Consider the following 144179-nt stretch of genomic DNA (forward strand, 5'->3'; position numbering starts at 1 on the left):
TCAAACCCGTAACTTACTATCCGTGAACTCGTACCAGATTTTTGGGGCTTTTCCCTTTATTATGTAGTGACAGTGGATAGACATGAAAGGGGGAGAGAGATGGGGGATGAGACGCAGCAAAGGGCAGCAGGTCAGATTCGAACCCGCGCTGCTGCAGGACTCAGCCAACATGGGGTGCACGCTCTTACTGGGTGAGTACCATAGACAGTATATAAGAATGGACCAACAGATCCCGTTGCTCTGGACGGAGACCAGTGAAGGCCATTAGAAGGTAACGTAAATGTTACGTGAGCAACCTGTTTGAAAGTCTATTGCAGAGACAGAGAGCGTAGGTATATATAAGGAGATAACATGGACACAGGCTACTAATTGCTAACTAAAATGCTAGTTAACATTAGTAATTAAACTTAAACAGCTAATGTAAGTCCAAACTGCCTGCGAGCTTCTCCTGTACTATACAGTAATTCCTCTACTATGAGACAGTAAGTCACGTGGTTATGACACAATCGTTAGCCTATTTTTACAAAAATGTCTACTACGGAGCCATAATGTGAGATACAAGGTAATGGAGCCTTTTATACTTTGTCGTGTTTCTTTAGAAATAAACAATGGACAAATAAAGTCTTTAAACGCTTCAGATGTAAAGTTATTCGCTGTCAAAGTGGCGCCAAAATGAATGACAGTCAATGGGATGCTAACGGGGGATGAGTGCTTGTTAGCATCAAAATGGCGCCATAGGAGGTACGCGTTGTGAGGAGAAGCTTACCCCCTTGGTGAGTACCCAGTTACAGTTAGTTGTTGACGTCACACACACATAAACAACAATGTCGACCCCTGTTGATGCTGTACAGACACAGGTGATTAATGGTGAGAAATAGAAATAAATAGACATAAATAGGCAATGTAAAGTAATTCCACACATTGTAATCAAAACAATACACATACGATTGTGTACTACTACAGGTTATGTTTATTAAATGAAGCCCAAAATATGTCGCCGACTAGAAATCGCTAGTATCAGCTAGCGCTAGCTAGTGCTAGCTAACGTCAACGTTAGGTAGCTGCTAGCTAGAAGGGTTTGTGATGACTGCCTGGAACGCTACCAAGTTGAGAGTCGTGACTTGAAGTCGTATCTTACGGGCTAAAAAATTGTGTCTGGAACGCAGCACTATTAGGTCACAAAGTCTTTCTACCAATAAGGATGACAAAGGTGTCATTTGTCCCGCCATAACAGGGGCAACAACACTAATAGTGGACTCAGGAAGATGTCAATCACTCAGTCTAGCCACACCCACACAGAACACCTGTGTGGGTGTTCAGGGCCTTTAAACGCCATTTGTTTTGAGTTCAAACTGTATTTTGTGGTTTCTTCTTCGGCTTTATATATATATATATATAGAATTTCATAGACTTTTTGCTCCTGGCTAGTAGCACCCAAGAGGATTTTTTAAAAAATGAATGACAGTCAATGGGATGCTAACGGGGGATGAGTGCTTGTTAGCATCAAAATGGCGCCATAGGAGGTACGCGTTGTGAGGAGAAGCTTACCCCCTTGGTGAGTACCCAGTTACAGTTAGTTGTTGACGTCACACACACATAAACAACAATGTCGACCCCTGTTGATGCTGTACAGACACAGGTGATTAATGGTGAGAAATAGAAATAAATAGACATAAATAGGCAATGTAAAGTAATTCCACACATTGTAATCAAAACAATACACATACGATTGTGTACTACTACAGGTTATGTTTATTAAATGAAGCCCAAAATATGTCGCCGACTAGAAATCGCTAGTATCAGCTAGCGCTAGCTAGTGCTAGCTAACGTCAACGTTAGGTAGCTGCTAGCTAGAAGGGTTTGTGATGACTGCCTGGAACGCTACCAAGTTGAGAGTCGTGACTTGAAGTCGTATCTTACGGGCTAAAAATTGTGTCTGGAACGCAGCACTATTAGGTCACAAAGTCTTTCTACCAATAAGGATGACAAAGGTGTCATTTGTCCCGCCATAACAGGGGCAACAACACTAATAGTGGACTCAGGAAGATGTCAATCACTCAGTCTAGCCACACCCACACAGAACACCTGTGTGGGTGTTCAGGGCCTTTAAACGCCATTTGTTTTGAGTTCAAACTGTATTTTGTGGTTTCTTCTTCTTGGCTTATATATTATATATATAGAATTTCATAGACTTTTGCTCCTGGCTAGTAGCACCCAAGAGGATTTTTTAAAGAGATTTATTTTAAAGGCAACAAGTAGAGCTTCTGCCTTCCCTTGTTTTACACATGTGCATTCTGGCAGTAAAGGCACCGTGGCTACTAAAGTGTCCTAACTGTTCTAATGTTTACTGTCTGTGGAGCAGCTTCAGGATTTCTCTCTAGACTAGATTACATCAATCGGTCTCAGAGGTGTGCTGTTCAGATAAAGTCACATATTAACATCGAGCTGTACAACACTTGCATGCAGTTTTACAGGGACTTTCCAAAGTATGATTAAACTCAGATATTATGTGACCCCAAACTTCGAGGTGGCTTTTTCTTTATATTTGGGTCTCAGGAAGGCACGAAGATTAGAAAGTCTATTCTGTGGAGTTTTGATAAACTAAAGCTCACTAGCTTCAGAGCAAAATGCTGGGAATAAGATCGACAGTCAATCCAACAAAAAGTGTGTTGTTCTGAGCAAAAACATCAACAGTTGATAATAACGAATCTAATCCCATCACAGACAGATTTATCCGCAGCAAACTTACTGCGAGTTCAGTCGGTTGTCGGGAAGTTTGCGCACCTCTTCCTCAGTGAGGCTTTGGCTAATGCTAATGCTAAGGCTTACTATAACATTAGCCTAGCTAGCTAGATGGGTGTTTTAACCCCGTAAGTAACAGTTCTATCGAATCCGCTTTAAATGATTTAACGCTCACATGCGGATTCAAATTGACTTGTACAGCTACATCTTAGTCACACGTCAGCAGAGTGTTTCTTAATATTTCATCATTTCCATACTAGCGAGTTACTCCCATGGTCAGGCAAAAGTGACACATAGCGTTGGATCAGCTGTCACGTGACAATAACAAATTACGTAGCTGGCGCAGGCGCATTACGGAACATCTTCTTGCCTTCTTCTTTGAGGCTCTCTATTGGCTGATGGTAAATACACTGGTAAACTATTAACGCATACATGGGCAAATACCGCCAGATTACCGCCAGCTTGTATGGAGTGTGGTTAGGAAGCGTGTGTGTGTTTAGGTTTAGCCACGAGTGTTGGTACCCAGTGAAGAACTGCACCACCATTGAATCGGTGTACAAAGTATAATCATTCACTTTATTTAATAAGTACACATCAATATTAGTGTGATTATTACAAAATAACAGTACCATTTATATTATTAAAAACTATTAATAAAACGTTTTTTAATAATAATTCTTGGTCTGAAGTTCATCATCTATCATGTCTGCTTTGATGGTCTAGTATTGACCATAGAACAGTCTATGATATTGACACGATTCCATTAAAAATCGTGACTGTTTACTGCCCTCCAGTGGTCACATCGAAGAACTGCATCAAGGTAAAACGTCAAGTTAGACCGTTAGACACGACATCGAAGTAGACACTTCCTGTCATTTCTTTCAAAATAAATGTAAGGGACAGGCGCAGTCAGCAATTAATTAAAAGAAAGGATCATAATATAGACATTTAGTATTATGTATAGCTATTTTATTTAATAATATAGCTATTGTTATTTTAGCTGTTATGCTCCATAATTAAAATAATAATAATTTATCAAAATAATTACTCCTGCACACTTTGCACTCTTCACTGCACTACTGCCTCAACCTGTCTATATTGTTTCTGTTTATAGTGTGTATATATTGTTTGTTTTATTGTTTGTTTTGTATGAGTAAGCACATTGTGAGCAATGTATAATCCAAAGCAAAATTCCTCGTATGTGTCCTCATACCTGGCAAATAAAGCCGATTCTGATTACATGTGACCACTCTCGGCTTTTTTTTTTTTAGGTATTTAAAGATTGACATTCAGTCAGCTTAAACAAAGTTAATAAATCATTTGTGTTAGAATTTGTACTTTTATCACTTACCGTGGATTTACCAAAATAAAAGAAGCGATGGTCTGTCTGAGGGGGTCAACCCTCCCGCTTTGCCTAAATAGTCTTTGGAATCAATTACGAACACGTGTGTTCTACCGCGTTCCCGGTTCCCCAAGTAAATTACTCATGAACACAACTCCGACACGGATCACATTTCTCTTTTCAGAAACTTAAGCTTCAGTCGGACGTTATAAATATGTTTACAACCGACTCCAGCAGTTCCGGTTTTATTCACGCAAAACTGCAGTTTGTACAGCGATGTTCATCTCTTCCCGCCTCCAATGATCAGGAGCCGAAGCTGGTGGAGAGGTTGTTGCTATAGTAACAGCGGTACGCAGGGCAGATACAGGCGATGATGTTTCGTCAAGCCAGCGAGAATCAAATGGATTATTACCGGAAAAGCTGATGGTTTTCTCTTCGAAATAAAAGCAGAACATTGTCACTAACAATGAATACATCATAAATACATGGATACATGAATAATACAACCTAAATACATGAATTCATGGATGAATGAATTAATGAATTCATACACATTTTACTAAAATGATTAGGACAGTTGTTACGGGAAATAGTAAGCCTATAACTATCTGTAGCTAAAAATAAAAACAAAACTAAAGTTTTCGTGATTTTATTATTAGGCAATGGGAATTACTTTTAACTGGAATTCTGCTGGAAAGCAAAGCATGGTTTAAAATATAACACGGTGTCAATCACTGTGAAAAAATAGAGAGCATCATTGAGAGATCAATGTAATGTAATGGGGCTTATAACTGTTTTAATAGGTTTAACTCCAGAAAAATCCATCCAATAGAAAAAATTGAGCTGAGAGGCCTGGAGTAGAAAATAATCAGTGTGAACATGTGAGAAAGATTGCCGTGTGGTTCCTGTTGCTATGTCTCTTACTTTGAAAGTGAGAAGCGGAAGTCTAGTATGTTACATAGATTGCAGCTTGAGGCTGGCAGCCAGGCAGGAGCGGGAGAGTAGAGGGGGGGGGGGGGTGCTAGAGCAGGTAAAGGTGTATGTGTTTGGGTTGTTTATGAATGTTGGGGAGACAGGAAGAGGTGACGGCGTGAAGAAGAGACGGAGAGGGGTGGAAGGAGGACAAAGGACCCGACCGAGAGGAGGAAGAGCTGGAAAGAAAGAAGGAACACGAGAAGAGGGAAGGATGTCGGAGAGGATAGCTTCGTGTGGGAGCCTGTATGACAGCACCAACCTGCTGCTACAGTACTGCAACAACGGTGAGCTGTTTCTCATTTCACCTCATCATCACACACAACAGAGAAAATACAGAGATGGGGAATTTACTCTGGAAGGCGCTCTGTAATGTGCACCAATCGACCCATGAAATTTGACACTGACATTCATTCGTTGGAGAGCCTGTGTGTAATATATATATATATATATAATTTTTTTTTTTTTCCTGCTGCCTATCCTGCATCAAATGTTTTGTGACTGCGCAAATTAGCCTGATTGGATGCATTGTATATAAATGTCATTACATTTATTATTTATACTTCATTTTATAGAGCTTTTGTGGTTTTATTTTCAGGACGTTTAGGCTTTTTTCCCCACCCTGTAGTGTAACAGTAGTGTTTTTTTATGGTTGAAGAGTGAATATATATCAGGCTGATATCTACCTTTTTTATTAGCCTAATCTATCAGCTATCTTTGAGTGTTATTTACCTCTGATATGATTGGGGTTCCTCTCAGTCCACAGCTACAAAACACTGTCTCCAAAACACAGCTGACTCATCGCCTGAAACACAAACAATGTGAAAGGATGGTGCATGGTCATGAATGGGAACCTTGTTATGATTACAACATTGCCAGCTTAAACTTATCAACATGATCCGTTTTCTGAATTTGAATATATGATGGTCATTTGGCAGTTTCATTAGCCGCTCTTCTTCCTCCTGAGGACCTAACGTCTTTGTAGTTGTATCTGTCACATCCTGCTTTACAAATATCATGCAAATACTCTGCTGCTGCTTCCAGGCCAGATCATATCTGTGGTAGGAGGATTGTGACTGATTATTAAATTGTGTCTCTTTCAGCTGAACGAGGTATGGTTTCTCCAGCTGTTTCAGACAAAGTAGTTGGTATTTTAGTGTTGCTACAGTCAGGGCAGATTTATTTAGAGACATAAATATCACAAAAGTTCAGTTACATGCATGTAAACTGATGCTGTGATCCGAGAGAACGGTCTGTGGTTTGACACACCGGTCTCTGCTGTCTAAACTTCACAGACGGCCATATTGAGCGACAGGTGCAGGGACAGCAAGGGGTCATGGGAGTCTGATCAGAGCGGGTTGCGTTTGTTACCCATGTGCCATTCAAACCATTTGGTGAGTGTTGTGGTCCAGAGCCTTCCTGCAGCTCCCCGGGTCCAGATTTAAGTTCAGCTGAAAGACAAACGCACAAGTCCTGTGCACTGAGCTTCACAGGAGCTTAGTGCAGGTGATGGATTCAAGCAACAATAAAAATGAATTAAATGAATACAAAAAAAGCCAGTTGCAGGTTACCAGAAGAGCTTGTCGAGTGACAGCTGGTCCTGCCGTGAGGAATCAGCTGGTTAACCCGGGTGTGTCCAGTGTAGGTTGCCGTTTTGTTCTGCCCTTCTAAAGCATATGGTCCCAGCCCTGGTGAGTTGCTGTATTTCTGAGCACCCAATATTGTCAAAGGGACAGAAAGATGAGAGAAAGAGGGAGGGAGTTGAGGGAATATCCTCCAGAGACAAAGATGTTTTATTTACCCTTATTTCAGGTTTAGAGCTTTGCTTTTTTGGGTTACTGTAGGACTAAGGTTAAGTTAAGGAAAGTGGTCAGACAATACATGTGTATGTCTCAGGGAAGGGCCTCACTAGTGTAGAAAAAGAGTCCTGTATGTGTTTGCTGATATTTGCAGATATTGTGTTGATGCCCAAAAGGAAAGGGGGGGGGGGGAAAAGAAGAAAAAGTATTTTTGTTTGCCTCCCTTCACTCAGATTTCAGAGGTCCAACTCTCTGGAGCGGGGAGAGATTCAGCTTCTTATCAAGGACACTTGAGCCTGAACTCTCCCTACTCAATATAACCACCTCCCTCTGTGTTACAGTCAAGGCTCAAGAGTCTGCAGGTTTCTCATCCAACCAGTGTTTTGAGACTCGTTTTCCTGCCATTATGAACAACTGTATTTTTGCCTTTTTGGGTCGTGACTTGTTGCTCCTAGTGCTCAAAGATCTGGAAGACAATGGGAAGTATTTGTACACCTAATAGGGCTGCACGATTTATCGTTTCTTTTATCGTCATTGCTATATTAGTCTCGCATTGCCAGACCTTCCTCCACAGCGCTGCGGAGGAGGGTCTGGCTAGTCCTCACAGCATTCCGGGATGGGAGAAAAACGTGCTCTGGTTTATTGGCATTTCTTTAAACCAATCACAATCGTCTCGGGCAGTGCCAGGCGCTGGACAGAGCCACGGTGCCTCTGCAAAATAGCCTCGGGAAGGAACTTGTTTTGGTGGAACGTGTGTACGTTCAATGGTTGTTTTAGTCGTGCGAGAGAAAACTCAGATTGGACAGATAGTCTAGCTAGCTGTCTGGATTTACCCTGCAGAGATCTGAGGAGCAGTTAACCACAGTCCTCATAGATCCACCGGAGTTTAGAATGCCAACACAAAGAAAGCAGAAGGTAACGGACATCCAGCGTAATTTCCAGCGGCACTGGAGCAATCCCCGGAGTGTAACGTCGTGGATATAGACCAGTGGTTCCTAACCTGGGGTCCGGGGACCCCTCAGGGGGGCGGCAAAGATCACAGGGGGGGCGCAAGTCTTTATCTGGTTTGAGGTTGAGGTAAAAAAAAAAAAGTATTTGCACATGTTAAACAAATTATGATAATACACTAGAATATATAATGTATACAAAAGTCTGTATAAAAACTATCTATTTTTGTTCTGGCTTAAAATTGTAGGCAGGCTACTTTAGTAGGCCAAACCTCCGGGACCTCTTAACCTGGGACCCTTGCTGCCGTTTTTCCATGTCAAAAAAGAAAGTAAGGCTCTATCTCGAGAGTTACCTCAACTTCGGTTTCGGAGGGGGGGCTCAGCTTTTCTTAGACATAAGTAGGGGGGGCGCCAAGGAAAAAAGGTTGGGAACCACTGATATAGACTATTGCAATATCAAGGATTAAAGCCATGAAGATGGCAGCATTAAAGCGGTTCATAAACCGATTTAAGTACAGTATTAAATATTGAATCTTGATGCAAAACATGTTCGCCATGATATAGGTGCTAAAATTGCTGCTGAAAATAGGCCTGTGTGAACCAAACCTGAGAATCCAATGAAGTCATGAGGGAAAGTGTGATGAGGTGTCTCTTCCCCCTGCTTGCAGCAGGCGAGACACAGGTGAACAGAACAGAGTAGAATAATAACAGAGTGGACTGGAAGGTATCGTCTTGTCTGCCATGATTGAGTTGGAGTCTGGGTGTGCTGTTGATCTCATCAGTGCAGCATCTGCCAAATGAGCTTCAATCAACAGTCTTTCTTCCTTTTTGTTGTCTGTCTGTCCGTCTGTCCTTTTCTTTCTTTCTTCCTCTGCCATCTGTCCTCTCACTGTAACTAGAGATCCTCTACAGTGCGTTCATCAGATCTGCTCTCCTTTGCCACCTGGTCACATCTTCAGCAAATACATTTTGTGTTCTCCCTTTTATAGTTTTTTTAGTCTTATTGTACTCGGGTGTGGAGTACATGTTCTTTGTCATATAGGGCACTATAAATCATCGTTTTTCCTACTATTATAAGGCTTAGGCGAAGCACTTTAGCAGTCTTAGGCACCACATAAGCCGAATGAAAGTAAAATCAATTGTGAGCATTAAAACTAACTAAATGACTTTTCTCTGATTGTAGTTGGTCCCCAACTGAGTGATATTTATTTATTATCTGCTCTAGCTTTTCTAACATTGTAGACACATATATGGTTATAATAATGGTCCAAAAATCAGCTAAATTGCATTTCTTTTTTATTGAAAAACCTAAAATTTTCTTGAGGGAGGACCCCTAACCACCAAAAACGTGCACCTAAGTCTTTAACATACCTAGGGAAAACACTGTAATGAGTCCGTTTAGCTTCTCTGGTGCTGCTGACAACTTCCGTGGCTTCATCTAAATGATCCTGCTGAGGTAACCTCCACCCATCTGGGACTCCAGGCAGCATAAAACAAACCCGAAGGATTTGTTCAACACACTTTTTGTTATTATTTGTCACGCCCCTTCCTCAACAAATAGACTGCACCAAATGTATACCATTGCTCATTTCATTCAGTTTGTATTGTCCTAACATCAGCACAGAGACCTATGAGAAACAATTTAAGAGGCTCTACAGTATGAAACAAAACCTTAAATGACTTAATTCTGCAATATATGCAAAGTTACACACCAGCAGCCCCACATGGCTGAAAGGAGTAACTGTCGGTGCCCACACATCTATAAACCACTACTCTTCTCAGTGTATGCAGGAAGTTTGAGCTGTTGTTGGTACTTCCAGTTTTCTCTGTGTAGTTTTGTATTTCACTTTGAGATTTAATTTAGTCACCAGCAGGGCGTGGAGAACACTTCTCTCTAGTGCTCACATCTGGAAATAAATTTTTGGCAACCCCATTTGATGAGTCAGCGTGGTAAAAGTGGTGTATCTACACATATAGTGCCGTTGTAGTCTCGCATTGCCAGACCTTCCTCCACAGTACTGCGGAGGAGGGTCTCGCAAGTCCACACAGCATTCCGGGATGGGAGAAAAACGTGCTCTGGTTTATTGGCATTTCTTTAAACCAATCACAATCGCAGTTGCAATTGCAAAACACACATTAACACAGCACATACTAAAATCAGGTAACATAGATGCATCCTGGGTGAATGCTAGCAGTGCAGCATACGGTATGTTCTTTCACATGTAGATTGAGATGAAATGACTGAAGCCGTGTACTGCATCACAGACCTCTGATTTGCCAACATTGTGAGCATGTACTATAGACGGGGGGGCACTTAGCTGATTGTGTAGTGTTTTGCCTTTAGTCTAGTGAACATTTAAAAAAAATTCAGAAGCAGAAGAGGAACAAACAGACAATTTTCAGTTAATCCAACTGAAATTATTATTAATATTATTATGATGATTTGTATGATGTTCCTCTTGAGTTTAATAATATTTGTGCTTCTTTAGTTTAAGTTAAGGCTTGTGTCATTTTATATTTTTCTTATTCTCAACCAATGCCATGAAAATACCCAAACCAACAGTATGTTAGTTTTTCTCTCAGTACCCTATCTGTGGAACTCAACCCTGAATTCATTGGTCATGTAAATCTTTAAAAATGGGTCAGCAATATAGTTTCATTTAAAGAAATGTTCAGCTGGCTACTGTAGTTTTTAATTTTCAGTTGTGGATTAATACATAGTGCTCTAGGGAGTAACAGCAGGACAGCATGTGGTATTGAGTCAAAATAAACTACAGTGTGTGTTCATGGTAATGAAGGAACATGTCACCCAGTGTGACTCACTGATGTGTTTTTAATAGTTTTTGAGCAACAATGGAGCTCTATGAACAGAGAAATAAGATACAGTATGTCAGACTTTGGATACACAGACAATACTTATTAGGACCAATTGATTATTGGTTTTGGTATTTTGAAGTGTGTGTGTGTGTGTGTGTGTGTGTGTGTGTGTGTGTGTGTGTGTGTGTGTGTGTGTGTGACCCTGGAATCTGTCTCTGCAGCATCTCTTCCTGGTGGTGCCTGGCTGTACAGATGCTAGTGCAGCGTGTATGTGGATCTGAGCCAGGCTCCACCCCTTCTGCCTCTGTCCTCACTGCCTATTGCCAACGAGACAGGAGGAGGATGAAGAAGTGGAGGAGGAGAAGTACGGGAGGGGGGAGGGGATAGAAGGAAGAGGGAGTGGTCCTGTTAACAAGGGTAAGAGAAGGAAGTGGAGGCGGAGGAGGGAGGGGTTCAGCAGGAGAGGATGGGGGATGTATGTGTGTGTGTGTGTGTGTGTGTGTGTGTGTGTGTGTGTGTGTGTGTGTGTTAAGAGAGAGAGTGATGGAGCACTGGCCCCAGACGGGGAGGGGAGTGAGTCGGAGTCCAGAAAGCCTCTAGGGGAAGAAGAGTGGAGCAAGTGGAAAACCTGACTGAGTGTTTTACAGTGGACTGACACTCTGGTTGATTGACAGGAGGAGTGACCAGACACTTAGCGTGGCACAATGGCAGGTAGGTGAGACGAGCTCCACCTTCATCATCACTTCACTGCACCATGAATATTTCAGCAGCCTTCAATTTTCTTATTGCCCTGCGCCGACCTGCCATTGTCCATCTCGCTGTCTCTCTCTGGCAGCATCACAAACACACACACACACACACACACACACACACACACACACACACACACACACCTCTGCATTTCATCATCCATATCTTTCCATCTGTCTTTCCTCTTACTCCCTTCCCTCCAGCTCCTGATTGGCTTCTTCCTCCTCTCCATCCACCCTTCTCTTTTATCCACCACGCTTCTTCCTCTCTGTGGTCATTTTTCTGTATCCTGATAGCAGCCATGAGTCTGTATCAGCCTCATGTCAGCTGGGCTTTAAGTATCACTTTACAGTCATTTTTGACTGTGCTGGGATGGAGAGAAAAGTTAGCTTGCAATATAAAGTGTGTGTGTGTGTGTGTGTGTGTGTGTGTGTGTGTGTGTGTGTGTGTGTGTGTGTGTGTGTGTGTGTGTGTGTGTGTGTGTGTGTGTGTGTGTGTGTGTGTGATAATTCAAGGGCAAATTGAAAAGTAGCCAGCTCTGCAGCGTTTTTTAAACAGGTGTCCTGACAGAAGAGGGGATGAAGGACGCTGATGATCTCTCCATCTTTTTCTCTCTCTCCTCGCTTGCATCCTTCTTTTCTGTAGCTCTTTCTCTTATATCATGTTTAGTTACATGTAAACAATGATACTGTAACATGTCAACAGTGTTGGCATTTACAACTCAGACTAAACATGCTATACATGTTTTACAGGTGTAGACATCACTTTATGCACCTATGTTTCACCAGGCTGAAAGACAATTTCCCCTTATATAACATATCTAACTATAAATAAACATGTTAAACATACAACCTAGCGTATGTTTCATGCTACTAGAATAGTGAACATTGAACTATTTTAGACACTGTCTGAATAGTAAAACTGTCTCTTCCAGGTTCTTTCATTTGATCTCTGTAGCTATCTCCCCCGTCTCCTCCTCATTGTTTTCCTTTCTGTCTGTTCAGTTCAGTGTAGCTAATGGCAGTTTAGATAAACAAGATTATTGCCGCATTTAGTTAAAGATTAATCATTAATCTCTCTTTCTCCCGCTATGAGTCCTTTCTGTTCCTTTCACTCTCGATCTCCTCCCACCAACAATCTGTCCTTTCTCTCTCTTGTGCCCACTCTCTGTGTTTTCATCTCACCTGGCTGTATTCTATCATAAGAAAGTCATTTATTTCTACAATAAGTAAAGTAAAAAAACAAGTGCTTCATTTCTCCCAAATGTGAGAGTTGGATTGCTCTGGAATTACTATAACTGACTGTGACTGTGTCATCTATGTGATCACTAGATGGAGTAATGTTAGTTTATTAGAATCCCCATTAGCTACAGCAGGGCTGCAGCTATTCTTCCTGGGCTCTGACATGTTAGAGAGTCAGAGAGAGTAGCTAACCTACAGTAGCAGGACAGTAAGATTTTATTTGTGTAATATCACACTTCAGGAGGTGAGACATCACTTTATTTGTATTGTTTTACAGTACAAAACATACATAGGGATAATACTTTTATGGAAATTAGCTTCCTATAATTCATTTACCAGGTCAGAGTTTTAATGTTGAAATGGGTCATTGACTCAGAAACAGCATTTATACCACAATGAAGACTAATGATAGGCTTTTAGGAGCTGGCAGCTATTTAAAAAGGGAGAGCCACCGTTTCAATTGTTATGGAAACTATGGGTTACAATACCAGGATTAAATGAATTATTAATATATGAATTATTGTGTATGTGCATTAACCTAGAAATCTAGACGCACCCTAACGGCAGCAAATGTAATTTGGCTTAACATAAGGACGGCAGAGTTGCGACGGTTCCGTGTGAATTCCCTGCTACTTGAAAACAAAGAAGATGGCTGCTGGCGAACAGCGGTCTTTCGAATCGGCTTTGGCCGCGACTCTGGAAAACTTGGAGTTAAGCACTGAAGTCATTCTTAAAAAAGGAAGATGTGTTCGGAGTTTTGCCGACCGGATACGGCAAAAGTTTAATCTATCAACTAGCGTTGCTCTGGTTGGTTGTAGCGCTATCCTATTGCGTGCAGAGGGAATTTGAAAGACAACCGTTTATCCCGCCCCTCGGATTGAGCCCTGCCAATGGTGAGTTCCCAGACCCAACATTGACCCTTGATGTGGGTCTAGCTTGTCAGGCTATATGTGCATTGCATGTTGTTTGGTGTAATCTCGCATTGCCAGACCTTCCTCCACAGCGCCGTAAAGGAAGGTCTGGCTAGTCCACACAGCAATCCGGGATGGGAGAAAAACATGCTCTTGTGTATTGGCATTTCTTTAAAACAATCACAATCATCTTGGGCAGCGCTAGGCGCCAAGCGGAGCCACGGTTCCTCTGCAAAATAGCCTCGGGAAGGAACTTGTTTTGGTGAAACAAGTTTCGTTCAAAGGTTGGTTTAGTCGTGCAACCGAAAACTCAGATTGGACAGATAGTCTAGCTAGCTGTCTGGATTTACCCTGCAGAGATATGAGGAACGGTTAACCATAGTCCACCGGAGTTCAGAATTACAAAACAAAGGGACATCCGACGGAATTTACGGCAGAACGAGAGCAATCCCGGAAGTGGAAAGTCATGGCTATAGACTATGTTGGGTGTAATGTATGTTTGGATCTATAATTTAATTGCGTATTTACCATAGATTTAACTTATTTGTATTTGTATTAATTGCTTTAGTTGTGTTACTGTTTGTGTCTACCTGCCCTGGGACTGCAGACAGAAATTAGCTGGTAGCTCAATCTGGTATAATGCATCTCTTCTTCCTGTATGAGATAAATGTTTTTTTGTACATGATCCCTGACAAAGGAGTGCAAAAAACAGAAATGATAAACAAGTTGGCAACAAAATTCTAATTCATTTGGATAACACAGTCTAATCCTACTACATCCGATACATTTGAGGAAATTTGAGAAGATAGACGATGACAAACGCTTCAGATAGACTGACGTTATGCTACTGATCTATTCTGCCTTACAAGTCTTCCCTTAGCTTGATTTCTGTATGTAAATATGAAGCTTGACTTCCCTGTGGCCCTGTCTCATTTGACTGTAAGATATGATACAGTAACAGTATTCTCTGTTCCCCCCCCGGCTCAGCTTACTGAACTGATGCATGCTGGGAGCTTTGTATTGGCTCGTGCTGAAGCAGTGTGGCCTGTACAATCCTCTTTTTGAAGTGCACTGCTCTTTAATAGCAAGTTAATGTTAATACTTGAAACTGTTGGAGCTTCAATCTCTGAAAAGTAGTACACATGGTGAGTGTGACATTTGCATTAAAAATAATGAGGACAAGGAAAATCATGGTAAATGTTTACATTAAGAGTCTGTTGAGTTATTGGCATTTTATTTTGTTAGGTAGATTTTATCTTTCAAGCAGCCTGAGACGTAAGCTCTGTCTACTTTTAGATGTTATAGCATAGTGATATTTGAATATTGTTTAGCTATTTTGGCTTGATTTTACCATGTAACTAACTGGACAATCACTAGACTTTACTGAAACTGGCCTCTTTACTGAGGCTAATCCTGATATGTTCAGTACTTACTGATACTGTAGCTATTATATGACAAGATTCAGTTTTTTTTTTTTTTATAAATGATAGTGAGTGTTTATTATGTGCTTCCTCTAAAAACAGCTGATTAACACTTTCTTTGCAGCATCTTTTTATGTCCCACCTCATCTTTGCAACAGATACCTCTGTGACGCACCAGGCTTTTGAATAAAGAACACACTTGCAGGAAAATACAAGCATATTCATGCCTAAATGTTTAAACAGATAATTGCACTCTTTTTTAAAATCAAAGGCAGGGGACTACAGATGAAAAATAGCCTTTTGGCTAATTCTGGCTTTTTAAACCCATGGGAGATCATGTGTTTTATTAATTTGCGCTGTCCCCTTCCATAAATGAACTAAACTCAAACTCAGAATAAACTTCTTTCTCACCCTTTTAAAAAGGTGTGTCTCTTTTTTGAATGAAAATATGCATTAGTGATGACCATGAGGACATGGTTGTTGCAGAGCGGACTTCATGACAGAGAGGGGACAGGGTTTAGAATTTAGGATGCATGAAGAGCAACTTGTTTTTTATCAGGCTGTAATCTGTTAATGTGGGCCACAGATTAATAATCCGCACTGGGCAGTTTGCCTTCAATAATCTAGCCAGCCTCTGGTGATGTCATCGTGGTGGGTGTGATGATGGTGAACGATTAAAATGGATAGAGTCCAATATTAGAGGAATAAAGGCAGAGGGTGGAGGGATGTGAGGGGGCTGGAATCAACAGCAGCTCATTTGCTTCTACTTACTAGTTGTCATACCATGTTATACTGTGAAACCAGTATCCTGCGGCAACCCTATTTATTTCTTCCTAAACACTGTATGTACCTAAATGTATCCTGGAGGCCTAAGAAAGATTTTGAATGTAGTTTCTTCCCCATTAAAACATTTGCAAAAACAAATATTTTTGAATATTTTGACACCTCCATTATTTACATCCATCATCAGCTAGCAGTAGGGTTGGGTACCGTTTGGATTTTTACGATTCCGATTCCTAAACCGATTCTTGAAAAACTGAAAAATTTATTTATGGAGTTTTTTTTTTAAATTTAAAATTATTTAAATTGAACAAAATATTAGCGTTTTAAAGTACTTAAATATATAATAAGTAAACGTAAGTCACCTAACACATAACTACAATAATTTAACAAATAACAGTTACACTATTAACAAGTAACAACAAAATAAATTGTTGAGTTGGTATGCCAACCAGCTTCAAACTTTAGCAGTTCTTTTGCAAAACAATGACCATATTTGCCTTCTCTGGCAAGATAAGACACCTCTCCTGACTAATGGCATGTCCTGCACAGGAGAAAACTCTCTCAGATGGTGTCCAAGAGGCCTGGACACACATGTATGAGTTTGAAAGGGCAGACAACCACCAGGCTACAGGGTCTTGTCCTGAACAATAGACTAGCAGAGCAAGTGTAATATGTTTACTAGTGATCACATGCAGTGAATGAATGGTTAACATGCTTTTACGTCCGTTTTGGTGAGCCTAGAGGGAAAATATGCCATTTTAAAAGTAGCCTACATTAACGGTAGCTAGCAAACAGTAGACTACAGAGAAAGTGTGATATTTTTATGTCCGTTTCGGAGCGTGTACAAAAAGCCGTCTATCAGCAGTGATTGAAGAGTGCATGTCCGAGAATAGCGCGGACACGCGCTTCACACCGTGAGCGGGCACGTGCACCACTCGGCAGAAAAGGGAGTAAGAAAAAAGAGTCTGCCGCTGTCCGCCGCGACAGAGGGAAAATATTTCAGTCGGAACCGAAATTTGCGTTCTAATCCGGTCCGAATACTACCGTTTGCGTAGGAACCGGTTCCATAGTGGAACCGGGTTTCGGTACCCAACCCTAGCTAGCGGTCTTCTTTTTCCTCACATTTACATTACTGTCCTCGGCAGTTGGCAGGAATGGGAATGCACACAAGATGATATACATAAACGATACAAACACAATGGAAACCTGCCAGTCAAAACATTTTTCTATAGCACAACTGGGCAAACAGGGCACCTTTTAAATCTTAAAGTGCCCATATTATGCTCATTTTCAGGTTCATAATTGTATTTTAAGGTTTTACCAGAATAGGTTTACATGGTTTAATTTTCAAAAAACACCATATTTTTGTTGTACTGCACAGCTCTCTCTCACTGCTGCAGATCCTCTTTTCAGCTGGTCTCTGTTTTAGCTACAGAGTGAGACCTCTTTTCTTCTTCTTTTTCTTCTTCTGTACTATCTTTGATTGCACTCGCATACATGTGCAGTAGCTCAGATGTAGATCATGTCAGCTAGCTAGCTCCATAGACCGTAAAAGAAAGGCTGTTTCTCCAACTTGGGTCAGTTACAAGGCAGGATTAGCTGGGAGACTTCTAAATGAGGGCGCACATGTAAGTAGTTCTTTTGTAGATTATGGTGAACTTGTGTGTGTTGTAGCAGTGCTTTGCTATTGAGAACGAGGTAGCATGCTAGCGTTAGCATGCTAACGCTAATGCTACGAGCTAACAGTTGTGGTTAGCCAGCTCGTTTCGGCTTGTGACATCACAAGCTGTGCCGATTTTGAACAGCTCACCCGGAGACTGAAGGCAGGACACATTCAGAAACCGTATCTCACTCAAAACAGCGTGGATGGATTTTTTTCAAAGTTTGTATGCGTGTGGAAGCACCAGAGACACAAAAGAACACCCCAAATCCAGAAAAAGTGTTTTTTTCATAATATGGGCACTTTAATGCATGAGGATGTAATGAAGAGGACAAAGCTTCTCTGCTGCCAACTCTGTCTCCATCCCTTTCTTTTAATTTCTTCTCTCCCATACTGTCCATACAAAACAACCACACAACCTCGTATCTGGTGTTGTTTTCCTTCTCCTACACTCTGACTCACACTCACACACGGAGTCTGAATTATTAAAACCAGTCAAGTTTCCTGTATGCTTTTACCCCCCTGAGAAACTCTAAACCATTGATTCACAAAGCAGCAGCAGCTGTAGCAGATATCCCTAACCTTAACCATAAAGCAGCTGCTTGTGTTTATATCCAAATAAATGTTCCAGAATGTTCAAATATCCAGGCAGCAGTTACTCATGGTTCTTAAACTTTAATTCTCTCCTCTCTTACTCTCTAACACTCCCTCTGATTCACACCCACAACTTCATGATGTCTTCTCTCTCGCATATAAATGCGGTCAAGCTGTTAATCTTCGATTTGTAGCCTTCGCTGAGTGCTCATTGCTGTTTTCTTTCAGCACTGCACGTCCATAAAATCAAACATCTGTCAAACATTGTGGGCTGAACTGTCATGTCTTTTTCCTCGTATTTTTAAATTAACAATGTTTAAAGCTGCATGTGATATGTTTCTAGAGTAAGCTAACTGACTTATTTTCATCAGTGTTGTACTTTCCTTCTACAGGATATAATTTGGTTTAACCTAAGACCCTGTCTGCGGTGTACTGGATTGTGTACTGGCACTACAAATTGTACTAGTCACCACCACACTGTGCTTTTTATTCATAATGAACAGAGGTAACATTTTGTTAGCGCTCCTTGTGTGACCTGCCTAAAAGTCGCAGTAACTCACATCTAAACTAAAATCTTCTCTCCTCCTGTCCAGATGACACGGTGTCGGCTGGCAGTAACATGGACATGGAGGACCGGGTTTCCCACCTGGAGCAGAAGCTGCAGCTGCAGGAGGATGAGATCCAGCTGTTGAAGGCAGCTCTGGCTGATGCTTTGCGCCGACTGGGTTACTGTGAGGAGCAGAGCCTGGGGATGCAACCTGGAGGCGTCCATGCTGCTGGGAGGAGATCTCTGGCTACCACAGCGTCAGCAACACCTAGCAAGGGTAAGAAAGGTAACTGGAGAAAAGAGAGCCGAAGTCCTGCAGCCTTTCCTAGTTAGTTAGGCGTTCACCAGTCACTATGTATCATCAGTATTTCTGTAAACATGTTCCCACTGTTTTTATGTTCATATTCTAAGATAGATTGTATACCACTGTGATGGATAGTAAAATTTGAGCAACCATTCAATAACGTGTCGCGGCATAACCACAACCCCTTGAAAACTTCATACTATTGTTACGTCTAGGGGCTTCCAGAGTTTTGGCAGCCCGTGCATATGAAAACGACAGAGAGAAACTCTTGGCCGCCAGGCTACAGGTGAAATAAAGACAAAGACATGCATTCTAGTTAACTAGTACTACAGTTGAAAATTAGCCGACTGGCTAACACTGGCCTACCTGTCATCCTTGGCTTTGCATTGCTCAGCTCCGTCAGCCGACCTGGGGTCCGTTTCAGGAAGCAGGTTTAACAAACTCTGAGTCTAACCCTGATCTCTGAGTTGATTTACCCTGAGATGGGAAACTGAGTTTTTGGTTCCAGAACAGCTGATTTGAGTTGGTTCAATCAACTTGGAGTAGGTTTACTCAGAGTTAAGCGCGTGCACCACCAATATAAAAAGACAGCATGAATGGAGCCATGATACTACGATTCACCATGGTAACAACCACAAACAAACTGGTCGGCGGAAATACTCATGCGCACATATCAGCGAGTTTGAACATGTTATTTAGTTAAAAAAAAAAAAAACACAGCAGCTGAGAATTGGTGTGGGAGAAAATTGCTGCTCGAGTCAATGCGTAAGCTCTAATATAGTGTATTATTTTCATATTTAATCACAGGTAACCTATAATATTACTGGTGAAAACTGGAATGGTAGTAGGCTACACCTATAATTTCATTTAGGTGCAATCCTCCGGGCGAAAAAGTAAACTACTACTAATCCCATTCTGAGGTTGCAGCACCATCATTAACAGAATTATGATTTACAATCATTTATTTCTTTTTAATGTCTCTTACTGGTTTGTGTCCAGGGAACTCTACACAAACGTTTAAAACACATTTCAGAGCGAGTCACATTCTTCTGACGGCGCTTTGCTATACAGTGGCTTTACTAATACGCTCCGCATCACCAATGAAAACTGCCGTTTGCAAAAAAAACATAATGCGACACAAAGAATGTGCTGGGATGTAGAGCATGTCCACGATGGGTGACGTTAGTGATATGAGGACGGATAAGGTTATGTTATAGACTGGGAAGAAAATAAATACCACTCAAATAGGTAGTTATCTGGAAATGAAAAATGACATCTATAGTCGGGGCATCAATATCATCTCCAGACGTATGTCTAACTCCCTGCGAAGTAATACAGCTTCTTCATCAACGGGATCGTCGACACAAGGAAATGCCATGTTCGGAACATAAATGTTTTATAGTCTGCCTAACACAGTTAATAAACCAACACGTTTTTTTATTCATGCAGATAACAAACTGCACTAAAATGCACCTGATACAGACTGAATGAACGACTTAGGAAATGAAAGAGTGCTGTGTCAGAGGGAGGAGACTGAGAGAAACTCGAGGTTTCTTGAAGAAAACCTGCTCCCGACCAGGCTTGACCTAGTCTAATCTGTGGCTTGGTGCATTGTCACATGTCACACAATGTCACATGAATAATTATAAAAAATAATGGTCACAACTTTAAATAATAACAGTAGTTAACTGAACAGCAACATGCACCTGTTGTATTTTCATGCAGGCTGATAACCATAAGGTAAAAGCACTGCTGAGTGATCAGAAAAGGCTCCAGGATTAATAACTCCTGGCTGTTAGCCTGGTCGGGAGCAGGCTAGCTGTTAGCCTGGTCGGGAGCAGGCTAGCTGTTAGCCTGGTCGGGAGCAGGCTAGCTGTACAGAATAAATCTCCATGGTAACTTAGGTGCCTCTGCCTTTATGAAACCAAGTCAAGGCTAAATTGAGCCAGGATAACCAGAAATCCAGGCGTAATACCTTATCTTGGTTTTGTGAAATAGCCCTCAGGTTAGGTTCACAGGCTCAGTAACCATAGTAACTGCCTCTGAGGTCAGGTTACCTCTCTTTCTGAAACGGGCTGGAGTTACCCCTCAATCTCAGGTTTGATTAACCTCTCTTTCTGAAACAGAACACCCAGAGTTTCCCTCATCTCAGGGTTAACAAACTCAGAGTTTTCACTAAACCTGCTTTCTGAAACGGACCCCAGCTCTCTCTCCGTGGTCCGGCACTGGTTAGTCGGTGCTCCGTTGACCGTTCATTTGTAGACATTTAAGACGCGGACAAATAACATTAACACAACTTGATAGGGGAAAAGGATTCTTCCTCACCACATTCAGAAACGCATGTCTTTCCTGCTCCGACTGTCCTCCCAGTCTCCTTAACTTCCGCTGTGTAAACTCCTACAGCTCTGACACAGGTAAGCCGCAACCAATAGGAAAGATTATGCCGTGACATGTCAATGTACTGCTGCAGCTGCTGTGCTGTCAACACTACATCAAATGAGATTATACTGTCATTTCTATTCCATATTGTCATCAGTGGAAATGGCCCACCACTCCTAAAAACTAAATGATTATTAAAAGTTGTAGGTGGCCTTTCAAAGTACTGCATGTTGCAAACCAGTCACCTGAGACCAGTTAAACTGCAACACCTGCAGTGTCAGACTCTGACACCTTTAATTTCACACTTTTCACCTCTGCATAGCCAAATGCAGAGGTGAAAAGTCTCTGCGGCAAATTTATTTTCGCAGAAAATTCTGCACATACTGTCAAAGAGTACAGGGACAACATTACCTCACAAACTGTACAAAGTGATAGTCTCAGATTAAGATTTGTTATTAACATCTGTTAATTCCTCATATGCTGAATCTAATAATAATTTGTCATCTTTTAGTGCGTCAGCTCCTGCAGGCTCTTCCCTCCAGACCTCTGAGTAATGGCTACGTTCAACAGAAACGCCTCCTCTCCTCCCCTTCCTCTCCTAAGAAGGAGGTGCTACAGTCCATTAAGAGGTATACAAAACCAGGGAAATCAACTAGGGGTGGAACTTATTTTTTTTTAGCAGTTGCTTTAGAAAATAGAGGTGAGGAAGGGTAAAGTTAAGTTTCAAATGTGAAAACATACTGATTTCTCCTTAACAACACTTTTGTCTCCTCTCATTCAGGAAGAGTATGTCCACAGAGCGTCTCACCATGGTGAGGAGAGAGATGGGAGCGGAGAGTCTGAGTCGAACCACCTCCACTAGCAGCTCCTCCGGAGGCAAAGGGTAACAACCTTGTTCAGTTTGATGGTGAATCTTGTATAAATTATACACTGTTTCTAAATGAATGAACACCTCCTACACGTAATACCTGAGACATTTCTTCATACTCTGTGTTACTAGAAAAACAACCATCAGTTACATTTTACACTAAGACAGATGTAACCGAGAAAACATTTTAAACCCGGTGTTACAACAAAAACAAACTCCTCTAACAAGCTCAGAGAACATGTTTGTGTATCTTGGGTCAGCAGGGCTGTGGAGGAGTTCAGTGGGTCGCTATAGATTGTTGTAATGAGCTGTCTTACCTCTCTACTCTCCCCTGTCTTTCTGTCTGTAGACAGACAAGAGTGTCATACAGTCCAACCAGAGTGAGTCGGTCTGAAGACACGGTTTGCCTGTGTGACCTGTCTCTCTCCCAATGCATGCTGGGATAGGCTCCATCCCCCCCAATGGCCCTGATAAGCAGGCATAGAAAACGGATGGTTGACTTATTAAAGATACTGGTATGAGAAAAAGCATTTACAATGGAAATTCTCTCTGTGATCGGACTGTAGTTTATTTGATATGGAACCAGCCCATAAAGTTCAGATGTTAAGAAATGACCTGCAATAACCAGATCAAGTAGACAGTAGACAGGTAATTTGAATACTTGAATACATGCACAGTATTCACTGCCTCTTGATTAGAATGATAGCTACACCAACAAAATCCATGTGTCATGACAGTAGGTACTGACTGTAGGGTTATCCTGTGTCTGATATCAATATATCGTTTCAAAATTATTATTATTATTATTATTATATAATTCCATCATTCATCTAAATGCTATCTGTTTTTTCTCTTTCCCTAAATTAATTCCAGGCTCTGCTTTTACCAGTTTTAAAATCCAAGAAATCCAAGGTGACTTATTCGTCCACCGCCGTGAACTGCATAATGAATAACATAAAATGTAGCCTACAAATATATGCTGCCAGTTGTGCCGCCTGGCTGTTCAAGTGTTTCAACGCATGCGTGATACAATAGTATCGATAGTGTAGGGAAACCGTCACGTTTTCTACTATGCATGCGCATATCAGATCGTGCAAGCAGCACAGATCGCGTACCGACAGGGACTGTACTCGATATTCAGAACATTAATATAGCAACAAACAAATTAGCTATGTAAAGATCTAGTGGAGTAATGGCGATACAGTGGAGAATGAAGTCACACTATCTGTGTGTGTTGTAATTTGAGCCTCCCTGTTCTCTGTTTTGATAGCCAGCCCAGCCACGCGTGCATGTTAGTGCATGTGGCCATGAACAAATGTAGGTATTTCATGTTTTGGGGAACGGTCTGTGAGAGCTGTGAGGAGGCAATCCCATGCCGCTGTTTTGTTTTTTTTTGTATTTTGAGTACAGCCCCTTTTAATATTAAATATAACAATCTGAGAAATTGGTGCTGCATGGGAAAAGACAAGAGGAGCAACTGCCTCTGCTTCCAAATCTAACCAGCATCTGTATCTGATTCTGAAAAAGATATTTTACATTTACAGCCGTCAGTGTGGGACCTGCTGGGACTCTTGGGAACTGCTGGTTTAGAGTTTTTGAAGTTTAAAGCACACTCAGGCTTCAATCATTCAGACTGTGTTTTTGAGAAGAGGGAGAGATGGATTCTGCACAGCATTAGCCGTCGTCACTAGGACCGTCTGATCTGTCTCATCATCATCTGTCACATTTCCACAGTCAGCTCTTCATGTTCGCCTGCAGTAAATCTGGGATGTCACCATGAATTATGTTTTACAATTAACTGGCTAGAAGTCTTTGTGAGCCTGACGGACAGGGGAAGTATCCACGTGTCACAGCCAAGTGAACACAACACGTGGATCGCTTTGTCATCAGTAAACAAACCCGCATGAAGTTTATCTTTGGTTATACAGAGTCACACACACTTTTGTCTGTCTTTCATTGCGTTCTGTCTTACTTCTAAATCCATTTTTTCATCCTCTGCACTATTGTTTCTTCTCTCTTATGAACAGTTAAACCTCATTCTTCTTTTCTCCATATTTCTTCTGTCTGCTGTTCTTCCTCTAATCAGCATCCACACGTCATTTCTTTCCTTCCTGCTCCTCTTTCCTCTTTTACTTTTCCTCTTCCCTTCCCTCCTCTCTCCCTCTCTCTCTCCTGTCTTTCTGCTGATGGATCAGATTACCAACAGTGCTTGGTAAAAGGGGGTGTGGTTACCAGGCAGAGGGTGTGGGTCTGCACAGTCAGGAAATGCGTTCTGGTTGGACGATGGGGCTTCCTAGGCTGAGCTAAAAGTTTGCTCAGTGAAGCAGGAAGTTGTGTGTTGCTGTAGCTGTTGAACAGGACAGGAACCGCTCTGACTGCTCACCACTGTTGACTGTTACTGTAACGGAGCCATGAAGAAATCTTCCAGGTAAATAGTTTCTTTACAATAGATACTCAATGATTGACAAAGAGAGTGGAGGACTGTGAGCATAGTGGATTTACTGATAAAGGTTTTTGGAGCAGAAAGCCCTACGCTTGTACTGATTCTCAACACAAAATTAATTTCAGAAAAAAATGGACAATTACTTTTTTTGGTGTCGCATCCAGCTAGTTCCTCATCTGTTGTTTAAATAGATTACAGATTGCACAATTAAACACTGTGTGGATGGTCTGTAAAATGGATTCATTTCAGTTATTTTAAGTCTTAAAAAAAAAAAGTAGTAGTCTGTAGTCACTCGCTGTGGCTTCACCACAGCCTGAGGAAGTGTTTTGTTTGTATGAAACTCTGTTGTCACGCAAAATGTTTATACCCCGTCTACAGGGCTGTGGGTGGCTGTTGGGAGGGGCTGCAGCATAGTAACATGAATACAACAGAAACAAGAGCCAGCTGTGTGAGTGCACCATAGATTAAGCGGCAAGAGTTAAGAACACAAAAAATACAAAATTATGTAATTTTGAGAAGACTTAATCATAGGTTAACTGTGTAGTTCAAACAAGTAATGATTATGTGACACTTGCTTTTGATTAAGAAAAGCTCTCAGATAATGTATTAACATTGTTCATCTGCTCAAAGAAACGGAAATCTGACTTTTATGGGAACCATAATAAGGTGTCAATGTCTTTTTCTGAAGTTGATCTCTTACCTAACAAGTCTCTTATTTTTGTCATTATATGGTCCCATTTAATTGTAATTGCATTTTTATTGCAATTTTGTCTTTGGGCTTCTAATGATGGTGGAAACAAACAAACGCACACAATCTCACACACTGGATGAGTAAATGTGAAATGACAGAACACGCTGTGCTCAGCAGTTCTGTCAGTTCACATGACCCACTGTAGTTCTATTTGCATGTGCTGCCTTGGGTGGTACCTAGATTGACATTCATTTTCAGGTTTTCCGAAGGGATTCTAATTCATTCATTCATTTCTAAAAACCTGTAGAGCAGCTTGTAATTGAAAGTGTGTCCAAAAACACTGCAAAGACAGTTCTTATAGAACACCCTGCAACATTGTGTCCACAGACAGGAGGCTGATGCAGCTGTGGGACGGATGTTATACGATTACCGATTCTACTCCGCTTGCAAAAATACTGATAACATTGATTGGACCTCCTGTTTAACATGCAACAAACATATTGACCACATCTCTGCAGAGAAGCATTTTTAACCACTAAAACCAGGTTTTGCCCCAACAAACCAGTTTAACATACTACGACTGCCTTTCTTTTTATCCAATATTACGTACATTTAAAGTCAAGTTCAGGCATTGTACAAAGTTGAGTATTGCCAAACGGGTCTGGATTTATGCAAATACAAGGAGGAATAAGGAAAAGATCTCCATCATGTCCACCCTACCCATCTCTTTCATTTTGTCTCTGTTTAATGGGACAGAAAGCTTTAAGGTGTAGCTTTACATTTTCAATTTAAATACATACTTTTACGTATATAATTGTGGCCTTAACATAGCCTTTGTAAAGTAAACAAGGTTTAACAACTAGAATAAATAACTTGCCCTCTGTCAGATTAAAACCATGAAAATTCTGATGAAGGAAAAGATTAAAAGATTTGCATCGTGTTGAAAAGATTGATATCTTTTCCGTTTTTCAAGTCAAATCTTTCTCCCTGTGACTCGCTCTCTTGTTCTCTCTCCTGCTATCTCTGTTTCTCTCTCTCTGGTATTTTGTCTGATGCTACGATAACTTCAAAGTGGTTCAGTCTAATATAAAATGTAACAATGGAGTTCAGTCTCTCAGTGTATTCTTTGTTGAGTGAAGATGATCAGATACGTTTGTGTCCATTAACTGAACCACTGCAGTTCTTCAGTCATAATGGACACACAGTTGGGTGTACGATCCATCAGTCAGACCGCAATATCCATCTTCTCTCCGCCTGCATCATGGTCATAAAAACTGATTTACTACAACATCCACCACCCAGTCTGATGGAGCACTTTACTCATAAGATTAAACTGTTGAGGAATATCTTGTAAAACAAATTAACAGAATTGTCAGCCATAGTGCACACTGGAGTGATTATTTCATTGATTGCATTGGCAGTCTAAAAGACGTAACTTGAAAAAGATATTTGAGAAACTTTTTAGGTTTTTCAGATTGGTTAGGGAGTGCTTTAGGACAAAGAGCAGCATTGGATATTCATTTTGAATCGCGCACAAACACCTGAAATTGGGAACATGCTAAACATGAATTAATCAGCATGTAAAAATTCTCTGGCCTATTTCTGTACGCATACATGAAGCAATCCCCATTCACAGCTGAGCTGAAGGAAGGGTTCGTGTTGATGTTTTCAGAGAAGCGGAGCACATTAATTACTGTTTCTGTCTGCTGTGTGAAGCATTTCTCAGAGGAACCCTGAAAAGTCTCTGCTGCTCATTACTCCCCTCTGGGTCTTACACAAACCAATTGGGTTTTCAGACTGCAGGCAGGCAGAAAATGCCAACAACACACTCAGTGCTGCATGTAAATGAGTGGTCTGTTTGTGCATTCCTTCTCCCTGGAAATCTTGTGACTGGGACTGCAGCCGCATGGGTTTTAGATCCAGTTATTTGCCCTGTCTGGATGCCAATTACCCAGCATGCCCTGCACTAATTAATGTCTCTGAATCAATCTTGTTCTCTCATTGGCTAGAACTTGGCCACGCCTCATCTTCCTGGCAGACCCCCCACACACACACACACACACACACACACTCACACACACGCAGTTCAGACAAACAGGCTTTTATGTGGTTACTTTAAAGAGCCGACACATTGGCTGGCTGCCTTCAGCTGCACAACAGAGACCAACCGACACCAGTCAGGTCCTCAGATCATCTGCCTGTAAACTCTGCAGTCTGTCTTTTTTAATCTTCTTCCATTGCTTTGTGTTATGTTCAAACACACACATAAGCTCTGATCTTTTATGATTGATAATTCTCTGTTCTCTTAATCGTTGTCTCCTATTGATTTGTAAAACACATTGTGGCTTTATGACTAAACGTTATTAATACATTTGACTTGACGTGACCTGACAAGCTCTCGTCTCAGGTAACCTTCCCAGGTAACTCCCTGTTAAACAAAGTTTAGGAAAAGTAGGCACACATGATTCATCCTGGTGCTTGAAGGTTTCCTGTTTCTCAACAAGCAAAAGTTACGTTCAGTAGTACTCTTCTACTTCAGTGGATGCATTTCCTTCCTCACGAAACCTTTCCCAAAGCCGATTTATTTGATATTTGAAATTATCTTCTTCACTTGTGCGTCACCGCCACCAACTGTCTATATGCTTCCACAGACACTCAGGAAAGTCAAACACATAGCCCCAGATGCTCCAGTTGCTGAGCAGGAAGAGACACACCCTCAGTTTCCCTTATCTCATCAAGCCTTACTTTTACTGCTGTTGCCATGGTGATATCCACTTGTCAGCTGAGGCAGCACTGATGATCTGATTGTTTGACAGCACCCTGACAGGTTAGGTTGAGTGGTGAGCGTGCACTGAAATGCTCAGCGGGCAGTTCTGCTTGGTTGACAGACAGCTGATTCAGGAACAGTTGCGGCTGTAGCTCAGCTGCTGTGTACTGATGAGCCAGCTACAGATTTTGATTGACAGGTCTTATTATGGATTTTGGCAAAATGGCTGACACACCGGTTGTCACTTTAAATTTAAAGTAGTTATCCAACATTTTCATAGAAAAACATTCAGCTTTTCTATGTGACATTTAGTAACACTAGTACTTTACTCTATCTCACTTCTCTCTGTCATCTTTGCTCTGATCCTCCCTGTCATATTGTTGGGCTGAGCACCATATTCACTGTGTGTTTAACTGGTTATACTCAGTGACACCATCCATGTATGTACACAGATAATAAGGCTTCTCTGTTTACTTTGTGTCTGCTGACTCGACCAAAGACACCTTTTATCAACCGGTGTACACAGTCACATTAAAGAGTTGGTACTTTATTCATTTGTGTCTATTCTTCAAAGAAAAACAGAACTGTGTTTCTAGCTTTGTGTCTTGTTCAGTAACAAAGATGTATGCCTAGGGCGGCATTAACTTTCTATACAGTAGGAGCCTTGACCATAAAAGGCCTGTTGGCTTCTGTTAAAAATGTTTTTAAAACAAAATGACACCACGCAGACTTTTAGAAAAATTGACATGCATCAAAATTGTGATCCTAGTTTTTCGGAAGCCTAAACAAATGATCTTTAATAACTGTTTTTGCCGTCAGGGAGGAAAATAATGTCCGAAGCATTGTAAGATGTGAAAATGTTCTCCATTTTTAACTGAGATGTTTCACACACCTCTTTGCTGGATATGTTACCTGTTGGTTATTGTTATAAAGTTGAAAAAACAAGTTTTAATTCCACAAGTTTGGTGCACGCTGATCATCTCAGTTAATATGTAGGCTTCTGTAAATGAAAACAATATTTCCAAGCCCCGGGGACCTTAATCCGGCCTCCAGAGTCCATCATCTCAGACAAGAGATGCAGGATGATAAGTCTTGATTATATGATGCATGGCGTGCGTGCTGTGCTTTTGCTGACTCTGTGCTCTGCAGCTTTTCCACAGACGTCCCTATTTCCAGTTAATGTGAAACTGAGCGGAGGTGTGCAGCCTGTCGAGCAAACAATACATAATTCAGAATATTTTATGTGAACGCCAGATGTTATGGAACCAAGTCTCAGGAGTTTTGGAAAATAATTATATATTCTGTGTAATATTTGATGTACTGGTTTGATGGTACTTCCATTATTTTCCATTATGGATAACAGCCACACCCTAAATCATCGTATGCTGCTTAAGAATCTTTACAGGAAACATTTCATCCATTTCTTTTTTTTTTCTGTTTCAGCAAATCCAAAGAATGCACCCTCAATGCAGGTAAGAGAAGATGCTTTTCTATTTGTGTCTGTAAGTCAGAGTGCCTACTTTAAGACTGCATTAGTTACAGTCATGCACACCCATGCTAAAGTTGACTAAAAAGAGGAATAAAAAAATCATCTTTTGGAAATTGATCTTAATGCCTTAATTAAAAAAAAATGAGGGAAAATCCAACCTTTAAGGCCACCAATTTTCCCCCACATCATCACATACCCTTCACCATACCTAGAGATTGGCATGGTTTTATTTCAGTTAGCCTAATAGCTGGTTTGATTTGCATTGAGAGATGATTTCATGGAAAGTACCCCATGCCAATCTCTAAGTATGGTGAAGGGTATGTGATGATGTGGGGGGGGGGGCTATTTTAATTCCAAAGGCCAAGGGAACTTTATCAGGATGCATAGTATCCTGGATCCATGAAATAACTGGCCTTTAAAAACAAAAATCTGCCTGCCTCTATGGGAATTTAACATAGGGGTGTACTTACTTATGCCCCCTGTATTTTAAGGAAGAACATTTATTTATTTACGATACATTATTCATTCACAAAGAAAATTGGTGCCCTTAAAGATTGGATTTTTCCTACTTTTTTTAATTAAGGCATTAAGATCAATTTCCAAAAGATGAATTTTTTTTTTTTTTTTTATTACTCTTTTTAGTCAACTTTAGCATGGGTGTGCTAACTTCTGCACATGACTGTATGTCTTACCCTCCCATTACTGTCACACTTTAATTGGCTATGAAAAGGATGAGCAGCCTCTGATGTGTGAAACTCAATTGGGAGTCCTTGAAGTACTCTTGAAGGATTTTCTCATTATAAATATTGAACATCCATTGGAATAACTAAGGAGCCTGAGAATAACGGACTTCTGAAGTCTGTATGAGCATGTATTTTCTAAAGCATCCATATTGTTTAAAGGTTACTATTGGCTCTGCAGACCCATATTCTGTCTGTGTATGGATGGCCTGACCATTTCATTCCTCTGCGTTCTTTTTTTCTAGTGGTGTCACTGGGAAATACTAACAATCAATTTTCCAGAAAACGGCAATGTCAAAAATTAAAAGAAATGAAACCAATGACGTTCATGATGACACAGTGTCCCCTGTAGTCAGTTTAGTAACAAAGTACTGGCAGGATTTGAACATCTCTAATCTGTGACAATTAAAATTCTTTTTATATTTTTTTGGTGTAAAAATAGTTTGCCATTGTGAAATTCAGTTAGTGATTCTCAAAAGGAGGTCCTTTCTGTTTGGTTGTGGGAGAAGATTAAGTGTTTTTACTGTTTTTAGATTTCAAGAAGCAAGCATTCTGCTGTTTGGATTTTGTGGCGTCATTTCAGGACACTTTTTTTTTGTATCTCAGAACTTAAGACGAAGCAAGATAACAGAAGATGGAAGTCAGGTCTGTGTGTATGTGTGTGTGTCTTTGTTTAAATGGAGACTCATGGAACTCTCACAAAAAGAGACAAGTGTAACGTCCCCTTCTAGTTCTGTCTCTTCTACTCGTCTCTGCCAGATCTTTGCTTCTTCGTTCCATTCTGTCCCCTAACTTAACCATCCCTCTCTCCTTCCCTCCAGAGGACGGCTACGTGAGGATGTTCCTCCGAGGTCGTCCGGTCACCATGCAGATCCCAGATAAGCAGAGGGAGAGCTACAGCCTCGACCACAAGGTGGCGCTACCTGACCGCAAACTCAAACTGCAGTGGGTGTATCCTTCAGACGGGGAGAGGGAAACAGAGGAATAGATAGAAATAGTTTATTGACGGATCAGGAGTCTGTGGATGAATGAATGAGAAATGAATGAATCCTTTATCTGTCTTGATCAGAGGCTTTCAAACTGAGTTCTTTATTAGTCTCAGGGGGGCAAACAGTGACAGACTTTGAAAACCTCTGGAACAGATGGATAAAAGCCTAAATTAAATCATTTCCAGACTCCATTCATTAAACATAGTTATTTGGCAGTGAATATGAAATATAAACTTTGGGTTATACAAGCTTTACTTTCTCCAGACAATTCCCTGAAGAAGACTGACATGTCGAAACATTGGTAAATTTTTTTTTTTTTTAAATGTGGTCGTGGCTACGAGTGTGCAACTGTCTTTCCTCTTACATGTATGATCACCTGAAGTGAGTAGTGCTTTTGGTTTCATATATATTGTTAATCTAGAACTTGTAAAAGTGGCATGAGCTTAGGTCCTTGTGAGTCATCTTGGTAAAGAGCACTAACCAAATACCTAAAATCAGAATATTAAATGTTCTCTCGCTGGTCCAGCTTCACCCATCTTGTTCCCTAACTTAAGCGTGGACCAGGTACGGCTACCGCGGACGTGACTGCCGCTCCAACCTCTACCTGCTGCCCACAGGAGAGATCGTCTACTTCAACGCCTCAGTGGTGGTGCTGTACAACACAGAGGAGCAGCAGCAGAGACACTACCTGGGCCACAACGACGATGTCAAATGGTGAGAAAACGGCACGATGATAAGGGCTGTCTTGTCCTATGTGTTTGATATTTATCATTAAGTCTGGGTAGAATAACGTGCTGTCTGATTTCCTGCGTTGCCTGGATTTTCCCATTTACCCTGGTTCTTGTGTGCATGTAAAGATATCCCTTTTGACCAAAGTTTGTGCTGAAAGGATTAACTACTCAAGTACTATGTGTAGAATAATACATGTAAAATAATACAGTACCAGTCAAAAGTTTGGACACGCTTTCCTATTTTAAGTGAATATGAAAGCGTGTCCAAACTTTTGACTGGTACTGTACATAGGGCACAGAAAGTAGCCAGAGTAGTGTTAACAGCAGGATATGGAAACGTGTTTAAACAGAGGAGTGACACAAGACATTGACACTATTAAAAACATGTAAATGCTTCAAGCAATTGTTCTGTATCCATCTAGTGTTATTCGGTCAAACCTGAACCTCAAATATTTCACGCCTGGTCTGGTCTTCAGAAGCTTCCTCGTTAAAGTTCAAAACTTATTAAAAGTAAAGTTTCAAACTACTCACATTCTGTTTCCCTCTTATCTTACGTATCTTTCTTGTTTTTGTGTAACATGCCATGGACAGCTTCATACAGCTGACTGTGCTTATCATGAATGTGATTTTTGGTATGCTTAATGAGCACTACTTGGCATCTTGAATGAGCTCCCTGACTGAAGCCTCTGGGATGTAAATAAACTGAATTCCCCCCCTGGGGCATGCTGGGAAAGCTACTCCTCTCTGCAGGGAAACCATCGTGTTCTCCTCTCCCACGACGTCATGTCGAGTCCTACTCTTCTTCCTGCTATGAGCAGGATCCCGTGTTAACTACTGTATTTTTTGATTTTAGAAACACAAAATTGTTGTATATGTGTGTGTAATATTTCCTTATATCTATAAGTCAGAGACCAAAAATAAAACCGTGTCATGTTAAAAGTAGCAAGTGATGGTAAACGTCTCCAGTTGTGAGGGCATTTAGGTTTGACATTTTCAAAATGATTTGTTTACTTTCAATGTGTTTGAATCGGAATCGGCTGTAGTGCAACACTCTGGGATTTAACATATCTTTCTGTCTTTCTAGAAGCAGTGTTAAAAAAATTTAAAACGAAGTAACAATTCATATTTTCTCTTCTTAGCTTGAGTGTGCATCCTGATATGGTTACCATAGCAACGGGGCAAGTGGCTGGAAACGCTAAAGATGGAAAGGTACTGTAAAAAAAACCCATCACTCACAGCCTCCTATGGAGTTTAGCTCCCACCTACATTTTGACACGGTTTACTTTAAAGCAGGTTTTAAAAAAGCTAATTAAAAAGACTAATTACAGAGAATAATACCACAATATTTCAATTTAACTGGTTATAAATGGTAAGAAAACTATCTTTGAATTTAGTAGCAGATGTGTTTTTATATGCATATTTTGATCCAATCCCACTTTTTTTGTTTCTATATATCAAATACGGTTTCTCAGCCTGACTTCATCTCTGTCCCTTGTCTGTGCAGCTGCTGGCTCCTCATGTTCGTGTTTGGGACTCTGTGAGCCTCAACACGCTTCATGTGATCGGGATGGGAGTGTTTGACAGAGCGGTCACCTGCGTGGCTTTCTCCAAGTCGGTAAGCAGCTTCACATCCTGTAGACTTTACTCAGGCTTTGAGACTATGCAAAGTTCAATCGGGTACTGACTGCTGGCTGCCATTTTTTGCTTTTGCTCCTTGTTTTTCTCTCAGAACGGCGGCACCTTCCTCTGCGCTGTGGACGATGCCAACGATCACATCCTGTCGGTCTGGAACTGGCAGAAGGAAAAGCAACTGGCTGACGTCAAGGTACCCCTACCTTTGACCTTTGAACATGATCCCATTTATACAGCTGCATCATTATTGATCTCCTAGTTCTACACTTTAATTAACAAACACTACGGATTTCCAACAATTTCTTCTCGGAACACTAAATGAATCTATGTTGAGAAACATGTTTGCATCGTCATGCCTCCTGTCTCTGCAGTGCTCCAATGACTCTGTACTGGCCTCTGTGTTTCATCCCATGGATGCCAACCTGATTGTCACCTGTGGAAAATCTCACATCAACTTCTGGACCATGGAAGGCAACACTCTCACCAAGAAACAGGGCCTGTTCGAGGTACGGCCAAGATAACCGCTCCAAAAATGTATCTTACAACCAACTCTTACCTCGAGTTAACCTTATTAACCCTCTGAGGACAAAAGAAGCACCGGAGTGTCCAAGCGATGTTTGACAACACTCTTTCTCCAAAAGCAATATTACAAATTTCATTTTAGACTATTTCATTCATATAGTACGCTACGTTTGTGAAGCCAAGACTTTTACAAACTCATTTCAAGCACCAAAACAATTGAATGTAGGTATGTTTTCACAAGAGTTTTGAGAAATTTCAACATCAACCTTTCAGCTTTCGGTCCAAATGATCTCTTATCACGTTGCTCTGGAACAAATTTGGATCCCACTAAACAGAAAGCTGAGTTTATTCTGAACATTTTGATATGAAACACACACATGGGGATCAGTTTAATGCAAATACCCTTGTGTTACCCGTCGACCATAAACTTGTCCTTTTTGGGACAAAATTGAAATTTTTTTTTTTTTAATTCATGGTCAATCAACTGAATTTAAATGCCATTTTATCCTTAATTTTCGAGTTTACAAAGGCAGAAATTATTAATTATTTTTAACTACTAGTTAAGATCAGAGGATGTTGAGGAGATCACAGACTGGTTTATGTCGAAGTTTAGTCAGGATACTGTTTGAAAACCTTTTTTTTTTTTTTCTTTTTTTTTTCCAAGTGCTATAAAATTGAATAAAACACCCAAAATTCTGGAAGTAATCATGTTGCCTGCGAATAATGTTGTATGGGTTCCATACAATGTACACCCATGCATCCATGACATTTTTGGGCCATTTGGTTGAAAGAAACCCATATTTCTTATTATAAAAAAACTTTGAAAACGGGTCAAATTTGGCCCGAGGACAACACAAGGGTTAAACGGTGAATTTAAGAAGATGTATGTAAAAATGCTGTTGAGAACTCAGAGCGTTAACCACCAAAATACACTATAGTTGTTATTTTGTTAGGTACAGCTAGCTAAAACAAATGCAGCAAATAAATACATTGATTAATATAAAATACATTTTTCTTTCTCTCTCTCTCTCTCTCTCTTTCTCTTTCTCTCTAGAAACATGAGAAGCCAAAGTATGTGTTGTGTGTGGCGTTTGCCGAGAATGGCGACGCCATCACAGGAGACTCCAGTGGAAACATCTACGTCTGGGCCAAAGGTAGAATCTACATGAATCACAAAGATCCCAACCTTGTTCAATATATTATATAGAGATTAAGTCTTCAAACACGTAAAGCTTACTTTAATATAAAAATGTTAATTCACCAGTGCTGATAATGTAAGAACATGATTGAACCCGTAAAGACACATTGTTCTCCCACTTATTCAAAAGCCTGAAAATATAAAAGGATTTGGTCCTCCGTTTTGTGTTTTGATTTCCTGTTTGTTCTGATTCACAGGTGGTAGCCGCATCAGCCAGGTGGTGTCGGGGGCCCACGAGGGTGGGATTTTCTCTCTTTGTGTCCTGAAGGACGGCACCATGGTGTCTGGAGGAGGGAAGGACCGCAAGGTGGTGCTGTGGGACCACGACTACAGAAAGAAGGCCGAGATGGAGGTGAGGGAGCCAGAATGTACTATGTCCATCTAAGCAGTCCTTCCTGAGTTTTTTTTTTTTTTTTTGTTGCGGGCAAAAATCCTTGATTATGCGGCACGTTTTCTTAAAAAATGCGATGGAATATGCGGGATATTTATGCAATTTTATGCGATGAAATTGCGGGTACTTGCAAAAACTGCGGTTTCATCATGGCTTCATCGCGGGGTTTGCAGCTTTTCGATGATGTTCACGTAATTACATCACTTCATAACGTTCCCATGGCAACAGGGGAAAATGGCTGCTCTTGTGTGAAGTAAACGCAACATTTTTCAACTTTCTGCTAAGATATATATGTGACTTTTTTGCAACGAAAATGCGGAGATTATGAAATCATGCAAGCCCAGCATATTTTGCGCGGAAATCTGCAATTTATGCGCCGAAAGTGCGGCGTATTTGAAAAAAAACGCGGCCCCCGCATAAATATGCAGACTTTGGCTGATTATGCATTGAATTATGCATTATTATTATTTTTTTGGAGGGACTGTCTAAGGAACGAAGACTGAATAATTTTGAGGAGAAAATAAGGGCGTTTTCACAACCCATAGTTTGTTTGCTTTGTTGAAGAGTTTGCAAACTTGGAACGATTTTCCCTTTCGGTTTCGTTTCACACCTGCAAAAATCCAAGTGCACCAAAATGCATCATTACAAACCAAGCAAGAACTCCTCTTATTGGTCAGATGTGTTTGGGGCGGGCGCCTGGGTAGCTCACCTGGTAGAGCGCGTGCCCATATAAAGAAGGCTTAGTCCTCAAAGCAGCGGCCCTTTGCTGCATGTCATTCCCCCTCTCTCTCCCCTTTCAAGTCTAAGCTGTCCTGTCGGAAATAAAGGCCTAAAATGCCCCAAAAATAATAATAATAAAAAAAAGATGTGTCTGGGGTGGGAGCAAGAAAGTAAATAAAGGAAGAAGGTCCTGTGTTTTTGGACTAGTGAATATTTCTTCCATCTCCATTGTCAAACCAGCTTATTTTCATTTAAACAATCAAACATACAGTTTCGCGAGCGAACTTGCTGTCTGCTCTGGTCACAGAGACTTTTGCTCTGCTCTGCCGGCGTCTGTCTCCAACTTTAGCGGCGGCTGGTTTGACCACGGAAATGCGAGTGACGGCGAGCTTGACTGCTGTCTATTTCTGTGAGAGAAACATTGCAAGCTGCTACAGTTTGCTGCTCCGCTGCATCGGCAATTGCAAAGCACACTTGAATACAGGAGACATTTACGGTGCACGTTCCCTGACAAATAAACTAAACTATCGTGTGTGTGTGTGTGTGTGTGTGTGTGTGTGTGTGTGTGTGTGTGTGTGTGTGTGTGTGTGTGTGTGTGTGTGTGTGTGTGTGTGTGTGTGTGTGTGTGTGTGTGTGTGTGTGTGTGTGTGTGTGTGTGTGTGTGTGTGTGTGTGTGTGTGTCCAGGTGGGCGAGATGCTCGGCCCTGTACGGGCTCTGGCTGAAGGTAAACCTGGAGAGCTCTTTGTAGGAACCACCAAGAATGCCATCATCCAAGCTGCCTTCCCTGATACATTAACTCCTATTGTACAGGTACACACACTACACACAGTGACCATTTTGTTTCTACTGGAAGGTGTTAAACATTTCAACTCTGCATGTGGCAGTTTCAGGTGTATTAAATGAGACATGTAATGTGTTCCAGGGTCACACAGATGAACTGTGGGGTCTGGACATCCATCCCTCCATGGAGCAGTTTGTCACCTGCGCCCAGGACAAACTGGTTCACCTCTGGGACACTAACTCCCATCAGCCCCTCTGGAGCAAGACCATCGAGGTGACTGGCAGTCAGGATATCTTTTTCGTGCCTTAAACTTTAGGATGCTAGGAACTAGAATATAACAAAGACTTTGAAACAATTAGACAATGCTATCTTCAGTGATGAGGGTCATACATTAAAAATGTATCCTCTTCTCTGCTCCAGGATCCAGGGAGGTGTGCAGGTTTCCATCCCAGCGGGACTGTTCTGGCTGTGGGAACCATGACTGGAAGGTTGACCTCAGTTACAAACTAAACACTAACACATTACATTACATGTCATTTAGCTGACGCCTTGAAGGTGCAAATTATTATTTTTTTATCCGAGGTGCAATCGGAAGAGATGTGTTTTTAGCCTTTGGCAGAAGATGCGTAGGCTTTCGGCCATCCTGATGGAGGAGCCAATACAACAAACAGTCGGGATTTCATTGAGTGATTAGTTGTCCCTCGCTGTGAGGGGGCAGCAAGCAGGTTGGCTGATGCAGAGCGGAGTGGGCGGGTTGGGGTATAGGGTTTGACCATGTCCTGGATGTATGCTGGGGCTGATCCATTCGTGGCCCTGTATGCCAGTACTCGTGTCTTGAAGCGGATGCGGGCAGCATCTGGTAACCAGTGAAGAGAGCGGAGGAGCGGTGTAGTGTAAGAGAACTTGGGGAGGTTGAAGACAATAACACAACATTCACAACAGACAACAACAACAGACGTTCTTAAAGCAGCAACCATTGGGGATTACTGAATTTAGAGTTTAGATTTATTGGCCGAGCACATTTACAGTCTTTGACTTGGAGGTTTGTTCCTTTTTCTTCAGTTTAAAATTGAAAAAAAACAACAACTTGTTTTTATGTTGAGGTACTATGAAAAGAAATGTATGGAATATCAAAAAACTATTCTGATGTGTGTGTGTGGTTGTGTTGTGTTGCGTTGCAGGTGGTTGGTGCTGGACACTGACACCCGGGATCTGGTTTCTATGCACACAGACGGCAATGAGATCATTTCCAACGTCAAGTACTCTCCAGGTAAAACATCAGCTGGTATATCATGGTATGTTTCAGTACTGTATTAACTCCACTAATAGCACTGCTATAATAACTCCTTGTGCCTTTAGATGGTAACTTCCTGGCTGTTGCTTCCCATGACAACTTTGTTTACATCTATGCTGTGACGGAGAATGGCCGAAAGTACAGCCGTGTGGGGAAATGCACTGTAAGTATACATTATTTATTTATATATATATATATATATATATATATATATATATGTATGTGTATATATATATATATATATATGTATGTGTATATATATATGTGTGTGTGTGTATGTATATGTATGTGTGTATATATGTATATAAGTATACACAGAGATTCATATCTCAATTCTCTGAAAGCTTTAAAAAAAAAAAAAAACTAGTTCAAATGAAAATCTAAATTGTATATATTTAAAGCAGTAGCAGCTGTTTTTGTGCTCTCGTGGGCTCTTTATGTACAACTCTATTACATAAGTGAAGATGTAAGAGGAATAACTATTGTTTAACTTAATTGGCACTTATAATTGTAATAAAAAAATAATGGACCTCTCCTGTGTGGTCCATCAGGACCAACACATCACGCCATAAAAACAGTTTTTTTTCCCCTCAAAAAAAATGTTCCCTCCAGAATTAGATAAAGCAAGAAAAATCTGACCCTTTTCCATTCACAGTTTTAACAAAGCTAGAAGACACGGACTGAGAAATTCCAGGCACCTGTTCTCCAAAATGGAGTGTTTGGAATGATGCCCTGTGTGATCTCTATTCAAGTACCACAAACTTATTTCTTATCCCCAGGGCCACTCCAGCTTTGTCACCCATCTGGACTGGTCGGCAGACAGCCAGTACCTCGTCACCAACTCAGGAGACTACGAAATCCTCTTCTGTAGGTCCTCCTCCTGTCTCTGTTCACATACACTTGTAGCTTACCCTTTCATTTTTTTATTATATATATATATATATATATATATATATATATATATATATATATATATATATATATAATGTTACCAGTTAAAGTGATATTTTGACTCATTGCAAACATCACAGAGCATGAGGAAAAATATTTTTGTTTTTTTAGGGGAGGCATCCAGTGGTAAACATGTAACCAACATGGACACAGTACGTAACCAGGAGTGGGCCACTTCTACCTGCACTCTGAGCTTCACAACCTTCGGTAAGTCGATAAAACTCACTTGATGTTTTTTTTCAATCCATCTATGAATTTGATCATCTAAAGGCTGCGAGTCTAACCTGACATCAACAAGCTCACTCTTTCCCATAGTGTCAACAAGGGAATTATCAAATTCATAGTTTTATCAGTCTATATCCACAACGTACCACTTCCTTGATTGCTCCGTTGCTGCCGGAAACTCTGCCGGATTTCACTGTTTTCAGCCGGATGTCCCCATCCCGGAATGCTGTGTGGACTAGCCAGACCCTCCTCCGCAGCGCTGTAGAGGAAGGTCTGGCAAAGCGAGACTACAGTTTTATATACTGTGCATTTTAGGGTTAGTTGGCTAATGGTCAGAGCAATTGGCAGTGTTTGGCAATATGCAGAGAAAGCCTAAAGCTACACCAAGCAAATGTGCACACAACAAAAGCTTAAACTTTTTTAAGCAGTTCTTAACACTAATATTTTTTTATTTATTTTTTTAAATCAAAAATAATCAAGGTGCAAAAGTCCAGCTTTCCCTAGATGAAGCATCCACTCAGCTGTTTGGAAACAGTTTTGTCTTCTCTTTTACATTTTTGACTTGTCACATGTTGGTTAAGAAGTGTCCAGATTGGCCTTTGATCAAAGTACTGCACAGCATTTTACTGCAGCATAGCACAGAATATCAAGTGAGTCTTGTTTGATTGTTTGTCTTTCTCACCCGTTCACTAATTCTCTCTGTCCCTCTTAGGAATTTGGCCAGATGGAGCAGACGGCACAGACATCAACGCCGTGTGCAGGTCACATGACGGATCCCTGGTGGCCTCTGCTGATGACTTTGGCAAAGTGCACTTGTTCTCCTTCCCCTGCTCTCAACCAAGGGTCAGTCGTGTTCACTCACATCAACGCCTGTGTGTTTGTATGCGCATATTGCTTTTTTTCCTTGACATATTTATGCCCTGAAGCTATTCAACAGTACATCACTGGACTGTTTTTGAAATCTGTTCTGCTCTGCATAAACATTTTTCCTTCCAGAGCCGAGCTGCCACACTGTTCTTCTCTTGTAATTAAGTGTTAATGAACATTGTGAAACACAATGAAAGCTCAGCAGAAATAAAATACTCAGCGACAAGGCTTTTGGTGTGGGATCACCACCAGACCTATAATGTGCACAATTTCTACTAGGTGTTGATTTTGTGCCCACAAACAATTTTTTTTTTTTTTTTTTTTTAACAAGTTCAAGTTTTCAGCCAAAGCCATTTAAACTGGAGCTGTAAACTTAATTGTCCGTTCAGACAAGCTGGCCGCCGTTAGCACAGAAACTCAGACGCTGTAAATAGTTACAACAAGTTGGTACTGTTTAAAACGTTCTTGGAATTTAACTAGTTTTACCCACATTTTGTGAGTAAAACTAAAGTGAGCTAAAAGCTCCATGAAAAAGGAGTGCTGATGCAGAAAGGGTTTTCTTAAAATTCTGTCGCTGTCAAATGTTTTATTATCACTGTCAGTGTTTGGAGCCATCCAAGGTTTCTCATAGAATGAATCTGAGAAACATAAAGGCCACTTACTACCCCCTCATTTTAAAACATTGAGAAGCTGTTTTAGACACAGTTACAAGTTTTTTGTAATTATTTGAAACTATTTGATGACCGAAAAGATATTAACAGCAGTGAAGTCAAGCGTTTTCCTAAATGTAGTACATCCACGACGTTTCATTTCTGGGATTGGTCCGTCTTTCTTTTCTGCCGGATGTCCGTTACCTTCCGCTTTCTTTGTGTTGAAATTTTAAACTCCGGTGGATTTCTGAGGACTATGGTTAACTGCTCCTCAGATCTCTGCAGGGTAAATCCAGACAGCTAGCTAGACTATACCGGGGCTCTGTCGGGCACTTAGCGCCGCCCAAGGTGATTGTGATTGGTTTAAAGAAATGCCAATGAACCAGAGCACGATTTTCTCCCATCCTGGAATGCTGTTTAGAGCCAGACCCTCCTCCTCAGGCGCTGTGGAGGAAGGTCTGGCAATGCAAGACTACCTAAATGAGACACCTTGCGCTGAGTACAGCAGCTGAACAGCTGACCCTGTTGTTGTCGACCTCACCATGTTGCATCTGACTCATTTATTGAACTGTGTTTCACGTCCTCCCTCTGCCCCTCTCACATTTACAGGCTCCGAGCCACGAGTATGGTGGCCACAGCAGTCACGTGACCAACGTTGCCTTCCTGCACGACAACAGTCACCTGATCTCCACTGGTGGGAAAGACACCAGCATCCTGCAGTGGGTGGTCTAGGCAATGCTACCCACCCACATCTCTAATCCCCCACATGGGGACCAGCATCCTCTCTGACCCCTGCCACCAGGGGGCAGTATCTCCACTGTGCTTACTGGAAATAATAATAAATAAATAAAAACACACCCACACAACTTACCCACATATGTCACACCAGATGAGATCATGAGTATCATTGTAATAAATTGAATATTATTTAGTGTCCTTCTGTGTGTAATAGAATGTAGAGAAAATGACTTGTTACCATGCAGAAAGTGAATGCTAACTGTTAACTGTTCCCCCCAAAAAAAATAAAAATAAACTGTATTTACCTTATCCCTATTAATTAGGAAATCCACCTACTTTAAAGGACAAGTGTGTTTGCAAGTTTTAGCATCTTAAAATCATGTACACTTTACATCTGTGTTGACCATTTTTGGATGCGTGCTACACAGTTACGTTATATGCTAGGTTTTAATGTTAGCGTATTTTTCATACTCTTCCAAGCAGTTATTCATTTCCATAAAGTATGAAAATCAGTTAGCAGACTCCTGAAACTTGCTTCAGGTGGATGGATTGTCGGCACTAGATCGGCATCACCAACCGACGGAAATGTAAGATTGACAGACCAAAATGCAGAATCAATGATCACTTTAGATTGCTAAAACTAAAAGATTTTCATATGCTACTGAATGTAAGGAAAGCAATAGATTAAATGGAATTAAGTAAAAAAAATAAGATGCACTTAAATATCTAAAACCGCTTGGTTTGCAAAAAAGTGAGCTGGGATGTAAAGTGTACATTATTTGAAATAACGCGGTTAAAACGCGTGAAATTACATCGCCCCTTTCAGAATTTGTGTAATTTCTGCTGCCCAGGTGAGCCAAATAGATTCTTGTGAACATGCACGCTCTTTCCTGAAGCCACGAATCGCAGAGATAAAAAATGTCAGACTTGTGACAAACTTGCAGAGATGTTGTAAAACAGAATGTAACCTCGCTGAGGTATGATATTCTAAAGTCCGTGTGCCTGTCCATAGCTTTATGAAGGAGCGATGCATGTTGGAAAGAGCTAACTGACCTGTCCTGGGGCAAAGAAAGATTGTATTAGAATTCCTAAAATTGTTGGTATTCCCCTTTTTAAATGTCTTACTTACCCCATTGCCTTGTTTTCCAACACTTTTCCATCCCTAAGCCTGATTTCCAATTTCTTCAGGTGCAGATTGTATTTCAGATTGCTGTTGGAGATTCTTAGTGGCTGTTTTGTCCCAAGCCTCTCATTTCTCCCCCCACCATTTCTGATCGTACTACTGCTGTAACTCTCACTAGATGGCGGTACAATGCAAGAGAATGAGCATGACTGAGGCTGTCCATCTGTAGATGCTGTTAATGTCGCAAAGGTCTATAGAGTAAATTTATATATATTATGTAGTATATCCGAGTGGCTGTGTTCTTTTAATATCTAACTGTAATAATGATGGATGTTGTTATTATTCTTGTGGCACTTTTAGCGATTGACAGAAGGGTAATGTAGGCTGCTGTGCTGTGGAAGTGAGCTTGAGCTATGCTTTGCCTTCTGTTTTGTTGATAAAGTTTTTACCCAAGTACTACTGAGTGGAGGCTCTTTGTCTTCCTTTATGTTGGCAAGGAGGGTTAAAAAAAAAAAAAGGAGCTGTCACGCGTCATATCGTTGGGGTACAACACATGCACAGTAAAATCTGGTCTGCACTTGGCTAAAGGCTCAATAGCTCATTGGTTGGTGCATGCTCCAGTCACATTGCACATACTGTATGTCATACTCCATGGGGCCAAAGACTGTGTCCCAGCCTCCATTTAATAGCCTTGTAAGGTGACAGGAAAAAAGGGAAATCTAGAGCTCTTGGTAAAGTAAGGTTTAAGAACAACACATGGGTAACAATTTATTCTTTGTCTTACTGCATACAGTACATCTGTGCCCTGGTTTTTACTATAGCTAAATTATTATTATAAAAAAACGGGGACAGTGTGATCAACTAAGGGGCATGATGTTGTGGTGACAGTCCTATGATCTATTGACAGTCAACAGGTGTGATGGTTAGCGGAAAGTCAGTTTGTGTCCAAAGGCTGCTGCTTGAAATACTCCGGTCAGTAGGTTCATAGTAAACAAGAACTTCCAGTTGGCTCAGTGACCTTCAACAGTGAGAAAGTGACTTTATTATATCACATTAACAGACGCTGTGTAGAGCTCAATGCTTTACTTTCGGTAATTTGTGCGCACCAGTTCATTTGAAAGATAATTCTGTACTCTCTGACAGCAGCGTATAGACCAGAATGCAACTCAAACTTCTCTCTTTATCACTCTCTGGACCCACGCATAGAACTGTAGTTGAATTCAGCAGGTCCAGGCTGTCAAACGATTACATTTTTTTTAATCGCGATTAATCGCTGAATGTCTATAGTTAATCGCGATTAATCGCATATTTTATCACATGATTAAAATTATATTATTTTGCATTTCAGAACAGTTTTTAAGTACATATTAACAATCAAAAGCAATTTTTACCAGTGGATCTTGATTGGGAATCAAATAAGTACAAAGAAAGTTACTTCATGAACTTGATTTTAAGATTTGTAATTATTTATTTACTGTAAACAAAAGAAACGTGAATCTGTCATTATTGCACAATTCCTCCAAGTACCTAACTAAAAAAACCTATCCTTACCAGTCAATATAGTGTTTAGTAACTCCTAAATAATGTTGATTACTCACTGACGTCCAGTGATCACCGGTTAATGAGACAGCGTTTGCAGCACCTTGCAGCAGTTCCAGTGTGGCTCATGGGTGTGGCTGCTTTCTCCGTGTGGTATGTGTATGGTGAAACTACTGTCTCCCTCGACGGCAATGAGACAGGTCAACCGTAGTATGTCTTTAAGACCCGAGTCCTCTACGATGCTGACAAGTCTGCAGTTAGTTGCCACCCGTTTAGCCCGCTAGCGGGTAGCATCACGTTAACGGTACTACTATGCTTAGCTCGTAGGTGGTAGCTCAAGCTTGACGTGCTTCGGTGATATTTTAATTCGGCTTTACACAACGTGCATATGGCTTTCGACTTGTCTTCAAGCCGTCTGGGAGTTTTGGAAAATAAAAAGCTCCATTCAGAGTTAGTGCTGCTGTGTTTCTCCATCATGCCTGCAGCCTGCAGTAGGAGGATGTGTTAGGAGGAAGTGACAGCTTAATGATAAGTAACGGTGCTGCAAAGGGTCAAAATAGTAGCCTGTTAGGCACGACGCAAAGCTGAGTGAAGTGTAAAATAAATGAATAAATGCCGGCATGCGATTAATGTGATTAAAAAAAATGTATCGCATCGTGTCGGCCCTTAATCGCATCGCGATTAACGCGTTAACACTGATAGCCCTAATATATATATATATATATATATATATATATATATATATATATATATATATATTAACGGCGTTAACGCAAACCCATTTTAACGGCGTCAATTTTTTTATCGCGAGATTAACGTTCTTTTTGGCATAGCAAACTTTGTAGTTTTTTTCACATGCTGTTGCAACAACTAGCAACGTTACAAAAACTACAACACCACAGTGGATCTAGCTAGACCGGAAACAAAACAACAGGCACGCCGCACACACTTGTTTGGGCTTGCAAGCCGGCCAAAGAGTAGTAGGCCAACGTTACGTTTTGAGTGGATGGCAAGTGCGAGACGCCAAAATGGATGCCAATAAGATTCTGAATGGAAAGTTTACTTTTAAAAAATGGTTCCATTGACAAGACCAAAGTGATCTGTGTGTTTTGTCGTTGTGAACTGAGCTATCATCGCAGCACGTCAAGTCTGAAATACCACTTGATGGCCAAGCATACAGCTGATGCCAATTCTCCGCCCCCTCGTCAAAGCCAGGCGACAAAAGCACAAAGCCAGGCCGATCCACTTTTCCATGTTAATAAGAGCATTAAAATGAGAAAAAATAATTTGACAAAAAGAAATCTAGGGACATTTAGAATAGATAAAAATGTGCGATTAATTGCGAGTTAACTATGACATTAATGCGATTAATTGCGATTAAATATTTTAATCGTTTGACAGCACTATATAACCTCTAAAGAGTAACCTCTTATGCTCATTGAAATCCTCCCGCAGCGCTTTAGAATGTTTTTTTTAATTCCGTAGTGTTGTAGTTTTTTTTCTTCCGCTAGTCCAAATATAATTCGCTGCATTGCGAAATGAGACCAACATGCAACTTATAGTGCAGCCAATCAGCTCGGTCTTACATTTTTATTTACAATGGTCTTAAAGTGCCCATATTATGAAAAAAACACTTTTTCTGGGATTTGGGGTGTTCTTTTATGTCTCTGGTGCTTCCACACGCATACAAACTTTGAAAAAAATCCATCCATGCTGTTCTGAGTGAGATACGGTTTCTGAATGTGTCCTGCCTTCAGTCTCCGGGCTGAGCTGTTCGTCAGCACAAGCCGAAACGAGCTGGCTAACCGCAACCGTTAGCTCGTAGCGTTAGCGTTAGCATGCTAACGCTAATGCTAACGCTAGCATGCTACCTCGTTCTCAATAGCAAAGCACTGCTACAACACACACACCATAATCTACAAAAGAACTACTTACATGTGCGCCCTCATTTAGAAGTCTCCCAGCTAATCCTGCCTTGTAACTGACCCAAGTTGGAGAAACAGCCTTTCTTTTACTGTCTATGGAGCTAGCTAGCTGACATGATCTACATCTGAGCTACTGCACATGTGCGAGTGCAATCAAAGATAGTACAGAAGAAGAAGAAAAGAGGTCTCACTCTGTAGCTAAAACAGAGACCAGGTGAAAAGAGGATCTGCAGCAGTGAGAGAGAGCTGTGCAGTACAACAAAAATATGGTGTTTTTTGAAAATTAAACCATGTAAACCTATTCTGGTACAACCTTAAAATACAATTATGAACCTGAAAATGAGCATAATATGGGCGCTTTAAAAAGGTCTTAAAAAGTCTTAAATTTGACTTGGTTAAACCTGCAGAAACCCTGGGTTACGGAAGGTGTAAAAAGGTGCAAAACCTGGGCATGAACAGCGAATGCATTGTACACAGAGTGGGGAGACTGAGGTCAAGGAGGAAGATTCCATTGTTTATCCAATGAACAGCAGGCAGTGAACAGGGTTAGGTCACGTTGCTGTTGTTGCTGCCATGATGGCCTGTTGTCTGTCAACACCTCTTTAGTGAGGATGAGGGGCTGGAGATCCTCACAATTAACCCAAACATGAACTGCAAAGTTAGTCAGGAAGTTGGTAGGAAGACTGATCCTGTAACATAGTAACGCCTAAACAGGATTAAAATAATTCAACTTCACACTCAGTTTGTGTGTCAAAAAGAATTGCAACCTAACGTCACAGTGTTTACACTTAAAGGTAGCCGTAAGGATTGCTAAGATCCAGGATCTAGCCAAAAAAATGTGAACATCCGACAACTTCTCAGTCCCTCCCCCCTTTCTGCTAAAGCCCAAAACGGTCTCCTAAGCCCCTCCCCCCACAAGGGAGAATGAATGCGTGTGCATGAGCAGTGATTGACACGCAGTTAGACACCCCCCTGGCCCTGATTGGTGCATCTGAACAGGGAGTGGTGGATTTTTGCAAATCACACTACAGGCTGTAGGTGGTGCCAGGGGAGCCAGATTTCTTTTCTTTTTTTTAATGACCTGCTTCATGTAGTTCTACTAGAACATAGGGTCAGTTTCAGCAAATATGACAGAAAGTTAGTTTTATAAGGCTTACTTACTGCACCTTTAAGGCTACTGTAGATCCATGTTGGTGTGTACATGTTGTGCCCTTAAACAGAGGGAATAGCAAGGGAGAGAGATGATAAACAACATGCACGCAGCTCTCGCCTTCACTCGTCTCTGTATTGAGTCAGATTTTCATCACTCTACATACAGGTATGAAGACATGACAGTGATAAATGAAACACTCGCATGCACATAAAATATATGAATTTAACACTGCGTAGCTTAAATGCCACTTACGGATCTGCATCATCGATCTGCTTAGTCCTTTTGTCTCGCTGCTACAAAGTCTCAACGGTGACCACTACTAATACACATTAACAGCAAAAAAGAAATTACATATCCAGAGATACCAGTTCAGAGACAAGATTGAAATTAGCTTTTCTAAAAATTGAATATTTTTGCCTGACAATTATTATTCTTGTCTGTCAGATACAGACTGATGGCATTTGCACACAAAGTCAGTGGAAAGCCAAGTGGACACAAACAGATAATAGAATTTGCTCTTGGCAGTCTGAGCTGAGGCAAAGACTTGTCCACATGAGTTGAAAATGTTTAAACTTGAGCAACAACTAAAAAACTGTCTTGATGTGAAGACATATTGAAGAAAAAGTTATTATGTAATAAAAAATAAAACTAACTCCAATAAATCTTCAATAGAGATGTCATACTAACAAATTATGTAATACTTAATATTATTTATTTATTTAAATTATTGATTCATTTGTATGTTTTGTATAATCTTTTCTTTGATATTATTGACTTCCATGGGTCTAGCTTTTCCAGTTCCGTCTGTTTTTTCAACCAGAATAACTTAACTTGCTACTGTATGGCAAGAAATAAAAAGGAATATGTCTTGGTAGCTTTCTTGAGCTTTACAGGACGTATACTGATAACATGAACATTACAAGGACAAAAGGGCTTCCCATACAGTGCAAAGGAAGAGCGTGAGACATATGATACCCTAAACTTTAACACAATAAACATCGATCTTTAGGAAGAGGGTGACACAGAGGACACACAGGAAAAAGAGGCAGCGATAGGGCTTGTTAGGAGGACACTAACCCTTTTCAAAGATGGAAGACAACTATATTTCTGGTGTTTTGGCATTGAGAAGGGAATCAATCAATTGTATTTGTCACATGAAATCGTACAAGGTACAATTCCGGTAAAATGTAATTCCATCAGCTCCTTCAGTGGCCGAGCAGATCGCCACATAGAAAAAGAGTCTCCCGGTTGAATGGCGCCGGCACTCAAGGATCCAGCTAAGTCTCGGCGAAAGGACACCACAGCTCCCAACATCCCGCTGAAAACCGACACAGGCACGGAGGCCACCAAGCTCAGCGTCCAACGCCTGCACACTGGGGTGGTGTATATTAAGAGAGAGAAGGCCTAACACTAGTCTATATCCACGATCCATTTAGGGGATTGCTCTGGAGTCGGATGTCCCTCATTTTCGGCCGGATGTCTATCACCTTTCACTTTCTTTGTGTTGGCATTCTAAACTTTAGTCGATTTATGAGTACTATGGTTAACTGCTCCGCAGATCTCTGCAGGGTTAATCGACAGTTTTCTGTTGCAAGACTAAAACAACTTTTGAACGAGCACGTTTCACCAAAACAAGTTCCTTCCCGAGGCTATTTTGCAGAGGCACCGTTATTGCGTCCGGCAAGACAATTGTGATTGGTTTAAAGAAATGCCAATAAACCACAGGCCTGTACTACGAATCAAGATCAGCATGCCCTGGATTTATTTCAGTTACCCGGCTTCACCTAACCTAACAACCGCGGTCCCGCATAACCTGTGTCCTGACGGTGGTTAACAACTAGTTCAATCAACCCAGGGTTTCCCAATCCAGCGACGCACGCGTTCACATAAAAGAGGCAGTGTTTGCACAGCATGACCAATCGCAAACATCTACCAGAGCCGCATATTTTACATAAGAAGAGCCAACTATAATTCTACATAAATATGAAAAACACAGACACGGTTTTACAGGCAAAAAGCAATACAGTCGCTGCTTCCTAAAACAGGAAGGAAAGCTAGCAAAGAAATAGCCGACGCTGTAAATGCGTAAATCACAACGCTTATTAATATCACTTCCCCATCAGTCAGGCACAAGATCTGACCATAATTACACTTGTGCTTTCCATAAACTGTCGTTGCTTTAGCCTATTATTTAGTAGTGGTAAGCGATCGTGAGAGAAAAAAATATATAAAAACATAATTCAAACCGATGTGCGTATTGGCAACATACGGCTCAAGAAGCCGACAAATAGCCTATACGTAATTCCCTCCGCTGAAAATCTATATCTTTCATAAAGATATCCATCAGGAAATGTTAACGGGGTCATCGGTCTCTAAATGTTTTAACTTTTATGAGCACATCTCTCTCTCCGCGCACCGATCTCCACCTGATCTTCTAAGAACAGTGACGCCGTTATCAACGGAGTGTTGATTGGTCAGTAGGCGGTGCTTTTACACCTCATTATCTCTAATCTCCAACATAACCTGCTCCCGACCAAGTTAGGTGTTCAGCATAAGTTACCACGGCGATTTAACCCGGTAACAAGTGATCCACCGTTGTGATACACAAAACCCTGGGTTGAACCTGAAGTTACCTCGTTAACGCCAAATCTTGTTTCATAGTACAGGCCTCAGAACATGTTTTACTCCTATCCCAGAATGCTATGTGGACTAGCAAGACTACAAACTTTAATATTTTATTAAGATCTACATCATGAGTGATGTAGTTTAGTTCATTTTTATTACTGCTTGTTACTGCTTTGCATGGTTGCAAGATGGCGATGGCTCTAATCTGTATTGCTTGGCTGTGTTTTGTTGCTTGCATGGCTTCCTGTACTGAATGTGGATACTGTTGATGTGTAACTGTGCTAAAGTCTTGCTGCTTCCTGTAGCTCTGCATGGCTTCTTGAGAAAGCTTACAGTAGGCTATTTGTTGCTCTACCTGTTTTTATGGTGTCTTATTGACTTCTCTGTACATTTATCCTGTACTAATATCTTGCTGTTTCCTGTTGCTCTGGTCTCAAAACATCTTGCCAAAGGACTACAGTTGAAAATTAGCCGGCTAATTAACTGGCACGTTCTCAGAAATGTTAATTAATGTGTGTTGTCCTTTATAAATAAAAAAATTATTGAATTTAATAGACCTTCCTCCGCAGCACTGTGGAGGAAATCTAGCAATGCAGGACTAGGCTAACACTAATCTTTGAGGTACACCAGTCGAAAGGAGTTGACGCTTAAATACTTCTCCATGCCATGCCACTTGGAACAATCGCCCTGTGACGGAGGACTCAAACCAAAGCTCTGCTGTACCCGAGATACCCAGATCAGACAGAGTGCAGTACAATTTGGCGATTCATTGGCCAAGGCTTATGATAACATAGGAGGGTCAATTTTAGGTAGCAGTTTGGGTGAATGTATTGTTAACGTACGTGTATGGTTGGAAAGCAAAGCAGGGATGAAGTCAGCTTTATTGACAGGAAACTGGCAGTTCCACAAACCAACGGATGGAGAAGGAGGTGCATGTGAGTGAGAGCTGTCGAATGTCCAGAGGTAATTTATTGTACTTTTGCAACAATTTTTACAAATGATGGTAAATAGGTACCCCTGGACCCCCTGTTGAAGATCTCTGGCTTAGACAAATGGAAAAAGGCCAGCTTCAGAGAAAAGGTCTAGTAAGGAGGTCTATCGGGGGCCTTCCTCCATGACTCATACAGGTGGGCTTGCACAAATGGGGTCTTAGCACGAGAAATTAATGTGCAGCAAAAGCAGAGACTGCAAATTGTCAAAGCATGAACACCTACGGTGGCTCAGTGGTTAGCACTGCTGCCTCACAGCAAGTAGGCACTGCAAAGTTTGATCTGCGGTCTGGGCAGAGTTCAAGCAGGGCCTTTCTGAGTGGAGTTTGCTTGTTCTTCCCATGTTTGTGTGGTTTTGCTCCAGTTTCCTCCCACCATAAGTTACATTCTAGATTCTACATTGTCCTAATAAATAAATATTGAATAGCTAGTAGCAAGCACTGTAGTCAGTTAGAATGGAACCAGAATGGCACAGTTTATGAATCAACTGCTAACTCCAGATCCCTTTGCAATATTTCTCTATTCATCCGCACCTTACTCATCTGTATATCTGTGTTTATATACTGTCTGTTTATAGAAGGTTTATTGTGTAAATATGTTTGATTTATTACTATTATTATTATAACTAATTCTATTTTTTTGCTATTTCTTATACTTAATGTATATTTTTTCTGTCACCTCCAACTGTGCAATATTTCATTTCTATTCATCTGCACCTTACTTATCTGTATATCTGTGTTTATATACTGTCTGTTTATAGGTTTATTACTGTATAAATATGTTTGATTTATTACTATTATTATTATAACTAATTCTATTCTTTTTCTATTTCTTATACTTAATGTATACTTTTTTTCACCTATGTCTACTTAATGTGTATTTGCGGTATTCTGTTGTGTGTACATTTTTTTGCTGTAGCAAAGGAATTTCCCCAGTGTGGGATTAATAAAGTCTATCTTATCTCTTGTGCTTCAATAAAATTAGCATGCATTTCCTCAGAGGGCAGGGTTAGTTTATCAGTGCTGAAGCAGGCTGAGCCTCCATGTTTTTGTCCCAATAGGAGTTTTACAGTTCCACCTCACAGCAATCTCTGTTTTTTTCTTCAGAGCGCAACCAGTTAACTCTGCACCAGCAGCACATTCCACAGTCTCCACAGCTTTCATACAAATAATCACCTATGGGAGATTTATTGCAAACAAATCTTAATCCACATTCTACTCAGACACCAAACAGCTACTGGACACCAACACATCATCGAGAACTGTCTCACTCATGATGCTCTCCGCAGACAATCAGATATAACACTGATTATATGTATGTTGTTTTAGGGTAGTTTTCCTTCAGAAAATATACAGGCAAGAGCTTATCAGAATTCATGATCTGGACTATTTCTTTTTCCCAGAAGACAACTCAGAAAAACTGAATAAGTGGCTTCTGCTGACAGTTTGAAACCAAAGACACTGGGCTTGGCTTGTCCATCAACTTGTACTGGGTAATTCAGAAACACTTTCAAGTAAAAAGGCTACATCTAGATGAAAGGGTGAACATTTCACAGCTTTGATAAATGTTTTGAACTATTTAATCATTATCAAAATAGTGGATTGATTTTCTGTTAGTCTGGATCAACAGAAGTACATTTTCAGGAGAAAAAGGGTAATCTATACTTCCATTATATTCGAGATAAAGCAGACATCTCTACAGCAGAACATCTCAACACTGGGCAACACACAATACAAACTCTAGATTGATAAATATAGCACTACAGGTAAGATAGAAAACATATATTTTTGATTTTGGGTTAAACTGTGCCTTTAATTAATTAATTGGGAAATTGTTCTAGCACTAGTTTTCCCTCAGTCCCTGGAGCCATGTGATGGCTACTTTCCATTTTTACAGTACCATACCGTAGATCAGCGTTACTCATTGCGCGGCTTGCGAGCCTCCTGCAGATCGCCAAGCTATAATTTGTGGCCCGCATGGCATTAAATAATACGGTGATATGATCATGCAGTCAATACAGATATTTAAAGCGCCCATATTATGCTCATTTTCAGGTTCATAATTGTATTTTAATGTTGTACCAGAATAGCTTTACATGGTTTAATTTTCAAAAAACACCATATTTTTGTTATACCGCACAGCTCTCTCTCACTGCTGCAGATCCTCTTTTCACCTGGTCTCTGTTTTAGCAACAGAGTGAGACCTCTTTTCTTCTTCTTCTTCTGTACTATCTTTGATTGCACTCGCACATGTGCAGTAGCTCAGATGTAGATCATGTCAGCTAGCTAGCGCCATAGACAGTAAAAGAAAGGCTGTTTCTCCAACTTGGGTCAGTTACAAGGCAGGATTAGCTGGGAGACTTCTAAATGAGGGCGCACATGTAAGTAGTTCTTTTGTAGATTATGGTGAACTTGTGTGTGTTGTAGCAGTGCTTTGCTATTGAGCCAGCATGTTTCGGCTTGTGACGTCACAAGCCGTGCCAATTTTGAACAGCTCACCCGGAGACTGAAGGCAGGACACATTCAGAAACCGTATCTCACTCAAAACAGCATGGATGGATTTTTTTCAAAGTTGGTATACGTGTGGAAGCACCAGAGACCCCCCAAAACCCAGAAAATGTGTTTTTTTCATAATATGGGCACTTTAATAAAAACAAGCCGGGCTGGCTATAACATAACCCTAACTCTGCTCTACTACAAATTATTTATTTAAAAAAAATACCCCAAACAGCAGCATTACAAGATAGAAATATAGACTAGAAAAGATATTTAAACTTGCTCTGCCCTTCCATCCATAACACTGACTCACTGCGGAGTTGCTAGTTTGGGCGGTAATCTGTATTTTGCACCAAACAAGAGAAGGGGACTTAAGCAGTGAAGTGTATTTAATGCAAATAAGTCAAGGCCTTTTCATTAAAGGGCAACTATTATATAGCATTTTCAGAATTATACTTGCATTTTGTGTTTGTACTAGAACATGTTTACATGCTTTAATGTAAAAAAAAAAAAAACACTTTATTTGATCATACTGCCCATGGCTGGTGCACCTCTATTCACCCTCTGTGTGACCGGAATTTTGGAAGAAAATGACCAGCATTGGCCGAAATTACAGCTACAGTATGTCGCGTTAGCATGTAGTTAGCAGTATGCTAACATTAGATTGTAGTGGAACGAAGCAGCACTTTCTATCGTCAAAAATCGCAGATAAAGGCTTCTGAACCAAACACAACCCAATCGGACATGTTTCAGCAGTAACGCGACCTGGAATTGGGGAGAATTTAACAACATTGGCAGCCAAGGTGACATTGTTTACTGCCGTCATCCATGTAGCTACTTAAGTAAGCAGTTTACACTAATATAATATAGCAGCAATTTCTACAGTAAAAAATTGCAATAAAGGCTTTTAAACCAAATACTACTAACAGAAAAAAATTTCAGGTGACATTGTTTACTGCCGTTAGCATGTAGTTACATGGGACAAAAAAAACACTTAGCCGAGAGTAGAAAAAACTCTTGAAACCAGAGCATTCAGAATAGTTAAGAAATCTCAACGTTTTAGCTCACAGGGATTTGTCTAAAATACGTTTACCTCATTATTTTGGCCATGTTTAACATGAAAATCCAACATTATAACATTGTAGATATGACAGAAAACACTGAAAAGCATAATATGTGACCTTTAAAGGAGAGCAGTCTGCTCTGGTTGCCATTTTCCACACTAAGACAACAGGAAGTTGCAGTGGGATACATATTAGAGGAGATTAATGCAGTCATACTGCAAATTTTCTTCTGCTGCACCAACAGAGTAAGAATATATTTGGCTTAAATCAGCTCAGTGGAGGGGAGCAGACAGAAACTGAAGATCCCTTTCACAAGTATTGATTCAAACAAATGTGAGATGAATAAATGTCAGTCTTGCCACTTTAAAATGATCAATCGTGTGTCAAATTGTGTTGGTGAAGCGTTCCCATTTCCCAGTTTGTCTTGAGGTTAATAAAAACAATGCAGGGGTTACACGTAGAACATGTAAAAAAGACAACTGCTTTGTGTGTTTTTTTCTGATGGGAGACGAGACGTGAGAACAGAAAACGATTACGTTTTTCTCAGAGACACTTAATCAAATATCACAGGATGGAATATTCGGACAGTCTGGGGTCTCAAACACAAAATACAACCCTGACGCACACACACAGACACACACACACACACACACACACACACAAAAAAAAACTATACTATACTGGGACTGAAACAATAAAAGGACACGTGAAATGGTAACTAAATGTTTCACTTTAAGAAGTCAAGCGGAAGGAAACGAACATCAGCGAAAAGACATGCATCCGGTGGAATTTCCTGCCTGCGGCACCGGAGCAATCCCGAAAGTGGATCATATATATGGTGGATATAGAGGTAGCTATACAGGTTGTAAGTGAATTTACAGAGAAAACATCTGCTTCCATTGTTTGGAAAAAACATTGAAGGCTCCAAATAACCCCCACCACAGCCTTTGTCACCTACTGATTGTTTATGGAAAAACAAAACCAAATAAGTAAGAAACTAAAACAACTCTGTTTTGTGTGCTCATTGTTGTTTGTTTTTTACAATGATATTTTGTCCAAAAGCTGAACTATTTTTCTCAGTAAACACAAATGTATGGGTGTGAAAACCTTTCATGCCTTTCTGACTCCAGAACAAAAAAAAAAAACTACCTGACCAAGTCTTTGTTTAGGTATACTTCCGTAAGACATGATGAGATAAATACATCTTTGCACATTCATTGTTTTATGTGTATATTTTTATATATATATATATGTATGTTTTTTTTTCTTATGAAGATATTACAGCCTCGTCCTGGAGTTAAATTCTGAAATGTAGAATTTGTCCATTTAAAGCTTCTGCGTGTTCTAATTTTATCCCTGTTGAGATAATACAAGCTGCCTGATGGTTTTGCCTGATGAGTGTTTAGTTGACCAGCTAGCTGACCACTCCAAAAAAGGTGTGTATTCCTTTAAAGGTCGTAATGAGTAATGGGATTTTGTATCAACAACAGTGATACCATTTACTGTAATTTCTGATATACAGTTCCCCTTTGTACTAACAATACTTGGGTGTCGTTATTTCCAACTTTCTTTTTTTGCACAGTTTAAGTTGTGTTTGGCCCAGAGGATTAGGATCTTATTTACCTCTATCTTTTATTGTAAATCACTTTGTAACTTTGTTTTGCTACATAAATGAAGCTATTGTTATTATTATTAAGTCAGCTGATTGCAGGTTATAGTCAGAGGTAACATTTATGAAATAATATATTATATAATATTTTTACGCTTTTTGGGATGTTTAGTGCCCCCCCCCCCCCCACACACACACACACACACACACACACACACACACACACAAACACAGAACATCGGCTTTACACAACAGTTTAACATCTGCAGTTGTTGCAGTTTAGTTATGACTCCACAGTGTCTGCCAAGATGTTGTGTTTGGAATAATGCAAACATCAATTAATATTCTGGACACAGTTTCACAACAACATCAGGCACAGAATGAGAGAGAGAGAGAGAGAGAGAGAGAGAGAGAGAGAGAGAGAGAGAGAGAGAGAAATCTAAAACACTATCAAAAAGATACAGTATCAAAACGTGCTAACGTGTGAAACCATACTTTTAATGCACTTTATGGGTACTTTATATATCATCAAAATACACAATCATTTTAAATATACATATATTTATATAATTCATGTTCATGTTCATGTGTATTGTTTCGGCAAGTGCCCCCAAACAACAGCTGTTCATGTTCAAATGACAAAGTCCACAGACAGAGGAGGTCAAAGAGGATGGACAGGTCAAGAAAACATCAGACTTTAACACAGGCGACTGCTGTTTCCCAGTCCCTACTGACTGTCAACTTTGGATGACTTGATTATTGTAACCATGAAGACGAAGGTCCCCCAACCTTAAAAAGGAGTGATTTTGACCCAAATCAAGACGTTTCTCTAAACATTACTAAGTTAAAAGTTAAAAGTGAAATAAGATAAGTGAAGACTGAGGAAGGAAACTACAGAAAATACACAATCTTAACCGTAGAATCTCACAGCACTTTCCCCTCATTTTTTTGCCATGAGAGATGAGGCGTCTTAACATGACAGCTCAGTGAGTTAAGAAGCAACGTTGGCAACAGAGAGGCTGTTTGTCTCATCCCACTGTGGATACTTTGGTATAGGATTGTTTTTTCGGTACTGTTTAGAGTAAAATCTTTGTGGGGATGCATGGTAACATTTTTAGGTTAAATTGTAGTGTAGAAGTTGGTGTTAGAAAATGTTTGACAGAAGCAACATTCAGCCTCACCTCATGAACCAAACCTTCATGTTACGTGGGACAGCATACAGATGCGTTACAAATATATGCAGGGTGCGATTTCTGAAGAAAGTAGCAGGGGGGGGGGGCTGAGAAGGAGAGCAGAAAAAGATGGCGAAAGCTGAGAGAATGAGATACAAAATCAGAAAGAGGGAGTGTAGGAGAGGAACAGCTCCGGGAGAAGGTCAAGAATGCAGATTGTGTCTAACAGTTTATTCTCTGTACCACCAGGGTGTCTGAGCTGCTGCCGACGGCCTGTTGAGCAACCTGTTGATGTATGGGGCGTTGCTGAATAACAGCGGTTTGTCTGCTGGTCGTCCTGCAGAGCGGAAAAAACCCACATGAGAATCATTTTTAGTTTTATTTTTTTTCATTGGCTGCTGTTACAAAAGCACATCAGAGTAAAAGAGCACTTGTCCTGCAATGTAAGCATCTGTCCAGCTGAAGAAATAAATGCAGGTGCAGATCACATTTTGGAATATTTTTAAGCTTTTAAGCTTTGACCATTAAATCTATAAAATGTTCGACAAAAATTGTTTGCAAAACACCCATTTTTGCGATTTGACATGTGAAAGACAAACAGCAAAAGCACAAGCGCCTTGAATTATTCAAAGGAATACAGCTGCAAAACACATGTTTTTCACATGATGCAATATGTTGGTCGAGGCAGCAGTTTGTCTCTAATGACTTCCAGGAGGTCAGACCTCCTCGATCATGAGCAGTGTGAACCTAAGCAAACTAAACGCAAAAATACAGCAAAGTAAACTTCTCCAGTAAACTGTTTGCACACACACAGCTTCACACAATGTCACATGGAGCGACACTTACGGCTGTGGCACTGATTTAAACAAGACCAAGTACTTTGTCTGTAGTCATGATAGCGGCTCTGTGTGGCTGTAAATAGATACAGTGGTAAGTGCCGTCGAGTAGATGTTGAGATATTTCACTGGATAAAGGAAAACATTGACCTGCTCTTTCACTAGAAGAAAAGACAGGGGATCACCAACGTGATTAGCATCCATCCTATGGGGACCATGAATGTCTGTACCAAATTTCATGGCAATTCCTTTAATAGTTGTTGAGATTTTTCAGTCTGGACCAAAGTGGTGCACCGGCTGAGCTACCATGCGACTAGTCTTGCATTGCCAGACCTTCCTCCACAGTGCTGAGGAGGAGGGTCTGGCTAGTCCACACAGCATTCCGGGATGGGAGAAAAACGTGCTCTGGTTTATTGGCATTTCTTTAAACCAATCACGATCGTCTTGAGTGGCGCTTAGCGCCGGACGGAGCCACGCTGCAAAATAGGTACTTGTTTTGGTGGAACGTGTACATTGAAAAGTTGTTTTAGTCGTGCAACAGAAAACTCAGATTGGACAGATAGTCTAGCTAGCTGTCTGGATTTACCCTGCAGAGATCTGAGGAGCAGTTAACCATAGTCCTCATAAATCCACCAGAGTTTAAAATCCCAACACAAAGAAAGAGGAAGGTGAAGGAAAAGAAGGACATACGGCATAATTTCAAAGGAGCAATCCCGGAAGTGGAAGGTCGTGGATATAGACTACCATCCGACTGACTGTACGGTACATACTGTACATAAAATATTATTATTATATTTTTCCAGGATAACCCACTTCACAGACTCTGTCTACTTGGTTGTCCTGAAAAAGTCCTAAAAATGCTGTGTAAAGCCCAACAATGAAGACGAAGCTTCGTCTTTCATCTCTGCATGGTGTTGATTCTGGATCCACTCAGTGTTCGGCACTCGCCACCTGTCTCAACAGAGTTTGTACAGGGTGATGGGTGTGGATACATGTTTACAGATGCATGCTGAAGTGAGCTATTTAATACAATGTCACAAATACTGCACTACAGTGTAGATAGACTGCAGGCCAAAATATTCCACATAAAAGCGCTAGTACAGAATGGGAACACATTGTTGCAGCTGTCGAGGAAGTACTGATGCTAAATAACTTGAGTAACATAAAGAGGTTTGTTTAAAGTCCTACATTTTGGTAACAAATATCTTTCAAGGCAAAGGTTCAGCGTTTCTATTCCTTTTCTTACTTAATTGAAAAATACATTTTTGTGTGACAAAGTTTAGTAGGGATACTGAGAGAATGAAGAAAGGATAATGAAAGACTTGATTTTAGAGAAGTTATTTTATCCCCTATTGACTTGATCTGCCATTGATATTGTATGTCATCAAAACGAGTCCACTGAGAGACCATTTGATATGATCTGTCACAGTTCAATGATGCTGGCAAGCTTCGGTTATAGCAGGCACACAGCAGAGTAGGACAGCAGGGTTTCTTTGAAGCAGTTTAGGTTCAAGGTAGGAGTTTGTCTGTTTTTAAATCCCGTCTTAAAACCCATCTCTTCTGTGTGGCCTTTGACACCTAGTAAGATGTTGACTTGTTGTACTTCTTTTAATTATTTAGATTGATTGTTTTTCATTGCGCAGCTATTATTTTGTATTCATGTTATATTGTTATGTATTTTATTTATGATGTCTTAATTATTCTTCTGTACAGCACTTTGTTCAACTTTGGTTGTTTTAAAGCGCTTAACAAATAAAGTTGGATTGGATTGGATTGAATAGCCAGACTGATCTCAATAAGTGGCGTGCATGTATGACATACCAATTCGTATGCCATTTTGGCGTGTTATGAAGACGCATAAACGCTTACCTTGCGATTGTGTGTCAATTTACGCCATCGCGAGTAGTATGAAAGCCCGAAAATCTGCATAGGCAGGTTGGTTGGGGTGGAGGATGGGTCAAACAACACAGGACTTTCACCAAGGAGACCGGGGATTGTGTCTCGCGTGTCACGTTTCCTAAACCCCACCGTCACTTTCTTCTTTTCCTAAACCCAACCCCGTTATTGTTTTCCTAAACCCAACCGTCCGAAAAGCGATTATGTCTGCATCTTGATAATATGCCAAAATGACATACGCCACTTATTGAGATCAGTCTGCAACCCGTCCGCTGTATATGGCGTAGACATTCACGCGGATAGCTCAAAATGCGTACACATAACGCGCCACTTGGCTTTAGAAAGTGGCGTGTATGTTTACGCGAAGTCATGATGTCACATTGCCATAGCAATCCCCACCAATCGGTCCCAAAACGTCCCAGTTAGATAGTAAATGCCATACGTATTTCTTGAAAATCTTTACAATCATTCCCTGAAAGAACCAAGCAGGCCTACCTTGTTGCACGATCCAAATGTTATTCAGAACTTGCCATTTTCAGTGTGTAGCTTGCTAGCTCGAAGGTTGTTGTTGTTTTTTCCCCCAATACGAACGGAGTTTAAGAGAGAGAGGCTTTATCCTGGAAATGTACTTCCGACTACGTTCAAGGTTATTTTTATTATCCCCAAGTGGCAATTTCTTTCACAGCCAGCACCAACCACATACAATTCATACAATGATAAATACTAATAGAATTCACATAGAGTTATTTAAAAGTCAAATGGCAGCAGGGACAAATGAGTTCTTAAGTCTATTGGTCCTGCATCTTGGCAGATTGTATCTGCAGCCAGATGGAAGCAACTTAAACTCCTTGGAAAGGAGGTAACTGGGATCAGCCCGGATTGACTGGGCCTTCTTCAGAGCCCTGACATCATACAAATGATAAAATATCATGCAATTTTTTCACACAATTTGACGATACCCTGCAGTCGGTTTCTGTTGATTGTAAGTGCCAGCTGACAAAGGAGCACGTTTAGAAGAATTGTTCACAAAGTTGGGATTACATGGTTGCATACTGGAGCAAACTGGAAGCAGGCAGAAACAGCAGGAGCGCGGCGGCTGTGAAAGCATCATTAATGATCTGGCAAACACAGATGATGAACTGTCTTCTATTTATGGGGAGCTAATGACTGAACTAAGAACAGCTCTGCAGGAGGGTGAGTAATGGCCAGATGACTGGAAAACTGACCTGATGTGGCTAGTGGACAGGTGAGGAATGGACCGCTGGCATTTTCACTTGTCATAGTACTGGAGGAAAAGCACTTGTTCTATTCACATGTCCCAGTAAGCCATGACAGCGTGACATTAGTGAGCCAGCACGAACAAAACCAGGACCCTGAAACTGAAGAAGTAAATGGAATTCAGCCATCGTTCATCTGTGCTTTTACAACTGTGACATGTAAAAGAGTAAATACAAAAAAATAAGGCATCTGGCCGAGTCCTGAGGTAGGAGGGATGCAGTGCAGTCGTCACCATGAGGTAATTAATATTACTTCATTTTCCTTAAGTGTGTTTGTGTGTCTCATCATAAATACCTCTGTAAATACTCACTGGGAGTCTGTGGTAGGTACTTGCAGCACAGAGTACTGTATGTGGACCTCACAGCAAATGTAGACTTATTTGTATGAGTTACTCGCTACAATATTAAACATTAATTTTACCCTTATGCTATCTAAGATGATTTAACCTAAACTTAACCAAACAGTTTTCACAGCACTGCCACTGACTATAAAGACAAGACCGTAAAGGGCATTGTTCTTGAGTTCTTCAGTATTTAATTCATTATGTTGTAGTTATGCATGCATGTTTGTACTTACAGTTGCATTCAAATTAACATGTTTTTGTGATGTTTATTATTGTGTTGGCTTCATTGTGCATTTATAGTATTTTCTTTTAAATCCCCTATGACATATTTTGTTTCTGCTGTACTTTGTCAATTTACAGTGACCACACTAATCGCAGTTTTCTGTTTTGTTCCTCTTTCATCATGTCACTCCAATATTCCTCTGATATTAGATAGATGTGAATTAATGTGTAAATATACCTTGGTGGAAATCTGCCTACTCAGTCCTTTATAAAACAAGGTTATATGTAAAGGTTTGGGAGCATCTTGAAACACTTATGGGGAGGGACAGATCGAGCAGAGGAAAAGCAGTAGGCTTAGCCATGTGAATAAACAGGAATAGAATAAAGGCTTCGGAGGCAGATTCTCTGCTGCAAGCCGAAATCACTCAGTGGCTCTGCGCTGCTCATTCTCCATAAAACACAGAGTAAATGAAATTGATGGTGTTTTAATGGGACATAATGAGTTCACTGCTGGGAGATGTTTACACCAGCAAGCTTGGCTTTTACTTAAGTGCTGTTTTAGATATTGTGCGTGCGCACACACACACACACACACACACACACACACACACACACACACACACACACACACACACACACACACACGCACACACACATTCAACCTGTATAACCCAAACCCCCTCCTCCAACTGTAAAATCAGTGTATTCTAACACCAAAGCTCCACTTATCAATTGTTATATTAACAATGGACAACAATGTACATTTTGAATTATTGCTCCACTATGCAGTCCACAGCAGGTCTGCAGAGTGGTTTAGCTTCAGACAGACAGAGTTAGAGACTAGTTGTGGAACATAGTGGAGCATGTATCTGCTAAAGAGACTATTTTAACCCGGTCTCACGCCAGTTTGTGAAATGGTCACGTTATTTTGATTTATTGATTTGTGTACAGGTCACGATTTTCTCGTTTATTTCGTGTACAGGTCACGATTTTCGAACATGACCATTTCACGAACTACCATGACACTGGGGGGACGCAACAACGGGGAAATGAAACGCCACAACGGGGAAATGAAACGCCACACGCCGGCCACAACAACGGGATGGTTGTGGTTAGAAAGAGAATAACGCGGAAAGGAACTGCAACACGTGGGGCGCGATCCCCGGTCTCTGGGGTGAAAGTCCTGTGTTGCTTGACCCATCCACCACCCCCAACCGAACCTCCCTGTGCGGATTTTCAGCCCAGTCTCTGCGTCCCCCAGAGCAGCCCAGTGTCATGGCAGTTCGTGAAATGGTCACGTTCAAAAATCGTGACCTGTACACGAAATAAACGAGAAAATTGTGACCTGTACACAAATCAATAAATCAAAATAACGTGACCATTTCACAAACTGGCGTGAGACCGGGTTAGGATTTTCGCCTTATCAATACTACTCGCGACCGTAATCGTTCTGTGATCACGAAATATGCTTCCCATTGAAATACATTACTTTAAAATTCGTCCTCACCACACGAAAATAACGAATTAACGTGTTCAGTACACAAATCAATAGATGACCATTTCACGACCTGCCATCAGACTGGGCTGCATATTTCCCTCAGTAGTTAAGGCATCCATGCGACAACTTCCACCATTTCATTGCACTGCAATTCACAATCACTTTAAGGTCAAATCATTTCCTTTACATCTGCTGTACGAGCTGATTTCACCAGGACAAGAGGCCAAATAATGCTAAAATCAGAGGCTCAGTCAGTCAACAAAATGGCAGTTCCTGCAGACCTCCAGTCAATAGTACGTGTCCATATACATGTTGTTTTCACGGATGGGATCGCCCCACTTTTTAGCATTGCACACTAGTGGGTGGCTTGCCACCAGTTTCTCTTCAATGACCACTGACAAGCAAAGAAAACAGTCTATACCTTCCTTCAACTACGATGGCTGCAGCTGATTGGACGAACGCGTCATGTGGGGCTGGCTGCTCCCGGATTTCGAAAACCGACCATAATGGTGGCTAGTTCGGAATATGATCTCTTATTTAACAAAAATAGTTTATGTGTTATACTCCGAAATGTGTTTCTGAAAACATTTTAAGTGAGGCCTAGGCTATGCCGTTTCTGAATCTGTCTTTATTTCAGATCGACAATGGTCAGTTTAACAGCTTAAGATTTTCTTTAGCTTTTGAGAGGCGTCAAGCCGAGCCGGCCGCTCCTCATTTGCATAAAGTTGGCTGGATTCAACTTTATGCAAATGAGCAGTGGGCGACTCAAAGCGTACGTGTCCATTGCAGCGTCAGTTCCACGCTTCCAAATCATTTCTACGGGAGCAGCCGTGCAATGCATTCTGATAGCGTTGCGGAGACTTTGGAGAATCGTGGCGTTGAGTCGCCCGCTCCTCATTTGCCAGGTTTGATGTCAACTGTTTTTTCTACCACCATATCACAATGTGCAGCTCAAAAACATTCAAAATAGGGAATTGCAAACAGTAGCCTACTTCATAATAATAAAGTACTGAAGTACCTCTAAGTTCCTAAGAGAAAAACATACAGTACCGAGGCAGCACACGGCTCACATTTTACAGATATACAAGGTAAATCGGACATGTAACACCCTGAACCTTGTTCCTGCAGGTTGAACCAAACACATAATTTAACTGTAGCACAATTAACAGCCATTTAACACAACACAGCAGAAAGAGTGAAAACCACAAACAGACAGCCTCCTCCATGTTTCACACAGGGTGATCATCAAACGCAAAACACATAAAACCCATTCTGTAAAATTAACAAATGCTTGGAGCGGACGTAGGGCAGGAAGATTAATCAAACGTTTATCGACATCGAAATTCTGAAGCTGTTATTGACGTATTTTCCCCATGAAGATAATTTTGATCATTTTTATAAAACTAAAATGTGACTTTTTTCACAAGACATTTTCATTTCAAGCAATGTGTGCTTTCATTTCAATTTGATACATTTTCAATAATTAGCTATAATAGTTCCCGCTTTGTGTGTTTCCTTCAATTATTTTAAAATAACAAAAATATGCACAAAAATATCTCACCTTCAAAATTTGAGCCTATGAACTATGGGGACAAAAAAACTAATCACAATTTTTTTAATTATCGTTACCAAGGTAAAATGTGCACTGTCAATTTGATTTTAGGTCATATCGTGCAGCCCTAAGCGGACGTTAGTTTCTAATTCTTCACATACAGGGCCCCATCGTCTCCTACATCTGGATTCCAGATGGGCCAGGGAGTGGTCTGTCCCCATGTTCTGTCCAGATAACACTTCAGCCAGGGCTGATGTTCTGCCTTCTTCTATCAGGTGAAAAGGTAGATCTGTAGCAAAATGACCCATTTCATACATCTGTAATCCTGACCATGGACATAAGATTTAAGAACCCTACTGGTAGTTTGCATCTTTTAGCCCACTGACTACAGATGATGTAGCCAAATTTGACCCGAATGCTAACCTTTAACAAAGCAAACATACTTCCAGGCAGGGATTGTTTGTAATTCCTGTCAAGAAAGAAATGTTGCTTTGAATGACAATGAAAATGTCAATAAACTGTATATTACATTGTATTAATTTAACACTTGGTCCAAACTAATGCAAGACATTTAATCAAGTAAGTAAAAAAAAGCCTTATTTATTAGGATGCTGAAGAGTCTTGTTTGCATTTTTAGCCTTTTGTAAAAATCCCTGACTTAAATTAAATTATCCACAGACATAAATAGTTGAATGCTTGTTGCACAAATAATGAATCAATAATCAGATACATGTATTTTATTGCACACACACACACACACACACACACACACACACACACACACACACACACACACACACACACACACACACACACACACACACACACACACATTTGCTCTCATCAACAAAATCCATGCAGAAGAACGGATCATCATCCAAAAGGAAAGAGACTCTTACATCTTCAACCTCCCCAACAACACCAACTCCTGCCTGATCTCCAGATCTGTTGGTGAGGAGAAACTTGTCCTGTGGAACACCTCTGACCTCTGGTCCAACAACTCCTCAGTACCTGAACACTTGAAACAAAGACTTGTCAGCACAGTGAATACTTCTTCTTACACCATCCTCAACCTGACCCATTCAGACTCTGGCCCGTACCAAGAGGAGTGTTGGACTGAGGGCAACTTGACACATGAGAACAACATCACTATTACTGTTTGTACTTCAATGGATCGGGGATATATTAGATCGAGACTTGGAGAAACAGTGGACGTGACATGTAAGGGAGCAGCTGATAATCTGGATATCCAGTGGCTCAAACAGGACTCTAGATATGAGCAAGAAACATGGAGCAGAGTTTTTAGGGACAATACGACATCAGTGATGGACAATGTTAGTGGAAGTTACCAAGCGGTGACAAACACATCAGCTCTTCGTGTATCCAGCTTCACAGCAACAGAACTTACACAGTACAACTGTCTGGTGATGCACCAACAGCAATGTGTTAGCAGTCACATTGTACTGTTGAGAGTACGGTATGAGGTAATCTACCACTCAGTGGGAGAGACCGCTGTGTTGCCGTGCACTATCACTGACTCCACTGATGAACAGCTCCCACGTTGGAAGACGTTTAATTTCAAAACACACTCCATCACTGACTTAGAACTACAAAACCAGACTGTTCCTTCAGTAGACCAAAACTACTCGCTTGTGTTTTCATCTCTAATGTTAAATCACTCAGGTTGGTACTCCTGTAAATCTTCTTTTCAGAGAGCAAAACGTTTGTGTGCCCCAAATTTGGCCCACCTGCTGTAGAGCTCTTCTCAGAGGGAGAAGAAGTCACTCTCAGATGCAGAGATTGGGAAGAGGGTAAGAAGCATGATTGGTTTATCAAGTCGAACCGAACAGAGGGAAGAAGCCTTAGTTTAAGGTATCAGATAATGAGCAGAGTGATCAGGTACTACAATAAAGGTATCCTGGTTATCTCTAATATCTCAGTGGAAGATGCAGGGGAGTACTGGTGTGCAGTTTATGAAAGAGAATATCAGTGTGAGTCAACAGAGAGAACTCGGTTAGTGTACATGGAGCCCTTTGGGATTTATTCCATCTTTTTCAAAGTGCGATGCTCAATGCTCAGTGTTTTGCTGCTGATGCTCTGTGCTGCTGTGGTCGCTTGAACCAGAGGACACGGAGAGGAGCGCTTCTTTCAGCTCACACACACACTTAATATGCATATGTTAATTTCATCATTGGCTTTAATACAGCCTGGTATACACTGGCTTTAAAACAAGGGATGGGACACATTCATGCAGAGAAAACATTTAAACTAGAACACAAAAGACAAAGAGAAAGATTACAAAACCAACAAACAGAAATGATGGGAAATAAGACATAAATAGCTAAAGTAATAAATACCCAATGGTTATATAAAATAAGATTTGAATGTTAGAAGTGAACCTTTGATCCTGACAGGGTGCAGATGTTCCCTTATTATCTGTATTAGTAAGTTGTGTATATATATTAGGGTTGGGTACCTTTCACATTTTTATCAGTACCGGTACCGATACCTCAATTTCAGTTCTGGTACCCAATGGTACCTTTTTTCGGTACTTCCTCTCTGTTAAGGGAAATTGGTTTAATAGTTTACAACATGACATCATGACTTTGGGTAAACATACACGCCCACTTTTTCACTTTAAGCCAAGTGGCGTGTTATCTTTATGCATTTTGAGCTATCCGCGTGAATGTCTACGCTGTATACAGCGGATGTAAACATACACGCCACTTGGCGTGTTATCGCGAGAAGAAAGCTACGGTTGGGTTTAGGAAAAGAAGAACAGGGTTGGCTTTAGTAAAAGAAGAAAACAATGGTTGAGTTTACAGTTTTTTACAATCACTTTGGCACTAATTTCAGAACCTTGACGTCATTTTTCAAAACTCTAGACACAAAACTCACAACCAATGATCAAAATACAAATTTTTCAAAACTCTAACACTTTTTTCAATTGCTTGGATACGGTACACATAAACCAAAGATCATTTGTTCATTTAACAAAGATCACCTGTTCAATATGACACAACTTAACATCAAAATACTACTATTTCAAATAGCAATTCACACATTACATTTCAGATGATTGTCTATTCATTCCATTACAATGATCTAACTATCAATCAATACAACTACTCAAAATGATAAGTAACTGTTGCATTACTCTAAATGCATAGTTGTATGGAAACAGACAAACAATATTCCATGTTTAGATCATGAAAGTTTCAAGATAACGAGATTCATTGTAACCAATTAGTGTTGAGCCATGAACCAATTAGACCACATGATCTATGGATGTAATATTTCATCATCATTCTTTACTGTAATGTACTACTGTTTATCAGACACTGTTTCTATGGTCCCATGTACTACCTTTACTGTAATGTACTACTGTTTATCAGACACTGTTTCTATGGTCCCATGTACTACCTTTACTGTAATGTACTACTGTTTATCAGACACAGTTACTATGGTCCCATGTACCACCTTTGAGACTATTTACATACATATATATATATATATATATATATATATATATACTGTATATATACATATACTTATATATACTCGTACCACATTGTTCGCCATGCCTGAAGGTTTTTTCCAAGATGTTTGGCTAATGTAGATGAGAACCTGCGGCCAAATCCACAAGACGGAGTTGATGAATATGTAGAAGTACAGTAATCACTTCTTTGTTTTGCTTTTTACGGTACAAGCAAGTTGAGGAACACTGCATTTGATTTTTTACAGTACTGTGTTTTCTTTTCTATTTTGTAGCTAATTATTTTGCTTTGATTCAAATAAACCTGTGTTGTGACCGTACTGTATTGTTTTTCATTAATACATTTCAGGTTTGTCTGTAGTATTCCCTCTACTACTGCAGTACTTTTACAGGGAAGTCTTTACATCTAGTACCATAATGAAACATGTATCACCTATTTTGTACTACAATATTTAATGGTTGTACGAACGATGACCCAGTGAAACTATGGGTAGCTTGTGTGTGGGTGATCTAAAGTAACGTTTAAATGGTATTTCACAATAAATTAGTTTTTTGAACCAATGATTGTGCAAGTGCAAGATGTATTTAAAGATATGAATGCACAATGCAATGTTTTGAACATTGGACAGCCTGTGTTACAAGTGATGATCGTTGTGAGTTTTGTGTCTAGAGTTTTGAAAAATGACTTCAAGGTTCTGAAATTAGTAGCAAAGGGATTGTAAAAAACTGTAGGAAAGAAACGTGACATACGGGACACAATCCCTGGTCTCCTGGGTGAAAGTCCTGTGTTTTACCTGTCCACCACCCCCAACCAACCAACCAACCAACCAACCTCCCTCCCTGTGTGTGTCTGTGTGTGTGTGTGTCTGTGTGTGTGTGTCTGTGTGTGTGTGTGTGTGTGTGTGTGTGTGTGTGTGTGTGTGTGTGTGTCTGTGTGTGTGTGTGTGTCTGTGTGTGTGTGTGTGTGTATGTCTGTATCTGTAGTGTGTGTGTTTTATTATAAATTAAACTATCCAACAATATATAGGTCTATACATGTCCAGTTGAAATGATTAGCAGATTAAACACGTGTTTGACTGAGAGAACTGTTTTGATTGTTTCCGGTTTCTAAAAATGTGAGAATTTTTCTGTAACGAGTATTTTTACTTTAATTTAAGTACATTTTCCCGGATGATACTTACATACTTCTACTTAGGTAACAGTTCCAATGCAGGACCTTTAATTGTAACACAGTATTTTTTCAGTGTTGTAGGCCTATTAGTACTTTTATTAAAAGTAAAAGATCTCAATACTTCTTCCACCACTGATCATATGAGCAGAGCGGCGGCAGACTGAGACACACAGAGGGAGGGAGGGAGAAGGAGAGAGAGAGAGAGAGAGAGAGAGAGAGAGAGAGGGCGGGAACAGTCACCAAGTCATGCAGAATGCCGTCTCTCTCTCTCTCTCTCTCTCTCTCTCTCTCTCTCTCTCTCTCTCTCTATCCTTCCCCCTCAATCCCTCTGTGTGTGTCAGTCTGCCGCCGCTCTGCTCACACTGTAGTGCGCTGCGGAGGCTGTTTAAAAGACCACCGCTACTATTACTGAGCGTTTTTTTCGCGGAGGTTGAATGAAATGAACTGACTTTTTCTCTGGATGGATACGCGCTGCTTTTGGGAGGTGACAGCGTTGATTTTAGGAGCTGAACGTGAGTACAGCGTCGCGCCTTTCCTCGGCTGTGGCTTTACACTGTTTTCTTTGCTCTTTTCTTCACACTGAGAGGGAGACGTGTTAACTGAAACAGACACCTGCCATATAAAGCTATAATTCTGCTCCGTACGTTATGGCGACGAATGAGGTCAAGCGTGAACCTACTTATACACATGTAGGCTAATTATTAGACTAATTCATTACAAAATGTAGCCTACTTCATGTCCCTATTTACCTATACCGAGGTAATGACGATTACAATAGCTAGTTTTACAAACAACAAAACGTTGTTAGGTGAATTATATGGGCTTTAGTTGTAACGAGACATCACAGGAATGTTAGCAATACCACAGCAGTTTATAAACTATTAGCCTGCGGGAGTTTTTCCTCGCCACTGTCGCACTAAATGCTTGCCCTTGGGGACATTACTGAAATTGTTGGGTCTTTGTAAATTATAGTGTGGTCTAGACCTACTCTATCAGTAAAGTGTCTTGAGATAACTCTTGTTATGATTTGATACTATTAATAGAATAGAATTGAATTGTTTTAACGTATTGTAGCGAGCTGCGTGGAAGAAGTCAGAGCAACTGAAATCTAAGGTAGTTCATTCACGTTACACACACACACACACACACACACACACACACACACACACACACACACACACACAAAAGATACACTGGGGTGATCAAACATGAACACTAAATCAAGACTAAAACCCAGGTAACATAAATGCATAACGAAAACACTAACAGAACATCATTTACACACTTAAACTGGGACAGGAACCGTTAATAACATAGTCCCATGATCCTTTGCACTGCAGTGCAGAACAGTCATCACCGGCCTTTACAATATATATAAATATTTTTTTCTTCTTCTGTATATGTCACTGCTGGAATATGAAAGTGATGAAATAAGTAGTCAGTCAATCTACACATTTTCTGTAGTTTTCTTTCTGTAGTTGTTGTGGGTTATTCCTGGCAGTTGGATCATTAGGTCAGTATGTCAGCGTATTCACATCCCATAGCACTCAGTCGCCAATGCTTCAGTGTTTATGATCCGGATGAAAGACTCCACAGTAAGTGGACATAATGCTCTTACTGTACATAATAAACTGTCAGAGGGGGGGCACCAAAGAATAAAAGAAATTAAGTCAGCACAAGCTGTGCACGAACGTCTCCTCTGCTCTTTCCCCCTGACTTTGAACTCAGATCTTTTCTACATCTGACCTTGCTTCCTCTCTTCACACAGCAAGCTGTTTCTTTTTTTTTTTGGCTCCCATTAACTTGTTGGAAAAGCAAGTCAAATTGCATTAGTAACTTGATTATGGGATGAGCTGGAAGCATTGGCGTTACAGTACAGTAGGCACTTGTGTGTCTGCCACAGCTCCAGGGGTTTTGACTGCTGACTGATTAATAAATCTTGAGACTGAACAAATAAATAAGCCGCTTGTGTCACTGAACCTCTCCGACTGTATCTCGCTCTGTGCAGGGACCAGAAAATTATTCTTTCAGATGAGATGTGAAGCCTAGTTTATGTGTTGAACCAAGCTCAAATTTTGCCATTTCGTCATTTTGAAAAGCAGTCTGTAGATCTTAGATCTTTACCTCTGCCAGTGAAGTATAAGAAAGGGTTCAGTTTTCTGTCTGCCATTAGGATATCTAAAAAAACAAACAAACATGGCTGAAAGTTGGAGAACACATTGCCTTTGTTCTATAGCTGGGAAATTACTTGATTAGAGTTTGGTGGTGATCCAGATTTCTTTTGCCTTTTCCCAGGGAGCAGTCAGATAACGGTCCAGCTCTCAATTCTGCTGCTCGACAACGGTGTGTTCATGTTTCTCTGTCAGAAACAGATGATCAACAAACATAAACTGAAGCAACAAGGAGGCTGCAGGTTTGCATGTTGATCAATTGTTAAGCTGAGCACCCAGTAGTTTCACCTTTTAATCATGTTGTGTCACAGTCATGGATCCACCGCTCTTTGGGCTGGCACTTAAAAGATGTGGATGTGAAAGTAAAGTTTATAAAGTGACTTTGAAGTCTTTGAAGGATTATTTCCTGGCAAGAGTCTTCCGTTTCTTAATGCGAAAGTCAGAAAGGAACGGAGTGAAACAAAATGCAACACGGATGAGAAATCACACAACTTTAAGAAGGATAAATGGAGTTTGACCAAATCAAATTACCGATTCATGTTTCATGTGATGGAGTATCTCGCCCTGTGGAAGTTGATTTTCATGCTGTACAAGTATGAATGGCAGCCACTTGCTTCTTCTTCTTAGAGAAATGCTAAGAAGGCTTAGGAACAACATTCAGTTTTCATTAGGATTAGACAATTTAGAGGGTTGGGATCAGAGATGGGGACTTGAGTCGCACTTAAGTCGCACAAACAGCTGACTTCAGAGTTGACTTGTGACTCGACCCAAAAGACTTAAGACTTGACTTGGACTCGAGCTTCGAGACTTGTCAACAACCTGTTTTCATGCAATTATTGCTTTTTAAATCTAAATGTATTCATGTATATTCATGTAAGTGGCAGTAAGCTAACAGCTACATGCAAAGTGTGTGGCACCAAGATGAATGATGCCGGATCAACAACGTCGGACTTCATCAGGCATCTCAAAACAGAGACGTTACATTTTGCATATATCCATCTCCCCAGGAACAAACGCTGTGTTGGGTGGGCAAACTCATGTGATGCGTAATTGATCCCATGGATGATTTGTAGGCTATTAAGTGAACAAGGTGTACCCGGTCCACCAAACACTGGGCCGTCTTGACTGTCTTAATTCTGCACATATTTCTGTTACTGTAGTCCTATTTACTATTTCATTATTTTATCCATGCCGTGGAGACGCTGGCCTCACTAACCTCTCCTCCTCTGAGTCGGGTCTCCCTCACGCTGGACTCAGTTTCACTGAGCCTACTAACACTTAGAAAATAAATGGCATTACATCAGTGAGTTCAAACTGCTTATTGTGCGTAATTTGGACTGACACTGAGATGCATGTTGTTCTGTAACTGGTGTGGCGCTGCCACTGTTCTCTTGATTTCCACTTCGACATTAGACATTTTTTTGAGTGAAAGAGACGTTACATTTAGCATATATCGTCACAGGTAACAAGCTAACCATCACAAAGTGTTGGGGAACAGGCACATTGTATCTTCATAGTTGTATCCATATGATGTGACAGACTTAGGTTAATATTTCACCAGGTCAGAGGTCTAGAGGGATGTGTTAAGTAGACCCCATAAAGTTATCCTACAACTGATTTTAAAACTGTACTGTATGGATGGTAGCTACAGGACATGCTTTGAATTCATAAGATTTAACAATACAGTGTTAGGGACAGATCAGATGGCCAGAGACTTCAGAATTGACTTGGACTCGAGCTCAAAGACTTGAGACTTGACTTGGACTCGAGCTCAAAGACTTGAGACTCGACGTAGACTTCCAAAAAAAGACGTGAACATCTCTGGTTGGGATGCATATATTACAAGGACTAAGGAGTACATATGCTGTTAAGCAGTCGAACAGATGAGCCACTTCAGGCAGGAAAAGAGACAGAGACATGATTTCCCAGAAAGCACCGTGCTTCATTGAGCTGCAGGGAAATGCTTCAACATACCTTAATGTTTTTTTTAGTAAAGAGTCGGCACAATGAATCCTCTGTTCCTCCTACAGAATTCCTGCCTTCATCTCCAGTTGTAATATTAAAATCAGTAGAATCTCCTTTTCTCCTCTTCTCTGTCTGCACTCTTTGTTTCCCTGTCCCTCCCTCCCTCCCTACTGTGAAGATCTTTGAGTCAGTTTGCTCTATTTTCTATTATTATTAATCATATTATATCATTCTCTCTCTTTTTCTGTCCACCTCTCTTCCCTCCCCTTGTGGTGTCTCTCGTCTGATTACAATTTTATTTTCAGCTTTTAACTTAATTTGTTGGATGTGAAATATACATATATATATATATATAAATGTAAAAAATAAATGTACATGCAATACTGACTTAGTTTCTGTATTTCATTGCATCATTTATAATAACATTAGAGGTAAACCATCTTCTCCTTCATCCCTTGTACTGAACTATTTCTGACCTCTTTGGAAAGATAATCTGTGCTTTTTTTTGTTTTTGCTTCAACCTTGAAGGCAGGAGGATGACTGTGGTTAGCTAAGAGCCCCAGCTTTACTTACCTACCGGTTCCTTTTACAACTCCCAACTAGGGTTGGGTACTGAAATCCGGTACTAATACGGCACCGGTGCCTAAACGACCGGTATCTACCGTACCAAATAGCAACGCGGATTTCGGTGCCTCATTTCGGTGCCACTGATATGCCTGCGCTTCTCTCTGATGCTCCGAAACAGACGTTAGAGTCAACAGAAGCATCGCTGCACGTGGTGCTAGTTAACATTACACTCGACAGCAGGTAACGTTAGCCTAGCTTTAGCTAGCAGCTGGAGTAAACACGGTTAAACTGCTGACAGCTAAATGGTGTAAAGTGTGACTGTATTTCCCTGTAGAGGATTCCAACACCGAGACGTAACAGTCAGACTGCAGCTGCCGTTGTCGGGAAAACAACACAGACGCCTTTTCCCATCTGGTGGTTGTTTTTGTCGTTTAACAGCAATTTATTGGTGAAATAAGTTATTGTTATAAGTTATTATTACATTATTAATAAATAATTTTATTTTGACCATATGGCCTTAGCAATAAACAAGCCGTTCTTTAATGTCGCCGACTGTCGTTTTGTGCTCTTTTTTTAGTTATTAAAAAAAAAAAAATAGGCACCACTTAGGCACCAGCACCATTTTAAAAGTATCACTTTAGCACCGGTATTGGAAAAAACCTAAACGATACCCAACCCTACTCCTGAGCCAATCACACATACACCACCACAACCCAAACCTCGTCTCCCTCAACCCCCCAAGACATATCTCTCTCCTCCCTGCTTGTTCACCGTCTCCATCAGAAGTCAGAGAGGGGTGTGACATTTAAAAGAATGCTTTCACACTTGGGTAAAGTTTGGGAGACAAACACACATTCGACTCCTTTTCAACACGGCCCACTGTATCATCAGTCTCCCAGAACAACATGCAGTGCTGAACTGTGTATATTTGAAACAGAATGTGATAGTACGTTCTGTTGAAAAAGTGCACAAAAGTGAGTGTGGACTAAAGCAGGCATTTAAGAAACAACTCGTCTCTTTTCGTAGTTTAAAAACCAAAAAAGTTAATAGTTCTATTTTATTTTATTTTTTGAGCCAGCTGGCTCCAGGGGATGGCTATGCTGGTCAGTCCATCACTTTGTTTCAGACTGAAATATCTCAACAACTGTTGGATAGATTGCCACTTACAGTTTTTTTTCGATCGCTTAAGCACTATTTTGAAAACAGGGACCGTTTTTTTAAAAACACTTCACACAATTACACCCACACACACAATTAGCAGAACACCTCAGACCCTTTGCAAAATGAAACACTTGCAAAAACTACACTAATTTATAAAAAACATATTTTCTTACCATATGAAACACACACGTTACATATGACTTAATTCAGTTTTAACCAGTTACACACTGCTGTTGCCAACCTAAAACACTTTTTCTCAGTGATTAGAGTACTGTAAATGAAGTACACAGAGAAAGTGCAAATACACAATAAGTTCACCAAACACTACACAAGATCAATGCTGCAGACTGAGGAAAATATAATTTCCTCATATATAAATTACTCTCCATATACCCAAATCAGTCAACATGGAGAATCACAACAAAACGTCCCAGTTTTCATGCTACAGTACTACAGTAGTGTGCATAACACTGTTAGCTCAGCAAACAACAGACACACATAATATACTGTATCCAGTACAGGTTACAATTACAGTAATAAAAAGAAAACAACAAACAATAAAAAAGATCTAAAAATACACTACAGAAAATAGTAGACGTACCTGCTGCATTTTATAATGTGCTTAAACCTGATTGGTGTGTCTACAACCATGTGTTTGCGCACCTGATGGCTGTGTTTCACAGATTGGCATGACAGGAAGTGACATCATGATATACTTCTGTGTCTAATGTATATAAGTATGTTTAGTGTTTTGCATCTGACATTGTGCTTATAGTGGTGCACATCTGATCCATTGTTTTGCTTTGTGAGTGTAAGGTTTTGATAATTGTGTAATACTTTTGATTTCAGTGTGGAAGCAATCGGCAAAAATTGTAAGTCGGTACAGATGTCTACGGTGCTTAGATGATGAACCCTAAGGACTTTGAGTGATCCCATGACTTTTCATTTAGCGCACCAGCAGGTCAAGGTTTTCAGTTATCCTGTGAAATATCTCAAAATCTATGAGATGGATTAGAAAAATTGGATTAGGAAAGGAAATCCATGGACAGGAGATGAGATAACACCACCGTTGTATGTAGCAACAAGCCTGTGGAACAGGTTGCCAGGAAATCTAAAGATGGTCAGAAGTTTAGGAGGTTTTAAGCAGGCACTGAAAAATGGCTCAGATGCCAATTTTAGTATGTTTTTTTATTACTGTATTGTCTTGATGGATCTATTTAATATATGGATGTGATGATTAATGCTTGCTCTGCCCCACCCCCCACACCCAACCCTACAAGGGACCACAATGGAAATAAGCCCCAGGGCTTCATTGTGTTATCCAGACTTTGTTTATTTTTTTTAAAGGTTCCATGACATGGTGCTCTTTGGATGCTTTTATATAGGCCTTAGTGGTCCCCTAATACTGTATCTGAAGTCTCTTTTATATAGGCCTTAGTGGTCCCCTAATACTGTATCTGAAGTCTCTTTTATATAGACCTTAGTGGTCCCCTAATACTGTATCTGAAGTCTCTTTTATATAGACCTTAGTGGTCCCCTAATACTGTATCTGAAGTCTCTTTTATATAGACCTTAGTGGTCCCCTAATACTGTATCTGAAGTCTCTTTTATATAGACCTTAGTGGTCCCCCTAATACTGTATCTGAAGTCTCTTTTATATAGACCTTAGTGGTCCCCTAATACTGTATCTGAAGTCTCTTTTATATAGGCCTTAGTGGTCCCCTAATACTGTATCTGAAGTCTCTTTTATATAGGCCTTAGTGGTCCCCTAATACTGTATCTGAAGTCTCTTTTATATAGACCTTAGTGGTCCCCTAATACTGTATCTGAAGTCTCTTTTATATAGGCCTTAGAGGTCCCCTAATACTGTATCTGAAGTCTTTTATATAGACCTTAGTGGTCCCCTAATACTGTATCTGAAGTCTCTTTCCCGAAATTCTGTAGCTATTGAGAAGGAGAGAGAGGGGGGGCAAGGTGGAGGGTGGGGGTGTGGCCTTGACCAACTGCCACTTTGCTCGTTTGAAAGCCATGATGTCTCTCTCTTTCCCATGGGTGAGCCAAATTCTCTGGGCGGGCAAAGCAGAGAAAGGGGAAAGGGGAGGTAACCTTGCTCCTTATGACCTCATAAGGATGAGATTCCAGATCGGCCCATCTGAGCTTTCATTTTCTCAAACACAGAGCAGGATACCCAGGGCTTGGTTTACACCTACCGCCATTTCTAGCCACTGGGGGACCATAGGCAGGCTGGGGGAACGCATATTAATGTTAAAAATCCTCATAAAGTGAAATTTTCAGGCCATGGGACCGTTAATGTATGGTGCAAAGCTGTATCGTATCTTATAACGAAAGGGTCAAATAAAATCAATCAATCAATCAACTGGAAGAAGACACAAAAGACTGAGTCTTTAAAGGACAGTTGAGAAAATGTGAGCTGAGCATAAACTAGGGGAGCAGAGGAGAAATAAGACGGAGAGAAAGAGAGGAGGGCAGTAGGAGACAGGCTAGAGATGAGAGAGGCATTATGGATGGAGGTGAGAGGACAGGAGGATAAAAAAAGGATCTTCAGAGGAGGGTGAATGTGAAAGAGAGAGCAGTGATGGTGTAATTGCTCTCCAGAGGTTGTTCTGATAAGCAGCACTTAAGAGCCTCTGTGGTTAAGTAATCACTGTGATTAAAGGTCAAAAAGGCTACAGTGGTAGAGAATGACACTAACAGCTAGCCTGGCTGACTGAAGGATCGACACCCGCTGCACTACATTATCACATTATACTGTAACACAACACGATACAGCGGCACAACATCGCATAACACCGATGTCGTGCGAAAACCACAGGATCTAGTGATCTGTGAATTGTTGTGAAAAGAGTTTGACGTCATGCACTTTGCTTCAAATCCTATGTTGGGATTTCCACCAGGTGCATCAGATTTCAGGCATCAGATTTCGTTCACACATACAGAATCAAAGCAGTAGGCAGTCTCTGGACTCTACTGAAGCCGTTTTTCTCTTTGTGTGTGTGTGTGTGTGTGTGTGTGTGTGTGTGTGTGTGTGTGTGTGTGTGTGTGTGTGTGTGTGTGTGTGTGTGAAAGAGTGTGTGTGTGTGTGTGTGTATATGTGTGTGTTGAGCATGAAATTTACATACATTACAGTACGCCGCTGGAACTGGACAGTTCTTTTCTGACGTGGCCGCTGTACTACACATATTCACTTCCTGCTGCACAGTTTGTCTGCTGCCTTTTTTTTTTTTACCTTGCAGTATTCTTTGTTAAAACTGTTTTACAGTAATACTACAATGACACCCAATTGGGCAAGGCTGATTAGCATAGCGGTCCTGTGTCTGTGCTGGAAAGGATCCCCATCTCCACTAGTGGAGCAGAACAGTAAACAACTCCGAACTTCTGTTTCTGTGGGAGTCAGAATGTGCACGAATGGTTCACGCCTGCTTGTTGCTTGGGTTGCGTCACAGGACATGTGCGTGAAGTTTAACTTTCTCAACTTTCCCCTTCAGTGACACTGGGTGCCTTTTAAATCTCTGTAGCTGAAGAATAAATGGGCCTCAGATGGAACTGGCTTCAGGATTCTCTCAGATTAGAACAACTTGTTTCCATTGGGACGTTCAAGATGATTGGTTATGTAGGCCCTGCTCTTGTTTTTAATAGCCCTCTTATTCAATCACACTAGTGATTCTCACTTGTTTTGTGTTTTACTACATATTGTAATGTGTGTATATATATATATATATATATATATATATATATATATATATATATATATATAGATATTAGGGCTGTCAATCGATTAAAAAATGTAATCTAATTAATTACATATTCTGTGATTAATTAATCGAAATTAATCGCATACATAATTAACGGTGCCTGAACCGATACTTTTTAAGAAAGTAAAAAAAGAAAAGAAAAAAAAGGGTACTAAACAACAGTCGGCTGTTGTTTAGTGCTAAGGCCATATGGTCAAAATGATATGATTTAATAATAATGTATAACTATAACAATAACTTATTTCACTAATAAATTGCTGTTGAACGACAAAAACAACCACCAGATGGGAAAAGGACATTTACAATAACTTCAAATGCACCACGAGGTTGTAGTTTACCAGTTTCTTTGAACGCACCGTCTGTGTTGTTTCTCCGACGGCAGCTGCAGATTGTTACATCCCGGTGTTGAATCCTCTACAGTAAAACACAGTCACACTTTACACCGTTTAGCGTTAGCTGTTAGCATTTTAACCGTGTTTAATCCAGCTACTAGCTAGCGGTAGGCTAACGTTAGCTGCTGTTGAGTATAGTGTTAACTAGCGTCATGTGCAGCGGGGTTTGTGTTGTCTGTATCGTCTGTTTCAGAGCAGCAGAGAGAAGCGCAGACATATCAGTGGCACCAGATTTCGGTAGCCAGGGTTGGCAGAAAGAAGATTTGTATAAGTAAATGTTCCAATTAATGATCCAGGCAGCACATTCTCGTCTCCCTCCTTCATTTTACAGTCCAATTGTGGCTAGAACGGTCTGGGTCAAATGTCAATATGGAATGGATTAATCGGCGTTATTTTTTTTAACGCGTTATTCTTTCTCAGATTAATTAATCGGAATTAACGCGTTATTTTGACAGCCCTAATATATATATATATATATATATATATATATATATATATATATATATATATATATATATATATAAATTATTTTTTGGGGCTATTTGAATGACTTAATTGTGTGCAATTTGGTTGACACTTACACTTTACCCTGACACCTCAAGTTTATTATAGTAGTTGTAACAAAAGAAGCCAATTTAGACACTAAATAATAATACAATTCGACAAAGTAAGCTGTACAATAGTGAATGTTACCTTGTTAGCATGGAGTGCTGGGGTAAATAATTTACCAGGGAAGTTTAATAAAATGCTTAATTGGAAAAGTGACAAAGTGACCAACAGGTAAATCTCCCTAAAACGTAACACATTGCAGGTGATGGATGGCCAAATAGATTGTTTTTGTACAGTTTGAAATGAGAAACGTCATCCTGCAGGCCCTCAGCTCGCCTAATTGGATAATTGTTCCCGGAGGCACTGAGAGGTGCCACCATTCTAGTCTCTTAAATAGAGGGATGACTCATAAGCGAGTGAAGGTGACAGTGGTTTGAGTCACACCCACCCATTCACACATCACACACACAGACAGACACACACACACACACACACACACACACACACACAGAAAACAGTCCTGTGGTGAGTGTAGCTACACGCTTAATTGGAGGTCTCTGAGCAGAGTGGTGTTTTTGTGCCGGTGTGTTTAATCGTGGGCGACGCTGCTTCTGTTTTTTCGAGCGTCGAGAGTTAATTTGCATCAGCAACAATGCTTCCTGCCAACCTGTGATTTTGTTTGTTGTCAAGGCTATAGAGACTACAATATGTTTTCTCAGCAAAATCAGTTTCTTTACAGTACATCAGAAATACCAGTAAACTATGAACTTATCTCACTGTGCTCGTTCTACTGCACCCTCTGTTCTATTCTTGAAAGAGGTTTTAATAGTTAACGGGCCTGACATCAGTGAGTTGACATTTTACTCATTCATTAACTGACTCATGATAAGAAAAGGATTAGCTGCTTTGAATTCATAAAAGTGAAAGGGTCAAGAATTATAAGTATTTAATAGGCATCATTAGATCATTAGATTTTCAGGTCAGAAACTAGCAGACTGGATGAGCCGGGGATTGAAACTGATTAAAAAGGGGCCACAGCCTTTATTTTCCTCTGATGTCACAAGTGATACAAACTGAAGCAAACTGTTTCCCTGCTGTATACTTTAAGTAACTTAAAAACATGGGACCAGCATTCCATGACTGTAAAAAATGTTATCCTATAACAGTGTCCTATGTGGGTTGTTTAGACCGATTTTAGCCCTGCATGAAAAAAAACGCAGCCCACTCATTCATTTGAATAGAGCCAGTCCATGAACGCAGCGGGGGTGCCAATACAGGGGTAAAGTTAAATCAGGGTAAACCTTTGCTGCTACGTTGGCGGCAAGGTGTTGTGCTGGCCAATCAAACACATGCAAGTGCACATTGCTGGTAGATTAGTTTGTAACGTGAACAGAGTATTTCTATGGTTCACCTTGCGACCCTCGTGAAAAAAGATAAAATATTTGTAGCCGTGATAACTTTACAGAGTCGTAAAATCATGTCTGTGAGTATTACAAACCGTTTGACATCTGAAAAGCCTTCAAACACTTTCATCGGTTACTGAAACTAGGCTTCCGGGTCATATTTCATGGTCTTACCGGTATCTTATACAAGCCGGTTAACGGTATCTCCTGTGCTGTTTTAATGCATTATTTTGTGTATGTCAGATATATTGAGCAGACATATGGATGAATAATGTGCAAAATGTCTTACATGATTACGGTCATGTGCAAAGAGCAGCAGTGTAATTATTATCAGCAGAGTTTGGATTGTTAGCAAACAATGTACACATCCAGCGACCTAATGAATGTAAGTCCAATATTCACTCTACTTTTAGTCTATCTCCACAATGTTCCACTTCCGGGATTGATCCGGTGCCGCCGGAAATTCCGCCGGATGTCACTCTTTCCTGCCGGACCTCCGTCACCTCCCGCTCTCTTTGTGTTGACATTTTAAACTAAAAATGTATGAGGACTATGGTTAACTGCTCCTCAGATCTCTGCAGGGTAAATCCAGACAGCTAGCTAGACTATCTGTCCAATCTGAGATTTCTGTTGCGTGACTAAAACAACTTTTGAACGTACACGTTTCACCAAAACAAGTTCCTTCCCGAGGCTATTTTGCTGCGGCACCGTGGCTCCGTCTGGCGCTTAGCACCGCCCAAGACGATTGTGATTGGTTTAAAGAAATGCCAATAAACCAGAGCACGTTTTCCTCCCATCCTGGAATGCTGTGTGGACTAGCCAGACCCTCCTCCGCAGCGCTGTGGAGGAAGGTCTGGCAATGTGAGGCTAATGCAGGACTGATCCTCCGCTTAGTCGTTCTCTAAAACAAACTACAGCCAGACTTGTCACACAGTTTTAAGTAAATCATGGTTTGTTGGTGCATTCCTTCAAATGGAACAAGGGATCCTGGTATCAACAAACTTTGAAAGCCGTCCTAGAACATTGCCTTGTGAGTCTCTGTAATGTAATGCAACGGAGCACCTTTGTGTTGATGAAATGATACGGCTGATGGCCTGCAGACCGAGAGGGAGATTCAAACAAAAGAGGGGGAAAATGAAAGAGAGGGGGGTCAGAAGTGTGTGTTAGACTCTCTTTATGTGTATTTGTGTAACTCCTGACAGTCTAAATGTACCCAGGACGTGATGAGTTCACCACTGTCTGTCTGTAAACACCGTTAGAGAGAAACACACACACACACACACACACACACACACACACACACACACACACACACACACACACACACACACACACACACACACACACACACACACATGGATGTCTCCAGTGTGGAGACAGCAGCACCTGTGGCCAGCATTAGAGCAGTTTCAAATGGTCGATTACATCTCACTTTCTGTGTTTGCCTTTCTTCTTTCTCTCCCATTAAACCTCTATCTCTCCATCCACTTTCCTTCTCTTCTGTCTTTTCCTTTCCTAGCCCTTTCTTTCCCCTCTCTCCCCTTATTTTTCTCAAGATCAATGACCTCTTTTTTTTTTCACTCTCTTCTACTCCACCTCTTCTTCTATTTTATTCTCTCTCTCGCTTTCTCTCTCTGATCTAAAATTACACTCTGTATCCATTTGGCTCTCCCCTTTTTCCATCTCTCACATTAACTCCCTATCTCTTTCCATTTCTCTCATCTCTCTCATTTTGAATCTCTTTCACCCCTCCTCTCTTTACTTTTTCTTGATCAATTTTTTCCCCCTCATTGTTCCCTTTCTTATTTCTCCCTCCCATCACTCGCAAATCTTTTGGTTGCTCACGCTGCCCAGATAATCCGCCACTTGGTATTGTGACGTTTCCTTTCCGCGTTTGTTCTTTTCCTAAACCCAATCCACGTGTCACGTTTTCTAACCATAGCCTCGCGATAACACGCCACGTGGCTTTAGAAAGCGGACGTATTGTTCAGTGCTAAAAAGACTCCTTTTTCCCAGAAGTTGATGACTTATTTGATGTGCTTTTACTTTTTCTTAGGCTATAATCTGGTTGATCCAGAGTGTATGAGGGCTGTGCTAAGGTCTTTCTATTTTACGATTTGTTCTCTTACTTTCTTCTCTATTCCTCTTACCGGTTGCTAGTTGGGATCCAAAAAACAAAACACCTTCAGCAGAAGTTGAGCCAGGTTCAGCTGTTTTGCCGGTGCCCTTCTGCGTCAACACCATATTGAGATGAATTAGGGAGCTAAAAAAGAGTTATTCTTTCTCTTCTTACACTGATTTTCCAATGGGCGCGTCTTTGCTGCGTTCCGGCTACGTTCCAGTTTTGTTCCGTCCCCCGCTGCGCGCCATACCACACCGGGAGCGTCTCAGAAGCGGAGCGTCTTGCTGTCTGACTCTGAGATTTTAGTACTTTACAGAACAATCACTTGTTTATTAAGCTAGAATCTACCTTCCACTCCAAGCACTCCTGCAATTAAACTCTGTGCCTTCTCTTTTCTTATGTTGCTTGCTCGTATTATGTTTTTCCACCTCCAATGAATCTCTCGTCGTCTGTGGTGAGACATATATGATCTTTAGGTAAATTGACTGGATAGTGTCACTGTTTCACTTCCTGCCTCAAGTCAAAATAGGCTTTACGCATGCTTCTGGGACGCGCTGTGGCGCGGCTGGTGGATTATCAACAAGGTCGCGGCGCCTCCGGAACGCAGCCCCCGGGGTTAGGCCTAGTCCACGCGTACACAGGTATTTTTAAAAACTGGGTTTTTCCTTCATTTGTTCTTAAAAACATCCCGTCCACACATAACCTCACTCCGCCAGATGGATTGCTTCGCATTTGCACGGCATATCCATCTGGGAACTTTCCGTAATACTGGTGAGCTGATTGGATAAACCATCTGTCTCTCACCACCTATGTTGGTGATAGACGGGCCAAATCAACCAATCAGATCAATGATATATCAAACTCTTGCCGAAACCAGTCGGGAGAAGAGCAAAAACATCTTTTCCTCCAAGAAAAGCCACCAGTGCCGTTTTTGCTCTTCTCCTCTTTTTCACTCTCTTTCTGTCTCGCTCCCATCCTCCTCTCTCTGCCCTCAGTCTGACATCAGGGCTGCACCTATCGACTGTTTTAGTAATGGAGTATTGAAAATAATTAGATGAAACTTTAATGATCTCAGAGGAAAAATGGTCTTGCTGCAGCGGCAAGAAGAAACACGATACATTGAATAAAAAATCTGGCTATATTTGTGCGTATGTGCATCTCTGCACCTCTTTTTTGTGTATGTCAGATATATTGAGCAGACATATGGATGAATAATGTGCAAAATGTCTTACATGATTACGGTCATGTGCAAAGAGCAGCAGTGTAATTATTATCAGCAGAGTTTGGATTGTTAGCAAACAATGTACACATCCAGCGACCTAATGAATGTAAGTCCAATATTCACTCTACTTTTAGTCTATCTCCACGATGTTCCACTTCCGGGATTGATCCGGTGCCGCCGGAAATGGACTAGCCAGACCCTCCTCCGCAGCGCTGTGGAGGAAGGTCTGGCAAAGCGAGACTACTCTGATTTTAGCTCTTGTTTTGTCTCCACCAACATCTGAGAAAAGTATCTGGTTCTTTAGCTACAAAATGCTCCACTGTGTTCACCAGCTAGTTGCTAACTTTGTTCTGTCTGTCCTTAGGTGCAGAGCAGGTAGCATGCAGTGTGTTTATCAGAGCTTATTGTGGCTTTTTTTTCCATTGAACACAGTGTATTTTATTTTGAAACACACTGCACACTGGCAGATTACTAAACTGCACTTTCTGTCCTTGTAGACTCATAAAAAACAGCTCTTACCTTAGGAATGGTATGACAGAAAATGTTAGTGGTTTTGAATACAGTACCTTGAACCCACTAACCGACCCGTGCCTAGAATCAAACCCTATTTTTGATACTTTTGTTGGTCTGCATTTTTTCTGCAATAGCCATTCAATGAATTTACACGCAGTCATTTCCTCTATATACGGGTAAAGGGAAAGTCCGTCATTCCTGCACTGGATTCAGATTCTTTCTTAAACATGAGGGATACACAGGAAAACAATACCTGTAATGCAGTGTAATTTAGAATAATTGATAACAGCCTCATTGTTTTCGGTTAGCTCTCTTTACATTGTATCAGAGTTGTAACTGCTATTGCAAATATTTCTTATTGCTTCACATTAAACATGTTACACCAGTGAAACATGGATTGAAGTAGCCTCAGAAAACGCAAGCGCAGTCATTCATCAAAAAATGTGTTTACAAAACAAGAGAACGGTCATTTGGGGCATTTTTTGCCTGCGGATGATTTTTCATTTTTGCTCGTGAGAAATGGAACAAGAAGGAGCTGCCACAGTGAGCTGTGAACAGTACACCTCCAACTCCTCAACAAGGTAACCAACTTCCCTGTGTCCTGCTGTAGTGTGGAAAACTACTTGCACTATGCGCAGCATGAAATTAGATCCCGGTTATAATTATTGTTGACTGATTTTTTTTTTTATTAAAGCAAAGATAGTTTGGCTTTCATTGGCTCTTCTGTACATAGATAAACCAGCTGTTCTTTTGACTGAATCAGGGTTTTTGTCCTGCATAGAGGAATTTTTGGCGCCCCCCCAAAGAGGTTTTAGCCAGCACCAAAGGACTACCAGTGCTAAAATGATAAGAATTGAGCGAAAAAATTGCAATTCAAATCTTCTCTGAATGTGTTTATCAGAAATTTACCATACAACAGTTGGAACAGGCAGAACATAAACTTGAATAGGAGCGTTAATCTCAGTTTATTTCGTCCAGAGTCTGGCTGTACCGGACTATCCAGGTGACTTTAACGGTAGTATTTTAAATTTGAACATTCATTTTTTAAGCAGTTTTGGTAATTGGGGTTTTATTTACTCAAGCAAAATAGGCATTTCTGTTTATCAAATGCCCCCCCCAAAGGCCGATTCTGAGTCAGGAAAAACCCTGAGTGTGTAGTATTAAACCGCACTTGCTATTACCACGGTAAACGCCGGTGTTGATAAATCAACCAGGACTAAAATCTTAAGGATTACAACTTTAAGGCTCTTATCATGTCAGTTGATATGTTTGCTTGAGTGACCCATATTCCCAAACACATTTTCAATTAAATTAGCATGGAGCAGTTTACACACAACAAGCCTTGAGCCTTCGGGCCACTGGAGGATCATTTTCCCACTGGTTGGTTTTCTTTCTTGAGTAGCAGTGAGCAAAAGTTAAACATAGTGCTATCCAACATGGCAGCATGTCCCCTCTTAACCTACACTCTAAAACATAATCCATGCTCTGCGAGAATGTCTCACCAAGTCAGTTTTAATTTACTGTAACTTATTTTTCCAGCTGGCAGATTTGTGAGCGCTCGTGATTCAACCTCACTGCTCGGAGCCCGACTGACCGCCAGCTATTGCCTTAACCAAGCTGACAGAGAAGTCTGTTTGTTTTTTAATGAAATTCAAAATATACTGAGAGGCATTTTGGTTTACAAAAACTTTTTTTTTTCTTTTTTAAGATTATTTTTGTGGGGGCTTTTCCCTTTATTTGATAGTGACAGTGGATAGACAGGAAAGGTGGGAGAGAGATGGGGGATGGCATGCAGCAAAGGGCCGCAGGTCGGACTCGAACCCGGGTTCAGCCTACATGGGGGCGCACGCTCTCACTGGGTGAGCTAGAGGTCGCCCCACAAAAGCCTTTTCTGTTCTGCGGAGAAGAGCGTTTGAGTTTTCCTCTTTTTGACGCACGTTTTCTTTTTCTTGCCTGAATTCATTTTAGTGCCCTTGATCCTGAGACCAACTGCATGAACGAGATGCAAATAGCTTGCATCATATTATATTATTATATAATTATATATATATATTTACAGTAACATTTTACAACCAGTGGGTTATTTGATTTATGTCAGATATGTCTAACTCAGAAGAGTTCAAAGAGGAAAATATTTCGTCCCTCTGTCCCCTTATGTCACTCGACACTACTAACCAGAATAGAACAGACCAATCAGACGAGAAAAGACAAAACAGGAAGTGGCACAGGAAGCAGCCACATCCTGGCAGCAGACCGGAGCTGACAAATATGCACTCCCACACCTACATGTAAACTAATGAGGGCCCTCATTGACATAAAACCTTCCACAGCCACATTTATTAAACTTAACCCAACTGTTACTAATTCTAACCTTAACCCCAGAACCAAGACATGATGCTCAAATAGACCTCTGAAGAAGAAAATTCAAAAAATGTCCTCACTTTACAGGTCTAAAAACTTCACAGACAGATAGCTGTACAAGAGCACATACAGTGCATACACTCTGAGAAAAAGTGACAGTCTGGTTATACTGTTATTATTAATTCAAAACGTTCTCGGCCCCAACTTGTCAAATACATCGGCATGGTCAGTGGAACTCAGTGTCTGATACCGATGCACAAGGCATCCTACGGTGTCTGTATGAGACGCACCGGGCTTTCAACTGCTCGACCACGTGGGGAGGATAATAATAGAAAGTGAATAAGTCCGCGAGGGAGGGATAGGTCAAACAAACAAAGGAATTTCACCCAGGAAGCAGCTGTTCACGCGTGTGAAGAGAAAATTCAACGTTATTTTTGTTGGGGCTTTTATTGCCTTTATTTGATAGGACAGACTGAGGCAGGAAGGTGGGAGAGAGAGGGGTACAGGTTGGAATTGAACCCCTGGCTGCTGCGGTAAGGACTGAGCCTTGGTACAGGCTCTACCAGGTGAGCTACCAGGGGGCCCCAATTTAACATTTTAACTGTGTGTGTGTGTATGTGTGTGTGTGTGTGTGTGTGTGTGTGTGTGTGTGTGTGTGTGTGTGCGTGCGTGCTTGCGTGCGTGCATATCGGTGGGCGGATATTCTAGTTACCAGCTATCTGTCAACGGATATAGTCTCACACACTCACCAATCTACACACCCACACATACCCTCGACCCAGACATTCAGACAACCATATGCATACTCCCTCTCTGTGCCTCTGAGACACACACACACACACACACACACACACACACACACACACACACACACACACACACACACACACACACACACACACACACACACACACACACACCTCTGGTGGGATTAGCTTGGCAGGCAGCGCCTCAGAAATGAGTGGAGGTTTTCTGCAGCCCGTCATTAAACCTGCTGACACCTCCACATCCAAACCTCCACTGGAATATCATTTGTCTGAGGTGCAGTCAGCAGCCAAGGACAAACCCCAGTGTACCACCGACACGGTGCAAAACACTTCAGACATTTACTGCACAAGACAGCAAGCCAAGGCATGGCTGGTTATGATCTGTGACTTGATGGTGGGAATCAATGGCCAGCTGTTTTTGATTAGAAAATAGCAATTCATGCAATTTGAAAAAAAAGAAGAAAATGCCTACCCCACACAAACCACTGGATCACAAACAAAAGACAAATACGTACACCCATAACAACATATGGTCAGAATTTAGTGGTTGAAGATGGTCTGTTTAGGGACATTGAGGGACAAAATGAAGCAATACTCTTTTGTCCTAGCTGTGGGAAATAAGGTCAAACAAAACTTAGTGGTACAAATTAAGTTTGCAGTTGCCAATGTGCCTTATTTTGAAGGTCAGGGGGAAAAAGGGACAAAAAAATCCCAAATGCTGACATTAAAAATGTGATCAAGTAAACAACAAAACTTGCCCTGTCACCACCGCCCTTTCAGGTAGACTACAAAAACACAGGTGCTCAGCTAAAAGAACATAGTATCATACATCATGTCCTGTATATTGGCTGCTGCAGAGAGGAAAGAAGTTAGTCATCCACACACACACACACACACACACACACACACACACACACACACACACACACACACACACACACATACACACACACACACACACACACAAAGTGCCTCTTTCATTTCCCTCCAGACGTACTGTAACAAGCTCTGGCGATCTGATCAGAGCCAAATTAAGATTTGTCCAATAAAGTGCGATGCGGGAAACGTGGCGGGAAAACGTGGCACTTTTATTGAAGTCATTAATTTTCCCTGCAGGGCGTCAGGTCGAGCCTACAAGGGCTTTGAAACATGGACGGCTGCACGACCACCCGAGCATGAAATGAACAGCCAAGATTAACTACCTGCAGCCTTCGACTTTCCCTCTGTCTCTCTACCTCAGGCCCTGGTCTTTCCTGTTCAGATTCTCTGTTTTCTTCGACCCCCTTTGTTTCCTTCCACTACACTCTGGTGTTCATGTCTTTTCCTCTATCATGCTGATCGCTAACTTACTCAGTGTACCTGATGGTGATGGAATGTCAAGTACAGACAAGCTGGACGCATTAGGAGGTTGAGTTGTAGCAAATGAACCTCTACACAGGGCTTATGTAGCTGCATCGTAAGCTTTGTCAGAGCTGACTCTGCAACTCTTCAACTACTTAAAGGGGAACTATGCAGTGTTTTTTTAGCTTAATTTACCTTAACTGAACAGCTTCGGAGTCATTGGAATGGCTATATGACTTTTTTCGGGTTGAATGGTGGTTGTCTCGCTCCCCCCTAGCGCCTGTGAGCGGAAAAACCACCCTTTTGGCCGGCGAGCTGCTGGCCTCAGCGTCAGGAAGTATCTTGTGATATCAGGTCTCGCGATGTAACAAATTGCTTCACGGCGCTGCACACATACACCCATTCAGGAACCGGCTATGGAGTTTTTCACACTATCGTCATGGCTGAGCGAGCTAAAAAGAAGCAGAAAGCTAAGAAAACATTGTCGGAGGAACAGAGAAAGAAGAAAACGGCAGACTGACCGAGCGAGGAGTCAGACACAAGTAAACATAGGAGCTGCCAAATATCTATTCCGAAGCTGTAGGGGGAGCTCTATAGAGAAACCTGCGAGCAAAAAGAGACGAAATGGCCAAAACTGCATAGCGCCTCTTTAATGTGTTGGGGCTGCAGCAGCTACGATGGAGACATTCCGGTTTGTGGTTAGCGTCTTAGGCTGCGTTCACACTGCCTGCGTTGGCCGTCCTATGGTCCGGCAAAAACACCGATCTTTCCATTCATTTTGAAATGGGGATAGTGTGTTTAGGCTGCGGCGGGGGTTGCCGCAGGGGGGGGGGACACTCAAAAAAATGCAGCAGGCTTGCAGTGAAAAGTTCAGACTGACTCAGCTTTTGGAGAAAGGCAACCCCACGTCACGCTGTGGTGGCCAATCATGTAACCCGTGATCAGACTTGTCAGTGGGGTTAGAGGCGGTCTGGGAATCCCGTACAGTAAACAGGAAACATGACTATCGCTGCCACAAGAGAGTTTTAAAACACTACGAGGTAGGGCTGCACGATATGAGGAAAATATCTGATTGCGATTATATTTGACTGATATTGCGATTGCGATATGATTCACGATATTGGAGGGAATTATTATATTTGTATCATTATTCTCATTTCCATTGAAAAATATTAAAATTTTAAAAATGTAAATGATGAGTGTGATTTTTGCGAGGATCTGTACCAAACAAAGATTTTTTTCTTTAGTCTGTAGGATAGGATTTGTAGACTGGGACGTTTCTGCAGCCCCACAATACTCCATTCAGAATGGTTTGACACATTTTGCCTTTAACAAATATTGCGGCCCCCCCTGCGATTTGGATATTGCACTGGTCCATATTGCGATTTCTATATAATTGCGATTAATTGTGCAGCCCTACTACGAGGGTAAAAAACAAAACACAAGCACTGAACTGCCCAGGGGTTTGTCTAATAGCTGAATGTTTCCTGCAACAACAAAGCACTCGCTATTTCTCACTCGTCTCTTTTCTTTCTCTCTCCCCCTGTGAAATAAGCTGCCTTCAAGTGCGGTCGGAAACGTCGAAATCTATAAACGATCTGACTGAAAACAGTAATTGTGAAATGTAAAGTCTACTTGTGCATTGCTGTGCGGTTTAAGAACACAACAGGACGTCACACAAATGGGCTGTTTCATTCAAACTAATGGTTTTAACTGCAAATACAACTTGAACTTTCATTGATCAAAAAGGTTAAAACGTGTATCAATTATTCTACCAGTGGTACAGCACCTCAGGGGCTTAATGGTCCAATGTGTAGGAATTTCTCCCATCTAGCGTTGAGATCATATATCACAATCAACTCTCTCGCGCCACGCAGTTCAAAGTACGTATTACAGCTACGGTAGCCTTCACGCTTCAAAAAGCCGGTCTCTTGCTCTTTTCAGTATCCTTTTTATTTTTCTGGGTGAAGAAGAAGACTCCTGTTCCTGAAATTTGGATTTTGAATACGTGTGGTCCTCCATGTTTCCTTCTTCAAACTTGTCGGAGCCGGGAAGCTACGATACCCATTAGCAGCATTAGCAGCACCTGTGAGTTTATCATGTGACAGTGAAAACGGGGAAGGCGGAGCAGTATATCCTGTATGTCCCTTACCGGCTAACGTATTTCAAGATGGCGCATGAATATGGAGCCTCTACCCCAGTTGATGCAAATGCAAATGTAAAATTTCAAGCCAAAAGGAATACTTGGAATTGATGGTGGTGGTAAATATTCATGAAAAAGGACAAGTTTGTGAACGGGCAACACAGATTTTGATAATGAACAACTAAACACGTTACACACTGGACCGTTAAAGCTTGGGCTTAGCCTCTATAAGCAGAATGTAGCTGAAATGATTAGAGGATAATGAGCAGAAAGTGAATACGTGGGTTACAACGTCTCAAGAACATCAAGAACTTTTCTCTTCAACTCTTGTTTATCTCACTTAGTGCTGCAATGGTTATAGTTTGGGTTGACAGTGTGTATGTGTGTTTATATATGAAAACCATGGACCTACTCTGCCCATAAAGTCTGTGTGGGTTGTAAAATAGAGACATTCGATTCCCTTCTTGGGGCAACAAATCATCCGGCAAACCCAGTCAACTTTGCATTTGTGATCCACCAACATTTGCATCACATTCACTCTCTGATGATGTAAAGCAAACTGTACACTGGCACGTGCTTATCATGTTAGTACTTTAAGATTTTCATTTCTGTATTTGCATAATTTGGATAAGCAGTAAAAATGGGTGGGCTCCAGTCTGTGGATTGAGTTTTGCATTTGTCGTGGAAACTTATGCTCATTTTCAGGTTCATAATTGTATTTAGAGGTTATATCAGAATAGGTTTACATGGTTTAATTATCAAAAAACACCATATTTTTGTTGTACTGCACATTGCTGCAGCTCCTCTTTTCACCCTGTGTGTTGAGCTCTCTGTTTTAACTACAGAGTGAGGCATCTCACTTCTGTTCCGTCTTTGTTGGGAGTCGCACATGTGCAGTAGCTAGGTAAGGCAGAGATGTTCACAAGTCATTTTTTGCAAGTCCAAGTCAAGTCTCAAGTCTTTGAGCTCGAGTCCAAGTCAAGTCTCAAGTCTTTGAGGGGCAAGTTTAAGTCAAGTCTCAAGTCTTTTGCCACAAGTCCAAGTCAAGTCTCAAGTCTTTGAGCTCAAGTCCAAGTCAAGTCTCAAGTCTTTGAGCTTGAGTCCAAGTCAAGTCTCAAGTCTCTGGCCATCTGATCTGTCCCTAACACTGTATTGTTAAATCTTATGAATTCAAAGCATGTCCTGTAGCTACCATCCATACAGTACAGTTTTAAAATCAGTTGTAGGATAACTTTATGGGGTCTACTTAACACATCCCTCTAGACCACTGACCTGGTGAAATATTAACCTAAGTCTGTCACATCATATGGATACAACTATGAAGATACAATTTGCATGTTCCCAGCATTAGCACAACACTTTGTGAAGCTTGTTACCTGTGATTATATATGCTAAATGTAACATCTTTTTCACTCAAAAAAAATAATGTCGAAGTGGAAATCAAGCGAAAAGTGGCAGCGCCACACCAGTTACAGAACAACATGCATCTCAGTGTCAGTCCAAATTACGCACAATAAGCAGTATGAACTCACTGATGTAATGCCATTTATTTTCTAAGTGTTAGTAGGCTCAGTGAAACTGAGTCCAGCGCGAGGGAGACCCGACTCAGAGGAGGAGAGGTTAGTGAGGCCAGCGTCTTCACGGCAGGTGACAGTGCGCACGGATCCGCTGCGCCATGCATGGATGAAATAATGAAATAGTAAATAGGACTACAGTAACAGAAATATGTGCAGAATTAAGACAGTCAAGACGGCCCAGTGTTTGGTGGACCGGGTACACCTTGTTCACTTAACAACCTACAAATCATCCATGGGATCAATTACGCATCACATGAGTTTGCCCACCCGACACAGCGTTTGTTCCTGGAGAGATGGATCCGTGCGTCCCGCCTCCTGTGCGCCATGGATATCTTAGCCTCAGCAACCACTAACTATAAGCTATAATTTGCCTGTTCCCAGCATTAGCACAACACTTTGCGATGGTTAGCTTGTTATCTGTGACGATATATGCTAAATGTAACGACTCTTTTCACATTAGTGTGTGAGTGACTGACCTATTTAGGTGCGTTTTGAGATGCCTGATGAAGTCCGACGTTGTTGATCCGGCATCATTTATCTTGGTGCCACACACTTTGCATGTAGCTGTTAGCTTACTGCCACTGTTTACCAAGTTACTGAAAGCAAAACTAATGAGAAAAGGCACAACTCCAGGAGGATTTGGTGTCGCCATCGGCAATGCATTTTTTGATATGTGAGTGCGCGCACATAGGTGCATGCGTTACGTTGCACATTATGGCAAAGGGCAGGGGACATGCAGCTCATCATACGTTTCCCCGTATATGCGCCAATAAAAGAAAATAGAAATACATGAATACATTTTTATTTAAAAAGCAATAATTGCATGAAAACAGGTTGTTGACGAGTCTCGGAGCTCGAGTCCGAGTCAAGTCTGAAGTCTTTTGGGTCGAGTTCGAGTCAAGTCTGAAGTCAGTTGTTTGTGCGACTTAAGTGCGACTCGAGTCCGAGTGTCAGACTCGAGTCCCCATCTCTGAGGTAAGGCCAAAGAATTTCTAATAAGGGAAGAAGTTCCACTCTCTCGTTACTTCCGGCTTCTGAACTGGATGCAGTTACACTCTTGATCTATATAGGGGGCGCTCACAGGCCAGTGCAGAATGAATGGGACTCTATGGAGCTATACCCCTCAAAATCCACTTTTCTCAGGATATCATTTTTTGTCTAGTAATTTGAATATTGCATTCGAAAGGGGAGGCTAAGAAAACACACACTGCTGGGTGTTAGATTTTTTAAAGTGGCTTTTTTGTTCTAAAAAGCCTTTTAAAATGTCAGTGACGTCATACACATATACGGCCAGAGATACTGCTTTACGGCAAGCTCTGAGTCGCTTCCTTTTTTCTCTCGAGGCATCGACAACACAGCTGACAGGTTAGACTCTCCCTGTTAATACAACACAGCTGACAGGTTAGGCTCTCCCTGTTAATACAACACAGCTGACAGGTTAGGCTCTCCCTGTTAATACAACACAGCTGACAGGTTAGGCTCTCCCTGTTAATACAACACAGCTGACAGGTTAGGCTCTCCCTGTTAATACACGTGCTAGAAAGAAGTTTGCTATGTTTTAAAGACCACGCCGAAATATTCACTCTGACATTCTGGTTCTGCTTTGGATGCCGTAAAGTGGGATCTCCGATCGTAATCAATCCTTCACTGACCAATCAGTATTTATTAGCAGAATGGTAGCGTGTTATTGGCAACAACCTGTAAGAAATCAAAAGGACATAAGTACTCGTCCATTCAACTTTTGACCTATGATCCATTTTGAACTTGCAAAAACTACAATCAAATCTGAGATTTCTCAACGACAATCAGGCGAAAGAGACACATTTAGCCGTCTACCTCCATAGAGTCCCATTCATTTTGCACTCGCCTGCGATCACCCCCAGTGGAACTCTGGTGGAACTGCAACCAAATTCGGTACAATGGGGCTGAATAGGGAGTGGAACGGCTTTCCGTAGACGGGCTTTGGTAAGGCCAATACACTTTGTAAACCTATACTGTGCACAAAAAAGATATTCAGTTTTCTCAACTTTGTTATGAAGACCGAGTGAACACAAACAAAAGACAAGAAAACATGAAGACTGAAGCTTTACTTTACTACTAACCACCAGTATTGATCCATTACAGTATTTCTTTTCAAAAACATAAAATCCACATAAATAAGAGAGGATGACAACAATGAGAAGAAACGTGGAAAAGGAAAAGATGTTCTGGTAATATAGACGGTAGTGAACTGTTGGCTGATTCTTTGTCCAGTTACACAAAGGATCAAAGCTTCTGTTATTGTGTCTCCGACCTTCAATGAATATCCTATTCCTCATCAGGCTCTCTTTGTTTCATTTATGACTTTGTGTTACTTTAAACAGGCTGCTGGTCAGCAGAGGGTTTGTGGATGTAAATTTTGGTTGATTGAGTTTAGGCTTCCTGGAGCCTGATATAGAACCAGGAAGTGAGACACAGGAAAGAGGGGATAACCTCCGTTTATTGTAGAGTGATATGATCTCTGCAATACGTTGCCCAGTCTGGCACAGCACCTTAAATTCCTGAAATATTTCTCACAGTTATTCATGTGACAAAGCAGGAAGGAAGAACAAGATCAGGCTGTGAACAAGGGCAGGTATAAATCTGAAAAGTCATGGAATAGTTTGGGAAATTCAAATCAGTTACCGAGGGAACTGGAGTTGTGTTTTTCATACCCGTGTTTCTTTTCAGCCTTAACGGTTCTGCTGGCTGAGAGGTCTGGAAGTTCAAAGTCAGCTGCTTTGCATTCATTTGCTGTAGAGATGCACCGATTACAACTTTCTAGGCCGATTCCGATTTCTGATCATTCATTGAGGTAGGCCAGCCGATACCGATTTTAGCCGATTCTGATTTCATTTTTTCTAACCACTTTACAGCACACACACATATTTATTTTCTTTAATAGAAAATTTGACATTTTGCATAGAACATAGAACATCTTTTGAACAGATAATCAATTGCTATAAAATAGAACTATATAAGGGAAATTCACACACATCTAAAGTGCAATGTTATGGAAGAACCATTTCCTTCTTTTCACATCCAATATCCAACTCAAAACATTTTATATATTTAGCAACTAAACTTCTGTATATTGTATGAAAACAGGGTAAAACAGGTAATGGCAATAAAATAATATATATATAAATAACAAATAAAAATAAAATAAATATAGCCTTGCAGTATCAAGATATTTCTCAAAACACACACACAGGCCTGTTTAAACATCAACAGTAACGTTAACTGAAAACAGTGTGTAGTTCCTTTTTTAGCAAGTTTGCTTTATTTGTCATTGTGCATAAATATGAACAATACCAGCGGGCTTATCTGCTAACGTTAACTACCGACGGTTACCTCGGAACAATCCAGCAAATAGACGGTACCTTAGGGTGCCGTTACCTGAAACAGATGATTTAACGTCACCGCTCATTTTACACACAGTTTAGCAACAAAACTAAATGCTGAGGGAAGATTACTATGTTTTTAATGTTGGTTTTGAGCGGTATGCATCCCCACTAACCTGGAAAGCGTTTTAAACAGTAACGTTAATACAGCGTGTTGGAATACACACAGCGTCTCCTGCAGCGGGGCATCAGAGACAGAGGGACCATTACCGCAGCGTTCGCTAACATTAGCTTCTTGTCTCATCTGGGGTCTGATAAACAGTAAATTCATCAAAGTCAGTGTGCCCAAAGCTATTTTCCGATAAACTGTAGCTGTTATATTTCACAGGACCCGTGTGACTGCGGTTTTCTTGTTCCAGTTGTTCAGCCTTAGAGGGGAAAGAGAGCGGCTGACCGTTAGCCTGAGCACACTGCTCTGCAGAGCCGTGTATAATTATGACTTTATGACATTTCATAAACAGCTGATGGAGCGGTGGTGCGTTTGCACGTGTGATGCTGATGTTGCATGCGGCACCCAAGTGCATTTTACCGGCATAAAATCTGCATATGTCAGACTGACCTGCCGGTCGCCGGTCATGGCGATCACGTGAAAATCGGCCAATTCCGGTCACCGGCCGGTCAATCGGTGCATCTCTAATTTGCTACAATCTGTTGCAGAAGATGCTACCTGGAGAGCTGTGTGTCTGTGTGTTGAGACTAAGCCTCTGACTGATGTCAAAATGTAGCAGGGACTCAAACAGCACTCACAACGTTGTAACACATAGCATAATCTGTTTAATTTCATCAGATTTTTTCGTCTGTTTTACTGTGGGTTGTTTAGTCAATACACAAAATTTAGCTCTGTCTCTTTATTTCTCTCTCTCACACACACACACACACACACACACACACACACACACACACACACACACACACACACACACACACACACACACAGGTGAGACAGCCACATGATGACAGCGTGGGTCCTCGGGCTTCAGTCTCATGACTCAGCTCAGCAGCTGATAATGGACTGGAAGCTGTTATCAAGCGGCCGCCCTCTGTTGTCGTGCTCTGCTGCTTTCAGCATCACCGTCATCTTCTCTAACATGTGTTGTGGTGACAGACGGCGTGTTCTTGCTGCGCCATAAGAGCAACACATCCTGTCCTGATTATTATTTACACTGATACTGTCATCATGTGACTGCGTACATGTAGTCTTTCTCACTGACCCGTTATGGAAAAACTGACACACTAACAGAGTTTCTTTTGTTGTTCCTCGCAGATTACGCTGAGCACTATACGTAGAATTATTATTTTATCTCCAACCTTGGCACCGAGCATCCTGCTGTGGTATTTTACATAGATCGCAAAATGATATACTGGTGCTACATGACAAGATAAAACAGAGAAAAGAAGCAGGCATATTACCATTCGCTCAAAAGCTAGAACGCCTACAACTACCAGAATGCACACGCCTGGCTGATATATAGGGCCAATATTTGCGTTTTTACTATTGGCGGCTGCTGTGTTCACCAATAGTTTTTTCCTGGCATTATTTACAGACAGGCGTCCACAGGCAGCTCTGTGTTGCTGGAGACGCTGCAGTTCACGTGCAGAGCATGCACTGCCCCTCCCCTATTAGCAGAGTGTAATTTAAGATTGCATGGTGCTGCTATGGTGCTGCTATGGTGCTGCCATGGTGCTGCCATGGTGCTGCCATGGTGCTGCCATGGTGCTGCCATGGCAGTCTTAAATTACAAATCAAGCACTTTATTTCAATGGCTTCTTTTTCAGGTTTATTTTTAAATGTGTTGACAAAGGACATTTTGTGATGACCTGATTATATCTGTCTGATAATATGTCAGCAAGCAATGCATCATCAAGGCTGTGTTGTAGATGTTGATGAAAGCCTTTCACCCTTGCACAGTTAACCATATGCCGCGCACACATCCATATGATGCACATTGCACACATAATTTGGGTGATATGAATGTAAGATGATTGCAGAAGTGACAATGATCTGTGTTTTTGTTTATTATTTTTAAAGAAATGGGAGAGCAGATTCCAAAAACAAATCCAGTGTGGCACGGTTTACATTTTTATGATGTAAATTGAGGGAGCAAAAGCAGTATCGGCTCCAAATATCGGCTCAAGAAAATCGGCACCCCGTATTGTTCAATGGCTAAGGCTGATGAAAAAAAATCGATACAAAATCCATATCGGTCAATCCCTATCAATCTCGTCCGTGGCCGGCTGGTAACAAACAATCTCGTATAACAGTTAAGCAGTAGGCTAAAATGTTTCTGAAAACATTTAATGCGAGAAATTTTTAGTTAAATATAAACACAGATCCCCTCTATTTTACAGAAACAAAACCATGTTTCAATAAAAAAAAAAACAAAAAAAAAAAAACATGCAAGACTTGAGATACTCGTGACAGACTCCACTGTCCACACTTTATCTAATTTGTTTTTCAAGGAGCAAGGATTATAGAGTAGCATAGACAGCAGTGGTAGTTCAGTGGCTTTCTTTACACGATGCCTGATGCCGTACCCTCTTAGTCTTGCTTTATATGAGCTGATCAGTGTTGGTAAAAACTAACAGTTCCATTCTTCCTAATTTCATTCTAGATAGATTAGTCCAGACTAACACTCAATAAAGGTAGCAGCAAGTGTGCCAAACAATAAATGGAGACACCAAAAACAAATCCTCCTCCATGTCACCAGCAGAGCGGCGCCATATTGGAAAGCATAGATGGCATTTATGCAAATGATCACATCTCACGAAACACACACCTCTTCATGAACAGGTGGTGTTCATCAAGTTGAAACAAGAAATTTACAAAAAGTTTGTGCAATTACGATTATTATTCACTGAATCCTATAGGAAACACTTATACGAACAAGTCTCACTGAAAAAAAAAGTGAGGTTTAGGATGTTCTCAAAGTCTTCTTGCATGAGGCCCATTGTTCTTGGAACTGTGTGCAAGTGCATTGAGCACCACTGGAAACCAGAGTCAAATTCCTTTTGATTCTGATTATTTGATACATCAAAGTGCGGAGGACAAAGAGGATAGATTTGGAGACGAGTATGAGAACACACACACACACACACACACACACACACACACACACACACACACCTTAGAGCCTTGACATGTTCCAGTCACCTTGCTTGGACCAGTGCAGGTCAATATGATACACAGCGTGTAACAATTTCCTGCTGAGCTTAACAAATATGAGACATGTGAGACTGTACGACAGACATGTTTTGGTCTCAGCGGATGACATATACTGACTGCTGCACTCTGCTGACTCACACTCTGCAGGGATATTGAAGTCAGATGCCATAGTAGGGCATTTTACTCCAAAGATATTACAAAAACTGATTACCATGCTGGAGACTGAGCCTTTCTAATAATACAGTCTGGTTGTTTGGTCCAGATATACCCAATCATCATCACTGTAATCTAATCCAAAGTCACTGTCTGTTGTGACTCACCTGTAAAAGGGTTAGGCCTTTGATGGATTGCTGTAATAACTGGGACCGCACCGCTGGTGGCAATGGTCTGTCAGCACTTCCTGACAGAAAATTGAAACGAGGTGCTGGAGAGATCCTGGAAACTGTAGCAAATTATATCATCAGCAAACTGTGAAGTAAGTTTTTGACAATTGCGTGGGTTCTTAAACTTCTCTAACCCATGACCTCATTTTTAGATCCCAAAATGATCATTACTACAGCAAACAGAAACCTCCAACGTTTCCTTCAGGAAAACTTCACTCTTTCACAAACTGCTAAAAGTAACATGATAATCGACATGTAATCCATGTATATTGCGGTTCTAAGCTCCGGTCGCAAAGATAGCGCCTCTGCAAAATAGTCTCGGGAAGGAACTTGTTTTGGTGGAACATTTGCACCGGCAAAAGAAAGCGCCACATAAAATATTAAATGAAGTTAACTGTTCACACAATAGAGTAACGTGAACTATTTAAATTAGCTGGATACATGGTTAAACATCATTTGCTTTTACCAGTGTATCATTGTGTCTATTTTGTCCGTAGCAAATCCACCCATCGGTCCCAAAACGCCCCAGTTAAGAGTAAATGCTGTAACCATATTCTTTGTAAATCTTTACAATCATTTCCCGATAGAACCAAGCAGGCCTGCCTTGTAGCAAAACTTTTTCAAAAAAAAAGCCATTTTCAGCGAATAGCTTGCTAGCTGAGAGGTTGTTGTTGTTTCCTGAAACGAACAGTGTTTTGCAAGGCGAGGGACATCAACCGCTGGATGTTCCGGCTATTATCCAGTACATGAACCATCGTCCATCCAGACCAGTTTCTGTGTAACATGAGCGCTGCTGTTACCGTTGGTGGCCTGCTTCCATGTGACGCAGCAGATATGTCTGAGCTCAGATGTTGTGTTTACGCTAGCAAACGTAACAGGCTAACACTGTGACTGTCACAGGGGTATCTCTTTTTCAGGCCTCAGGCGAGCGCTTGTGAAGGGCAACAAACAGTACCCACGCCAACTCACGGTAGATCTGTTTGGGGAGCTATGATTAGGGTTGGGCATCGTTTGGATTTTAACAATTCTGATTCCAATTCCGATTCTTCCTTTAGATTTTGGTTCTTATCGATTCTCGAGTCCGATTTTTTTTAGGGGTGGAGTTGAAACGGGTCACATGCCTGTTTTCACAAAAAAAGAGGAAAGTTTGATTTTGATTCAGTGGTGGTTTGCTGTTTTACCTGGCTTTTTCAATGTAAAATAAAGCCACACTAGAGAGCTGCTTACTGTGCTCCAAGGCTACAATACAACAAGCGCCTGGCCGCTTCGGAAACCAAAACTTGCGCATATTTAATTGGGAAGCGATGATCGGATTTGAAACCAAATCCTCTAAATGTTTCCAAATGATTCCAATAAAGAAACGATTCTACTGGAATCGTAATTTTAGGAAGGAAGGTAGGAATTGGTTCTCGATGCCCAATCCTAACTATGATGTGTGAAATCTTGTTTGGACAGAGAGGCCACAGGGTGCAGTTTGGTGCTGACGATGTGTTCGAGTGAAACATGCCCCTTTTCAATGATTTAGCTTCATCAGCTGAAGTAAAGAAGAAATGAAATGTACGCATTCTTTCAGCAAACACTTTTAGCTCGCCTGACTTTTTGGGGTCTCCTGTTGGATCAAAATGGGTATTTCTTCTAAACTATTACTATCAGAACCAAATAACAGTTTGGTTTCACAACAATGGTTTTCCCCATTGTAAGCTCTTCCCACAGATTAAGTGATATAATTGTCATATAACAGGTTTGGCAGGATTTGTTTTACAAAAGCAACACCCATTATGAGCTGGAACAATAACTCAACTCATATTACAGATATCTAGCATCACTGGAACACAGTCAGATGGCTTCTCTTTTAAAGCACAATTTCTTTTATATTTTCAATATGATTAATGTGACAACGCATTACAGTTACAGTTCCACATCTGGATAGTGTGATTGTAAGGTGCTTGGGTGGCGCATCTCTACTTGAGTTCATCTGTGGGTGTTGACGCATTAAGTTTGTTTTTTGAGTTACAGTGCTCAGCGGAATTACAGTAACAACTGTTAACGTAGAGCAGACTCCCATGAGCCCTGCAAGAGGAAAATACAAACGCATCAGCCATCTGGAGGCGGCTGTGCATGAACAAACCCTTTCTCTTTTGCTTCACCGACTGCAATGTAACTCAACTTAATGACATTATTTATTCTAAATGCTAAATACTCTCTGAAGTACAAGAGCACACATACATCGACATGGTGAATGCAGTTCAGCTTGACCCAGTCTGTCATAGAGATGATAAGTTAACTTTCTCCAACTACTCCTCTCCTCACCTCTCCTCTCCTCTCTTCTCTCCTCTCCTCTCTTCTAGTCCTCTCCTCTCCTCTCCTCTCCTCTCTTCTCGTCCTCTCTTCTCCTCTCCTCTCCTCTTCTCTCTTCTCATCCTCTCCTCTCTTCTCGTCCTCTCCTCTCCTCTCCTCACCTCTCCTCACCTCTCCTCTCGTCCTCTCCTCTCCTCTCTCCTCACCTCTCCTCTCCTCTCTTCTCCTCCTGCTGTGTTTATTGTTGTGGGCTTCGACAGGATGATGCTGGGGCTTTTCCCACACTTATGGGAGCTGACACAGTGCCGTCCTCCCTCCTGTTTACAACTCATTATGACAGTTGGGGCCCTCTGGGACGTCTGACTCAAATTTAGAGACATGAGGACAGGAGATGGAGCCCAACTGTCGTCTCTGATGCTGTTGGCATTACTGACTGTTTTACATTGTAGCGTCTCTAATTTCATGAAACGCTGCACAAAGAAGAACCTGAGATGCAAACTAGGTGGGTATTTCCAACTAAATTCTGCAGTTGCAGGTGGAGCAAGTGCAATCCTGCAGCATGGCACTTGGCAGAAAAGTGTCCTAAATTGTATAAGTGGGGTGAACAAAATATTAGACACACTTCTCAGTAGAACACAATACGATTCAACAGCATCACAAACGTCCATAAAGTTGAATCTACACCTCTCTAAAAACAAAAAAGCTCAGTTTTCCCACAGGAGTCAAATTCTCATTTTATCTAATCTAATCTCATCTCTTATCTTTACTGCCGTATTGGACATAGCAACACGGGAAAGTCTGTTGTAAAACTATTAAACTATTTGTTTTTTTTCCATAAAAAAGGATGTCAGTAAAAGTAAATTGCTGTAATCATACAAAGAGAGAGACCAGAGCTGTGTTCTACGTGCTCAATGACTGATGTGGCTGGTTAAAAACATGTAGTTAACCACCCAGATATTTCCCATGAACTGCAGCTACTGGAGCTGCGTTTTGTTGGTTTACTGCTCTGCAGTTGTTGCACAGATCTCGTAACAAACACGTGTGGCGCCATCAGTGAGGTCCAATGAGGAATTGACTGTGTGGAAGTAATGGTTAAATATACAGTACAACCACTGGGTTAGAAGAACAGAGCTACCTAATGGAGGACCTTGTTTGATGTGCTAGAGTTGGAGCCTTGTTTTAATGATGATGCACAGAGGATGGGAGGGCTTTTTTCTGACAAAGCCGCTGAGATACACACACATACAGATACACAGAGGCCCTAGCCCAGCCCTAGCCCGAGATGTCAGGCCCGAGCCCTACCCTTGACCTACAGCTTATCAGAATTTTCGGCCCGAGCCCGACTGTAGCCCTTTTTTTCTTCTCCTCCCGATACACAGCCTATAGGCCATAGTTCAGTTTTGTTTATAATGGCAATGTGCTTATATCTCGTTTCGTATCTTCATTAAGTTAATTTAGATAAATGTTTGAAACATTTTTTGGTTTGTTAAAGTAATGTTTTTGTTTTTTAAAGTGAGGACAGCGGCCGACAGTGAGTAGTTTGTTTCCTTTTTTTGTCATTTTAGCCTCTTAAATCAACACTAACAGCAAAATCCATAAATATAAAACACTTTAGGCATATAAAAATGTTAGTTTAAACGTTTATTGGCATTAAAAAGTCCAGAAGTTTGACGTCACGTGTGTCTGTCTTTGTGTCAGTGTGATTAGTTATAAAACCTCTTTCTATCTTTGTTTTTGAAATCACCAAACTCATAGTTTATTTAAATGACATACCATTTAGTTTATTTAATTAATTAAAACATAAAAACATAGAACTTAAAGGAGGAGCTTAATGCAGGCCCGATACCCGGCCCGTGTATGAACTTTGTTGTGAAAATTGGTCCGAAGCCCCGGCCCGAGAGGCATATATTAGTCGGGCCCCGTTGGCCTCGGGCTGAAATGCAGGGCTTTAATAGGCAATATCGTGAGACACGTCCACGAACAGCTGATTCAGAGCTTTGGCAGCACATTACAAGTTGCATTGAGTTGGCAAGCACACATGCTTGCTTAAAAGTCACATATGTTTTCCTTCAGGCAGAATCTCACTCTCTATTTCCCCCCCGTCAAAAAGAAAAGCATTTGCACAATTTTTATCTTCGTGAGATGGGAACGATGTTTAGAAAAGTGTGAGAGAAAGGAAAGAGATAAAGAAAGAGATCATACATAACAGAAAGTGTAAAAGCAAGACTAGATGTAAGATGAAACTTAACATCAATCATCTATTTTTACTTTACTGATTTTATGGCTGAAAAAATCCTCCAGTGTCACCAGGGTGTTACTTCAAATGCACATGTGATTTGTCCCCAAAAATATGCACACAGCCAAACACAGTCTATCCAATGCTATGTTTGTACAATTCAAAGGCTGAACTATATTGGTGAGATGACAGGAAAAAATAACATCTAGTATTTCCATTCTATGTATACAGTACACGTGGCTGTTGTGGAAATAGAGAACAGAGAACAAACACCGAAGGGAATCAAACCATCCGTGCTTTCAGTGAGAACTGTGGAGGCGGATGCATCCTTCTCTAGCTGTCAGTGGCTGGCTGCTGAGGATAACATCCACATCCACCCCTTTCCTCCATCAGCCAAACTGGGCCTGTTGTTTTGCGACATACAATCTATGGTCCATGAGGAACAGAACAACACATTATCTCCTCAAAAGCTAATTTAATATCATCGCTGTGCTATTCTGGTGGTTCTGCACAATCTCAGTTTTCTTCTCTGAGAAGCTTTTCTGTGCAAACTGCTCTAAATGGCTCAATTCCATTACAGCGCTGTCAGAAGTGAATGCTCTGGTTTTACAAGAAGATAAACAAGTAATGTGAGGGGTGAACATGTGCCTTTGAGTTCTGCAAATCAAACCCTGTATGTTCAAACGTAAGTTAGTGCACACTCAAAAACAGAGGTACAGGAGAAAACATTTTTGTACAGAAAAGTAAATTTTTTCGCAGATGTACCATGTCAGAGATTAGCTGCTTCTTGTCATATATACACACAATTAAACGTGTACATACACGTGCACATACATGTGTCAGGTTTCAGTTTTTTCAGGCCAAGAGTGGGAGTAAGCACTAACAAGGACCAGGGTAGTGGGCGTTTTCAAATTGCAAGATGCAAAGAAAAAAGGGTAGTATACAGTGTTTTTTCAGTATTGTCTAAGGATTACATGCATTTGCTTTACCTTATCTTACAAATGATAAGGGTACAGGGAATTGACTGGCACAAAAGGGTACCATGATGTACTTGTATATGGGTACTGTCCATGTGGGAGGGCGAACCTCAAGTAACACTAGTAGTATAAAGAACAACTTTATTGGTTAATGGCTGGCACCCATTCACACACACACACACACACACACACACACACACACACACACACACACACACACACAGACACACAAACACACAGAGAAACACACTCACTCACTCAGACACTCACTCACACACCGATGGAAGCAGTCAGTTAAGCATAGGGCTGTGTATTGGCAAGAATCTGGCGATACGATACGTATCACGATACATGGGTCACGATTCAATATGTTGCAATATATTTCGATACTGGGCGTAAGGCGATATATTGGGATTTTTTTAAAGTATAATTTTAGAAAAACTAATATTTAAAAAATGACATGATGTTCATAAAAGTCAAAGAAGTTTACTTTAGGTAAACAATTCAGTACACAGAAAATCAAACTGCCAGTTTGGGATTGTGGGTCACAGGTTCTTAGTGAGCTAATGTTTATATGCTAAAGTAGGCCAAAGTTCAGCCATAGCTACATTGTTAGCTTCTAGCAAAAAGTCAGGCACTGCTAGGCACTGTTAGGCAAGGACACTAGTGGTGGGTCTCAGCATAGCCATCTAGCGGTAGGGGGTTTAAACACAACATAAACGTGAACCACTGTCTTACATGAATATTTTCGTTAAAAATAAAAAAACTTTTAAAAATTTGAACGTTTCACCGTTTCCTTTTGGACAATCAATACAGTATTGCAAAATAAAATAGTGTATTTAAGTGTATCGATTTTTTCTTATACCCCTAGTTAAGCAGGCACAATTAGTTTAAATAATACGGAACTGCACTTTTCTTATAGATGTTCCCTTCAATGATATCATGGACAGAGAATATGATGGACGAGGGTGAGAGTAGGCCGGACTGTATTTATTGTCACTGTCAGTGTACACCACTAAATATGGCAATTTTATGGAAAAATGTTTCTGCTCTGGATGCAAGTTGTGACCCAGATGTGAAATATGCACCCAGGGTTGTATAAAAAGTAATAATCAGTGACACACAGCCAGATGAACATGACAAACTACAGCCCTCAGTCTGGAATTACTAATATGTTTGACTGTAACAGAACAAGCTCCTTTTGAATCTTTTTTTATGTATGTGTTTTATGTGAAAACGGAGACCTGTACACTGCAAATATCTTTGGCGTCTACTCTGAGATTTTAGTCCCCACTGCCATCATTGTGTACCAATATTAGTGACTGTCAGACTTAAGGTTTCTGAGTAGGATGGAAATATGAAGCTTTGGGAGTGGCCCTCACCCTGAGGTATTTTGTTTCTGTACAAAACCCTGTCTTAATTGCCTTCTATTCCCGCTGGACCTTTAAGTTCCTCCTTAAATATTCCTCCAGCGGATCAGATTCTTTTATTCCTGGATTGAGTCTCAGAAGCTTGATCCCAAGGGAAGCATGCTTGTGACAAGAGGGTTGCTAGTTTGAGTCCTCAGACGAGTTGGTGAAATCACCCTCCCCTCTGAGCATTAACAAAAACAAAGACTGACCTTACTTTCACAATAATAGAATGTCATTCATGCCCTCTTAGGAATACTGCAATCATAGGCAATCATAGGTTCCGTACCAGACCCAAATGGGTATATAAAACATAGCACTAAATGATTTGATGTGACAGGATCCAAAACATTATATAGTATTAACTATGTGAAGCATATTTGCATTATTTGGGAAAAAACTACAGCACTGCAGATTTTTCCCACTCCCAGTCAGATTTACATTCAGTTTGCTTATATGTGCATTGGTAGTTTCATGTGTGACTTCCAGCCAGAAATAATTAAAAGAGAAAATGGTAACTAAAATCATATTTTACTCCTTTTATAATAAGGCAACAATTACATATTAACCAGGACATCCTGAAGGGTAGAGAGGTTCAGTATCTTACCAAAGTAAATGTACAGCATTCATATATCATTTTTTATTTGGCTGAAAGAAGGGAGCTTAGTTGTCATAATAATAGACAGAAAACTGCATGCTAACAGTGGTCGGAATGTAAAGTAGCAGCGTCTGGGTCTCTGGTGTACAGTATATATTTTATTAGCTGGTGTGTATTGGATGAACTGGAGAAAAAAAACTACTGTGAATTAATTTGTATTAGTTCCCAGAACAGTTTAAAGCAGCAGTTTCATTTGGTGCTGACTGAATTAAAGTGTATTCATCTCAGCTATTACAGAGCACTCAAATCCATTAACTCATCAATTGTGGACAATTACAGTACATCTCAACAATTGAAAAATAATAAAAACAGGAGTGCTGCGAGGAAGAGGTTTGCTTCTTCTAAATGACGCCCCTCAAATTAAAAACGAATACTCTCAAGGTGATGCGGGGAGTGCTTGGAATTAAAAAGCAGTATTACTGTAAGATGCACTCAGTCACAGTCACTCTTCAGTGTTTACTTAATTAATTTGTTTAGTTCTTCAGATAAGAACAATACAAATGGCTAAGTCTTCTGCCCCGAAAGTTGAGCAGACAAACCCAATCCACACAGGGATTGAACAGTGCTGGAGAAAGGTCTGACGGGACCCACCATCATTCAGGACAAAGTCAAACAAAAGCATTTTGGGTTGTCTAAATTGAGTAAACCAATCAGAATCACCAAGGATGAGCTTAGACTGCACAAAACCCATTGGTATCCCTAATAAACAACACTGCAGAGAAAGTATGGTTGCCAAACATTTTGACACGGCTAATGGCAGACGCTCATAGAGAAAGTTTGACGTCATCTGGTTTGATTCAAATCCCCAGAGCCGTCCCACAGTGCAGTGACCCATCATCAGCAGACTGTCTATACTACAGTATTGTTGACAGAGAGCAGGTTACAGTGGGGTGACAGTCAACGAGTGTCTTTTTCTGACATTCAAGGCTGATCCCTCAGTGCACTCTAAAAGTAAACAGGATGATAAACTTGAATGAACCTCAGCACACACTAGAAGACTCCTGATGAAAATAGCAAAGGTATCAAAAGTGTCAGGAAGTCTGGAACATTGGTGGGCTGACCCAGAGAGGGGTCGACAAGGCTCCATAGTGATCCCGCCGACATCAGTTGTAGCCCGGGCTCTTGTCCTTATTGTTTCTCCGAGAGAGCAAGAGGGACTTTGAAACGGGCAACAGAGGCTTGAAGGGTGAGTGAAAGAGAGTTTTATCACTAGACAAAGAAAGTTAAAAACAGCACAGACTCGCCCAACATGTTTAGTACAGTTGCAGTGACTGGAATCAAATTAGTTTTCTCTCTTTGCTGCCAAGCTCCAACCTGTCACCTAAAAGGTTACTGAACAGCCTAACATCTTCCCTAAACACAACAAGTCCTCCAAACCATAAGACAATATAGGTTGTTTATTCCTACCCTCTAGTACGACCCATAGGAGCGTTTCATAAATTAGCGCCGATAGCGGTGGAAGGAAATATGACGCACAGGAGTGTTTCCGTCCCCAAATCTAAACCCGAGAAGGTAACGTCGCAGTTTTAAACATTTCGTTAATGTTGTATAACTGTTGTAGTTTACTATGTCAAGTTTAGAAAAAGATCGTGGTTAGAGTTCACATCAGTACATCTGTTACGTTACTTCATTTATGGTTTTGCACGTTTCACAGAGCATGACGTAGTTCTGTTGTTTATGTAAAAGTTAATAAAAACTCGCTGATTACTTTTAATGGGACACAAACCTCTGTCTCCTGGGTGAAAGTCCTGTGTCTGTTTGGACATTGACCGCCCCAACATGCCTCCTCCTTACGCGACATTTTTTGGTCTGATACTTTATCCCCTTTGCTCCCGTCATAATTGCTGCCACCACTAGAGGGCACCGCCACTATAAACGGGAATATGAGTCGTAATTACTGTTTGAACAAATGACTTATGGGGGCGTTTTAAGGGGAAGGACAGTTTCCCTTAACAAGTTAGTTGTAGTCTTGTATTGCTAGACCTTCCTCCACAGCGCTGTGGAGGAGGGTCTGGCTAGTCCCCATACATTCCGGGATGGGAGAGAAACGTGTTCTGGTTTATTGGCATTTCTTTAAACCAATCATAATTGTCTTGGGCGGTGCTAAGCGTCGCACGGAGCCACTGTGCCTCTGCAAAATAGCCTTGTAGCCTAGAACTTGTTTTGGTGGAACATGTGTATGTTCAAAAGTTGTTTTAGTCATGCGAGAGAAAACTCAGATTGGACAGAGCTAGCTAGCTGTCTGGATTTACCCTGCAGAGATCTGAGGAGCAGTTAACCATAGTCCTCATGAATCCACCGAAGTTTAAAATTCTAACACAAAGAAAGCATAAGGTAATGGACATCCGACCGAAAAGAAGGACATACGGCAGAATTTATGGTGGGCGGCAATGGAGCGATCCCAGAAGTGGAAGGTTTTGGATATAGACTAAGTTAGTTGTAACTCTATGGGACTTGTGTTTGGTTAAATCTATAAACACAGTGTCGATGTAAACAAACTAAATACAAAAATGCAGGATAGGAAATGTTTCCACTGTGGTTTGTGCCAAATAAAATGAAGAGTAGGCGTGATGACACCCTGGGAGTCAAGTCTTCGGATGTCAATGACATTTAATGAGGGTAGGTCACAAGGTTGAGAAAATAACGGCAATCATTTGGCCACCAACTTTCAAATATCAAGGATCCCCTGAACTGAACTGCCCTGGATCACTAATGATGGTAGCACTTGTAATGGAAACACAGATGTACTGCCTTTTAATGAGTGTAACGTCTCTTTAAATTCCCCTGTGTCTAGAGTGCCTGTATGTGCCATTAACATCTGCCTGTAATGCCTGTGCCTGCTGGAGATCTCCATTGCTTTGTTTTGAATCATCTTTACAAGTTTTGAGATTTGAATGAGGGTACCGGGTTTTATGCGGGTGTGTTTGTGTGTCCTGGAAGTGACCAAGTTGTAAGAGCATTACTGGCTTCCTGCATCCACTGTTTGACTGTCAACAGGAATGTTTGGCAAATAGTCATGCAGTTACTGCCAAAACACAAAAACACACATGTTGGTACAGCTATACTGTATTTTTGAGAACCCTCATTGACAATTTACATTCCCATGCCCTTAATCCTGAGCTAAATCTAATTTTGACTTTAACCACTACACAAAAATACTTTGCACATCTACAACGTGAGCACATCTTTGCGACTTTAACCAAACCAAATCTTAAAGAATAATTCCAGTTCATTAAAAAATGTGATCTTATTTTGTAGTTTTGCCGGTCATTCCTCTTGGTTATGGTAACATCATGCTCTGATTTGAGATGTGGAAACGTGGCCATATCACTATACGAAGTCAGACTGGGGGAAAGAATAATGCATATAACGTAGACTATAAAAATAAAGTTTGTTACCATTAATGATGGAATTGATGGCCGAAACGATGAAAATAAGACCGTAGTTGCAATAAACAGAAATAACCTGTTAACCCTCAAAAACCCCAATCAAGAAATGAGGACATTCCAAAATGTCTTCGCTCTTAAGGTCGGAAATTCAGTTTGGAGACAATACAACACAGACACACACACGCACACACAGAGTCTACTTTTATATCTTTCTAACAGGATAAACAATGTGTTTCCGTTTTCTAAGATTCCGGTCAGGCTCTTTGTGTCGTCTTCCTGTCTGGCTCTAAAATTTCCAATCTGAAGTGTTTGAACACCGATACAGAACAATTTACAAAACCAAACAATTAAAGGGGGCATTCTACCAAACAACAAATCCATTAACATATTAGTTTGCTTATACATATTACAAAACGTGAAGATCCCACTTAAAAAGGTCCCAGGGTTTTTCTTGCCAATAGAAATTTAACACAACACATTTTAAATCAACTAAACAAACAACAACAAAAACCTCTATATAGTTATTTTAACACTGTATAAAGTAAAAAAAAAAAAAAAAATGATGATGATCGAGCACTGAAATGAATTTGCAAATACCCAAACATGTTCTGCAAAATGAGGAACCTGTCCTGTTTCACTAGCTGTTTCAGTAGCAGTGATGCTGATTTTGAAAACTGCAGACTTTTAATATTTTTGGAATATTACTCACACAATGTGCCTCTCCTTTACTGTAAATACAAAAAGCTCCATTTGTGAAGATTGGATGACATCTCACAAGTTACAGAACATGATACATTGCATTACGTGACCGCGCACCGCCCCCACGCCTCCTCCACGCAGTTGCTAGTAGCCAAGGAGGACACAGATGATTAAAAAAAACATGATGGACTCTTCAGAAGAGGTAATTATCTTCACTTGAGTTTCTGCAAGGGAAAGTCACCGGACGACACAATCTTCTGAACATAGTCATACTGAGAAATACAGAGAGAGTTGTGTGGAGCTGATAGTCTTAACTAGCTTTGTAGCAACTCATTTGGCAATGGCTTGAATCTGACGGACGTTCATTAATATCAAAAAGTTACGGACTAAAGCTTTAACATTGACGTTCAACATCGACAGCTCAATTTTGAATTGTAATGTTGCTCTGATGTATAAAAGAAGCATCTTTGACGGTTTGGCTTGTGAGTCACATATCTCATGTTATGTTGTTAAGTAGTATTATAGTATTGTTTCAGTTACAATACCAGTTTTGCATGGATATAAAAAATTATCAGAGAACTTATGCTTTAAATTGTACAAGCAAGAAGCAATCCTCAAATATTTTTTTCTGAAACACCAGGTTTGCATTATGAATTGACCGCCAAAAAGTGTGTTTAAATTACTTTTTACCTAACGGGAGATTATATTAACATATTTTACATATTAAAAGATTGATTTCAGGATTTTATTAATCAATATCAGATCACTAAAAAAAAGATTGATTTGGAGAATCGATTATTTTAACCCAACATAGTTACCTGGATCAAGACCATGAGAGCCAAAGTCTGAACAATGGGGGGAGTGTAGCAGGGAAGTGAAGGGAAGAAAAGTACATAGTAGGTGAAGGACGGAGCTGTGTGTGTGTGTGTGTGTGTGTGTGTGTGTGTGTGTGTGTGTGTGTGTGTGTGTGTGTGTGTGTGTGTGTGTGTGTGTGTGTGTGTGCGCGGTATGTTAATGTGTGTAAATGTGTTTATGTATATACTGTATATGTGTGTGTGCTGACAACCAGCTTGATGTCTGCATGGCTGCCTTGACCTAATCTCCTCTGGCAGCAGATCAGACGCTGCTGTGTTGCACCGGACGATACAGAACAGGTTGATATAGCCCTTCCATTGTACATACTCACACACACACACACACACACACACACACACACACACACACACACACATGCGCTTTCTTAATTCCTAATCACTAATAAACCTCTTGAACCTCTTTCCAGCTGTGAACTGTGGCCTCAAACCTTCGGTTACAGGATGTCCCTGCACAAGTGTACTTTTACACATTTTCCCCAGAGAAATACAGAATGTATTGGCAAATAATGTCTTTAAAACACAGACAGCACAGGGAGAGTTGAAAAAAGAAATGATGGCAAGAAAGCAAAAAAGCTGCGTGAAAAACAGCAGAATTGGCCCACAGTTTTGGGCCAGAAATGGGTTAATCAAAGTGAAAACAACACAGAGCTGGAGTCACTCAGAACTGTAGACCATCTGGCTTTACTTCATGCAGAAGGTATCCTCAGTTAAAGAGTACAAAGCAGCATGTCTGAACAGTCACCACACTCTGCAGGTGTGTATATAACTAGGGCTGGGTACAAAATTCAATACTTTTCAGGCACCGACCAGATTGCCTCCATAGTATCGAGTATCGAAAAATCCCTCGTCATTCAAAAGCGAATTTCTATACCTAAGGAGTAAATCTCATCAGCATCAGTGAGCCAATAAGCATGGATCATGCTTCTCCCAAGATCTACTAATGTTTGTGATTGGCTGTCAAACGTTACATGTCGTAGAGAAATGAGATTTGGTATTGAAAAAAGGTATCGTTCAGGAAGTCTGGGTATTGGTGTCAGTACCGGTACTGGAAAGGTTTTAACGATACCCAGCCCTATGTGTAACATAACAGTCCTCTGTGACTGTGAGCGTCATGACTAGGGCTGCCCGATTATGGAAAAAAATATAATCATGATTATTTCGGTCAATATTGAAATCACGATAATTTAACACAATTACTCGTTGACTTCTGGAAAGATGTAATTATTGAACTTAAAAAAACAGTGGAAAAAGTTAAACAAATCAACAGCAAAAAAAAAAACACATACAACTGTGAAATTTGCCTTAATACTTTATTTTTTCATTCAGAACACAAGGGAAAATAAGAGTTTACTTGCAAAACGTAATGAGCTAAATAATTGTTTTTCTCGATTATTCTGTTTTTGTGATCACTGGAAGCCGAAATCATAATCACGATTACATTTCGATTAATTGCACAGCCCTAGTCATGACTCTGTTCAACTGTGTCAGAAACAGGCTGAATGTTTGATGAGCCTCTCAGCTGCTGCTTACTGACCTGTCTAACCTCTCGGGAAGTCAATCACATATTCTCACTCACATCTACAGACACACATGAACACCAACCACAACACCAACAGAGAGAGTTGGGTGTGTGTTGCCATCACATGCAAACGCTGTGTGATAAACATCTGTAATTGACAGAACAAACCCCATTTTTAGAGACAGGGTGGAAAAAGATAACACAAGTGATGTTTTGCTATGCTAGGAAACAAACCTATATCACTCTGTGTTTGTCATATTGCTTAGGTAAATGAGGAGTGACAGCGAGCCCTTTAGCAATTCACCACACCCCAAACTTCCCCTCTGTAAGCTGATGCCAGAGTGTTGTCCTACTTTTGTCTGAACTGACTGAAAGTTCCCATAGTTTGATGTGAGCACAAAGCCAGAATCACACCCTGCCCTCCACACACACTGAGAGCAGACATTAAGTGATAAGGTAACTTGGTAGTGGTTTTGTCAGTGGCACGTGTATCTAAAAAGCACTCTGTGGTGCTCGGTGGTGACAGATACGATCTCAACACTTTGATAGTGGAGTGCTGTGACTGCAGGTTGACAACTTCACACTTTGATGTTCTAAATGTTCCTTCTCAGAAAGTTATTTTGGTTTAAAACATCAAATTGGAGGTAAAAAGTATCTTTGGGGCGCCCAGATACCTCAATTGGTAGCAGGCACCGATATATAGATGTCTACTCTTCGACGCAGCGGACCTGGGTTCAACTCTGCCCTGCGGCCCTTTGCTGCATGTCATTCCCCCTTCTCTCTCCCCTTTCATGTCTTCAGCTGTCCTGTAAAATAAAGGCCTAAAATGGCCAAAAAATTATCTTAAAAAAAAAAAAGAAGTATCTTAGTACATTTACTCAAGTACTGTACTTAAGTACAATTAAAAAAAAGGTACTGGTATTTTTTTTCCATAATGGTTACAGGGTTAACTCAAGTTAGTTAACCCTTGTGTTGACTTCAGGTCACATTGGCCCGTCCGTTTAAAATGGGACGTAGAATTAAGCGCTGAAAATGTGTAGAAGAAAAATGTTACAATTTAAAACGTTGGAAAAAGCAAAAACAAACTGTGAAAAAAAGTCGTTTTCAAGGTTGACGGGAAGACAACACAAGGGTTAAATTACTTGCAACAGGACTGCTAGAGGGAGTTTTTCTGTTATGGAATTAGAAACACAATCACGAAAAAGCTCCAATAATGGTCCTTAAAACCTTCAGAGAAAGAGTGAGCTTTCCCTAAAATGGTAAAAACAAAGACTTGGTAGCGTTCCTCTGTGAGACAGCTGAGGAACATGGGATGTGGAACAGAACAAACAAACCTTTCTAGGGAATTTGAAGGAAAATCAAGACACTACCTCCAGCTTGTTATGCGTTGACAGTGAAACCATCGACACAATTGTAACATAACATGTGGAATGCTTACAAAGCTAATGAGTTTTTGTGAAAATTGTAGGTTGATGGTACTTCCGATGTTAGACCTTTTTGGTAAAAACAATTAACCAAATAAACCTCTTAACAGTCAAATACCTCTGTACTGTGGTGCTGATGGGTGAGATAACAGATTACAGCAGAGTTAGGACCCAGTTGTGGTTCAGCTTATCAACATGGGTGTTTCCCCAAACAAAAATGATTTGACAAGGTCACTTTAGAAATTACCTAACCTAATGTGTGCGGTTGCTCCCGTTTGTTTATATGCCTATTATGCACTGGGTCAGCTCTGTCCAAAGTAACTGTTCCACACCAGGGACTGTCACATTATCACAGCCTGAAGCCGTTTCCTTCGCAGATCTTTAAACTGTTTTGATGTGTGGTGACAGACATCTCTGAAAGCTCTTGCTGGGACTTTTAGCCATGAAGTGAACACTGACTCAGTGTGCCTGCCTTTTTCTTTGGAAAAGGGCTACCTTGCTTCATAGTGTGTTTACATGCAGTTTAAAAAAACGATTAACGAACGGTTCAGGCAATACCCTAACTTATCAAACGCCATGTAAACACCTTACCCCGGGTGAAATCTGAGTTCTAATAACCCAGTAAACAGAAGTAGAGAACTCCTTTAGTAACCGGGGTATCCCTCCATGTTTACACCTTAACCGGGCTATGATCGGTTTAAGCTGCCCTCCCAGCTTACATAAAGTCTACATAAAGGTTTTGAACCCGACATACTCCATCAGCGCACGTGTCGTTGCTATGACACCATACAACAAAACAGCGTTACCCTAATCAGTGGGCCATTGGCAGCATCGGGCCTACGGTCCATCTATTTTACTCGATGGTTTAACCAATCATTACTATTGTAATCTGATATCTACTGATCTAAGAGGAATGAAAAGAAGCTGAAACATACATAAACTCCAAAGGAGGGCAGTTCCCAGTGCTTACAACATGTTAAAGTAAAGTGATTGAAAGCATATGTGGACTCGTATCAGCCATATGCAAAAATATTGAGGCGGTCCAAGATGTATAAACAGAGGCTGACCTCGGACTGGAAAGTGAGAAGTCGAGGAGTGAAACAGAAACTGAGCTACCATCCTGCTCTCTCTCTCTCCCTCTCTCTCTCTACCTACCTATTGTACATGCACATTCATGTTTATATGCTTATCATATGCCCTGGACTCTGTTGGCACTCTATGCAAGGTATTTTAGTGCCTGTACGGCAGGTCAGCATGTTCTGTGTTATCATACCAGACGTTAGAAAGTCACTGGACAAATGTCACCCAGGTAAACTGTTGCTGCCTCACTGTACCTGTTACATAAAGTCTTCCTCTCTGTGCCTCTTTCTTACATTTCTACTGTATCTCAGTCCATCGGCACAAAAGAATCCAATATATCCAAGATAAAAGGGTTTGACTGTATGTGTTGAGGGTGTGTTCATTCCAGGCAGGTTTGAGTGGTTTGTTTTCACCGCGAGAGGGATTCCATTCACTTCAAATAACCAAATGCCTAACTGCAGGTCTGAGTCTTGTGACGAGAAATCCTAGTGCATTCAAAGTATATGTAAACTAAATGTAGAGCACAGAAAATAAATACAGGGATTGTAACACAAAGTATAATGGTTGGGGTGTATGGAGAGCTTGACATCTGACAAGGCAAGCAAGTGAAATGAACAAACTGCAGTCTTGACAGATTTTCTGTTTATTTCTCCATTCCTGAATGGTATGAGCACTGGACGATGTAAATTACTGCACAAAGAGCATCGTGTTCAGTTAATGTAATTACTTAAGTTAATGCTGTTCAGCCACACATTGTTCAAACCCAAAGAACTTTTAATTAAAATTCCAGTAGTTACTCAAAACTGTCAGCGAAATGTGTAAAAAAGGATGTATAAGAAATCTACAATACTGTAGTTCAATTTGTTTGTATGGTCTTGGGTTTGAATAATTGGGTTTTGAATAATGCTTTGATTCAGCTGAGACCAGCTCATACAGATAAGACACAATAGTAAAACTTGCATTTATACATAAATAAATAGCTAGGAATGGCCTCTATTATCTCAGTCCTATTTATTTTATTTATGTCAGTTTTTTATAGTTCTATTATTCAACCCGGTCTCACGGTAGTTCGTGAAATGGTGACGTTATTTTGATATATTGATTCGTGTACAGGGAAACGATTTTCTACTTTATTTCGTGCTGGTCACCACGAAATTGGAACGTTACCATTTCACGAACGGCCATGACACTGGGCTGCAGCCTGCTCTGGGGGAGATGGTGACAACATGATCCGCGGTCTCTGGGGGACACAACAACAGGGAAATTAAACGCCGCATGCCAGCGACAACTGCCATGACACGGGGCTGCTCTGGGGGATGCAACAACGGGGATGCCACACGTGGTAGACGGTGACAAGAACGGCCACCGGGACATGATCTGCGGTCTCTGGGGGACGCAACAACGGGGAAATTAAACGCCGCACGCCGGCGACAATAACGCCGACAACAACGGGACGCGCTACAACAACGGGACAGTTGTGGTTAGGAAAAGAAAGACGGGGAAAGGTTGTGGTTAGGAGAAGAAAAAAACGTTGCATGTTGTAGAGAAAGGAACTACCGCGATCCCCGGTCTCCGGCGTGAAAGTCCTGTGTTTTTTGAACCATCCATCACCCCAACCAACCTCCTTATGCAGATTTTCGGCTTTTCAATACTAATCGCTACCATAATCGTGCTGTTATCACATAATATGCTTCCCATTCAAATAAATTAGTTTAAAATTCGTGCTCACCAACACGATAAAACGCAGAAAAACGTGTCCCTGTACACGAATCAATAGATTAAATAACGTCACCATTTCTAGATCATGTCATATGCAATAAATACATTTAGTCTTTGTTTTGTTGTACATTTAATTATAAAGCAACATAATTTAACGGTCTGTCTGTCTCTCGCTTTCTTTCTCTGTGTCTGTCTGTCTCTCTTTCTCTCTTGCAGATGTTCTGCAGTCCAGAGTAAACGGATGGCCTCATGGCTCCAGAGTGGTGAAGCGCTGTAAAGCCATCCATGTGTTTTAGTGCAAGCATCCCCGAGGAGTTTTGTTTTTCATCGGGACCTTGAGACACACACCCACACACACACACACACACACACACACACACACACACACACACACACACACATTGATGTTCAGCCTCTCCTTTTTACAGTAAAACCTGGCAGACCTCTAATCTCTAAAAGATTGATGAGGCTCTGTCCAGGCGCAGGAGGCCTGGCATAGCGTCGATAAGGCAGACTTTATTTCACTACATTTTATCCCTCGGTCCTTCCTTTCTTCTCTTTTCCTCCATGTTGAGGGACACAAGGGCTGGCTATGAAGCGTGAATGAGGATTATGACATGGCAAGGCCCCTGGGCGAGAAGGACAGTGTTTTAAAAAAAAAGGAACCATGAAATGCCCCGGACATGACAGTTCTCTTTTCTTCTGTTGCTCATGTCAGACAGCCGGGTGGTAGCCGAGCAGAACGCCAGAGTCGGCATGCCACTGTCAAACTGCTGGAGCTGGAATATAGTGAAACTACAGAGGGACACTCAGAGCTGAGAGGAGCTGAACACACACACATCCCACACCTGCACACACTCACAAACACACTCAGAGCATTTCACACGTGACAATGTGCAACATCACCTTCTGTGATGTGGACAGTAAGGTGGACCAGTTCTTCCAGCCCACGCTCTACATCATAGTCATTGTTCTGGGGCTGCCCACCAACTGCATGGCCTTGTGGGCAGCCTACATGCAGGTGAGGACACACACTCTCACTCTCTCACACACACACACACACACACACACACACACACACACACACACACACACACACACGTGATAGTCTGGTTTAAATCTAATGAATCTTTGAACAAATCTCTTTTTCCTAATTTTCAAACAGCAATGTAAACATCTTTCATGTAGGCATCTATCTAATAAAGCGAGACGTATCTGTATGTATGTATGCTTTGATTCCAGTACAGTTTTTCCTGCTTCCAACGTTACATCCAACATTACATGTTTGCTAGATATACCAAACTAACTTTTCTTCACTTTCCTGGAACATGAGTTGATAGCTGAAAGGAACATTGCGACTGTTGTGTGGAATAAGGTTGGGGGGAAAAAAGGCAACGCTGGCTTCAGTGTCTATCATTTCACTAAGCGTAAACTCAATAAAAAAGCCATCTGCCAACACTAAGTATCAAACAAAAGCCAGACACTATATTGCATTAAGTTGCTGTGAGCTGTACATTCACCTCTTCTAAACAGAGACAGAACATAACGTAATCTCGGAGATTATTCCTTCACAGCGCTGTGCAATGTGAGAAAATACATTACCGTCGCCAAAATACCCCCGCAAATCAAATCCCCTACTTCACCGTTAACCGTCAAGCCACTAAACCTGTATGGAAATTAACACCTCTGCTGAAGCATTAAATTCGTTTACGATCATACGCCACGAGACAACACCGCCTCTCTCTCTCTCTCTCTCACACAAACAGTCCGGTTCTGGTGGATGATTAACGCAGATAGGTGCTGATTAGCTCTCATAACGGGCCAGGTGGTGATTACTCCACGTTTTCATTGTGATATTTTGTAATAAAATTCTGAATCTGCCACGTTCTCTGTCAGGTAAATGTAGTAGTACAATGTCTTCCTCTGATGTAGAAGTAGCCTACACTGTAAGTCAGTAGCAGGCTATACAGTGGAGATGCATATTAAGTGGTTTGGGGTCCTTCTGTAAGTAATTATGGGGTGCAATTTGGTTTTGAAGAGTTCTACAAGCAGCTGTACCACAGGCCAAACAATCGGGCCGTTCCAAACAGGCACATTTTCAACGGGCACTGTACTAGTTTAGATAAATAGCATACAAGTAATGTAATGAGTTCTAGCTCTGATTATTTTGTACTTTTTTATACACTACTTTATAACCTAAATATTCTATACGGGATGCAAAATGGTTTGAACTCATTAGGCTGAATCAGCAGCTTATGATTCAGATTCAGATAGACAGCGCTAACATAGGCCTTTCTTTCTACTCAAATGATTTTGAAACGGCAACAGCTTACTAAAGGGGCACGTTGCACATGTCATCACGACACACACGACGCATCAAGATACACCACTGTCCTAACGCCCTGATACTGAAGTCAAGACAGTACCATAAGCAGTACCATAATGTCATGGCATTATAAAAAAGTGATTGCATACCTTTCAATATCAACAAACAGACAAACTACATAGTCAGTTACAGTGTACAAATCATTACTGAACTGAACGGAATTATTAAAATCAGTCCCTGCTTTCGTGTGTGAAGCAGGGTCAGCACTTAAGAGTAGCAGCTTCAATGTGTGGGCTGGCTGCTCATTAAACAATGTTTGATTTTGAAGGAAGGGAAATCATGTAATGAGTTTTGTAACTAATTACTGTTACTATAAAGTAATAGCTAACATGACTTTCACTGTGTAATAACAGCTTTTCAACATGTCTGACATGGTTAGCTACATACAGTCAACGGAGCACTGGTGATATTTTCTCATACAGCATAAAACATTTCCAGTGTTTCCCACAGACTGTCAGTTTACTTTGGCAGCAGCAGACAGAATTGTTATTGACTTTTCATTCAAAAAAGTTCACCAACTCATAAAAGAGAGTGACATTTCAACATATTGTTTTGCTTCCATCTCAGCATCAAGGCCACTTCTCCAACTTCTAAACACCAACTTTCTACATTCAGTTTGAGCCCTGGCCCAAGCAGAGCACGACTCGAAGCACAGGAGCATTGTGGTTATTATAGGCAGCATTAACTGCATTGCTGAGAGCCACCAGCTTCGTAAATGACAACACCTGAACTGAATCCAAAACCTGAACATACTTGGCGTGCCATTTATTTACCAGGGCAGTTCTGCTTAAATATAAACATTGTAATATAAATACTGCATGGGAAACAGAACTGTCTCCTAGTAGCTGGATGTGAATCCAAGTGCTGACAAATCAAATTAGAAAAGCTTAATGGAAGCTATAAAATGGACAAGTTTAACTGCTGCTGGCGAAATATCTGTCCATCTCTCTCTCATTTACAAGCCCAAGTGGTGGTTGTACGCTCATGAGTGGCAGTATTACCAAGTGCACTTCTTTGTTTTTAAAGGCATTGGATATATTCATCTGTATGAGACACTATACAACAATGGTACATTCAGACAGTAATTTAAAGACTTTGCATTTCTTCCATGTTTTGACATTCTCGAGGCTAAATGATTTACAGCTCAGGGAAATACACACATCATTTTCTGTCATGTTTTAAAAGTGTGCATAAAAAGCAAACACAGACACTGCATGAGTCCTTATCTTTTCCTGACGGTTTAACTTAACTAAAAGCACCAAAGTTGAACAAAACACTCTAAACCCTCTTTATCGTTGCACATTGTTTCTATTTTCATCCATTTGTCTTTGTCACCCATCTCTTACTCCTGCCTCCCTATCCTTTCCTCCCTTCATCTTTCCTCTCCTTCCCTTCATCACATTCGTCCCTCCAGGTACGGCAACGCAATGAGCTCGGCATCTACCTGATCAACCTGTCAGTGGCTGACCTCCTCTACATCACCACTCTTCCTCTGTGGATCGACTACTTCCTGCAGCACGATGACTGGATCCACGGTCAGGAGAGCTGCAAGCTATTTGGCTTCATCTTCTACACCAACATCTACGTCAGCATCGCCTTCCTCTGCTGTATATCACTGGACAGGTACCTGGCCGTGGCATATCCACTGCGCTTCGGCAAGGTTCGACGAATCAAAACAGGTATGTTGGGTTAAGGATCGGCTTTTCCTTTTTACGTAATAAAAAAAATGCTACAACTAATCAAAATGAATTATGCTTAGTTAAGCTTGGTTAAAGAGGTGTAATTACGTCATTAGCACTTCTGATGGATGAATCTAAAATGAAACATTTATTGGAAGGAAAAGCTTCTAACTTTCCAGTAAAATGAGTCAGTGCTTTCAAATCTGACAAATAGGGTACTGCAGCTCATCCTGTTTTTGCAGTACAAAGATATTGCATTTGACGATTATTTCCTCAAACTGTGCTGCTGCTGAGCCCGCTGAGTGGATGTGCGTATTCAAATCTGCCATTCCCTGACATAACAGGAAATTAAGTTTGTGTAGAGATAAGATCACTTCCTTGTCAAAAGAAGTTTCTATAAATAACTAATTAAATGAGGATGTCTGCTGAAGTCATTACTTGTAATAATATGTAATAATACGTACTTTAAGCCCATTTCAAAAAACAGCTTTTCTAGAAATACAAAATGATGAAATTTAGAATTTTTTTTTTTCTTTACCCCAATTAGAAAAATAATTTGAATGGAAACTCTTTATATGGGTCACAGTGAGGCTCTCAAATACCATTTTGTAAAGTATTGTATCCTGTAGATAACATTTTTCTTTAAAACAGATGGTATTCAGCCTACTGTTTGGTGAAATGAATTATTACTTAGGTACATTGTGTCACTCAATCACTCTTTTAGCTGCGTTTATGTGTCTCATTTCAGAGCAAACTGTTTTCTTTCAATACAATATTCACACAGAAGTTGCTGCAAAGTCGAATATTTCTCACTCCTCTTCTTTCCTCTCCTCTGCTGAACGTCCTGCAGCTATCCTGGTCAGCGCCATGGTGTGGACAATTGAGATCGTAGCCAATTCTGCTCCTCTCTTCCACGATGAGCTCTTCCAGGATCGATTCAACCACACTTTCTGCTTTGAGAAATATCCCATGCAGGAGTGGGTGGCAGGGATGAACCTCTACAGGACGTTTCTGGGCTTCCTCGCTCCATGGACAGCCATGCTTGTCGCCTACCGTGGGATCCTGGTAGCAGTGCGCTGCAACGTCTCAACAGAGCGTCAGGAAAAGGCCAAAATTCAGCGTCTGGCGTTGAGTCTGATCCTGATCGTTTTGCTCTGCTTTGGACCGTACCACATCCTCCTGCTGGTGCGGAGTATCATGTTTCTAAAGAAGCCATGTGACTGCAGCTCAGAGGAGAGCTTGTTTGCAGCGTACCATGTATCGTTGGCGCTGACCAGCCTCAACTGTGTTGCCGACCCCATTTTGTACTGTTTTGTCAACGAGGGGGCGAGGCACGACGTTGGCCGAGCTCTCTCAGCTTTACTCTCTGCAGCTTGCAAACGGCGCTCCTCTTCCTCACCATCAAACGCCGACATGCTCAATGCTGGTTCAGTGACTTTCGACACGCCGCTGGCAGCCAAGAAGCAGCCTTGTGTGTACGCTGATGGAGACAAGACAAACAACTACAAGACAGAACTGGTGGCTCTGAAGGAGGAGTGTCTACAGATGACCATCCTCAGTGTTAGGAAGTGACTTCAACCTGGAGTGTACAGTACTGTAGGAAGTCCAAACTGCTCAGCACAGTGGATGGAGGAAGCTCCTAACACTGACAGGGTCTGATGTCTTCTGGCCTGACAGGCTGGAATCAAATGCATTTATGAGGCTGTAGAATTTTTAGGTGAAAGCTTCCACTAAATGGCACAATTACTAGCCAGAATGGGAAAGACATATTGCCTCTAGCCACTGTAGCAGTCCCTGAGATTGAAATGCTTACACACCAGAAAACAAAATTGTTGGGTGAATGAACATTTTAGTCTATTTTTGCAATTGTTAAAGATCCTTACCATTAGTGGGGCAATGAGGGTGGCACTGAGGACAAGTCATGTTGAAAATCAAAAGGGTTTATCCTTTGTTCTGCGACCACTGACAGCTTGTCAGGCTCAGTCCTTTGTTGCTGATTTGTTACAACGTTCATTGCTTCAAGCTGTAGTTTGTCAGACCTCTGCACAGCTGCACTGCATGCTAATGTTAACATGTTATATTACTATCAATCGGGATTCAGCAATAAGCTTCAGAGGTATTCTCATGAAGTATTCGACCAGAAGAAATGTTGACCTGCAGGTGGCGCTGTATGAAATGTCAGGGGATCACCAATGTCCTCAGGATTCAGCCTTGGTGGACCACAAATGTCTGTACCAAATTTAATTCCAATCCATCCAGTAGATGTTGAGATATTTCAGTCTGGACCAAAATGTTGGACCAACAGATCAACAGACCAGCTGACATCCCTGCAGTCATCTCACTGGTGCGGCTAACAAGGATCTTATCAATCACCCACTGTGCCAGGAGTCATTGACAACGCCTCGGAAGACGTTCTTGATAATTTAAGTGGAATAATTTAAACACACTACATTCTGCATGGCTGAATATTGTTAATGGTCTGAGAGGAGGCACCTTTGAATTCAAACTGCATGAATGCACCACTTGGGAACATGGAAGAAGAGCAGGAGGTAATAAAAAAGATTGTAGGTTACTGGTCAATAAAATTATTTGAATGCTTGTTGGAAATGTCTTAACTGTTTATTAGTTTTTTTGAAGAAAATAATGAAGCCATATAAAGTACCTCAGCTAGTAAACTGTGATATGATACAAGAAGGCTGAAAGTAGAAGTGTCATGCAAGCAATGTTTTTTTCTTTTCATTTTTACCACAGACAGGACAATAATTAAGAATTCCTAAACCAAAGCTCAGATGAAAGTCAAATATATCAGTCATACATAAACTACATTACACAATTAAGCACTGTAATTCGTATAAATTCGTTCGTATGACGTTATTTTTTGCTGTGTGCGCCACATTGACTGGTGCTGTATAAGAACACGGCTGGCAGTGTAGGAAGGGGTGTCGGGGTGTATGGGTGGGCGTTACAGGACTTTCAAGCGTCCTTGAAAGAGTGGAGTTCGCTTCCCAGGGAAAACAAAAGACTTTCAAACCACAGTCTTTTTCCTAATCTTAACTAGTCGTTTCGGTGCCTAAACTTAACTCTCATCGTCGCATAACACTTACTTTTTCTTGCCTAAACTTAACCGTAATCTCCGCCGAAACGACAGGCACATCGCGGTGCTCTGTACCCGGCTCATAGTCAGCTATTCTCGGGTAACTGAACCACCAACAATGATCGGCAGCTCGCAGTGCTCTGTACCCGGCACACAGTCACCCATTCTTAGGTAACTGAACCACTAACTTCTGCTGACCTGATGGAGCCGGTGTCGCAGAGCTCTGTAGCGGCTAAACACATCTACCAACTGCTGCTGATACGACAAGTTGTGACGGAGGTCTGTAGCCGCATCATGAAGCTCTGTAGTGGCTGAAACAATAAGCAACTGCCGCTCCGTGTCACAGACCTCTGTAGCCGATGTCACGTGACCAGCCGGCGGTCTCCCAGTTTTCGTATGATATCATACGTTTTAGTGTGCATAATTATTCGTACGATACCATACGAACCCGTTCATGAGAATGCGTTGTTATGTTATAAGCACTGTGGGGCAGAAAAACAGCCTTTACTGAAACTGTTTTGCCAGACAACCATCTCTCAACCTCCAAACTACATGCTTAGGCTTTGGTAAAGGCAATCCACAGTTGACCTCATACTGTTTACATTCCTATTTCAGACAGATGCCTTCTAATGTGAACTGTCCCAAAATTCCTAATAATATACAGCACACTGTCTTTTTCATTTTTGAGTCATTTTTCTCAACACACAAATTGCACAACAATGTTTTTCAGATCTTCGTTTTCCCTAAAGGAAAGATGTATACATTCCTTCTTGATTCAAGTGACACTCCAGGCTGCTAAAAGTTTGTCATATTAGGGAAACAAATTAAGAGACATTTTCTCTGTAATGTTGAAAGTCTGAAAATTAAGAAATACTTTACTGGATATTCATATTAAAAAAACATCTCCAGTGGTCAGACGAACTGTGGCAGCAGCCATGACGGTATGTGGCAGCATTCAAAACAGCAGTGTACCACTCATTCTTGATTGTTGTTAATGTAAGTAATACTGACAATTTGTGGTCCACCAACACTGGATTAGCTGCCATATTTTGCCATATATTGACTACTTTTTGAAGTTCCTATGTCCAGTGAGCACTGTCAGGGCCAGAAAAAAAAAAAAATCCTAAAAAATGTTCATGTGCAGCTCATATTTACAACGATTAGACATTAAACTGATGTTCCTTTTCCTATAGCTGACAGCTTGTTTTTACAGTAAATCCAACACAAAGTGACCAAACATAGCATTTTACAACAGTTGGGATCCCAAAACTTAATGGCTGCCTCTACAACAGAGCGTTGAATACTGTACATGAAGAAAGTATAGGTATCATTGAAGAGTCAGACTGGCTGTCAGAGCAGATGCATCTTCAACTTCTAAAATCAGGTTATAGCTGTCAGTTGAATTTTAAACTTTCTCTGTTTGCTCGTATGTCCAAATTCTCTCTTTTTCCCCATTTTTGCAAATCAGTGGTAATAACATTTCAACAAATTGTCTGTTTCCATAGAGAGTGTACTGATCTATGTTCAGATACATATCGATGGCATACTAACTTTCCTTGTGTGAAGTATTATGGCTCAAATAACACCTTTCCTACTCAGTAATTTCATGGTGATAGACAGCCAGTGTCCATGGTTCAGTTCTAGTGGCCAACAGTTACGTTTCGAGGGTGAGAAATGTTTTAGAAAGTGCCTAAGTGATCCCAGCAACACATTTCTTTTTTTGTATATTGTCTTGGCATGAAAGCATTCCACGGTTTTTTTGGAGACTTTCAGCTCATCAGTGTTGCCTTCAAATGCTGCTGTGTACCATTGCTTTTGTTGTGCATCTGCATGTCAGTCTGAGAGAGGAGGTACCAGGCTTCAAAATGTGTATTTGTTCATCAACAATGTCAGTGAGAAATAAATTAAGCATACAAAACCTTGCATCCTTCTGTGTTTGTTTCTATGTTTGGCACGTACACGCTGAAAAAAGCTGCATGGGGGTGCTATTTAAATGGATATTAATTAAAGGAGGTGGACTGTTTATCATCATATTCTGTCTTCCTTTTCTTTTTTATCTATTGGATTTTCTTCCCCTCTATTATTTCCTTTAGTTATAATTAGGCTACATTGTACCGTTGCTGAACTTGCTGAGATCTGGGAATGCTCTGAATCAGTAACAATAAGTCAGATAGGACGGTCAGATGATCAAAGAAAGTTTCGGGAAACTTATTTAGATGAGAAAACAAAGGCAAACTGTAAACTTATTACCCAAACTGTGAATATCCATGCCAGTTATGGACTGACATCCTGGTCACAGAGGGATTATTATAAAACAAACTCTCTATAAAACAAACAACAAATATGGTGTTTTTTGAAAATGAAACTATGTAAACCTATTCTGATATAACCTCTAAATACAATTATGAACCTGAAAATGAGCATAATATGAGCACTTTAAGGCTAGGAAGGATGCACTCATTTTAGCGATGAACATGATTTGATATTTTATGTGTATCTTTGTTATTTACTTATTGTTTTGTACCTTAATACATTTAGTACATCTGAAAATGTTTTGGCATAGGGAAATTTAGATAAAGACCCATGGGGGGAGGAGGTTTAGGAGGAGTAAGGGGAAAAAATCAAAAGAAAAAACAAAATGACGTGCAACATTAGGATTTTGTATATCTTATTTTTTTTTTTTTTTGTTGCTGGTGTTTTTGTTTTGTTTATTTTGCTCATTTTTGTGTGTTAGTTTTGTCCTTTTTAGGCTATATGCTATGTATATAGTAGATTTATATAGCATATGCTGTGCACAGTTCACTCTAAGGTATAGGTCTAATTTTCATTGTCTCTTTTAAAGTTAACTGGGCTGAGCCCTCTGTCGTGTTCTGATTAGAATTATTGCAAAGAAAGGAGCTCATGCCTTCGAGAGGGGAATATGCTTCAGTAACTAATGATTAACTGTGCTGTATGTAATGTATTGTGTTCTCGGACTTGATTTGCAAATGAATGAATAAAACGTAAAAAAAAAAAAAAGAAAAGAAGAAAAACAAGAAAACACTCGTGTTAATTTAACTATAATTCTGCAACTCCTCCAAACAGGCCAGATAGTAGTAAGTGCTACAAATCACAGACTTTGGACCAAGTACTCTCCGTATTCCTTCAAATCACTACCGACCAGCAAAGTCAGCAGGTCTGGGATGCTGCACACAAAGTCACCTTCTTCACTCTTCACTTTGTCCTGTTCCAGACTCCCAGAGCTGTACAGCTGTTGACTGACATGAAGTACATACTGTACTGTGGGATATGTGCACGTGTGTCTGTGTGCATATATCTATTTGCATGTATTTAAATTAGGGCTGTCAATCGATTAAAAAATGTAATCTAATTAATTACATACTCTGTGATTAATTATTCGAAATTAATCGTATACATAATTAACGGTGCCTGAACCGAAAGAAAAGAAGAAAAAAAAAGGGTACTAAACAACAGTTGGTGACATTAAAGAATGGCTTGTTTATTGCTAAGGCCATATGGTCAAAATGAAATGATTTAATAATAATGTATAACTATAACAATAACTTATTTCACTAGTAAATTGCTGTTGAACGACAAAAACAACCACCAGATGGGAAAAGGACATTTACAATAACTTCAAATGCACTACGAGACTGTAGTTTACCAGTTTCTTTGAACGCACCGTCTGTGTTGTTTCTCCGACGGCAGCTGCAGATTGTTACATCCCGGTGTTGAATCCTCTACAGTAAAACACAGTCACACTTTACACCGTTTAGCGTTAGCTGTCAGCATTGTAACCGTGTTTAATCCAGCTACTAGCTAGCGGTAGGCTAACGTTAGCTGCTGTTGAGTATAGTGTTAACTAGCGTCATGTGCAGCGGGGTTTGTGTTGTCTGTATCGTCTGTTTCAGAGCAGCAGAGAGAAGCGCAGACATATCAGTGGCACCAGATTTCGGTAGCCAGGGTTGGCAGAAAGAAGAATTTTACAAGTAAATGTTCCACTAATAATCCAGGCAGAACATTCTCGTCTCCCTCCTTCATTTGACAGTCCAATGGTGGCTAGAATGGCTCCGGGTCAAACTTATATATAGAATATTTTTTTCTCAGATTAATTAATCGAAATTAACGCGTTATTTTGACAGCCCTAATTTAAATGAGCGCACTGTGTGTGTGTGTGTGTGTGTGTGTGTGTGTGTGTGTGTGTGTGTGTGTGTGTGTGCTTTCCATTATTACCCCATTCATCAGAGGGAATGTTATATGACCTATCCTCATGGGGGTGGACACATTCACATTGTGTTATACAAAACAGTGTATTTGCATAGGTGTGTGTGAGAGAGAAAAAAGGGAGAAGGAACAGAGCTAGAGAGAAATAGTATTTATAGAGAAGTGTATTTTTATAACATACAAGAATATGGTACATGTGTGTTTTTGTATATACAGGTGTGTTCCACTGCATGTGTGTGAAGAAAAAGATGGGGAAAGGGAGTGTTCACACGTGCCAATATGTTCTGGAGGGGAGAGAAAGGACATAACTCGCTCTCTCTAAGGGAACATTGTCTCTCGCCCTCTATGCTTCACTGGTCACCTCTGCTTTATGTCTTTAAATAGCAGCTCACCAGAGGCAACGCTGTCATTACCAACACCTCACCTCATTATAAGAGTGATTTATTATCAGGTAAGGATATGGAAACTCCTGCGGGACATAAAATATGGTTGTGCTATTATTTAGAGATATTCAGATTTATTTCCCAGCCTGAGTGCAGTTCAGCATCAAAGTTAAAACTGGAGCATATACAGTTTGGCTCTATAAAGCTAACTGTATGAGAGTAACAGATAGTGGAGGGATGCACTTCCCTTCCCTAAGTCTTACAGCTTATTCAATTTAAAAAATTCAAATTAAATCTAAAACTCAGGGAGATAATTATTCATTCAATTGTTGTTAGTTAGATATATCAACATAGTTCCTGTAGTGTCCTGTAAAGTTGATACAGCCTTTTTTTTTTTACCAAGACCAGCAGTTAGAGCAAAATATGTTTCTTTTTAATCAGCATTAACTGATTTTCTGATCACATGGGGGCAGCAGAAACAAGCAGATGAATCAATAACAAAAATACCTTTGGTTTGTGGAGATCTGCTATGAGTCGTTGAGTTTGCCGTTACGGGCGCAGCCATCCTGGTTGCGGATGTGACGATTTTAAACGAGAGGGAGGAGTAAGGGAGGAGCCCTTACACTCTACGTTACGTTACACACTTTCCCTGGCAATCACATCGTAGCCACGCCCCAAAACACCCCCTGCTTTATCGCCGATTTTAAAATCAACGAGACCATAATTAAAAAAAATGACCATTCTGTACTTCAGAAGACTTCAAACTAGCGATTGAGACCATAAACTCATCATGAAAATGTTTAGTGAGGTAATAAATCAAGTGAGAAGTGGGTCACTTTCTCATAGACTACTACAGAAGCCGACCTCCTTTTGCAACTGCACGTGGCGCCCCCTGCTGGAATTCAGACAGAATGCAGGTTTAAGGCACTTCCGCATTTGCAGCACTTCGCCGAACCGGATGCATTGTCCATTAATATTTACAGTCAATGGTTGCAGCCCTAAACATAGGCTTGTTCGATTATTCTTTATAGAAGCTTAATGAAATTGCACAAGACAATTAGAAACAGACCCTCTGAACTAGTTTTAGTCTACAGGTTATAGTTTAACCATCATTGCATTATTTAAAGGAATCTAAGGTATACCTTGTTCCTCTGCTCTCCTCTACGTTGGCTAGTTGCATGCCACTATGAAGGGTATTTGGCTGCGCGCACAATGGCTTTCTTATCTCTCTGCTTTAGCTTTATTCCCTCCCCCTTTTTTTGCATTAAAATTGCACCCAACCAACAATAAAGAGAGAAGAAAAAAAATTGCATGTTAAAGGGTACACGTATAATAGCAACCTTCAATAAAAGATTAAAAAAATATAAGATGCACCAAGATGACTACTAATTTAAGTACATTGCACAAAAATATCCTTAGACCATACATGAATCATTCATTCCTACAAAATGAACACAATTTCAATCTTTTGCAAACTGTAACAACGGTGAGCTGTTTATGCCTCCTACAACTGTGACCAATGTGACCCAGAATCCATTTTTAAGATGCATGTTATAATCTCATTTGTAACTCATTCAGTTGTATTTCCATGCTGTCAGAGGAAGCAGGTCACCAGCCCCCGAACAGCCCAGACAAATGTATGACACGGTAAAAATAGACTCACATTGCTTTTGGATGCAGACCGTGTATCGTGAGCTGTGCAGGAGTCTAGAACAAAAGCCCTTATTTCGGATTGACAGGCATGTATGTTTTTAAATGTTATCACATGTTTGGAGAGGCGTTCAGGGTCCTTGTGGGCTGATCAAAGTCTTTTTAGCTGGAAGAGACCATGTGAAACATTGGTTCGTGTAAATGCACCATAGTTAGAAACACACTTTGATTCATATACTGTTAATATACATGTCTAAATAGTGGTAAATTATGGTGAGTCAAACCTAGTTCAGAAAGTCTTCAGCTTCCTAATATTTCTAATATTTGGAAGGTCATGGTCAATGTTAAATAACGTTAACAAAGGTACCCTTTACAGGGTTTCTGCAGGTTTTACTAAGTCAAATTTAAGACTTTTTAAGACCTTTAGAAATGAAATTTAAGACATATATCCAGGGATAAAAGTACAACAAAATGCAGAGTCACAAAAGTACTTGCATAGTGAATAAATGTATTCAAATTGAATGAAAGCGACAACCGAGTAACAATGATCTGTACAAATACAGCAAATTATATTTGGACGAGCGAAAGAGAGAACTACAACACCACAGAACAAAAAAACAAAACATTTCAATGAGCATTAGAGGGAGCGTTACATGAACGTAGGAAAATGTAAGACCTGATTAAAATTATTTAAGACCTAGAACACAATACTTTTGCGAATTTTAGACTTTTTAAGACCCTGTGGAAATCCTGCTTTATGACAACTTCCAAGCATAGTTTTGCTTTCCCCTAACATACAACATGTTTGACAAGCTGAAATTAGGTGCAATAGGTTTGTGTTTTCATTTTTCACATGTCCAATAAACCCTTTTAATCCTTATACGCCATAAACTCCATAAATCACCAGTCTTAGCTGTGGCATAACTTCATCTGTTCATCTAAGGGTTATATACTGTATATGGTAAATAATGCAATGATTTAGGTATTTATTTCAGTCTGTTATGTTACATATATATATATATATATATATATATATATATATATATATAGATATATATGTATGTTTATAGAAATTAACATAATCTAAAATGTTTATTTATGATGTAAAAGGGGAAAAAATGAATTGAAAAATGAAAATAATAAATCTTGCAACACCCACATGGGGAACCAGTGCCTTAAGTATAACAAAGGCTTTGCTAAAACACACTCATTGATAAATGAAGATAAGAGATAGTTGTGGGTAGATCAACGTTTGGTGTGGTTAAGGTTAGGGTAGTCTATATATTCACGACGTTCCACTTACGGGATGTTCAGGTGCCACTGGAAATTCCGCCGGATTTCACTCTTTTCGGCCGGATGTCCAATACCTTCCTCTTTCTTTGTGTTGGCATTCTAAACTCTGGTGGATTTCTGAGGACTATGGTTAACTGCTCCTCAGATCTCTGCAGGGTAAATCCAGACAGCTAGCTAGACTATCTGTCCAATCTGAGTTTTCTGTTGCACGACTAAAACAATTTTTGAACGAACATGTTCCACCAAAACAAGTTCCTTCCAGAGGCTATTTTGCAGAGGCCTCGTGGCTCCGTCCGGCACTTAGCGCCGCCCAAGACAATTGTGATTGGTTTAAAGAAATGCCAATAAACCAGAGCACAATTTTCTCCCATCCAGGAATGCAGTGTGGACTAGCCAGACCCTCCTCCGCAGCGCTGTGGAGGAAGGTCTGGCAATGCAGGACTAAGGTTAGGGTAATAATGTGGGTGGGACTTCCTGCTCTGGCTATGCCTATAGTAGGATGGTAGCTGGTTTGTCCCATCTGAATCAGGTGAGGTGGAGCTGCCTGTACACATCAGACTCAATATATTCCACCATATTTATTCAAATAATCCACAACCTCATTAATTATATCCAGAACCACTGCTCATTTGAAATACAAATTCCTGGCAACTGAATCACACAGAGCCTTTAGGTTCTGGGACTTGGATGCATAATAAGTTAAAAGAGGTCAAAGAGTTTATTTAATATTCAGCTTGTAAAACAGCTGTCACAATAACCCTCTTAACGCATTCATTTTAACTGAACAACTCTCAGCTGTCGAACACAGTTGCTGTGGTTGTTGATGAGAGACTGGAGTAGCATAAAGGAACCAAAACAGAGAGCAGGAAACAACCAACAAGTGCAAGACTCCTAAACCTTCCAGTAACAGATGTAGATGAGCTGCTGGCTGCCTATTTCCTCAATTTGAGGAAGATTAAAGATGGTAAGGAATACAAACATAACTGTTGGTTGGTTGCCATTTACCTCAGTAAGTGCTATCTTTTCATTGTCTTGAGAAGAATAATGCTGTGCATGCTATGTTTGGGATCATTCGGAACTCAATATCCGAGATATACCAATACGGGGCGGCAGTAGCTCTGTCTGGAAGGACTTGGCCGATTCACGGACCAGTCTGTACGTAGTGTGGACTGGTAGATGGAGAGGTGCCAGTTCGCCTCCTTGACGCTGCCCAGGTGCACTTGAGCAAAGTACCGAAACTATAACTGCTCAGAGTGCTTACAATGCGACAGCGCAGTAGAACAACGATGACAGCAATACATGTCTATAGGGATGTAAACGGTATGAAAATGTAACCTCATGGTTATAGTGACCAAATTAATCACAATTTTTGGTATTATCACGGTATTTTTAAAGTGTGTTCACTATGTTCAGAAAGCACTGATAGTGAAATAGTTTCAAAAAGTGTAACAGTGTTTATTATATTACAGAAATATAGGCAAAACCTTATCAAAAGTGCAACTTTTAACATCAAAGGAACAAGGGTTCAGCATGTAAACAGCTTATTTGTCAGGAACATTTCCAGTAGTGCAGGTTTAAATATATATAAATCCAAATATTCAAGTTAAGACATAAAGAACAGTATGTAAACAAATCAAAGAAACACCACTAATTATATACTTGTTTTCTTCATCATCAAAATTAAAATGTAAAACTGTACACACAACTTCAGGAGACTCGGATGAAGCTGGGAAGGATTAAACACACGGTTTCCACACCGTGGTAATCCACCGTGATAATAATGATATTTTAAATGAAAATGGTAATTGTTATCGTCAACATTTTTATCGTGGTTTACCGTTACACCGGTAATCGTTACATCCCTACATGTCTATAAGTCCTGTGTATATGTGTATATTTCAGGCCTACAATAACAACGAGAAATTCCCCCAAAAGGGGACTAATAAAGTAGTCCTTCCTCTTCTATATTGCCAAAATATAGAATATATTTTAAGTTAAAGGATGCAAGTTACCAACCAATAAAGGACAACAGAAACAACAAACAGTCCTGTATCTGCAGAAAAGGCACAGTTATTTCTGAGTGGACGCTTCAACAGAAAAGTCCAAAGCCTCGATACATTTTCGCTGATTGCAGCTATAAACAGACCTGTGTCCCTGTCCGAGGTGAAATTGCCTCAGTGATTTACAGTTTTCCCTCCCAGTATTGAGCGGTGTGTCACCAAGCAGCTACAGTCATAAAGATTCAAAGGAGCTGGTGTCGTGTCCTCTATATGCGTGTGTTTCTTCAATCGTTGTGAGGGCAAGAACCTTTTTAATGAGGGAATACTCACACTGAGCTGAGCAGTGACTAACCATGACTATTCAAGCCATGCTGGGACAGCGCGACTGATAAGAGTGTGCAAAGAATGTCCAAATAAAAAAAAGTGCCCTCAAGACAAAATTAAGGATGTATCAGGACCATGGGCAAAAGGTCCAACTGTTTTGAAATACTGTCCATTACCCAGTGTGTGTGTGCATGTGCGTGTGCGTGTGCGTGCATGCATGTGTGTCTAGTATGCATGTACGTATGTGTGCATTTCTTTGTGTGGAAACATACTGTTTGCCCCTATGCAGGCTTATGGGTCTGTGCTGGATATCGTGTGTGACATTTGTAAAAACAAACAGATAAGAGGTAAAGGGAAATAAAACAATAGCTGTTTCTGCTTTAGCTTCATGAAGTCATAATGTTCTAAAGTCTGAGTCACGTCTGGCGTTGAACCTCAGTCATCGTCTCCTCCACCGCCTCACTGCCTCTTTAACAATGACCCTGAGAGAGAGAGAGAGAGGGGAGTCAATATATGCACTTGTGTACAGTCTGTCCCAGGAATACAGACTGTACACTGTGTACATTGTAATACACAAAACAGTTGTTTTTTTTTAACTTTGAATGGGAAAATATTTTCTCCTTATTTCAAAGGTCCCATGGCATGAAAATTTCACTTTTGTTTTTTAACGTTAATATGCGTTCCCCCAGCCTGCCTATGGTCCCCCAGTGGCTAGAAATGGCGATAGGTGTAAACCGAGCCCTGGGTATCCTGCTCTGTCTTTGAGAAAATGAAAGCTCAGATGGGCCGATCTGGAATCTCCTCCTTATGAGGTCATAAGGAGCAAGGTTACCTCCCCTTTCTCTGCTTTGCCCGCCCAGAGAATTTGGCTCACCCATGAGAAAGAGAGAGACATCATGGCTTTCAAACGAGCAAAGTGGCAGTTGGTCAAGACCACACCCCCACTCTCCACCTTGCCCCCTCTCCTCTTCAATATGTACAGACACAGAAATGGCACATACTAAGTAAAGCTCATTGTGGGACTGGCTCTAGTGGCTGTAATTCTGCACCAAGGCTGAATTTCGGGAAAGAGACTTCAGATACAGTATTAGGGGACCACTAAGGTCTATATAAAAGAGACTTCAGATACAGTATTAGGGGACCACTAAGGCCTATATAAAAGAGACTTCAGATACAGTATTAGGGGGACCACTAAGGTCTATATAAAAGAGACTTCAGATACAGTATTAGGGGGACCACTAAGGTCTATATAAAAGAGACTTCAGATACAGTATTAGGGGACCACTAAGGTCTATATAAAAGAGACTTCAGATACAGTATTAGGGGACCACTAAGGTCTATATAAAATAGACTTCAGATACAGTATTAGGGGACCACTAAGGTCTATATAAAAGCATCCAAAGAGCACCATGTCATGGGACCTTTAAGCTAAAGTCACTTTAAATGAAACTGAAGTGAGAGAAACAAAGATGATGCAGGTTTTTTCCCCCTCTGAACCTGTAGTTGAAACTGTGGGCTGTGGTTGAATTGTTGACTGAAAAATGTTTGAGATGTCCTGATATGTGCATTTTACAGACACCTGCTAGCCAAAAAGAAAAATACTCATTTCCAAGTATTTAGATTATTACATAGCCCTCTAAATCAAAACCATTCTGGAGTAATTAAATGACTTAAATAACAATAAAGAGACGATTCAAACTAAAACCTCTTAATAGTAATGACTGATGACCAAATGTTCAGAACCATATTTAACAAAGATTCTTTCTGGGAGTAGGCTACTTAATATTGGAGGGAAGACCTCTGAGTTTCTCGTTGTGCTTCAAGTTTCTGGTGAAAGAGAAGGGGGGGAGAACTATCCCTATGTGAATAGAAAGAAAAGAATGAATGAATGAATTCATTGTTTCTTAATGTTTGGGATTTGCTTTCTCGTGACATTGTTGTGTCATTATCTCCTGACCCTGTGACCTGGAAAACATATTTAACACCACATGATAGTGGGAATAATTGGCTCGTAAAAAATTATGTTAAAGCAATATCTCACGACAGGCCGTGGTATGTTGTGATTATAACACAGCTGGGGGCATTGTTAGGCCCGATGTGAAGCAGAGGTAACATTAGCCAACACTAGCACAGGCTTTTTTTTTTTTTTTTTTTAACGTTAAAGAAAGACACACAATAACACAAACTAACCAACCAATCAAGGGAGCGGTAGACCAGCAACTCTCGTTTTTTTTGCTAGGTAAGATTATTATTTTTGTCAACGGGGTCTTAATGGCTTAAGATAGCATAGATAACGGCTTCAGTTCCCTGTCGGAAAGGGTTGTGTAATGGCAAGGTAAAGCAGTGAAATATAGCGCACACTTATCCTTTTTTTTTTTTTTTAAACCAGCTCTGTGTCATGGCAGTGTGTGTGCAGAACAGCTATCAGTTCGTTCAGTTCTCACTTTTTCTTCTCAGAGGCACAGTGATACTTATTGTGCAAATATGGTTATTATGTCACAGCTACGAACCAATCAGATGGCTTGATTTAAAGCTAGCCATTTTATAAATGTCAAGAAACCAACATTGTTAGTGTTGTAAAAGTGTACTTATAAACAGATATTGGGTGTGGCACATTTATTAGCTATAAGGGAACATTGCAAACATAATACATATATATATAGCTAGGCCTATGCATTTCACTGACCTATTCTTTCAAATGTTGGGAAACACCATTAACCAGCACAGGTTTGAATGAGATTTCAGAGTTGAAATGCACTGAGCCACCAGCTGGACGGAAACAATGTTACTCTATAATGTTTATTCCTCACAAGTACCTCCTTCATATGGTTATTTACACCACTTAAACCAGTTGAAACATTAGCTAATAGACATAGCCAATATATAGCTTATATTTTAAACCTTTATTTATTTACTGCAAGCAGGAATTGGGGTAATGTAGCTAACCTATGACTCTAAGGACACGCAGATACCGTAGGCAGCTTCGCACGTTCATCCAGCAAGCTTGTCTACCTGGCTTTTGGCTTTTTCCTCTAGTCGGTCGTCAAGTCCTACAGCGGCGGATATATCTACATTTCCGGCCACGTTTTTCCACAAAACTCGAAGGTCGTCATTCAGTCCAACTGGGACAAACTTGTGATTGACGGTCACGTTCATGTAGCTAACACTCCTGTCAGACAGAGAACGTTTAGAGAATCGCTCCTGTGTAGCGCTGGTTTAAGCCATAGACTGTATATTATTATTAATATTAATATTAACAGTCTATGGTTTAAGCGCGGTTGCAACCTTGACTTATAAGGTGCATACTGCCGCCTACTGTATTGGAGTATGTAGTATGAGATATTGTCCCTGAACTAATTTATATCAGAGATCTTCAATAGGCGGGTCCGGGACCCCTAGGGGGTCCTCAGAGTTACTGCAGGGGGGGCACCAAATACTTGTTAAAAGTTAAAATTAGATTTTTTTTTTGAAAATTAAAATGTCTTAACATGAATCCAACATGTTAATAGCAAATATAAATCAGCTTATTTGTGAAAAAATATACATTATTGATACTGGCCTATAGGTAAAGCAGGTAAAACATGATTTATTAAATCATGCCAGCAATTATTATTTTATATGATGCACCAAAAAGGTATGTAAAAAGGCTTTAGGCCGCCCTACACGTTATTGTAGGCCCAGTTTAATACGCAACTTCATTTTATACAATAGGCTATATGTAGTAGGGGGTCCCTGCTCCGTCTCGGTATCAGTTAAAGGGTCCTTGGATTAAAAAATTTTGAAGACCCTTGCTTTACATCATTAGGTAAAAAATAAGTTAAATGATAGTATACGTTCTTTCTTTTTTAAGAAACCAAACTAAATAAGTTGTAAGGTAAACTGTGCCAATAGGCCTATGTGTCTATCTGTCGTTTTGCATTTTTCTGGCTGTCAGGTGTTTTTTGCGGGGGGGTTCACAAGCTTGCTACTTAATAATTCATTGTAAGGTTTGACGTCGATTAACTTAAAGGATGATTCTGAATTAACTAAAACTTGAGTTTTATTTTTGTAGTTTTTGGCCCTTGTGTCTTTTTCTATGATAGTGTGTTTCCAGGAGTCTGCAATTAACGTGGTGGTTATAGTATTATTTTTGAAAGAAATGATCAACATTACATAAAAAGAGCCGAATGCTGCAATTTGCTTTATTATTATTTAACAACAACAACACATTTGGTTTTGTTTATGTAATGTAAACCAACCCAATTTAGTAACTACGTAAGAATGTAGACAGCTCAAAGATCAGTCATTTTTCAAAAAGGGTTGTATAAGCATCCCTCTTCTGTCGGCGGGTCAGACCATTAGCAGTTGTGACCCAGTAGCTTCAGTCATCTTGGGTTTACTTACTGGAAACTGTGTCCGACGCCCTCGCTAACCCCTTCAAATGTTTCCCAACAGTCCGCTGAGTTGATGGTCTGTTCCTGCGTGCAAATCCTATTCTGATTGGTTGGCCTAAACAGGAAATAAGAAAAGCCCTGAAGCGTAAAGACAGTCCACTTCCTTTTCAAAGATAGTGTAGTCCCCCGTGGTGGTGACAGGAGTCCGGTGTGAGTCCAGCTGTGTCAGCACTGCAGGGTCTGTGAATTTGGGAGGAGTGGGACTGAGATTAGAGACAGGGAACGGAATGAGCACCGGGGACTAGGTCTAAGTTCTAGCGCGTAGACGCGTAGAGGAATTGAAACTGGGATTGAGAATGGGGCTGGAACTGGAAGCAGGTACAGGGGAGGTGGACTGGGGTTGATATTGGGATTTAATTTGATGTTCGATTTGACCTGGGATAAGACCGGGGCTCGGCCTGTAGAGTGGGAATAGATTTCTTTCACATTAGATTACTTCTATTTAGCTGATGCTTTTAACAAAACCAATTAACAATTTAGCATTCAACTATGTGGGTACAACACCAAAAATCAATTCAATTCAATTTTATTTATAGTATCAAATCATAACAAGAGTTATCTCAAGACACTTTACAGATAGAGTAGGTCTAGACCACACTCTATAATTTACAAAGACCCCACAATTCCAGTAATTCCCCCAAGAGCAAGCATTTAGTGCAGTGGCAATAATAGTCAAATCATGCAAGTACATCGACTTTATTAGATATTTCAAGTGCTACATTTAGAGACAATAGGAGATACGATTTTTTTATTTTTTATTTAATTATATTGGCCAAGGTGCAGTCTGACATGTTTTCAATCTGAGATGGAAGATGTGTAGAGTTTCTGTTGTCCTGATGTCCATGGGAGTTTGTTCCACCATTGTAGAGCCAGAACAGCAAACAGTCGTGACTCTGTAGAGCGATATCCGGGCCTCAAATTTGTCGCAAATTGATTGGCAGTAGCCGTGGACGGGGTGAGGTGTATGGTTTGATCATGTCCTGGATGTAGTAGGACATTTTGACGTCTAGACTTCTAGAATTTTGATTAAGAGCAGTGCAAATGAAAAAAAAGACTGGGTTGAAATTTGGAGCGAGAGTGGGACTGGAACTAGGATTGATGTGGGATTAGAATTTGTATTGGGAACAGAGCAGGAATTCAGGACAGAGACAGGAAGTAGGTTTTTAGACTGGGACTGGGATTGAACGAACGCAAAAAATTGTCAGGAAGCTAATAAGTTTCTACGTATTACAGTTAATTTTTTTTTATTCCATTATTCAATGAGAGAAAAATTATCAGCAACTAATCAAATTTGTTATCTTGCAAAGTTAGTCTTTTTAGTACCAAATTCCCTGTTGTTGTTGTTGTTTTCCCAGTTTCTGCAGTAAATAGATTGTGACAAAATGAGGGAATTGTATACTAAGAAGACTAACTGTGGAAGACACCTGCTTGATTTGTCTAGCTCAAATGAAGCCAAATAAAGATATTTGCATTGGCTGAACTTTGGAAGTATGTTTTGCACAGAAATAGGACTGTGGTTGTTGTCCCTCATCACTTACATTTAGTATTGCTAAAAGAGCTCTTTGTGGCCTGTATGGACAGAAAGAACAATTTTGTTGTGGAATTTCCAGCTTACGAACTCCACGAACTGCCAAGTAAGTTGAAACAGTGGTACCCCAAGTCTCCTTCAGTCAGTGTCCAACATAACCTTATAACCTTTGCAGGCAGAGGAGTACATGCAAGTCTCAGACAACAGAAAACGTGTGCATGCTGGAAATAGGGCTGACGCTTATTTTTCACGCGACATGCAAGGGTGTTGGAAGCGTTTCCAGTCAAAATAGAATACGTAAAGATCTTTATATCTAATTTTGACACAAATACATATTAATAAATGACATTTTGATGTTTGATAGTCTCTAGGTTTTGACATAAATGCAGATATAAATGTAATTTAAAAAAAATATATTTTCAAATATTGCACCTGTCAATACAGAACGACATATTCTGTAGCCTATTTTGCCGTCAATACTGCCGACGTTGTCTTTGCTGTAATCAAATCAGTATACAGTATATTTATGTTTAACATGAAGTATACTACTGCTTGAGTTTATTTTATCAATTGGAAACATACATGTGTACAGACAGACAAGGCTAGCAGCAGCAGCGCCGCGTCAGACACGTTTCTGACATAGAAAACTCCACGCAGCCACCACGCAACTGAAACGCCACGCTCATGAGCATGAGCAACCTTTGTTTATGAGCAGAATGTCTCCAGACTGGACCAGTGTAAACCAGTAGGCACGGAGGAGAACGTCCAAAGCAAACAGCGTCAGCCCAAGAAAACAAACAGCCTCAATCATCTTCAAGTGAGACGGGCAAACAATCTAATCCCACGCACTGTATACAGACAAAACTTCCTTCAGACAGGGCTCCAGCTACTTTCTGATCACTGATTCTGCTTTTGGTTTATTTTCTATTCAGAATGATTCAATCACTAGACCAACAACCAGGCTTATTTTCAGCCAATGATAGAATGATATTGTCTGGCCCATGATGCTTTACTGTCTCACAGTCCCACAGTATATTTGTTGTAATCTTATTCTGAGGAGTTCAGCCCTGCACTTCCTGTCAGCACTCTGCATTTTCAACCTTCAGAATTTGTAGGGTAGCCTACACAATATCTTGACCTCAGTAGTAAAATTGATGCTGAATAAATGCATGCAAAACAAAGATAGACATGCAAAAATGCCAAGAGAACTCTCATACATTTTAGGAGAATCTGTAACATCAAAAAAAAATTCTCAAAAGGCGACAAATGTCGAAATTAGGAAAATAAAAAAAATAAAAAATTGCCCCCAAAAGAACTTGAAAAAGGTGACAAAACATTGTAAAAATTGTCCACAAAAACCTTTCAAAATGCTAAAAAAAACTCTTTGGATAAAGCGACAAAAACTTTGGAAAAGCTACAAAAACATCAAAAAAAGGAGCTAAAACTTTGGAAAATGCCCAGTTTTGATTACCCCCACCTGTGTGTATTTTGGGCCTGTGTGTGTGTGTGTGTGTGTGTGTGTGTGTGTGTGTGTGTGTGTGTGTGTGTGTGTGTGTGTGTGTAAAAATAACTAAATGAAAACATTTTATTTGCCCTCAGGAATTAATAAATTATGTCTTCTTCTTCTACGTATACTAATGAAATAAACCATCAGCAGCAGCATTTATTTGTTGGGATTTTTTTAAGAACATGTTCAAGATGGCGCTGTGTGAGTGGCAGCCTGTTACAGCAGCTCTGAACCTTTTCGGTGAAGTTTAGTATATTTTTCATGTTTGTTTTGCTCTTTTCGTGTGTGTTTTTACACTCTTATTACATTTATTCTATTTCTTATAATACTTTTTGTATTTTTCCCCCATGTCTATTTAATGCATATTTGTCTTATTCTGATGTGTGTGAATTTGTTTGATCTGCTGTAACAAGGGAATTTCCCCTATGTGGGATTAATAAAGTCTATGTTATCTTCTTGGTTCCTGCATATGGAGCACTGCAGCGCTGTACTCAGTTGTGCAGTTTGGATGCACAAT

At 40.7% G+C, this 144179-nt stretch overlaps 3 protein-coding genes across 10 annotated transcripts in view; 2 read left to right on the forward strand and 1 right to left on the reverse strand.

Moving 5' to 3' along the window:
* The window catches only part of rhbdd1 (rhomboid domain containing 1), a 9852-nt gene extending 6798 nt beyond the window's left edge, over positions 1–3054 (reverse strand). For both annotated transcript variants that reach the window (XM_078246962.1, XM_078246961.1), the window contains exon 1: positions 2750–3054. The gene's annotated coding sequence lies outside the window, so the exon portion shown is untranslated. The remainder of the gene's footprint in view (positions 1–2749) is intronic.
* A 2065-nt stretch (positions 3055–5119) lies between these two features.
* Positions 5120–43476, forward strand: eml2 (EMAP like 2). Of its 7 annotated transcripts, none has more exons than XM_078246964.1 (23): positions 5120–5343; positions 18573–18812; positions 21721–21838; positions 21991–22092; positions 29422–29450; positions 30814–30852; positions 31029–31158; positions 31761–31910; positions 33067–33136; positions 33432–33542; positions 33657–33752; positions 33931–34065; positions 35136–35235; positions 35477–35631; positions 37076–37201; positions 37314–37445; positions 37593–37660; positions 38354–38442; positions 38532–38629; positions 39246–39333; positions 39529–39624; positions 40355–40485; positions 41769–43476. In XM_078246964.1, exons 1-23 carry the CDS (start codon positions 5142–5144, stop codon positions 41889–41891), a joined length of 2628 nt encoding a protein of 875 aa, XP_078103090.1. In that variant the 5' UTR covers positions 5120–5141; the 3' UTR covers positions 41892–43476. The 7 variants fall into 7 exon arrangements, with proteins under 7 accessions (XP_078103090.1, XP_078103091.1, XP_078103092.1 ...); XM_078246965.1 differs by having other exon boundaries at positions 18573–18803; XM_078246968.1 differs by lacking the exon at positions 5120–5343 and adding an exon at positions 11309–11330.
* A 76550-nt stretch (positions 43477–120026) lies between these two features.
* On the forward strand, positions 120027–124988 carry gpr4 (G protein-coupled receptor 4). Its single transcript, XM_078246979.1, has 3 exons — positions 120027–120182; positions 122962–123226; positions 124077–124988. Exons 1-3 carry the CDS (start codon positions 120054–120056, stop codon positions 124796–124798), a joined length of 1116 nt encoding a protein of 371 aa, XP_078103105.1. The 5' UTR covers positions 120027–120053; the 3' UTR covers positions 124799–124988.
* Positions 124989–144179: the final 19191 nt, after the last annotated feature.

Source organism: Sander vitreus, chromosome 3 (genome assembly GCF_031162955.1).
Source record: "Sander vitreus isolate 19-12246 chromosome 3, sanVit1, whole genome shotgun sequence".
Classification (NCBI taxonomy): domain Eukaryota; kingdom Metazoa; phylum Chordata; class Actinopteri; order Perciformes; family Percidae; genus Sander; species Sander vitreus.

Coding starts and splice junctions, on each gene's coding strand:
- eml2 (XM_078246964.1), top strand. CDS start 5,142: ATGAATGTTGGGGAGACAGGAAGAGGTGACGGCGTGAAGAAGAGACGG. Junction 22,093..29,421: donor AGCTCCTCCGGAGGCAAAGG/GTAACAACCTTG, acceptor TTTCTGTTTCAG/CAAATCCAAAGAATGCACCC. Junction 33,753..33,930: donor AGCAACTGGCTGACGTCAAG/GTACCCCTACCT, acceptor CTGTCTCTGCAG/TGCTCCAATGACTCTGTACT.
- gpr4 (XM_078246979.1), top strand. CDS start 120,054: ATGTGCAACATCACCTTCTGTGATGTGGACAGTAAGGTGGACCAGTTC. Junction 120,183..122,961: donor TGTGGGCAGCCTACATGCAG/GTGAGGACACAC, acceptor TCGTCCCTCCAG/GTACGGCAACGCAATGAGCT. Junction 123,227..124,076: donor GGTTCGACGAATCAAAACAG/GTATGTTGGGTT, acceptor AACGTCCTGCAG/CTATCCTGGTCAGCGCCATG.